At 35.3% G+C, this 126,972-nt stretch overlaps 8 protein-coding genes across 16 annotated transcripts in view; 3 read left to right on the top strand and 5 right to left on the bottom strand.

Moving 5' to 3' along the window:
* The window catches only part of LOC127831607 (uncharacterized), a 233,203-nt gene extending 221,913 nt beyond the window's left edge, over positions 1 to 11,290 (top strand). Inside the window, exons 4-7 of the mRNA XM_052356586.1 lie at positions 8,754 to 8,957; positions 9,290 to 9,526; positions 9,924 to 10,139; positions 11,013 to 11,290. Coding sequence (XP_052212546.1) covers positions 8,754 to 8,957; positions 9,290 to 9,526; positions 9,924 to 10,139; positions 11,013 to 11,255 — 900 coding nt within the window. The 3' untranslated portion in view covers positions 11,256 to 11,290. The remainder of the gene's footprint in view (positions 1 to 8,753; positions 8,958 to 9,289; positions 9,527 to 9,923; positions 10,140 to 11,012) is intronic.
* A 9,987-nt stretch (positions 11,291 to 21,277) lies between these two features.
* On the bottom strand, positions 21,278 to 31,431 carry LOC127880808 (uncharacterized). The gene is made up of 6 exons (XM_052428244.1): positions 30,142 to 31,431; positions 29,547 to 29,593; positions 26,998 to 27,104; positions 26,340 to 26,464; positions 22,082 to 22,223; positions 21,278 to 21,624 (listed from the first exon to the last, which is right to left on the bottom strand). The coding sequence occupies exons 1-6, from the start codon at positions 30,158 to 30,160 to the stop codon at positions 21,384 to 21,386; spliced, it is 681 nt and encodes a 226-aa protein (XP_052284204.1). The 5' UTR covers positions 30,161 to 31,431; the 3' UTR covers positions 21,278 to 21,383.
* Positions 31,432 to 37,538: 6,107 nt separating this feature from the next.
* Positions 37,539 to 99,622, top strand: LOC127831606 (uncharacterized). Its single transcript, XM_052356585.1, has 3 exons — positions 37,539 to 37,892; positions 38,668 to 38,861; positions 99,545 to 99,622. Exons 1-3 carry the CDS (start codon positions 37,580 to 37,582, stop codon positions 99,620 to 99,622), a joined length of 585 nt encoding a protein of 194 aa, XP_052212545.1. The 5' UTR covers positions 37,539 to 37,579.
* Positions 40,664 to 45,068, top strand: LOC127880799 (uncharacterized). Its single transcript, XM_052428231.1, has 4 exons — positions 40,664 to 41,068; positions 41,867 to 42,040; positions 42,640 to 42,930; positions 43,786 to 45,068. The coding sequence occupies exons 1-4, from the start codon at positions 40,845 to 40,847 to the stop codon at positions 44,540 to 44,542; spliced, it is 1,446 nt and encodes a 481-aa protein (XP_052284191.1). The 5' UTR covers positions 40,664 to 40,844; the 3' UTR covers positions 44,543 to 45,068.
* On the bottom strand, positions 46,778 to 102,317 carry LOC127880796 (nascent polypeptide-associated complex subunit alpha, muscle-specific form-like). 9 transcript variants are annotated; one of them, XM_052428224.1, is made up of 11 exons: positions 101,858 to 102,317; positions 83,188 to 83,305; positions 80,555 to 80,776; positions 54,819 to 54,861; positions 52,581 to 53,764; positions 51,747 to 51,823; positions 50,882 to 50,974; positions 50,093 to 50,364; positions 49,305 to 49,516; positions 48,412 to 48,598; positions 46,778 to 48,003 (listed from the first exon to the last, which is right to left on the bottom strand). In XM_052428224.1, the coding sequence occupies exons 4-11, from the start codon at positions 54,856 to 54,858 to the stop codon at positions 47,567 to 47,569; spliced, it is 2,502 nt and encodes an 833-aa protein (XP_052284184.1). In that variant the 5' UTR covers positions 54,859 to 54,861; positions 80,555 to 80,776; positions 83,188 to 83,305; positions 101,858 to 102,317; the 3' UTR covers positions 46,778 to 47,566. The 9 variants fall into 9 exon arrangements, with proteins under 9 accessions (XP_052284184.1, XP_052284182.1, XP_052284185.1 ...); XM_052428222.1 differs by lacking the exon at positions 101,858 to 102,317 and adding an exon at positions 87,190 to 87,339; XM_052428225.1 differs by lacking the exon at positions 101,858 to 102,317 and adding an exon at positions 84,042 to 84,401.
* Positions 88,261 to 92,145, bottom strand: LOC127880812 (uncharacterized). The gene is made up of 4 exons (XM_052428260.1): positions 92,088 to 92,145; positions 90,075 to 90,246; positions 89,323 to 89,471; positions 88,261 to 89,136 (listed from the first exon to the last, which is right to left on the bottom strand). Exons 1-4 carry the CDS (start codon positions 92,128 to 92,130, stop codon positions 88,961 to 88,963), a joined length of 540 nt encoding a protein of 179 aa, XP_052284220.1. The 5' UTR covers positions 92,131 to 92,145; the 3' UTR covers positions 88,261 to 88,960.
* Positions 102,318 to 108,700: 6,383 nt separating the features above from the next.
* On the bottom strand, positions 108,701 to 110,735 carry LOC127880813 (uncharacterized). The gene is made up of 2 exons (XM_052428262.1): positions 110,423 to 110,735; positions 108,701 to 109,449 (listed from the first exon to the last, which is right to left on the bottom strand). The coding sequence occupies exons 1-2, from the start codon at positions 110,706 to 110,708 to the stop codon at positions 109,142 to 109,144; spliced, it is 594 nt and encodes a 197-aa protein (XP_052284222.1). The 5' UTR covers positions 110,709 to 110,735; the 3' UTR covers positions 108,701 to 109,141.
* A 9,231-nt stretch (positions 110,736 to 119,966) lies between these two features.
* Positions 119,967 to 125,504, bottom strand: LOC127831605 (splicing regulatory glutamine/lysine-rich protein 1-like). Its single transcript, XM_052356583.1, has 4 exons — positions 125,432 to 125,504; positions 123,575 to 123,846; positions 122,327 to 122,499; positions 119,967 to 121,302 (listed from the first exon to the last, which is right to left on the bottom strand). The coding sequence occupies exons 1-4, from the start codon at positions 125,502 to 125,504 to the stop codon at positions 120,552 to 120,554; spliced, it is 1,269 nt and encodes a 422-aa protein (XP_052212543.1). The 3' UTR covers positions 119,967 to 120,551.
* Between the last annotated feature and the right edge of the window lie 1,468 nt (positions 125,505 to 126,972).

The following is a 126,972-nucleotide window of genomic DNA, read 5'->3' as shown; positions in this document are numbered from 1 at the left end:
TTGCCTTCGCACATAGATGGAATGGGTCAATTAGGTTGCTGCTTTTCCTTTGCTTACTTCACTTAGAGGTCAATTCTTACGTAATAGCAATCACAAGGCCCCGGCTTCAAGGAATTGCAGAGCGTTCTTACATAATAAAAGTCGAGTCGCATGGTATTTGCGTTTAGCGTCCTAATTTAGTCACGTGGTTCTTTTTCGCGGGTGTTTTGGCGTCTATTTTTCGTCACGTGATCAAAAGATGTCCTCAGCAAAAAAATAGTTCATCGAAACGATAGTATTTAATCATTAAGTTTGTACTATCGAATTATTTTCAAGACGGTAGTTATATGAAAATGATTTGTTTATTTATTATTTACTAATAATATTGAGTTCAAATAACTTAAATTGTTGTTTATTGGCTGCGCAATGATACATTGTTTACATCCCACCCGAATCCCGCGCCGACTGTCAAAACATTCGATTTCGTTGAGCTCAACAGTCAGCATCCCAAGCAAGTTTCGCATTGTTGCAGAAGAACGCACTTAAAAAGTAAGTACATTCATATGTTTACATTTATGTGTTCATAACTGACGATATTTCATGGCATGCTTTATAAACGTAACATAGCGCTACAGAACAAGTTCACGTTGTTGTTTTCGATGACAAGTGGAAATGTAATTGATGTTATCTGAGTGCTAGTTTTAACTGCGTCTTTTTTCGAATTGTACGAGTTATAAGCGTGTTTTTTGTAAATATATAAGATATATTATATGTTGTTTGTTGAGATTTATTCTATTTCCAAATGTTTTAATTGTAATTGACTTAAATCAGGTGAGATATATTGAATGTTGGTATCATTTTTTATTCAGCCAGAGATAATTAGTTAAAAGAAAGCTAACTATCTTGCTATAAGAACTAGCTTGCTATTAAGTATGATCAGTATACATTGTTTATATACTTGGAGTTGAAAGTAATGGCATACCCACATTTTTGAGACTGGATTTGTTATATTTTAATCCATTGACTTGCTTTCCAAACTTTTATCATATACTGGAATTGACTTTGAACAATGGTTAATGATATATTAAGCTACATATACTCGTGGTCGAGATGCTTTCAAAATATTGACCTCTGGAACTGACTTGGAGTTGAACACTGGAGTTGAACACTGGAGTTGAACACTGTTTAAATATCCATTTGTGTGAAAACTATGAGTTGAAACTATAATAGCATTCCACACTGTTGAGGCTGAAGTTGCAATTTGTCATAGCAACATTAATTGCTGCAGTTGTTTACAAAATATTGATATTATACTGACACTGACTTGAGTTGAACACTGGTTAGTACCATTACTCTTCTTTATATGTTTTAGTTGGAACCATAATGGCATACTTACATTTTGACGCGAGAGTTTGTATATTTAATTCACTGAAATTTTGAATCATTTACTTGAACTTACTTAAGGATTATACTGGCAAAAACTTGGCATTAAATATTGGTTACAGATCCATACATATGAATACTTGGAGCTGATACAATAATGGCATAGCCAGACTGGAGTTTCACTATTTCATTGCTGCTTTCCAAAGGTCGATTTACTTGCAATGACTTAAGTTGAATACTTGTCAATTATCAATATTTCTATATACTAGGAAATGAACCAATAATGGCATACCCTCTCTGATGGGCCTGGATTTGCAATGTTAAATTTACAGGATACATGTAGCTACTTGCATGAACTGTTAGATTGTGTTATATGAATAGTTTGTGATATACATTGTAGTTCAATGAACCAGCATGAGGTTGAAGTATAATATAAACAAACATTAGAAATCCCAATTTCTGTCATCATTGTTGTTTGGATTGTGCTCCTGTCAAGTATCAATATGGCTTACTTGCTGGTTGCACATGGTGATTACTGTCAAACTGATGAACGCTTGCCTTGTGATGCAAGAGGTAAACAGTGTGTACCATGCTGTATGATGTTTTTAGTTTTTGTAAAAAATGTTAAGCCTGCTGGTCAGATTAAGGCTGATGATCTTAATCATATCATCCAGGATGGCAGTAGCTTATACATGGCATTGAACACTGATGACACTGTTTCTGGCTTTGTGAATCCACAAATTTTACCTGACAAAATTGTCTATAGGGGTAAAAGAGTGTATGTTGAGCATAAAGATGTGATGTCTGGGGTTATCAGATGCTCGAGTGATATTGACATAGAAGCAGCGGGTTTATTTTCACTCGAAATTGCATTCACAAAATGTTTTGCAGATAACAATGATGTAATTTTGGTTTTTGCTGGGTTTGCTATTGCTATTCACTATGAAAGAAAAACTCATTTTTATTATGTGTTTGATAGTCACAGTAGAGATGAAAATGGTCTTTGTTGTCCCGATGGAACTTCTGTTCTAGGAGAGATGCATTCTTTGAAAGATATGTGCACATTTATTGACAATTTGGTAACGTCATGTGGACAGTGCCCTACCTCTGTACAGTTTGATATGCATTTGTTCTTTTTAAAAGCCTTCTTTAAGCCATATTTTAATGCCGTGCATATATTGGACAATCAAGAGGGTTTTAAGAAAATTCCTAAAAGAAAGCAGGCAAATACAAGTGTTGGGCGGAAACGGCCTTGTTTAAGGGATAAAATGATAGGAATGTCATTCACTGGTTGCATAGATGATAGATTTGTTCCAGATAAGTTTGTAGATCTTCCTTCAAAGTTTGACAATCTTGTAAGTGAAGGGCCAGATTATGTCTGTTCATGCTGCTCCCAAAACCTTTTTTAGGTATTCAATGAAAAACTGCGAACAATTACTAAGTATCGGGAAAAAGTTGGCCCTTACTTGTCAAATTGTAAAAGTGTTAATAATGTTGAGTGGATTTGCAGTGGTTGCTATAAAGTTATATGCAAAGGTGAAACACCCCCTTTTTGCAAACACAATGGTTTGGCATTTCCTGTTAAACCAAAGGAGTTGGAATTATCAAATTTGGAAGAAAGATTGGTTTCTCCAAGATTGCCATTTATGCAACTCCGTGAAATGCCCAGGGGTGGTCAGTTAAACCTGAGGGGAAATATTGTCAATGTTCCTGCAGATGTAAACAGCACAATCAAGTCACTGCCTAGAATGATGAGTGAACATGACACTATAATGATAAAGTTGAAGCGTAAATGGCTTTCAAACACCATGTTTTATTTGAAAATATTAGGCCAAATAAAGTATTCGAAGCTGCGAAATGGTTGGTTGCAAATAGCAGCATTTGTAGAAACGAAGGAATTGTTTTAAATGAAACATGGCTTGAGCAGCCACATGAAGATTTTATCTTTCCGGATTCCATGTCCCAGCAAGGGAAGGATGCTGTTAATACAGTTGATAATGACTATCAATCAGATTCCTGGACAGAAGATGATAGTTTTAATGATCGATTAGTTGGCAATTTAGACACATGTCTACAGCCCATTGATTTCAGAGAATTTAACCAGGTGCTTTGTGTAGCTCCAGGAGAAAATAATAGTCCTATCAGCTTATTTCAAGACTATCATTCTGAAATACTCTCATTCCCATCGATTTTCTGTGGAAAGCCACGTCTTGATAATTCACAGCGTTTGGTACCATTGCATTACAGTGATATTTGCAAGTGGGAGTTAAGAAATGTTGACAGACGAGTTGCAAAATGTGTTCCTAACATATTCTTAAGTTAAAACGTCTGCAAATCAAACAAGTCAAGGATAAGGTTAATCTAGCTGTAAGAAAATGTAAATCTAAAGACCAGAGTCTAACTGCGGGTTATTTGCTTAATCCTGTTTTTGTTGATCAGCTCACGATGCAAAATGATGGGTATAAAGTCTTACGGACGATTCGTGGATCTCCACCTTACTGGGAGCAAGCTAAACGTGATGTTTTCGCAATGATTCGTCAACTCGGTACTCCTACTTGGTTTGCTTCTTTCTCTGCTGCAGAAACAAAATGGTTGCCATTACTGATATCACTACACAAACTTGGCCGTGGTACAGACATTTCAATGGAAGAAGCAAGGTTACTTTCCTGGCAGGAAAAGTGCTTTCTTATAAAGTCAGATCCTGTGATTGTGCCAGGTACTTTGACATGAGAGTTCAAGTCTTTATAAAAGACATTTTAAAAAGCACACTTATGCCAGTTGGTGAAATAATGGACTTCTTTTATAGAGTGGAATTCCAGCAACGAGGTTCCCCCCATATTCATATGCTTTTGTGGGTGAAAGGTGCTCCACTTCATGGTGTTTCACCTGACAATTTAATCACAGACTTTGTTGATAAGTATGTCACCTGTAAAAATGACAATGCTATTCAAGAATTAGTAAATTACCAAACACATAGACATGCAAAAACATGCCGTAAACGTGGCAAAAATGTATGCAGATTCAACTTTCCATTGTTTCCTATGCCAAAGACTATTATATTATATCCTTTAGATGAAACTTCGGCATCCCCACAGCATTCGCAATTGGTTACAAAAATAACAGCATTTCTAAATGAGGCACACACAAATAACAAACAAATAGATTTCGACGAGTTCCTTGTTTCTCTAGGAATTGACTTCAATACCTATATTGAGGTAATAAGATCGACCTTAAAAAGAGTGACAGTTTTCTTGAAGAGATCCTTAGCTGAGACACGGATAAATAATTACAACACTGTTTTAATGAAATGCTGGATGGCCAATATGGACTTGCAGTACATACTTGATCCATACGCTTGTGTTTCGTACATAGTATCTTACATCTCTAAAGGACAAAGGGGTTTATCAAACTTGCTTGCGGATGCTTGTTTTGAGGCTCAGTCAAAAGACACCAACATACAAGAACAGGTACGCAGAATTGGTAACCAGTTTTTAACCAATATTGAGATTGGCGCTCAAGAGGCTGTCTATTTGGTACTACAGATGCCACTGAGACGTTGTACAAGGCAGATTATATATGTTGACACAAATCAATCAAATGACAGAACATCTATGATCAAACCATTTTCACAATTGCAGAGTCTTCCTAAAGAGTCGGTTGATGTAGAGATGGATAGTATTCTTAAGAGATACAAAAGGAGACCCAAGTCTATGGAGTTAATGTGTTATGCAGAATTTGCATCATGGTATGAAGTCATCCCTAAGCAGAGGGAAAAGAAATCAGTAAATGTTGAAGCAGAATTACCCGAAACTGAATATGTTCATGACCAAGAAGATGACATTGTGCCTATAAATGATGACGATGAAGTTGGTCGCAAAGTGGTGAAGTTGTTACCATGTGGCACATGCTTAAGAAAAAGAAAATGTGGGAAAATTATTTATACTAATATAACACCAATCAATAAGGATAGGGAAGAGCATTTTCGTCAAAAACTTATGCTGTACACCCATTGGAGAGATGATGAAAGGGATTTTATAGCCGGATATGACAACTATGAGCAATGTTTAACTTCGAAAATTCTTGAAATCAATGCTAATAAGATGCAATTTGAGAAATGTGATTTTGATTTTGAGTCATTTGTTGCAATGAATTTAGATAAATAGAACCACCCGTTGACATGGAAGCGCAACACCAAGAGGCAATAGATGAAAGTGCAGGTGTCTCACCAGCCAGTCAGTTTGGTTGCTTTGACTCAAATGTTGTTGATAGTGATTCATTATATTATGATTTAGGGGAAGACTTGAATGTTACTAATGCGACGCTCCAATACAGAAATTCTTCCTCAGAAAGAGGTGGATAATGATGCTTATTTTGAGAGTATACGAAAGTTAAATCACGAGCAAAAACATTTTTTTATTACATGCTTACTAAAATGAAATCCAAAGAATTACCCTTTTACACATTTCTGTCTGGTGGTGCTGGTGTTGGGAAAAGTGTGTTAACAAAGTGCATTTATCAAGGTTTGATAAAATATTATAATCATTTAAGGGGTGAAAATCCTGATACAATTAAAATTTTGATGTGTGCTCCAACTGGAAAAGCTGCGCATAACATTGGTGGAAGCACAATTCACTCCGCCTTTTGCATACCAGCTAACCAAGGTTTTTATTTTAAGCCTCTTGACATGCAGCAGTTGAACACAATGCGAGCAAGGTACATCTCCTTAAAACTTGTCATTATAGATGAAATTTCTATGGTGGGTCGTAGCATGTTGAATTTTATCAATCTAAGAATGCAGGAAATAACATCTTGCAATAAACCTTTTGGGAACGTAAGCATACTTGCAGTAGGAGATCTCTTTCAATTGAAACCTGTCATGGATTCTTGGGTGTTCTCGCAGGAATTCAGAAGCTCCCAACTGCATAATTTGGCCACAAATGTTTGGGTTGATTTATTTGATTTCTTTGAATTGAAAGTGAGAATGCGCCAGAAAGAAGATGCTGCATTTGCAGAGCTGCTGAATAAATTGAGGGAAGGCCTTCATACTGAAGAGGATATTGCTGTTTTAAAAGCTAGATTAGTTAAGGGTGATAGTAATGACCTCAAGAACAAACCTCATTTATTTTGCAGAAGGGAGGATGTATCATTGCACAATTCCTTTATTTTGAAAGAAATGCCTGTCAGTAATATTGTTACAATTGAAGCTGTTGATGATGTGTCTGGTGATATAAGTGCATCTCTACGCAGTACAATTATTTCCAAAATACCAGATGACTCTTCAAAAACGATGAATCTGCCAAAAACATTTCCCTTGGAATTGAATTGCCTGCAGCAGAATTAAGCCTGAATGTAGACACAGAAGATGGCTTGACTAATGGTGCATCATGCATCATAAAAAAATTTGATTTCAGAGTTCAAAATTCTTGTAGATGCAGCATAATTTGGGTTTTGTTTGATGATCCAACTATTGGTTGTAAGTGGCGCAGTCGATATAGACATTTGTACAATGCACACATTCCGCAGAACTGGACACCTATTCTTGAAACGTGTCGTCGCTTTACTTACCAATATTACAAAAATTACTTGATCATCAGGCGCCAATTCCCTATTTACCTATCAGCAGGGAAAACAATACACAAAGCTCAGGGTTCCACTATGACAGAGGCTGTAATTAACTTTGGAACAAAGAAAATTGATCACATTCACTATGTTGGTCTCAGTAGAGTTGGCAAACTGTCAGGTGTTTATTTGACTGAAATGAATGCTGGTAAAATACATGTTTCTCCAGATGTCGAAATTGAAATGGAAAGACTAAGAAATCACAGAAAAATAACCCATTTATTACCTTGTTTGGATTTATTTGATTCAATGCTTTATACAAAAATAATCTTCCATAATTGCCGTCCTTTAAGGAAACATTTCGTTAACTTCAGACAAGAAACCAATATGTTGTATTCTGACATCATAGGTTTAGTTGAAACAAGAGTTTGGAATTTGATTGATGAAACGTATAGCCTAGAAGGTTTTAGTAGCTTTTGTGGTACTTTGAAACAAACAGCTCATGGTATTGCGGTTTTTTGTCAAAAATGAATTGACTGTGCGTCATATTTATTTTAGGACAATTTGTGACATAGAGTACTGTCTTGTGGACATTGGGCAGGGTCTTGTGATCGTTTTTGTGTACTGTCCTCCAAAAAAACATACACTTCAAAATATTACGCAATTTCTCATGGCTGTCAACAATGAAATCACGGACAATCATTCAAAAATGGAGCTTGTACTGATGGGTGATTTCAACTTCGAAACTAATTTAAATAAACAATTTACAGATGCTTTTAAGAGCCCTTCAAATTTGCAACAATTGCCGACTGGTGTTACGACTGATTACGGTTCATGCATTGATCATATCTATACAACAATATGTGCTAATGAAATAGCTGCATTTGGCACACTAGAGTCTTACTATTCTGATCATAAACCATTATTTTTAGCATGTGCAAAAAATAGAGAATTGTAAGAAAAAATCTATTGCATTTTTTTCTCATTATAATGTTATAATTGAATACAAGCCCATGGTGTTCATCATGATTCAATCATGTTCCTTCCAAAAATTTCAATGATATACATGCCCAAGCACCAAACCCCATGTCGTGATCTATATAGGACCAAAATGTATATTTCAAGGAGTATGTCATTATTGAGTATGTATAATGACAAATAACATATTGTATTAATTCAAGTTATTGGTTTTAGTAATGATTTAATATAACAAATTTAAGAAGAACAGGTTCATGATAAATAGTTTACAAACCTGATTCTCATTTATGACAAATATTTACTAAATTTTAGTTGAACATCGGAACTGCAGTAACAATGTTACACACAACAAAGCCTTAGCTAGGATCTGAAAAGGTTTTGACAAAAGAGTTCATTCCTTTGAGCCTGTGTTTATATATAAATGTATATATTACTAGTATATTACATCATATCACATGTATTTCTGTACGATTTCATTAATTGTATTTTATGTAAATATGCCTACAATAACAATTATATATAATCCCAATATAACAATTGTACAGTGTTAATTTTGTGAAATACTTGTTTACTTGTCACAGCGTTACAAATATTATTTTATTAATGTTTGATTTTGATTGAGAACGTAATAAATCATTAAAATATCTTTGTGTTACAGAGTTACAAATTAATGTCGTCTGAATGGTCAGGATATAATTGCGTCAAAATAATTCAAAGAAGTCAATGCAAGGGAAAACCATATCAATTTTGTGTTGCTTGCGTAAAAATGCAGTGATTTTTATTTATTGAAATCTCCTGTTGAATTATTTGAAATGTAATATTGCTAAAATATCATTCATGTTTTATCATATCAGATGACAAGTATCGATGCCGCTTTTACTGAACGGGGCACTGGGCCATACACTTTGGCTTTAAAGGTCAAGGTTGTTGCGGTTAAGCCTGCAGAAGTATACAGGAAGGATGGCGAAGAGAAAAGAGTCATGAACTTTGCCATGAGTGACGGCATTACCACGGCAAAAGGGATCTGCTACGACCCGGCAAAGTTTTGTAAATTGCAGGTAATTTGTACTGAAAATTTTAGTTTAACAATCTGTGTTAAATTTTAGTTTAACAATCTGTGTTGTAACCTAAATGTAATGTTTTGTAACTATGGATTGTAACAATTGCACGTTTCATAGATAAATGATATGTTATTGTGAAAGTTGAAAACATCGTAGTTTTATGCAACATATAACAATAGACTCAATGGTTTCATACATGGTATTGAAATTAAAGTTTTTAAGACCAGCACCCTAATCAACACTGACATTAACTGTTAATTGGTCAATAATTAACTTGCATCAAAATGCACCGTTTGTTGATTAAAATAACACTTGTACACCATTTATAGGTGGGCAACACTTTGGTTGTGCGAAACAGCATTCGCCGAACAGAGGATGAGGTGAGAGTCCTCATCTTGACGAGCACATCGAAGGTGCTCATGTCAGCACCCCTTCAGGTGCCTCCACAACATGTGCAGGAGGGTGAGAGGCTTCTGAATCCACCACCGGCAGAGATTGTTGCAATAAAAACTGCACTTACTTCACCTGCAAAGAAACGGGTCTCCATAAGTGGGAAAGTCACTCAGGTATGCATACAAAAATTTCATTTCAATTGATATATTTAAATGAATCTCTTTCATTTCTGTCTGACTAAAAGATTTATTTTATTATTATCTTAACAATATAGAAGATATAATAGCTGTATTTCCACAAATCGCTTAAATCTTCATTATTGATGTCATTTGAATTGACAAATAATACATGCATATACATGTCTATACACTTAGTGGCTCAGTTTTGTGCACTTATAATTTTTTTAACCTCCCTTGTTCTTTACCTTCCATTGCATTCAACATTGAGACAATGTTGCCCACCAAAATCAAAAGCTGGTCATAACTAACTAATGTTTGTGCTGAAATCTTCCTTATTGGACACTTACTATTTATGCAGTATTTTATGTACTCCATAAATTCATATGAGCAGGAAGACGAACCGAGAGAGGTGCAGGTCCAAGGTGGAATGGTCCCCATCAAGACCAGCACTGTCATGGATGACAGTTCAAAGACACAGGTCACTCTCTGGCGTGATGCCGTTCAAAGTGATGTGAGGCCTGGTGACCATGTGACGATCACCGATGTGATCGTCAACAGCTATCAGAATGTCCTGTCACTGTCCACAACTGCGAGGTCGAAAATCCAAGTGAGCATTTTTCTTAAGTTTTGGCATACATTCTTATGCATTAAGGAAACTTTCTGCATAAGTGAGCGATATAATTTTTGGATCATTGTTGCATGTCGTCAAGCTCGGCGTTTGATTACATGACCTGTGAAAATTATGCCATTACTGACGACTGAAGGTCATCTAGTTGGCTATTTTGGTGTCAATGCTTTTCACATTATGCATCTTTTTTGCCTATCACTATATTCTTAGTGTCTATGTTTGAAATTTCTTTATTTAATTGATTCATTTACTTTTATGTGGCTCTGGATAGACGCGCTCATTCAACCTATGTACTTTGGCCCTTATCAAGCATATGTGGCTTCTTCAAAAATTGCATAACAATAATCCAAATAACGCTAAATCTCTTGAGCTTTTTTGTAAAGTGGAGATATAATGTACAATATTGTCTTCTATATTTGCTCTGTGCCTAAATTTGGAAATTCTTTCCTTGCTAAACTAAAGGGTCGCATTGTACACTAAGGTTTCCCTCTTGCTGGTGCAACAAAATGTTCAATTTTATATATTTTGTCCATTGGGACATCCCACCTATTACATAAAAAAATTACTTTTAACCAGAACTTTCTTTGGCTGATGGTTAATCCTTCTATTGAGTCATATTCCTTATGCAAAAAAGTTATAGTATCTATTTTCCGAAATCAAGTTCAATATTCCAAATGATTGTTTAAATTGATAATGTTTAAAAATAAAAGCACTGTAAAAGTGTTAAAAAACTACTATTGGAACAAACAAATTGATGATTAGAATTTTCAATAAATCAAAGTTTATCTATAAACTCAAGAAATAACAATTTACAAAAAAAAGATTTGTTTATATTTATTTCTTTTCATATAGAAAACAGAAGCTCCCCTTGTACAGTCTATCGTCACTGTGGAGGCAATCGGTGTGAGCGACGGAGTAGCTGAATGTTTTTGTAACAACGGAGAAATTGTAAACATGCCTGCTGAACTTCTCCAGCAGGCATTAGAGGAGGATGGACTTGTAATGCCTGACATCGAGATGGCCACTGCAACTGCTCCAATTGACCTGCAGTTGGTCTCCAAGGGCTCTGAAGTTGTGAGCGTCATCAAATTGTAGTTAACATGAAAGTTCTGTACATGTACAAAGTGTAAATATAGTCTGTTTTTTTTGCGTGTTCTTAATGTCCAAATACCTCATTTCAATGACAATAAATGCTCAATTAAATGTGCTACCTTTACAACCTATTTGTGGTTAACTTATAGAATCAAAATATGCTAATTATCTTAAAATAGAAAGTAAAAACATGTGCGCTTTATTTGCAATACCCAATTTTGTATGAAACATATTCTTCTTCTAAAGTTAGTGTAGCATGTTTATGATGTTATCTTGTTGCTATGTAAATATTTCCTTCTAGTCTTATTGTTTCTAGAACTTTTTGCTATGTAAATATTTATGCCCCCCTTCGAAGAAGAGGGGGTATATTGCTTTGCACATTTCTATCGGTCTGTCGGTCGGTCCGTCCACCAGGTGGTTTCCGGATGATAACTCAAGAATGCTTGGGCCTAGGATCATGAAACTTCATAGGTACATTGATCATGACTCGCAGATGACCCCTATTGATTTTCAGGTCACTATATCAACGGTCAAGGTTACGGTGACCCAAAATAGTAAAATGGTTTCCGGATGATAACTCAAGAACGCTTATGCCTAGGATCATGAAACTTCATAGGTACATTGATCATGGCTCGCAGATAACCCCTATTGAATTTCAGGTCACTAGGTCAAAGGTCAAGGTCAGGGTGACCCGAAATAGTAAAATGGTTTCCGGATGATTATCCAAGAACGCTTATGCCTAGGATCATGAAACTTGATAGGTAGATTGATCATGACTTGCAGTTGACCCCTATAGATTTTCAGGTCACTATATTAAAGGTCACCGTCACTAGGTCAAGGTCATGGTGACCCGAAATAGTAAAATGGTTTCCGGATGATAACTCAAGAACCCTTTTGCCTAGGATCATAAAACTTCACAGGTACATTAATCATGACTTGCAGATGACTTCTATCAGTTTTGAGGTCACTGGGTCAAAGGTCAAGTTCACGGTGACCCGAAATAGTGAAATGGTTTCCGGATGATAACTGAAGAACGCTTATTCCTAGGATCATGAAACTTGATAGGTACATTGATCATGACTGGCAGATGACCCCTATTTATTTTCAGGTCACTAGGTCAAAGGTAAAGGTCACAGTGACAAAAAACATATTCACACAATGGCTGTCACTACAACGGAGAGCCCATATGGGGGGCATGCATGTTTTACAAACAGCCCTTGTTCCTTCTAGTCTTATTGTTTCTTGAACATTCACTATTTCGCCATTAAAATAATCTTATTTAATAATTACATTACATTGCTAGTCAGGTTTTTTCGGCAGTGTAAAAAGTAGATGTCAATTTGTTTTATGTTTATGCCCCTCTTCGAAGAAGGGACCAATTGACCTGCAGTTGGTCTCCAAGGGCTCCGAAGTCGTGAGCGTCATCAAATTGTAGTTGACATGAAAGTTCTTTATATGTACAAATTGTAAATATAGTCTGGGTTTTTTTTTTGCGTGTTCTTCATGTCTAAATACCTCATTTCAATGAAAATAAATGCTCAATTAAATGTGCTACCTATACAACCTATTTGTGGTTAACTTATAGAATCAAAATATGCTAATTATCTTAAAATAGAAAGTAAAAACATGTGCGGTTAACTTATAGAATCAAAATATGCTAATTATCTTAAAATAGAAAGTAAAAACATGTGCTCTTTATTTGCAATAACCAATTTTGTATGAAACATATTCTTCTTCTAAAGTTAGTGTAGCATGTTTATGATGTTATCTTGTTGCTATGTAAATATTTCCTTCTAGTCTTATTGTTTCTAGAACTTTTTGCTATGTAAATATTTCCTTATAGTCTTATTGTTTCTTGAACATTCACTATTTCGCCATTAAAATAATCTTATTTAATAATTACATTACATTGCTAGTCAGGTTTTTTTCTGCAGTGTAAAAAGTAGATGTCAATTTGTTTTATGTTTATGCCCCTCTTCGAAGAAGAGAGGGTATATTGTTTTGCAAATGTAAGTCTGTCCGTCTGTTGGTAAGTTTCCAGATGGTTTCCGGATGATAACTCAAGAATGCTTAGGCTTTCATAGGTACATTGAACATGACTGGCACATAGCCCCTATTGATTTTCAGGTCACTAGGTCAAGGACAAGGTAACATTGACTCGAATTAGTAAAATGGTTTCCGAATGATAACTTAGAATGATAAGGCTTAGGATTATGAACCTCTATAGGTACATTCATCATGACTGGCAGATGACCCCTATTGATTTTCAGGTCACTTGGTCAAAGGTCAAGGTCACCATGATTCGAAACAGTAAAATGGTTTCTGGATGATAACTCAAGACTGCTTACGCATAGGATCATAAAACTTCAAAGGAAAATTGATCATGACGGGCAGATGTCTCCTATTGATTTTCAGGTCAAAGGTCATTGTCACAAATACTCAAAACAGTAAAATGGTTTCCATATGATAACTTAAGAATGCTTAAAATAGTATCATGAAACTTCATATTTACATTAATAACGAATGACAGATGACCCCTTACGATTTTCAGGTCACTAGGTCAAAGGCCAAGGTCACAGTGACTCAAAACAGTAAAATGGTTGCCTGATGAAAACTCAAGAATAATCAGGCCTAGGATCATGAAACTTCATAGGTACATTTATCATGACTGGCAGATGAGCCGTATTGATTTTCAGGTCATTAGGTTAAAGGTCAAGGTCACAGTGACAAAAAACGTATTCACACAAAGACTGCCTTTACAACTGACAGCTCATATGGGGGGCATGCATGTTTTACAAACAGCCCCTGTTATTTTTTCAGATAAACAAAATTTAATAAGCATACAGAAAGCTTCTGTATATTTCTGTTGTTAACATTGAGAACATTTCAAATATTTTTTGAGATTAACAATGTATTTTGCTACAAGTCTTATATTCTGCCATGTGTCAATCCTTGTCACACCAATTGCAGGTCATTTGTTTATATGATTTAAGTCACACATCTTTATTCCTAAATCTGTTCAGCAACACCTACCAATTGTTCTACAGCCAAAGCAATGAAGCATCACATGTATATATTATTCTTATATGATCTTTTGTTTATACCATTTAATGATGGAAATCGATTTTGCTTATTTGATTCGTATGGTGATACAGTACATACACAGACTCTAAAGTTGTTTTATTCTGTTGAATTAGCCAATGCTGGACGTTATTTGAATTTCCCGACATCATTTCTTGTTTATTCAGTCTAAGCTCATTTATCGCTCAAATGGTGCGATGATGATTAAGTGGGTATCCCATACTTCAAGTTATTTTCTTTTTACTTCAATGTTTTGTATGATAAATGCTAACCAGTGATTGCAGACTTTTGTCTTTTTACAAAGTTCCTTCACTTGAAGTATTGTTGCTGCAGCTTGTAAATAAATATGGTGATAATAAGCTTTGGAAAAAAATCAGTATTTCTTTATAAGCCGAATATATATGTAAGGCATATTTACTGTTTTTTTGTCAAATAGTCTTAATACTCACATAAATGCATACATATTGCAGCTTCATATTAAGGACATGCCCTGCTGTGTTGGTAATAAATATATACTAACATTTTCCTTTATAAACATGTATAACATATTTTCAATAAATGTATTAACTTATGTAAATAGTACATTTCAATGATAATGTGCTTGCCAGTTTACTTTTCCACTTACTAGTATTTTTATTGATAGCCAGGGGACCGTTTCAATAAACATCGTAGCACACATTTACTTTACCATGCATTTTTCGAAGGTGCATAATTGCTTTAGTCCATATCATATGAGTATATATTAGAAGTATTTAATTAATTACATTGGCATCATAAGCGCCGTATATATTTGACAAGCATGACGAGCTAGTTCGTCTACATATAATGAGTACAAAATTCTCCCGGAAGTTTAAATTGTCGTACGATCGTTTGTGAAACAGCCTCCAGCATTCTATCAGGAACATTTCAGTGATTATGGAAGTAAAAGTTAAGAATTAAATTTAATAAATATATGTCAGTACAGTCATTCAAATGTGAACCATTTCATTTTCTTGTGTAAATTTCATTTAATCGACAAATCATGTTTGGTGAATATGATATTCTACTATTTGAGAAAGAGACATTTGTTCTTGTTTAAGTGAATTGATATTTACAATTTTGGCATTGTTTTTCTGTTATACATGCATTCTTTTACAATAAATAGGTAAAATTTGAGTGTTCTTTTCTTTTTTGTTGTCCCTTATGACAACGTATTTGCCAACTGATTCAAAACAGGACCGTAATGTCCTCCATTCAGATTCTTCCATTTTTGTTGCAGTATAGATGTAAATGAATACTCTTTAAAACCTAACCCTTACCTTGATAATTTCAAGTGGAGTGTTGGATTCAATGGTAAATCCTATGTTCAATTATGAGAGATGGTGTACACTAAGTGAAATCGCATTTATGTGTTTGTATTCTTCGTGGCAATACCATTGGCCAAACTTAGATGGTTTCACTTTTATCCTGTGACTGTGATATTGAATACATTTCTAAGAGCGAACATCTGCAGTGCCTTCAGCGCTTTGATTTATTTACTGAAGACATTGTGGTATAAATAAACTATATGCAAACTAAAAAGGTCAATATTTCAATTTAAAATACCAAATACAAAAAACAAAGGTGTTATGGAAAACTATTACGTGCAGGTTATATTTTATTGTCATCATTACAAAAATTGTTGTCGTATGGATTTTGGATCCACAAACATTATAATAAGAATAAAATTGGATTTTTTATATAGTGGCGGTTAAAAATATTAGCTACCATATGATTAAACTGAGGGTAGAAAAAAAAAACGTTAAACGGTTCTGAGAACACTATAAAAGTTTACTGTATTAGCCCTTTTGGTTTTACTAATGATATCCCTTCAAAAACTGTTTCGCTTTAGGACCCAGTATTTAAGTATGTTATTTTGTCAAATAAACTCGGGCGGCAGCACGAGCGTGAACTTCGTGACTACGGCGAGAGTCACGTGCAGAAGATTTATTGAAGACTTCTCAGAAAAATCGACAAGCGGAATGATAATGGTCCGTAGCTGGATAGTGGACTCACTACATCGTCTGAGATGGATTGGATATGGGAAATTCTGCGAGTGGCTCTGTTAATCCAGCGAGTACCGTCATCCCTCTAGCCGGACGTCTTCACCCACTGACTATGCTCATTCCCAGAACTTGGAAGAATCGCGAAGCAAAATGGTAATGGTCCGTATATTGATCGTGGTTTCACTACATCGTCAAACGAGGGACGAAAGCAGCGAGGAAGCGGAGGTGGCAGCGTAGAGGACTGACGGTGCGGACCTGGAGCAGCGATGCAGATCAGAAATGCGATAGGGTAGCCTTATGAAATTAATAGAAGTGTCTCAGGACGAAGGTACTCAGAATGCTCAATGTGCTTGCGAAACCGTCCTTGGGGTCGGGTCGACCACTGGTCACGTCTTGAAATGCCATAAAGTCGGCGAATCCCGCTAGGCGCTGGAAGGATATCTTTATATATTGTCAGCACTCAATTGACGGATTAGCCTTGGTCTTTTAAAGGCAGTGCAACCAGACATAAATTGTCATTTAATTGTCTGCCAGTGCACATTTAGGTCTCATATTTCATCGTATAGTGCTCTATTTGAATCACAATTACTACGTCGGTGAATACCCGGACAGCCGGGGTAACCTACTTTGGCTCGAAATTAATGTTTACCCCTGAATGGCCACATTGGCAGGTTTATAAATAAGGTAGTCGTGATGACTCGGCGATTACCTGTAAGTAAACTCTGACATACACGTATGGTCAAATAAATGCTTTGATCATAACTCCTCACATTAGAATGTTACTACTACTACTACTACTACTACTACTACTACTATCATAACTTTACTAAACATAATATATTAGCGTGAGCTGTTATATCGGGTCTTCAGAGGTCAGGAATCAAATGTTACTTAGAATATAAATAACTTTTTGCGCTAATAACATGACGAAATTCGCCTATCGAGTTTATAGCAATCATTAAGAACGTGATCGTATCGGATGCTATTTATTGCCATGGCCTAATTTAATCGTATCAGTGTATAACTGATTATTTCGAAAACCAATGAATTAATATTTAAAAGGACTTAAAATGAAATTATCAAGAAATGTATTTAAATTCATTTCAGTCAATACAGTCCATACGGTTACAATACGATCATTCCGGTTAATTGTATAACTACAATTACTTGTTAATGCATGTACAAGTACCGATAGGCAAACGACGGACTTATAACTTGGGATCATTCAAAGTATTAGTTACTATATATACCGATTATTCTAATGAAATAAAAAAAAACATGCCTGTTTTTTATATATACTTAACATAAGTTTGTTTATCACCTAAACGCATGTATAAGGACAAACCTAACATATTGATCGCATCGAACCATTATATTTATTTACATTTATTTGATCCATATTATTTTAAATACATAGAACATATTTGTATTTCGGCATAGATTTGACCGAGTCATTTAATAATTAAGTACAATAAATAAGAAATAAATACGCCAAAATAGCTTAAACGTCATAGGCCTGTGTTAAAAGAAGTCATCAAAATATAGGTTGCACAACGTAATAAACAACAGTAGCGTAAAATATTATATTTTGTGCATCGCTGTAATATCATGGCAGCTTTGATATTGTTAATGGATTGTTGAACGGTAAATACGTGACAAAATCAACATGAAAATAAGATTCTTGTTTGTACATAATTTACTCTGTTTCCTCCAGATATACACAGAGAATAGAATAGAACTTATTAAAACATTTTTCTTTAAAGACAACCCGTCTGTGTTTTTATCGAAATATCCTCATACCATTGGATAGATGTTGTTTTTTAAGAATAGGAAAATCAGTGTAAATACTAAACACAAATTAAATAAACAATGGTGTAAGTCAGCTCATACAATCTTATTATAAGCACGTCATTTGGTACAACCGGTATGTCATTTTCCAATTTGCAACACAAGAAAAAGTGACAACCGTTTATTCAGATAATTGACAAAGACATCTATATGATTTATACTTATAAACTTAGGATCCTATTACATCCTACATCTATTTCTTTCTTTTATTCGTCTACGAGTTGACTTCAATAAGTGCGAGTTTGATAAAAAGCACCTACGAGCTGACAAAAAAGTGCTTGTTCATTACTGTGCGAGTTGACGTAGGTAAGAGTTGACCGGCACCAAATTTGATTATACAACGCTATTCATTTCACTATCTGTCAGCTATTAACTCATCAACAGTTATACAATCATTTTAACACACATTACGTGAAAGTAGATAACTTGGAGGGGCATATATGCAACAAACTTTATCAACGAATTGTTAATACAGTTACTTTCATTGTTAAAGCGTAAATTAAAAATGCTGAACTTAAAGCGTTTTTTTTATTAGTAATTTTCGGGTAATACAGACAAAAATATCGTCTAAAATCGTCATTTTAAGAGCCTAACCGTCTCATACACACTTAATGATTGATGGAATATTAAAAGAAATTTTAAACCCACATACTGCTTGTTGAAGCAAAATCTATGAAAAATCCTACTTGTAAATAGTCTTAAAAGCCTAAATCAGTCAACCATTTACAGAAGAAGTTCAGCGAGGTTACTAAAGCGGGGGAAGTATATTTGTTCCGTAAGTGAAATTGAATGTTATCGCTCAACTTTACATTATTTACAAGTGTTTAAGAAACAAAAATACGGATAATAATAATCAATAATAATTTCGAATGTACATCGTCAACCCAGTCGATGGTGATATTATTTCATTGTCTTGTATTTTTTTTTAAAAGCTTCATCGACAGATTGATTGCTGTATATAAATATGTCTTTTCAAGTTTAAACTTGTTTGTAAAATAATCAAATTATAGAACAGTGGGGAATACAAACTTAGTTTTGAAATCATATTCGATCGGTCTAACTCAGACTTTTATTTTGTATGCAAGTCCTACACTGTAAGTTGTTGACCACGAGATTCATTGTCATTTCCAGAACTGTTTTGACTTAAGACCCGTTCGATGAAACATCGTTCCATTTCACTTTTCCAAATCGCATAAGCCTCTTATGAACATGTAAAATAAAAGACCTTGAGGCTTTAGTACATTAATGTATATCTATTTGTATCAGAATGCTTTCTGATGCCACACAACATAATTATGTATAGATTTATTCTAACATTTTGATGAAGCTGTGTGCGATAATATCAAAATTTGCACTTTACCCGATAAACCATGTACATCAATTAAAAAATGATATATGAAAGTGTGTTGTCACTTTCTTAATACCTAGTTTATCGTGTGTTCGGCAATCCAAATCACTATTTACTTTCTTAATATGGCGGAAGGATATATCAAGCGTACAGGGAATGAGTCTGGAAACAATATCATGCACAGTAGCTTTTACAATCTTCACTCTCAAGCAAGTCATCAGACAATGTTTGAATAAAGTACAGCCTCTGGTGACCTATCGATTAAGGTTAGACTTGCCACACAGGTGTTATCATCTCATTAGCGCTGAAATTTCGTCCGCCTCACAGAAAAAAACTAATGAAAAATAGACTCGACAACATTGATTGTATTTAAAAACTGTACATTGTGACAAAGTACACATGAAAAGACTCGAATAAAAACGTACCATGGCTTGCAAGTCTTGCGCGTGTCTAAAAATAAAACGTGTTGTCCCCAGTGTCACCGGAATTCCTTTCCAGTTTCTTGTATATTTCCAGTATGAACTGGAAATATTTTTTCAAACGTGCAATGCTTGCCACAATAAAGTGGGGTTATTTAAAATGGAATGTCAATAGTAAAGCCGCTTCATCCATCACCTTTTTCAGTAAGTCTTTTTTAAATTGTGAACGTTTTATATGACCATTTGTCATTTCTCTTGATACAACAGAGTTCAATGTTTACTAATGTGATTTTAAAGATTGTGTTAATGTTTTGTTTTAATGTAAGTAACTCACGACGAAAAACATTACAAGTTTATATACAATTGGAGCTATTTGTGCATAGCTTATCATTAACACGTTCATGTGCTTCTATATTGGTGCTCTTAAAAAGGCAAACTTTGTTGATAAACGTTTTAATAGAGAATATACTATTTGACTGACTTGATGACAGAAACAATGTCGAACACAGACAGGCTATTAAAACTTGCATCCTAAATGCGACAAAATGCTAACGTGTATTAGACTAATTGTGTATGCGGTGTTATATTGTAGTGGCATGGTAATTGCAAACAAAGGTTGTATGACCATTTCATCTTGCGCACACTCTTTGTCGGTATTAACCCATTTAAGCCTAGTGGACTCTCCCATCCTTCTAAATTGGATCAATTTATTTCCAAAATTAGGGATGTCTAGTATATTTATTTCTATATTTAGAATATTTCTTACAGGAATCCCTTTCAGCAAACAGCGCAGACCCAGATGAGACGCCGCCTCATGCGGCGTCTCATATGGGTCTACGCTGTTTGCCAAGGCCTTTTTTCTAGACGCTTGGCATAAATGGGTTAATACCTGCCGATGTCATTGCACGAATCCTAGAGCCTGCATTGTTTCTCTCTGTTGATGTGATTATCATGTTACAAAATCATTAATTGAGCTAACATTTTTGTATTGTTATATATCATTTATTACGTCAGGACTTTCCCAATTAATAAAACGATTGTGTCATTATTATTAAGTTCCGAATAAGTGGTTTCCTGAAGCCTGGTTGGAAGGTTGTTGCCCATTATTTATAAAAACAAATGAGCTATGACAGATGAAAGGATCACAAAACGTTCAGGCATCAGGCAACCATTATTTTAGACAATTATTTATAATATATGTGTAAACACTGTTTGGACAAAGCGATTCTCAGTAGTATGATTGTATTGTTCTAACCAGGGCTCAGGGATCAGCATTTTTTTACAATTTTAAACAGAGAGTGTTAATAAGACGAAATACTTATGTTTAATAAAAACATGTATACAATATGTCAATTTAACATTTAAATCCTTGCCATGGTATTAATAGTTAAGTAAACAAATAAAGTTTTTTTTAAATCACTAGAATTAAAGCGGATATTGCGTATGCAATTGTCATGGCAAATCGACTTGCACCACAAGTGACGTCACCGGCGTAAGTAGTGAAGTACTGGTGTGTCTGGGCACTACCGCATTCGGAGTAGCTGTAGGAAACAACGAAGGCTCCCGTGGCGAATGCCGCCATGTCAGCAGTACATGTCCCTGAAGTCCCGAATGGGGCGTTTCCAAGGCATGCCACGAAGGCATTGCTTGCACTTAAACGATATAAATCAGGCAATAATACTTCTTTACATCTAATATTCCACTTGACTTCAATAAATGTGTCCAATGGACTAATGTTTTAGTCTCGACACATTATTAGTATTATTTTTTATTTGAGTTAGCTGTACATAAATAAAGGCGACGCTGTTGTCAAATATTGTATGTGAACACTCAAGTTAATTTCCCAGGTAACAATTTATTCGTATGAAATTGCTATGAAACGCGCGCCCATTTCAAACATAAAGGGACCATGAACCTTCTTCAATTACAATTTTTGCATGGCCTTGTATTGTTGAACAAGCAGCAAACATTTTAACACGGTAAGTATGTCCGTTTTTGAAGATTCTGATGCAGCAATCTACGAACTTAAATTGATACGTCTTGCGTGGAACGGATTGACAATTGAAATGACTGTAATCATAACATGTATAAAGTATAAATAAGTTATACCTGCACATTGCGCTCTTGTAGCTAGCATAGTTCCCGCTCGTGAAGTGTCCAACTGCTGACAGCAATGAACTCGCAAACGTGGTGAAGCAGGTGTTGTCGATGAACATTTGTTTCAAACAGTGCTGTAAAATATCCAGCATTGCTGAAAAAAGTAAATGTAACAAATTTTTGCTGAATAATGTAAAACCATTGCTTAAGGATCAATTGTTGTTGCAATCGATTGCGAGTATCTGTAATCCTGACGCGAAAATATTGACAGAGCAGTTTTATACTGACAAAGATATGCCTAGAGCGTGTAGGTTATATTAACCCTTACAGCGCTGGAACCGAATTTTAAAGGCCTTTGCAAACAGTTTGGATCCAGATGAGACGCCACAAAACGTGGCGTCTCATCAGGATCCAAACTGTTTGCTATTCTGAGTGTATTCTTATAAAAAATCGAAGAAAATGCTAATTTTAGAAATTAAGCAGACGACATTTTAGCAAATGACAAATTTCCCAGCATGCAAAGGGTTAAGGAGAACCTCATACTTTACTTGAAACGTAATCCTGGTTTAGAAACCAGTATTTTCCGCAATTGGACATATGCGCAAATAGTAACATTAACGGATGCTTACGGAGTGACAGTCGTCTTGAATGTTTTCGGCACGAGGAAGAGACTGATATGACTAGCATATAAAAAAATTATGTTCTAGAGACATACGTCGATTTGGATCAATATGTGGCCAAATTAGTGTAGTCGTTGTATATAATAGGTAATGAAGTCAGCAGTATTTCTTGGCCATAAGGTGTGCTTTGTTCGAATCGGCATAACATTATTTTTAGTGATAAATGCATAAGTGTATAACTAATAATTATAAATAGTATAGTAGCTGTGTATTAAATTATTTGTTTTCCGTATAATCATTTTTTCAAATATGTATGCTACACATAGCATCAACTGCCTAATAAAATGGCATATTTTGTTTAGACATTGGAGTGCGCAAATTAGAAGTCATAGATAATACCAGGAATATTTGAATTATTTCACTATAGATAAAAGCTTTAATCAAACGTAGTTTAAATTGTGCGCGAGGTCGTTTAGTTTAGCTTTAAAAAACAAATGATGAACAAGAGGACTATGATGGCCCTAAATCGCTACCCTGAGTTCGGTACACGCCAATGTTCAAGACTTACTCTAGCGACCTTTGTTTAAACTTCACATGATCAGCATTCAAACACGGTCTTAGCATTGTCAAGATAAAGATTCTGATAATTTTTATTCAGATCGACTCATAATTGTGGATTATATAGTGACGCTATAGTTTTCCTAATAATTGACCTGGTGACCTACTTTATTGGAGACACGTAACAAAGTTTCAAACGTGTTTATTAAAGATTGAGGCTTCAATGTGGATTCTAAAACAATTTATAAGTTTTGACCTGACAATGAGTTAGCTTCTGGACCGCAGTGAGCCAAATTCTTACTTGTCTTCAATATTGTAAAATCCAGAATAAATTTAATTGAGATATGGCTTATATAGTGTTTACAATTATTGTATAAGAATAAACATGGTTACCTACTTTTGAAGGCATATGACAGAGATTCAAACTTCGCGTAGAGATAAACATTCTGACTAATTTTCATTAAGATTAAGTTATTAAGGTAGTAGAAGACTAATGGAATCGGGTAAAGTCTGGTGAATCAATTGTCTCAACACAACAGCGTTCTGAATACTGTCGCGTTGACATTGTGGTGATCCAGGTGTTTATTCCCAGAAGACGCTTCTAAGGCTCTATATGTATATAGTGTATTTATGAACATTTAATTAATGTTTTGTTTAGTCTCCAAAAATATCTACCATCAATAACAATGACATTTTATGTAGACTTTCGAGATTGAAAGTATTGTTTTGAACATTTACAACTATTAACTGATTCTTTTACTGATTTCTCAGAATAAAAAAAGTTTATTCTTTCGCTGCACACATTTCTCTTTTATGACGGTGCAAATGTATGATTGGTTTGGCGTGTATTTATGTACCAATGAATATAATTTTGGTGGTCTGCACTATCTTTTAATTTACACTGGCTTTGAGTTGTTGCAAATGTACTTATATTGGTTGAATGTGCCCGTATTGTCGATAGGGAAATTAAATATATTTTTACTGTCTGAACATTTTTAATAAATACATGAAATAAATGTTATTATTGTAAAAATATTTTTCGCCTAAACTTAGTTAAGCTATTAAATGCGTTTTAAAAGAAAATATCAATATATTATGTGTAGTTATTTTTTATATAAGATCATGTCGGCTGGAGCATACTTTTAACCAAAGGGATGTCATGATAAGAAAATGACAATAGTTGTTGTTACATTTCAAATTTTCAAAAAACAATGTCTTACTAGGTTATGACTTAAACAAAATAAAACACACTTGTGAATATTAGTTTGCTTCTTGTTTTATGTAACCATAAGAATGGTAGCACCTTTTTTGAAGATGTGTTTTACTTTGTGACTAAGGTTTTGGACGCACGTGACTCAGATTTTTTTCTCTAAATAATCTAACAAAATATATGTGCTGATCAAGATTCATCAGCATTAAACCAAAAATCTGGCTATGCTGATAGAGTGGCAACAATAATGTTTTAAATTTTACCTGGGACCCAGTTGTTTACTCACGTGACCCAGACTCCATCTTTGCGTTAAAATGGATGCAATAAATAATTTGAACAAAGTTCCCAAATATTAAATTATAAACATTGCGTCTAGAGAGGTCAAATTATTTTTTATCTTTTCACTGTTAGTCGCACTTAACCCAGCTTCGAACTCGATATTGCATGAACATTCTGACGAATTACGATCATTCTGGCGAATTCAACCTGTTTACATAGTTTTCGGATGCTTGTGATCCTTATTCACACAAACCTAGAAATTGTCAAGATTAACATTTAGACTATTCGTACTCGAGAAAGCTTATTGCTTCTAAAATCTTACCAAGTTTTTGTCTTACATTTGATGACTTGGTTTTTAAACACGTATGACCCAGATTCGACCTAGGCCTTGATATTTTCAAGATAGATATATTGATATAGTTTTTTAAAGATTTAGTCGTAATTGTGGTTTATAGTATGTAGCGAATTTTTTTCAAAGAGTTGACCAAGTGACATTGTTTATGGACGAGTGTGACCCAGATTCATACTTGACCTATATAATATGTATAACCAAACTTAACATTCTGCCATAGTGTTTGAAGATTGAGTAATTAATAAGCTTCTTAACAAATGTTTTCTAAGATGTGTGGTGCTGACCAAGTTTTGGGCGCGCATAGCCCAGATTGCAAGTAGGCCTAGCTATTGCCAATATAATCTGTCTGAATGCGATTCATCAAATTTGATTTATGAATGTTGCTTCTAGTGTGGTTACGATGTTTAACCTGTAGATGTGGGTTGTTTCGGACGCACGGGGCCAAGATCATAGCCTGTATATTGCCAAGGTAAACGTTATGTACAATTTCATCACGATTAGATTAATAATTAGACCTCTAGAAAGATAACGAGCGTAGTTGACGACCAACATCGGATGCCGCACGACGACATGTGCCGGAAATCGAAAGATAACAACAGCTCTCCTTTGGCACTTTCGTGCTCAAGTGAGCTCAATAGAAAGTATGTTTTTCGTTTGTATTGCTCATTTAGCAAGAGTGTATGGTGCTTATTATAACCGTATGATTTGAATCCTTAGAATTTGATAAGTCTATCTCTGAGTTGTATTTAACTGTACGTGTACAATAGATATGGCATTTGCGCTTTCGTAAACAATGCCGGTGGTTTATATAACATTTTGTATTCAAGTTTCTGAAAAAATAAGTCTTAAGGGACCCAGTATAGTAGTTTGAGCTTAGTGTTATATTTACATTCTTTTTTACTGTTATAAGATATTTGTTTCATTTGTGTAGAGTGCAAACATTCACGAATTTATTAAATGTATATAAGAATAGATATTTACGAGTATTTTTGAAATTCAATTCGAAAGTGTGTGTGTGCCTTGTGACATAATATTACTACTAAACATGAAATAATAAAAGAGATTTTTAAAACATTATTTATTATGATAATAACTGCACGACGTCAAATAATTAAAGATCGTTATAAATCAGCATGTAAGGTATGAGTTCCAAGTTTTACCTTTTTAGTGTGTGCAACTGTCATCGAATAGTTTTAATAATATTTGTCATAAGCAGCCTCTCCATAATACATAATTGATACATTTACACACCTTGCGACTGTTTGCACATCAGTCGAGATGCCACTTTAAACATTACGGGGTCATAATTAAAAATGGCATCGGTTTTGTAGCAGGTTCCCACGGCGTCTGCCACGCACTGTATGGTACATTCAACACTGCAAAGGAGTATGATATATTATACTATATTTTAGATCATATTCATTTGCAAAAGATTGTACTTAATAACATCGAAATTTGTATTGGGGTTTCATTCCCACGCTTTTTGAAATGCGTGGGGATATTGTGGTTATCTCCGCCGTCCGTCCGTCCTGGCCACTATCTTCTCCTTCACTATTAGCACTAGAACGTTGAAACTTACACACATTGTAGCTATGAGCATATGTGCGACCCTGCACTATTTGGAATTTTGATCTGACTCCTGGGCCAAAAGTTATGGGGGTTGGGTTGGGGCCGCGTCAGAGATTTTCACTCATTTGTTTATGTTATTTTACATTAACTTCTTAATTTCTACACCGATTTACTTCAAATTGATACTTAACATCTCTTATGACAATACGGTCAATCTCAACTATGCATGGCCCCATTACCAACCCTGGGGCGCCACCTGGGTCAAACATGCGGCGTGGGGATACGCGTCGGCCTCTGCCGCGCCATTTCTAGTTTGCATTCAAATAACAGCATAACATACTTTTGGCACAAAGCGTTGATCATGGCGGATGTCGTGGTTTGAGATATCCCGATTGGAATTGTGGTGCACGACTGATACCTCTCCATGACAGCATTAGCATCACAATTCTAAAAATATTTAATAATATATTGTGTATATCTTTTGTTCAAAAAACGTGTTATAAAAACAAAACGGACAAGTATATCTAGAAAAAAACGAATGCATTGGTGTTTTATAAAATTATAGTTCTTTCTCCAAATCATGGACACAAAATTGCTGCGGTTGTTTATGCAAGAAACCGTAGCATTTGACCTGTGTGTGTGTGTTGCGTTTAACAATAATACTTAAATATATAAAAACTGAAGTTTTGGAAACAAAAATAAAAGCACAATACATGCAAGACAACATTTAACATGAACAATGTTTAAATCTGTTTTATAGACCTACAAAGGTTAATGCATTGGTGGGGAGGAGAAGATGGGCATTTAACAGGTTAAAAAGCATATCGAACCCAGTCTCGGATTACCCATGAGGCAGAGTATGCAACTTACTTTGAGCCCGCGACTTTAAGTGGCCACATAAGACCGTAACGGAAGGATTTTTTCTTCTTTCCTTACGCTTATGTTATGAATTGACAAAAACTATTATTTTATATTAATGTTATGTTCGATTAAAGGTTTGGCATTTGCTAACCATGCGACAATTATTTATTATTTACAAAACCTTATTGATTTCTTAAATTCCTCATATAATAATTATAATGTTCTTCGGGCATTACAGTAATTTAATGACATTTTATACGTGTAAAATGACCTTGTCCCACTTATTTCTTGCCAGTCTTGGCACTGGTATGTTAATTTAATACAATTTGGCACCGGTGTTTTAGTAGGCAATATGCCGACAAGGGGCCTCGTGCGTGAGACCCAACTATTTCACTGCCTATGGGCTTCCACGGTGCAATCCGGCACTTGAATGCACACAACTTAATTATGCGAGTCTTCTAAGATTATGGAGTAGACTGTGCACTGGTTTGTGCAATGAATCCACTCCATTCATATGTCACTCGTCGTGCGACTGGTGACAACACTAAATCCTTAAGACAGTTTATATAGTAAGGATCTGTGTGATTGGTATCGAAATAGTGTTATCATTCTATAAATTGTGCAAAATATACAAAGTCTTTCTGTGAGAAAATGGGAATACCATGCAATTCACTCGATCAAACGCGCATTTTTCTACCAATGATCATAATGTTTACTGACTGCACGGTTTAACCTCTTTCATGGTGATAGCGTGGCAATATTATAGATCAAATTCACTCATCCATGTCTTTGTGTGGCCGATTGCTTTATTGTACACTGAATGCACATTAGGTATTGCTGATATCAAATATGCATCCGTAATTCAATGTTATCACGTCATCATATGTGTGACATACGCCAATACACTATACTGAATGCACTTTAATAAACTAGCCTTTCAATGCCTCATAAAAATTATGTACACCTACAGCACTTATTGTGTCAGCATTTTGAGAGGAACTGAAGAGGTATTCTTTTATTACACCACATCAGAGGCAATCATACTGTATGCACTGTATCTCTGTTTGTAATTAGTTGACTTGCTTTCATATAGTCAAGTACATTTCTTTAACATCGTGTATTCTACATAATTAAAAAGAGTGTGTGACTTGTCATACTAAAACAGTATGCAGCCACTGTTTGTGTAATGTAAACTCTTACAACTTTGTTTGCATTTCTTTATGTAGAACTTTCGCTATGGTTCGTTAAACGAATTGTCACAAGAAACATATATCAAAAGTTAGCTAATACAGCTATGCCAGAGAACGTCTGCTGGCAACCGTCTTCGCTAATTGGTTTTATTTATATTGCCTTTTTCATTTCGAAATGAAGCGGAGAATTTTGAAATTACTAAGCATTAATACAAACCTTAATTTGAAGATGTATCGCTTGCAAAATTATGGTATTGCTTTTAAAGGCAGATTCACCTTGAATATACTAATCAAGCACTTAAAATTTATCTTCTTGTAATGTCATTTTTATTAGAATGTTCCTCATTTGATGATATTGATAGGAAATTATAAATAAATAAATATAACTTAAACAGACCAAATATGATAATACAAGTACCAACAGTTGCCTTGATACTTTATTTAACAACATAAGATATTCATTATTGATCACATGTTCATGTCTTTATTTATGGTACTTTTTTTTGAAAATGTACACTCATGGACTATTTATCTATTGTATGTAGAATAAACCTTAACCTATCTGTATCAAGGGTTCAGATATGGCTCAAGTGAGACCAGCTAAGGATCAACCCCACTTTGAATGTTAAGAATAGTGTTCATTGAAATAACTTCAATCAAGCAGTTTGTGTTTAACTTGTACAGAATACTTAGTTAAACTGATAACAGTACTTTACAAAAAATGCCTGCTCGTATGTTGCGATCGATTTATAAACACACAGCGATGAAAAACAATATAAGCACAATACGTTTTCAGAAACGATTGCGGTTGTCATTTCTTTAGAATAACTTAACATACCTGTGTCAGTACTTGTGTAACAGCGACGCCAAGAAGAATCACCAAACCTTAAATGAAAAACGTCATTAATCCTACATGCATGCAACTATATGTCACATAAGTTAGACATATGGTATTTAGTACAAATATATTTAAAGTTTCATGAGTTATGTATAAAAATGGGTTTATACATCAAATCCCTTAAATTAATAATGAACTATTTGGTTCAAGGTGACGTAGCAGTGATAAATAAAGATATGAATATTAAAAGTCCAGTACCATAATTAGGAGAGAAATTCGTGTAAGTCTCCGTTAGTTCTTTTATTTAAAACTAAAACTTATTTTTATTCGCTATTTACGATTTTATAGAGATATATACATTATTACTTGGTTTTACCTTATCATTATTTTTAATTAATATACCATCTCCTAGAAAAAATACAGTATCATTGTGCCATTCAGGCATATTTAACATTGAAACATATCAAAATGGTACCCGGACAATATCCCGTATGGATAAAAGCCTGTTTATCAATAGTAAATAGAATGAATCAACACGTAAATAAATTTGCGAATTTTCTTTATGCACCAAAATATATCTTTGAACCGATCTTACCTATCTTTCCGGCCAGCATTATCACTTCGAAAATGGTTACAGTGTTGCTTAAATCCAAACGTCCGTAATTTAGGAAGTCAGTGAATGCTCTTGTAAAACAACTTAAATGCTCAGTGACGAAGCAAGATGAACATCACATATATTTTTAAAGGCATTTGTCCGTTTCCAATTTTACTCAATTCCATTTCAATATAAGAATGTTTAGCAAACCAGACAATATTGCCAAATGGCACATGTTCGACACTGAAAAAGATTGTGTGTTTCACTCTGATTATGTCCATGTGTTCATGTGTTTGAGTCTGTTAAAGTGAATAATTCATTCGTTTTTTCTCTTCTTAAATACGTATGCTTGCCACCGGATAAGGCCTTGCCTTTGACACTGTTTAATGGTATATATTTAATTCTTGCTAAGGGTATATATTTCACCATATCACCATAAAACCGGCGTATAGCTGCAATGCTTTTCATAGACGGTTTCAGTCTCAGGACCGCGTATTTTATGCATTGTTATTTAACGTATCGTGAACTTTTGAGTTAAATCACTTTGCTTATTTTTGTCACTATTTAATGACATCGTTGACAAAATTGTTTCCAGATTTCTAACTGTTCACGTTTGGCAATCATATCGACCTTAAGAGTTTAGCGAAGACATGTTTGGTTTTAGTTAGAAACTTATGATGAGGTTATTGTTTTAGATTTATTAACAACTGACTGGTTTTCTAATTTCATGGATTTACAGTTTGAACTGATTTATTGGATTGATACTTTAGTTAAGAAAAGCTCGACTTTCGCGATTTATTATGCTAACAATGTTTTATCTTTTACACGATCATGTTTGTATTACTTTTTACTACACTTGCCCATTCCTAAATAATATGTTAGGACTTTATTTCAATTTATTGTTAAAACCTTTAATACACGTGTTTTCGTTCAAGACGCTTCGATATGATTTTGCGACCATTTTCAGAAAACGACCAGCCGCTATTTTTTATATTGAGCGTGCTCTAAGCAAGGTCATTCGATACGATCGATTTGCGATGTTTTGATACTACTCTGAATGCTAGTATTTATATGCTAGTCAACATGACTGGTGACAAAACTTAAACCTTAAGACAGTTCATGCATTAAGGATCTGTGGGTTAAATATCGATAGGGTGCACTTAATTATGCCGGTTTTCTTGATTTGTTTATGCCCAGGATAAACATTTGAACTGGTTAATTGCATTCATACTGCGCAGTTTTGAGTTGCTGAAATTTCGCTGATTAAAAGTCTAAATAAACTCATGTGGAAAAAGTATGTTAAGCATATATAAGTAAAGTCGATGTATACCGTAACGTTTAAATGATTTATTATCACTTTGATATAACAAATTTATATTTTACACAACTATGAGTGTACATGTATTTCTTGCTTCTACACTCGCTTAGCAAATAACCAGTTTGGACTTTAAATATAATAACAACACCTTTAATATACATCTATTCATCGGAGACGCATCGATATATTTTCAGAAAGCGAAACGCCTTAAATTAATTCATAATGGGCGTATTCTTAGCACGCTATTCAATGACGGACGATATGAATTATTTGTAGTTTCCATTCAAGATTTAAAATGCATGACAAGTATATTGATTTTCATTATTAATGTCTTACATAATATGCAGGTTAATATTTGCTGTGGGTTTGTAATGTTCGCGGTTGTTCGATGTTAAACGACATTCAACGATTTGTTCTGAAAAAGTGAAAATTTTGAATTATTTATTCTTTGAGTGTTGGTCAATTGTTTTGGCTGTATAAGTTACCATAGAAACAATATCGCAAAAAGCCACCGACTAGATGGAGATTTAAACAGTTGTGCTTTTAAACAATTATTATATATTTATACACATTGCAATGTTGTTTAACCGTGTTTAGTTTCTTCTTTCAATATAGTTAGGGTAGTGTCCGATGAATTGTTATTTCCAACCCCTTGCAAAGTCGAGGGGTATAATTTTGATATTGTCCTTGGTCGGCCGGACTACAAGACGGTCGGGATCTTGGTCGGATGATCGGCCTGTAGACCTTCCCGTTTCCGCACGAAATCTAGAGAATGCTTGGTCTAACGACCATTAAAATGATATATGATTAAGCACTACTCAAAGCATGCATTTAAATTGTACTTGATCTAAATAGCATTGAGAGCACAAGGCTTCAGACCCCCACCAAAAAGAGTAAGGCTGTCAATCGCGCTTACCAAACCGCAATGCCCAAGACAGTGAATTTCTCTCGGACCTGCACAAGGCGCTTCCACGGCAAAATCCTTAAGCTTAAACATAGAGATGGGGAAGTTCAACCGCTCCATCCTAGGGATCAGTGAGTCATGATGGACTAGCTCTGGACAGAAGCGACTAACTTCTGGTGAGTTACTGTTGTTCTCGGGGCATGATCAGGAGGACGCAGCACACAACCAGGGAGTAGCACTGATGCTTTAAAAGTCAGCAAAGAGAGCGCTGATCGGGTGGGAGGCGCACGGACCACGGATCATGAAGGCCTCTTTCCTTACAAAGAAGGAAAGGATCTACGTGACATGATCCAGTGTTACGCCCCGACGAACGACAGTAAACTTTCAACCATCAAACAAGAAAGACCTAAGAGAAACATTATCATTCTTATGGGTGCCTTCAACAATAAGATCGGCAAAGACAAACATGGATATGGGGAGATCATTGGAAAGTAAGGATTAGGCGAGGTTGTTGTTTTTTCTCATGTATTTCTCACATGTCTTGACAATGTAGTATACATCGCTAATTACCAAAAAAACGGAATACATAAGAAAGTGTTTGAAAATATGTACCTTTTTGTACTTTAACATGTCAAATATTTAGCGTATGCTTGAATACATTTTCAACAATGTAAATAGTGTCAATGTCATATAGAGAACTTTGTGATTTATCCAGAAACATAAAATAATTATTTATTTTTACGAAACATAGAGGTTTTATATCTAGAAAAAGAAAAGAAAAGAAAATATTTTACCACAAGGTGTGTTTCAATCGAATTGTTATAATTTGTTTTTCTTTAAAGAATGATTATTTTTAATTGTTTTGCCATAGAATTTGTCTGAAAGGCATTTTTGATGGTTAAGTATTGTAGAAGGTATGAATCACCTGAATTGAGCCCATTTTTGGGGGGTAGGCGAGTTGAACGACAACGGGGAGAGATTCGCCGACCTGTGCGCCACTTGTAACCTAGTCATCGGAGGTATTGTTTTCAATCGCAAAACGATGCATCAGACAACTTGGGTGTCACAAGACCTGTCAGCGGAGAACCAGGTCGACCATCTGTGCATCGCAATGAAGTTTGGTCGCACTCTTCGGATGAACGTGTCAAGCGAGGAGCAGTACTAAATAGTATAGGGTAATTGCCTATCTTCTAAAAAGCCAACATAACTATATGCTAAAGAAGGCATTTGCATTTCAGAAAAGCCGTAAGGCTGCCCGGTACTCTGCAAGGAAAAGGCGCTAAGGGCTAAATAGATCCAAAGTAAGTTTAGAATTAAATGACCATACGTCCAGCTCAATATGCTTTAAAAATCGAAAGACAAGTTATTTCATGAAAAACGAATGCTTCTAAGTCATCAGCTACCGTAATTACTATTTGTTTTCGGACACTAAAAAATAATTAATTTTTTTTCGTGTCCGAAAACTAAGATACGAAAAATATTCACAAAATACAGGTGTCCGAAAACTTAGAGTCGAAAATTGAAGTGTCCGAAAATAGCGTCAATTGTATCAACGACTACCGGTAATAACACGCGCTTGTAAAATACCATGCCGTATAGTACAAATTACAGTTATATATGTTTGCACTGCATTTTAAATAATTTTAAAAGCTTAATTTATTTGACAGAAAGTTACTACTAGGTTGTACTTTGCCCAACGAGTTCAAAGATGAGCATGTGATGTACCGATACTCGCTAGTATGAACCTGTAATTAACGAAATAAAAAGCAAACTATAAATTATTTGTTTGTTCATTTCCGATAGTTGTTGTCTAGCACCTTCCATTGTTCGTAAAACTTGCAATAGGGTGCATCACACTTTGAAGCGTTTAGTATTTGCCACAGTTATTTTACTGAGAAGGGGGAGTACCATTGCGGTAGATAATTGAACTGTTAATTGGCACTACCCCTGGTAATTGTCATAACGCTTATGCTATCGGGCGAAACCATTGTTTAATACCGGTTTACAAGGTTATTTACCCAATAACGCAAAAATAATGGTCCGTTGCCCTCAGGCATGCACCTGCCATGTTTTATGATGTTAATCTGGTTGTAAAACTCCATGATCGAAGTGTCATTAGATATCGAAAACAGGACCGAAATTTGGTAAAATAGCGCTGTAAAATATACTGTCCGAAAACTTAGAGACATTGATTATGGACGAAAACTTGTGTGTCCGAAAATTAAGAGTCACAAAAAATAATTATTTTTGCTAAAAAAATGGGTGTCCGAAAACTAAGGGTGTCCGAAAACATAGAGTAATTACGGTATGTTACTTAACTGGTCGCAATATATTTGTATCCAATTGAAACTTCAATCTCTGGATAATAATATTATATATTTTCAAGATCAGTTGGAATTTTAACATCCATCCATACCGGGCCCCCTTCCCATCTCGATCAGGCCCGCCCCAACTAAAACACCGCTTTGGACTAGAATATTGACATCTCTTATCTATAGCACCCAAGTAATCCAACAACGCATCAAAAATCATTTTCTACTTATCTCGCTTTCAGACGAACCTAGTTGAACTTGACATTCTCGTAAATGTGCATTTTAAAGGTTATATTACACTGATTTTCATTTACATAGGGTCCCATTATGTAAAACATTTGTCTTGCCTTTACGAGGTTTCAATTTTTCCGAACTTGGTATTATTTTAAATAGGGATCTGTCTTCTTCCAGTTATATTAAGAAAAATCATACCAGCTTGCAACTTCTAAGAAAATAAACCTCTGTCGAATGCTTTCAACGTAGAAAACAGTGTACTGGAAGCATTATTTGGACTAAAGCCCCATAAAACAGAAAACACGCCTACAAAAGTTCATCTTTAAAGTGAGCTTCACATCCATGACATCAAAGTACTCCAGAACCATACAGGATATCAGAAAGAACCAAATCGGACATTTCTCAGATTGCTCAATGGCTTTTATTCAAGAAGAGAAAATAAACTCATTTGAAAAAGACACTTCTTATTAATGGACCACAGAGGGATACACAATTATTAAGTGTAATGTAACCTCAAGAGTTTATAGCGATTGGCTTATAGCATAAAGAAAGTTGCTACTGAAATAGACGATATGCATTTTCAAAAATATTCAATTAAAAATGTAAAGTGTGTTTAAACACCAACTAACAATATTTTTTATCGATTTAATATAAAAACTAGAAATGGCGCGGCAGAAGCCGACGCGTAAACCCACGCCGCATGTTTGACCCAGTGGCGCCCCAAAGTTGTTAATGGGACCATGCATAGTTGAGATTGACTGTATTGTCATAAGAGATGTTCAGTATCAATATGAAGTAAATCGGTGTAGAAATGAAGAAGTTAATGTAAAATAACCTAAAAAATCAGTGAAAATCTCTGACCCGGCCCCACCTCAACCCCCATAACTTTTGACCAAGGGGTCAAGTCATATTTCAAAAAAGTGCACTGTCGAAAATATGCTCATAGCTACCATATGTGTAAGTTTCAAGGTTCTAGTGCTAAGTATATTGTAGGAGGAGATAGTGACCAGGGCGGACGGACGGACGGAGAGACGGTGGAGATAACCACTTAATAGATTTCAAAATCTAAACACGGACCCTCAGTTCAAGGTCAAGGCCACATGGGTCAAGTATTTTATGCACATGAAAAGTTCTTGTCCAGATACACATGCGTATCAAATATGAAAGCAATATCTGAAGGGACACAGACGTAATGAGCTTCTTTTGAATCGCGGTCGCAGATTTCGAAACCTGAACGATGACCTCAAGTTCAATGTCAAAGCCATAGGAGTCAAAAATTGTATGCGCATGGAAAAGTCTTGTCCAGATACACATGTCTACCAAATATGAAAGTAATATCTGAAGGGACACAATCGGTGTGAGCCGTTTTTGAATCGCGGTCGCAGATTTCGAAACCTGAACTCTGACCTCAAGTTCAATGTCAAAGTTACAGGGGTCAAAAAATGTATGCGCATGGAAAGGTCTTGTCCAGATACACATGCGTACCAAATATGAAAGCAATAACTGAAGGGACACAGACGTTATGAGCTTTTTGTTAATTGCGATCGCAGATTTCGAAACCTGAACGCAGACCCCAAGTTCAAAAATTGCATGCGCATGGAAAGGTATTGTCCAGATACACGTGCGTAACAAATATGAAAGCAATATCTGAAGGGACACAGTAGTTATGAGCCTTTTTCGAATCGCGGTCGCAGATTTGGAAAACCGAACGCTGACCTCAAATTCAAGGTCAAGGTCACAGGGGTAAAAAAAATTATGCGCATGGAAAGATGTTGTCCAGATACACATGCATACCAGATATGAAAGCAATATCTGCAGGGGCACAGTAGTTATGAGCCTTTTTTGAATCGAGGTCGCAGGAAAATCTCTGACCCAGCCTCATCACAACCCCATAACTTTTGTCCCAGGGGTCAGATCAAAATTCAGTCGCCGTCACCGTCGCACATATGCTCATGGCTACCATATTTGTAAGTTTCAAGGTTCTAGTGCTAATAGTGCAGGAGGAGATAGTGACCAGGACGGACGGACGGCGGAGATAACCACATACTCTCACTTTTTCTCCGAAAAGCGTGGTGATAATTAAGAATAGATGACTAGAAATAATATTATCTTATAGTAAAAAAAACGTTATATCGCTCAATATGCGTTCCGACAATATGTTGAACTTGTTCCGATCAAAGATCTATCAAAAAGATGACCTTTGATCAGGTGATAGCATCGCTATGGCAGCGTGTCCGCCCGCATGATTATAGTATGCGCCCTTTTGTTTTCACCAATTATATTCCTTAATGTGTTTTGTCTTTATGACCCAGTATTTAAGTCTAAGTTCTTTGGTCAAAAAAACTTGGGCGGCAGCTAGAGCGTGCACTTCGTGACCGATGCGAGAGTCATTCGCAGATTTTCTTAAAGACTTCTCAGAAGAATCGACAAGCGGAATGATAATGGTCCGTAGCTGGATACTAGACTCACTACATCGTCTGAGGAGGGTCATCGTCGGACACCCCCGGTCTATTCATTACGTTAATCTCCATTCCTAAACCGTGGGAGTTTTATCTAGCATATCGCCGTTTTTGACGCGTCATGAGCAAATTCGGTTGGCCAATCAAAATAACGTTTACATTTTCAATACTCTCTGCTATTTAGGGAGAAAAGCAGACGTCAACATAAAAAATGGCTACCAACATACAGGCCGACAAGAAATGTACCTTTTGTTTAACTACCTTTAAACAAAAATATTATCGCAGTTTAGAATCTTTAACTAGCGTAAACCAATATAGTGTCGTTTTTAATGAATTAAGAATAAAAAATCAAGGAGCAGCATGCGGTCTTTGTACAAACAAATTGAATCGAATTGTAAAACTCAATGCCTACGAAACATCAATTATTTTCAAAATCCAAAAAGAAATGAATGACTTGATCAAAGTATTGAGTGAAATGCCAGGGTTGAAGGCAATGCATGCTGCAGAACAACAGCTTTCTCCAAGTAAGTCAAATTATATTAATATTGCTCATTGTTTCATAAATTCAATATTTATTTAATATTGTCGGATAAATAAAATCGGGCAATTGCACTTTACCATTAAGCACAACACCTAACACCTAACGCACACCTAATAATCCTTTTTATCCTATAAATTTCCTACCGCCCCAAAAACCCTGCTTTGTTGATAGTGGAAAACAACTGCGTACCGGTAAAGTGCAATCTAGCCCAAAAAATAACAAAATTGCAACAAAATCTATACATAGCTTTTGACCAACATATGTTGTAATTGTTCTATACAATATGTATACACATAACGTTACTACACATAATGAGCTTTGTTGATGAGTTAAACAAGTTGTGTCATATTAAACAGATATAGAGTTATTTTATATGGGCAAAATCCACCCATGGGCCCAACTGCTGAAAGACCAGATCTTGGTTGCAAGCTTCCCTTTTTTGTCTATTTAAATAAATCAATATTTTGATGTATTCAATATACTCCTGTGCTAAAGGAGCATTATAAATAATAATTTAAAAAATAAACAATAAATTGCAAGGTTGCATGGACTGCAGTCAATAAGCTCGACTAATTATTGATGATACCAAAATACATTTGGTAATGTTTAGCCCGTTGCTTATTCTATCAAACAAATATTTTGCAAGCTGGGAAATTGCAATCTAGATGTTGTTTTGCATGTTATAATTTTTAGCGTAATAGGACTCTGACTGACTTATTATTTGTGTTCTCAAAGTGCATATGTATATTGATGAACAGGTTGCAGTACAAATAAAAAGAGACCATTGCCAAGACCCCCAACTGGAGCAACACCAAAAAGCAAAAGGCCATTGTTCTTCACACCTTCAAAACGACCATCTTCTTCTCCTGGGAAAACCTGCCCAAAACAGGAGAAACAAGTAGCCGATCAAAGCACACAAACAGTACACACGCAGTGTGACTTTCATGTTAAGGTTTTTGCACTATAATTTTCTTTTTGTGTGTTTATTTGAATGTCAGATTAAGGCTCGAATAGTCATTGTCGGCTCGGGTAATACTTACGTGTACCCCGGGTACTCTTAAGTATACTTACATGTACCCCGGGTATTAAAATCAAAAACCTTTATGTCATAATCTTCAATAAAAATACAGACGGTAAACATTAGTATTTGTAGCACGTAAAACCAATGCTTATGCATATTTTACATTTGAAAATTAGTGTCGTTTTACACAGTCTGTTTGAAATATACTGGACTTTAGGCTAGTAAAGTCGATTTCATTAGCGAGTTAAAGCATTTAAATAGGCATCGTCCTTATTGCAAAACACGAACGGATCTTCAAGCAATTATACAATCGTTCAAACATGCATGTCTTTAATTACAGTTTTGAATGAAAAGACATGAATATGGCACATTAGAAAACATACCATGATCGGTAGTCAGATTGAAGTCGCTTTCCAAACGTGTCCGTAACATATGTTCTAAAATTTTTAATTTGCTATCATTTGATAGAATTAAAGTATATATTAGTTTAACAAACAAACAAATACAAAAAAACACAGAAAAAAACAACAACACCAAAACATGATGGTTTAAAGATAGTTTGACAAGAACCTCTGACGTTTTAAAAAACAATATTGCAAACAAGTACATATAAAAACAGTTAATTTAATAAAACATCCGATAAATTGTTGATAAAAGAAACGAGATCTTTAATTGAGTCGTGTTCTGAGAAAACTGTGCCTAATGCATGTGCTTAAAGTGTCGTCCCAGATTAGCCTGTGCAGTCCGCACAGGCTAATCAGGGACGACACTTTCCGCTTTTACGGTATTTTTAGTTTCAAGGAAGTCCCTCCTTACCAAAAATCAAGATTAGGCGGAAAGTGTCGTCCCTGATTAGCCTGTGCGGACTGCACAGGCTAATCAGGGGTGCCACTTTACGCACATGCATTAAGACCAGTTTTCTCAAACAAGGCTCTTATTATCAAATCCATATCTGAATTATACACGAGGTGGAAATCTTTTAATGTTTAAAACATGCGACGAGAATAGGGTTCTCTTGATGTTTATTGTTTAACAACGATAACGATTTTTGAGCTCATTCTTTGAATTGGCCTCACCAAACATTTAAATGCCTTTAAGTGTTGAAGACCATTCATTAAAGAGAAAATGTAGACACATTCGGGTACTTGAATTGAGAGTGCGGTGGATTTTAACAGCTCTAGATCAACTGTGTTTGTTTTGTACACCCTTCGCAATCGCTGGTGGTCATCTTATAGTAGGTTGTAACCGTGATGAAGCAGAAAAACTACACCGAACCTTAATGACAATATACTTGGTTGATGGATTTGGGCTTACGGGACCTGTCACAAGGATTACCGGACGGGATATCGGTTGTAAGATGTTAACAGACGACTTACTCAACGTCGTAAATTCAAACACTATCTAGCCCCGGAGTGCTCGTTATTAGATGGTCGCTTTTATGACGTACCATTTGGGTCAAAAGTCAACAAGACCAACTAGGTTAAATGAAAATGTACGTCGACGTACAATATGTACGTCGACGTACATTTTTTTGTACGTCGACGTACAAAATTGTACGTCGACGTACAATTTGTACGTCGACGTACAATATGTACGTTGACGTACAAAAAATGTACGTCGACGTACATATTGTACGTCGACGTACATATTGTACGTCGACGTACAATTTTTCTGAACAGCCAATCAAACCACTCGTCTCTTGAGCCGCTTTTCCTTCAGACTTATTCATAATAATCGTTTTAAAAAAAAACTTTTTAATTGAGGACAAAATGGATAAAAATATCAAAAGTGAAATAATAAAAAATAAATAAATAAGTATCTATACTTGACGGTATTTATTCTAAAATCGTTTCAAGTAATAAATATTATTAAGTCCTAAGACCGGTCTAGTCCATATCCGGTTTCCAAAAAAATATGGCGGACGTCGAAGGTTTTCGAGAAGAAGCAACTCGCATTATTCACTCTTTATGTAGAAATTTAATGACGCAAGATACAGATGCAAATTTGTGTGAAGCTAGTCTTATCACTTTGACAGCATTAAGTCGGAATGCACGACGTATGTGTACCCGTTATCCCATTTTTGAACGGTTGTGTGAGATTATCGACTCGTTGATGTCGACAATTGAAGAGCGAAAGAGGTTAGTATTTTCCCTGACCATTTAAATAATTTTCGATCCAATTACTTGCGGACTATTTGTTTCTATTGACCGGCTTTCGCGAAGCCTGCAATATCTTAAACCAATCCTCGACCAATTAGGTAATAAGATGAAATAATCCAACGTACATTGACTTTGAGTCGTAGGCGGTGCTCTTGTTATTACTATTATAACTAATCATAATATCAACAAAAGTGATTATCTTGATACAGTTAATATTTCTATGCACTTGTTTACAGGAGCATTCAGTTGTTGGTTGGTTAACAAAACAACAAATAATCAGACAAAGACTGGTTCGTTGCTTCGTGTTTATTGTCACACAATTGATTTCCGTCATCATTGCGGCATGCTGTTTTATTAGTGCGCTTAAGATCGATTTTGTACGGTTAAGTCCATGGAAAATGCATTAATAAACATGTTTTTGGTAATTCTTTAATAGTTTTTTCCCCGTAATTTACATTATACAGTGCGGGTTCGGTACTGACATTGCTCTTTCTGTACTTATACAGCGTTAGTTGTCATAATGTTGCGCGCTTGAGAACAAATTTGTACGAAATATTCCATGAAAAATGCATTTATACACAAGTTTTCAGTTATACTTCAATTGGAAATTTAACTGATTTACTGATTATTTCCATAACATACATTTTACAGTGCGCTTTCGGTAATGCTTTTGCGCTTTCGGTACCGATACCGAAAGCGCGCGCTTTTGGTAAATCTAGTAACCGCTATAATATAATATTATTTGTGTTGTAACTTTTGTTGATTTTATCTTTTCAGGACGCTGCAGCCTCTCGTTGGTTTCTTCGCCGCAAAACAGACTACAACCAGAGGCAGACCACTTTACGTCATTAGTCGAGAGCAGCTGGAGTATCTAGTTGAAGCAGGCTTCAAACGAAGAGCTATTGCTAGTCTGCTTCAGGTGTCAGATTCTGTTATTAAGCGCAGCCTCAGGTATGTTATCCAGTCAATTGAAAAAACATTGTGTATGCAGGGTGTCCCAAAAAACCGAAACCACTGGAAAATGTTTTAATATACAGATAATATTATGCCCTTTTGACACATTATTATTGAATGTTAAATGGGTATTAGTTAGGTACATTAATCACAAGGTGGCAATTTTTAGGAAGTGATTTCATTTTTTTATAAAATGAAGTCATTAAGTACTTCTTTTACGAATTAAAATCAACCTAAAATTCAAAATGAACAACTGCAAGACAGTTTCTCAGATAATGCAAGTGTTGTATAAGGCAACAATGTTATATTATTGAAAATACAGAAGTGCAGTTGAAACATGTTATTTAAATGAATACTTGTATAGCGATTTGGTAAAACTGATTGTTTAAAATAGAAAAACAATCTCAACTCAAGATCTGGACGAAGGGAAAATCGAGTACTTTAGTCAGATTGCACTGCATGGGGAGCCACAACACAAGATCTTGATTGCTGCAAAGGCACAAACATACAGCAAAACATATTTTCTCCCTTCTCAGTGAGGTATATATTTCATATTCACTCAAAATAAACAAATATTCTCTATTATATATTTTCAGGTCATATGGTATAAGCATCAGAGGAAGGTACTCAAGCATCTCCAACGAGGAACTTGACAATCTGGTCCGAGAGATAACAGATGGCAATCAGACACTTGGGCAACGAATGGTTCAGGGACATCTTCAGAGTCTAGGACATCGGGTTCAAAGACAACGTGTTGCTGACAGTCTGATCCGGGTTGACGAAGCAGCTGTAGCCATGCGATGGTGTCACTCGATTCGGCGAAGGGTGTACAATGTTGCTGGTCCAAACTCATTGTGGCACATAGATGGAAACCACAAATTGATAAGGTACAAAATTACTATGATTCGTATTTTTAACAAATTAAGATTAAATAGGTTGATTAAATAAATACCTTTGGTCAAAATGTTAACCTTGGTGATATCTTATTATCTAAGTCAAGTTAGAAGTAAGGTCACTAGGTTAAATAATAGAAAAACCTTGTTAACGCTTTAGAGGCAATATTTTTTCTTAAATCATCTTGAAAGGGGTGGGGACTTGAAAGGCTGTTTTTGGCCCTAATATCAAAAATCATGTGAGAAAGTATATAAACCTTTTATATTACCGTTACCTCAATGAACTTAGAATATTTAAAAAAAAAAATCTTTGCTGTTTCCATATTGAACAAGCATCTAAAAAAAAAGCTGACATAGTGGAATTTTGGATAATTTTCAGTTAAATTTTGGCAGAAATTGTGAAAAATAAATGACATCAAACTAAATTTTAAATGTTATCTAACACATATTTTGTGCAATTTTGGTGTTGTTTGTTGATTGGGGAGGCATTTAAATATTGCGTTATATGCCAAAAAGATGCATTAAATTGCTCTAATTGCTCAAAATTCCATTTTCCTAATTTCAGCTTTTTTTAGAATGTTGTGGAAACTGTGTATCAGTTTTCTTCAATTTCTGCCTAAATTGTATAAGATTAAAAACTTAAAATTTGGGTTACAGTAAGATAAGAAGGTATATTCAACAGATTTGAATTTTGTGACTAATTTGGGCCCAATTATTTTGGTTTGACTTGTTACGCCATTCCACTTGAGGCCATATATAAACACCAAATCAAACAAAATACTTTGCAATTTTAGTACATTTACATTGTAATATCTATTCAAGTATGTACAATTTTTTATTTTTTTTCAGATGGGGTTTTGTCATACACGGAGGCATTGATGGCTTCTCGCGGATGTGTGTTTTCCTCCAAGCTGCAACCAACAACAAGGCTACCACGATGACAAAAGCCTTCATGACAGGCACCCAGTGCTATGGTGTCCCATCAAGAGTCCGCAGCAATCACGGGCTGGAAAATACCGGCGTTGGGGCGTTTATGGTAGCGCATCGTGGACCTCGTCGGGGTTCTTTCATCACGGGAAGGAGCGTCCACAATCAGCGGATTGAACGCATGTGGCGTGACCTGTTTGCCAGTGCAACAAACGTGTTTCACGGATTGTTTTCACATCTTGAGGAGTCTGGACAGTTGGATTTGACAAATCCAGTGCACATGTGGTGCCTTCATCACGTGTTTGTGCCTCGTGTCCAGCGAGCGTTAGACATATTCCGTGAGGGCTGGAACTGCCACAGGTTGAGCAGTGAAAGAGGTAGAACCCCCACACAGCTCTTCATTGAGGGCATGATGCGCCAAGCTGGACAGGGTCATAGGGGCATCGACGACATGGTGTTCCGTGCTCCGGAGGAAGCCATCCAAGACCATACTGAATATGGTATTGACGATGAGGTCGAGGTAGCCCCCCGAGAAGACATGATCACCAATGTGTCAAATGTAGACTGTCCTCTGAATGAGCAGGACTTCACAAGACTAACACAAACTTTGAACATTGAGAGTGACCACCAGGGTGTGGATTGTTTCTTGGCATGTGTTGAGTTTTGCAATTCTGTGTAGTGACCAAGCTATGATTACATGAAACTGCTTATATGGTGACCAGAATCAGATAGTGAATTATCGGATGATGATTGTTGTGGCAACTAGTCTAGTTGCCATAACAATCATCATCCGATAATTCACTATCTGATTCTGGGTCATATTCTAATATAGTTTAGATTAGAATCACCTGAAACTGTTTTATATTCACAATTCACATTAATATCCTCTTTTTTAACTGGGGAAATACATGTAAAATATGTGCCAAAAATCGCTCGAAAGCCACGATTTGGCACCTTTATTTAAAAAAAAACTTGGCCTCCTCAAATAATTCAAAAGACTGCTACAAAGAATTCTAATGAAAACCCTGATGTATGTCAGATATATGAAGTTTATATACTCAATGTCATGTTTCAGCGATTGTGTTGTTTTAAAAACATAAAGTTGATTTTGAAAGTGATATTTGATGTTAAGCTCACCTGACACACAGTGACAAGATGAACGTTTGTGGCCGTGATTTTGTGACCATTAAACATTTCACCCTTAATACTCGAGTTCTTTCAAATTCGCTGATCAAACTTGCCAGAAGTTGTATCTCAATTAAATTTAGGTCAAGATTGAGAGTCATGTTGGGTCAGACACTAGGTCACTAGTTGATAGTATAGGAAAACATTGCTCTAGAGGTCAGGTTTTTTCCTCATCAAACTTGTTCAGAATGTTCACCTAAATGATATCTTGGTCAAATTTAAACATGGTTCACTTGACTTATTAAAATAGGTCAAATTAAAGAAAAACAACGTTCGCACTCTAGTTACTGTTTCCTTCAGTTTGTTAGTGCAAACAACATACATGACGAAGTACCCAGCCTTACTGAGGTACACCAGCAGAATGTTATTCATAGGTATACCCTACACCAACCTTTCAATCCAGATTCTTATTTACTGTGAGTTCAATGTATAACATACAGAGGTAATGGAAAACACTACTCTGGTACCTTCGAAGTAGGTGTGTTATCCAATGAAGTACCTTGAGACGGTATATCAACACAAACACTGAATTCAATAACCAATGACTGCCTATCAAAATCGAAGGTGAACACGAAGCCAAAATGCGCCTTGCACTTAATATAGCCAAAGAAGAAAAAAAATAAACTAACATGGAGAACTTATATAATTAAAAAAAAAACATGATAGGTCAAAGTCTAGATCACTAGGTCAAATAAAGAGAAATTTGTAAACTCTTTATCAAAATAGCTAGATGTATACATCTTGATGATTCAATTGTAAAATTGTACATGTTGTGCAAGGTCAAACACTAGGTAATCAGGTCTAAAAGTAACACTCTAGTCACATTTTTGCTGTTAGTAATAGTAATGAGTGTTGGTCAAAATATGTGACCTCTGAAGTGTTAACAGTATAATAGTTGATATTAAACAAGTGCATCACAATTATGGACAGCAGACACATGGCGATCACAATAGCTCACAAACCAAAAATGACCCTATTCAAACTTTACCTATATAACAGAGGCATATTTAGTGATCAATATCGTTCAAAACTTGACCTGTAGAGCATTGGCATGTTTTTTTGCTCACATGTCTCATAGAGACAATCACTATACCAGTCATATCGGCATCCAACATTCCTTGGTAAACAGGTCCTAGTTGTGAGGACATCTTTGCAAAACCAGGTCACAATATGTATGAAGATGGTATAAAGGTGGAGTTTGTGTATCCTAGTTGTTTGCTTCTTATTTGGTTTTGACTATTTTCGAATAAGTTATAGCCCTTTTTATATATAGTATAGAGAAAATATTTTGTTATGGTTACTCTTTGAAAACTACCTGAGGATTAACATTTAAACACTACAAGGTTGTCTAATGGTACACTAGCTGTGTCCCATGAATTTAATTTATTTCGGAAAACTTTTAGGGTGTTATGGATATTTGACTCTTTTCCTTTTTACATACTCTGGTACAGGACTTGATGAACTGTCAGTTCTTGCTTGTTATTCCTTAAATATCTACCAAATATGGTTGTTAAAAGATGATGTTTGTTTTTGGCATCATCAATAAGGTCTTGCACACATAACTTTCACACAGGCACCAACATCTGAGTGACTGCAATAAATATCAATACCCTTCAAATAGGTCAACATGCATTTTCATGAACAATATGTCGTGCATTTTAACAGGAATGACTTTATTTTCGATTGAAGGAGAAGCACATGATACAGGAATAAAAATAAACACAATTCATTCAAGAGCAACAGTTTATTTTGATAACAATCTCAAAAACTAATAGACACAATGTCAAGTCTAAAACTAATAGACACAATGTCAAGTCTAAAACTAATAGACACAATCTCAATTCTCAAACTAATAGAAAAAAAATATACATTAGGTAAGTTACAGATCCTGTACCATTCTGGGCCCGTATTCACCAACCCATTCTTAGACTTAAGAATATACTTTGAACCAAGAAAATTATGCCCATGGTTTGAAAACATACAGGCAACCAGTGATGGTTATGTCCGTAAAGGAAATTTCTTCATTACGAATGAATTAGATAGAGACAGTTAATGTCAAGTTTGACTTAATATTAAAGCAATTTTTTAATAATCCTATTTAAAGAATATTCTTTATTCTTAGACTTAAGTCTAAGAATTGGTTGATGAATACGGGCCCTGGTTTAATATTTATGTTCGCAAGAACTTTTTTTGAAAGTCGGCACATGTGCATAACTTTTTAAAGCTTGTTTACTAATACAATATTGCTAAAGTAATACGGAAAAACTATATTTGGAAACATGTTGATAACTGTGGCTCAGCAACTTTAGTTAATGAACAAATTGTTTAACTCCAGTATATATTTATACAATATTTACAAAACACTTAAAAACAGTAATACAAAAACGTTTTTTTTTTTTTTTTTTTATTTCCACAAGCAAATAGACATCGAGTTTGGTGAGGAGTTTTGTCTTGTATTTTACAGAGCGATTGATAAACTCATCAACATTAGATCTTATCTCCATAACATAAAGAAATATCACATATCACCGAATGTTGATGAGTTTATCAAACGCTCTGTAAAATACAAAACAGGGTCCTCAACAGCAGGCGTCAGATGCTTTAACGTAACACAAAGTGCACAAGTGTTGACCCTTTCCTCGCCACCAAACTCAATGTCAATCTGCTTGTGGAAACCCACAGCTGGGATTTCTGTTGAACCCGACATCCACATGAGGACATCCTTCGGCTTCAGGGTAATGCCGTTGATGGTGGCGCCATCACCCTTTGTCGCCTGAAGGAACCGAACAAACTGCTGGCCAGTTTCCCGGTCAGCCTCCTGGTTGATATCTTCGCGATATTTAAAGTTCATCAGACCTCTTACATCGGCAACAGTGACTGGTGGCTTACCACCACTGAATAGACAGGTCAACTTCTCCTGTCTCACTATGGTCAGAACATCATGAGTTTGTAGACCTGGAAGGATAATATCAAATTGAGTTAATGCTACAAACAGTCATTTAATCATCACACAGTTACATGTTCAAATGAAACATAGTGTCTAGTCATATGAAGTTGATTCATAAAAAGCATGTTATTTAAAACGACCCAGTAATGAATATAATGCAATTTAATAAATTATCAAACACACATCTTATATAATGGCACTAAAGGCAGTTTAATCAAAATGTTTGATTCATACATGAAAGCTTTTAGATTTTGATCAGCAGCAATTTCACTATTTTTTATTTTTTATTGAAAATAACTTGTATCATTGTGTGTTTAACTTGATGGAAAATCTATTGACAAGCCAGCTTGCAAAAACATCTCATTACATTTGGAGGAGCTAAGTTACTCAATATAATAATAATAATATCACATTACCTTCAATGAACTGGTCCAGTTCATCTCTGCAGTTCAACACCATGTTGTTAACAAGGGCCGACTGCAGGAGGGGGATGTGGTCCTTCTTGAAGATGTTAGATGGCAGGATAAACCCTGCTGCCTCTCGCTCGTCATAGATGCTAAAATAAAGGTCCTGGAGCTCACGGTCAGTCGAAGCATCTGTCATCTGAAATTATACATCTTTATTATATGATCCGTTTACCCGAGTCAGATGGACTGCATTTAACTCCATTTCAGCACAAACAAATCAATTTTCATCAAGAATTGACTATGTCAAAAAAAAATAATTATGTTGAGCTATTACTCATGCAAATAATATTTGCTACTTGGATAGGGTGTGTGAAGTTGGTTGACTATATAACATTGCATGTCTTTTCCTTACATATTATAAATTTCAGTCACTGGTTGTAGTTCAGGATCTGAATTTCAGGTCCGAGAGTATCTGTTTTGGCGGGATCAACTGCTAGCTGAGTTCCCGCCAAAACAGTTACTCGAGGGCCGGAAATTCTGGTCTGAGTCTAAAACTAGTGATAAATATTTTTTCTTGCATACATATTTAACAAGTTGTAAAATGGAATGATTTACGGCTGAAATGGAATTTGTTAAAGCTTTCTTTTTATTACGGACGCATATTTTAAGAAGCGTGGTATTATGATATCATTAAGAGAAAGTGACGAAACGCCATAACATTAACATCGAGAACAATGCACTGATGTAATTTTAATGTTTAAATTGCATGCCAGTCATCTGGCATCCCCCTGTGCCAGAAGGGGTTTCCTGGCATGAATGAAAGCAGGCAGCAGAAATCTCAGTCAGATATGCAAGAATCATAGGTCTTATTTTATGTCATTAACACATATTATAATATATACCTCTTCAAGTGTTTTCACCAAGTCTGGATTGAGGTCATTTGGATTGACACCATTTGTGATGTTGAGTATCTTGTTGACCACACAGTCGGCAAACACTGGCAGACCTGGACCATCTTGAAGAATGGAGAGAGCCACAAGCTGACCAAGGTAGAAGAAGGTGTTCTTCTCACGCTCCACAAAGTTCTTTCTTAATGTGAGGCGCCCGGGAGAACCTGAAACATCAAATACAAATAAGGAATTTGAATACACATAAGGGAATAATGTTCTGTGGTTACCCATTATAGTTCTCTATCTTATTAGTTCTGAAAGTGTCTCCTTTGAAAGCACAAAATGCATCCTAGAAATATAATAGCAGACCCGGTTTAATTCGGTCTGTTCTGGTAATGGAGAATGCATCACCACTCACGCCCATTAGCACCGGCTTAAGAGGTATTCTACTATAACAATAATGTTTACATTCTATAATCCCAAATGACCAGAAAATACAACTAAATCAACAGGCCAATTATAATTGATAGATGTACAATACTAGAGGTCATTTCATAATTCATGTGACACATACTTGAATTTTTCAAGTGAATTTGAGTTCAGTATTTCTTGCATTACACTTTTATGGATTTTTAACTTTTAACTTTCAATGACAGCTTGATATTTTAAACCTTATTTAGATGCCAACAAAAAAGCTGGTCTCTAAGAATATGCAAAGAATACTATAATAAAAAATATGGCTATCAAGTTGTTCACTTGGCAGACATTGTATGGTTCCAATGCTAGATGATAAGCTTTACCTGATGTAAGCGCTGAATGGCTGAACTGGTATGCAAGGAGGGAGAAGAACTCGCGACGGAGACCACCGAGATCAACACCGGCCTCACCAATGAACTTGATCTGCAGTTTGCTGCTGAGGTCACTCTGTGAGTACCGTAAGGTGCCTAGGGCGTCTTTCATGACGTGGTTACGTCTCACCTCCAGGAGCAAAGGATCTGTAATGGGACCAGTGATGCACATGCTCGCTTGTTGTTGGAGCTGCTCTCTGGCAGTATCTGTTATACGGCTTGGTCTGCAGAAACATATTTTTTATTTTAAAAAATATACAAAATCTCATAAAAATATCTTTATTCAAAATCTCAAATAAAATTACATTTTGATAGAAATAGAAATTTCTATTTTGACAAGGATCTGGTAAATTTCAATACAAAAAATCAGATATTTTCTAATTTCAGTGTGGTCATCCTAGCAAATTTTACAAAGGTTCTTCTGCATCAAAAATATCTAGGTTACCGGTATGCAGTGTGTAAAGCACATTGCTTATTGATTTTTGAGTTTAAATCCTGGCTTGGTCTGTCCATTTGCTTGGTAGCTCATACATGTATATAATTAATCTGCTTTCTTTTGAAATTGATAGCCTAGTGTTTATTCTACAACAAGGATATGAAAAAAAAAGCGAAAGAAGCCTCATTGCAAGATAATGAATTTAAAAAACAATGTCTTTAATCAAAACACTTCATTCAAAAATAAAGATTATTTAAGATATCATGCATAACATTTCATGCACATCAAAAATCTTATGCTCTTACGGAATGGGTTGTGCTGTTTGAACCGCAGGGATGTACTCATTCAGAACGGCTGATGACTGGTTGGTTGTCTGGTCAGCAGGCTGGTCAATGTCTCTGTAAGGGCAAAGTCAATTTTTTAATACTAATAACAGTACAAAATGGAAGCTTGAGATGCCAATTCTGGATATAGAAGCAAAGAGTAAGATCACATGCCATCTGACCAGGCACTTCAACTGTTGGATATCAAACAATATTACCTAATGACCATTCTGTAGCTAACAGTAACTGTTAAGTGCACTGTCAGGAGGCTGGTAACTGCTTAGCCATCAACAGTATTTATGTTACAGTGTGGATATACCACATGACTTTTGCTTCTTGTTTTGCTTCAAGTCTAAGACAAAACAAGAGATGTTTTTGTCAGAAACACAAAGCCCCCTACTGCGCCGCTTTGAAATAATATTTCTATTTATCATTTGGCAGGTATAGAAATTATCTCCCTTTAAAGCTTAATACTTCCCTTGGATTGTGTTTTTTTACCTTTGAGCTTGAAGGATGACCTTGACCTTTCACCACTTAAAATGTGCAGCTCCATGAGATACACATGCATTCCAAATATCAAGTTGCTATCTTCAATATTGCAAAAGTTATGACCAATGTTAAAGTTTTTGGATGGACGGACAGACAAGACGGACTTACAGACAGTTCAACTGCTATATGCCACCCTACCAGGGGCATAAAAAAGTTCACTTCAAGATTAGAAATATTTTACTTGTTCATAAATTTCTATGGAGCATACATTCTTTAAGTGAAATGGTAGCTTAAGACAAAGAGGATCTTCATAAACAAATGAGCCATTTTTCCACACACTTTAGTACAGATCACTCACCTGGCTATGTCAAGGAAAGTCTGTTGACGTCGAAAGAGAACTGTGGGTGTCCCAGCTGGCTCATATAGGGAATCACTCTGTAATAGAAATATGTTATTTAAGAAATTGTACAAACAACTTAGGGTCTTTTGGCCTTATAGTGATGGATGAGTCTGCCCCAAACTTAAAAGGGGCCCAATCCAAAACACTGAGGTCTGCTATATGTTTGGGGCTGACTGGGAGGTCACTAAAAGGCCATAAGATCTTAAGTGGTGTATCCTATTTCTTATATTATACCCCATATTATTTTTGTGCAACTTGATTGTTCATTAACAGATTTTGTATGGGGATGTCAATTTTTGTTAACACGTGTGCCATCAACAATACACTATTCTTAAACAGTGCTTGGTACTATGCTGATTTATAGCCCCCTGTTATTCATATGATGTGCAAAGAAGGAACATATTTATTTTGTGTAAGGCATATTTGTGTTGTTGTTATACACTATCATGTCTATTTTACACCAAATGCAAGATATTATCAAAGCAGCATTCCACAGATGATGAAGGCCTTAAATCGCTCACCTAAAACAACTATCCAACAGGATAAAAAAGGAAGATGTGAGCAAAATGCAAACAGACTGTTATGATCAAACCACTGATATGATTGGACCTAGTGGCCTAGTTTTTTATCAGAAATGACCCATTTACAAAATCGGCCTAGAACTTATTGATTAACGACTAATATTCATGAAGACCAGCAAGTAAATGTGACCTCTAGTGTAATTATTATTATTATTACACCAGATTTTAGCTTGGCATACATGATATGGATCAGTTTGTACTTAAAACCAACCTGAATTTCTGGAATGTCAATCTGGAAGTCGTTGTCAATCTCAACAGCTGGCGTAGTCCTGATGGCTGGCGTTGTCCTGATGGCTGGCGTAGTCATGACGGCTGGCGTTGACGGGAGAGCTGGCATAGTCCTGACAGCTGGCGTAGTCCTGACGGCTGGCGTAGTCCTGACGGCTGGCGATGACGGGATGGCTGGCGTAGTCCTGACGGCTGGCGTTGACAGGATGGCTGGCGTAGTCCTGACGGCTGGCGTTGACAGGATGGCTGGCGTAGTCGTAACGGCTGGCGTTGACGGGAGAGCTGGCATAGTCCTGACAGCTGGCGTAGTCCTGACGGCTGGCGTAGTCCTGACGGCTGGCGATGACGGGATGGCTGGCGTAGTCCTGACGGCTGGTGTTGACAGGATGGCTGGCGTAGTCGTAACGGCTGGCGTTGACGGGAGAGCTGGCATAGTCCTGACGGCTGGCGTAGTCCTGACGGCTGGCGACGACGGGATGGCTGGCGTAGTCCTGACGGCTGGTGATGACGGGATGGCTGCCGTAGTGGTGACCGCTGACGTTGACGGGATGGCTGGCGTAAGTGTGACAGCTGGCGTTGATGGGATGGCTAACATAGTGGTGACGGCTGGCGTTGATGAGATGGCTGGCGTAGACGTAATGGTAGGCATTGACGGGATGGCTTGTGTAGTCAGGATGGCTGGCGTTGATGGGATGGCTGGCATAGTCCTGACGGCTGGCATTGAGGCGGCTGGTGTAGGAGCAGTTATCTGGGGACCAATGTGGTAGTCTGGTAGGACCCAGAGTCTAACAAAGCCGCATGATTTGGTATCATCTTTAAGCTGTTGAAGAGACTTTTCCCTCTGAATCAACTCCAACTTGCATCTTGCCTGACCCACCATCAACTCAAAAGGTATAGTGTGGAGAATAGGATACAACTCAATGATCTTGTTTCTCAGGTCAGACTGTGTCCCACTAGTCGGAAGAGTGAAGGTGGTGTCTGGTCGCCTACCCAGACCTTTGGACATCAACTCTGTGTGATTCACTGCTGCTGTTGATGTGTAGAGCGGGTGGTCAAGCGCACAAGCTTTGAATCTCAAAATGGTGGATCTACGTCTGTCACCTGTGGGTTGTCGGCGGATCGGGGCCCTCCTTGGACGTGCGGGTGTCACAGATCTGTGAGGTCTCCCTAAGGTGGGAAGCGCAGCTATCAGCTCTTGCCCATGCTGAGCCAAGACCTGATGGCTCCAGTCAGACACCTGACTCATGGCTTAATGACTTAAACAGGACCCACCATAGATCCTACAAGCCCTCATCTGCTCAAAGATGTTTGCTACTTATAAGTTTTTTTTCTCAATATTATTTAACCTAGTGATCTTTGGTGGTTTTGATCCAATATTACCCACAAGTAAAACTTCAAGATACAGTCCCACCCCTCTTTAGCAGCCAGTCAAGGGAAACGGCCAAATTGGCTGCTTAAGCGGGGTGGCCTCTTAAGAGGGGGTTGGGTCATAGGGAGTCTGGAGTTGATGAGTGCATGGTTAACTGTTCAATTTTTGTATAAACAAAGTGGTAAATATGTGTACATGTATTACAAAATGTATAGACTTAAAATAATTTTATTTCTTCATTTCTAATATCAGCCATAAAACAACATTTTCATTCATTATTATTTAAACAATAACGACATTTAGAGCAATACCAGTAATTATTGACCATATCGGCAAGCTGTTACATTCTCCGCGGCCGGAGAAAAGGGGTGACCGGTAATGAGGGGTGCATTATATAGTGTTTATCGACGGTCGCGGCACAGACCGGCCGCCTACACGGGGTGACCGCGGATGAGGGGTGACCGTGAGTAGGGGTTGGACTGTATATACATTTTGATGTACATGGTTAACAATGTTTTTCTGTGATTTGACCTAGTGACCCAGTTTTTTATATTACATGGCCCATTTTCCAACTTAACTAATGCCTCAGTCACACATTCACTGAGTTGATACTGAATTAGCTACGGATACGATCCGGCATCATTCATGGCAATCTGTATTGGTCTGTAGTTTACCAGTTGAAATTGGCCTACTGGTTTTTGAGAAGATTTTCTTAGAAGTGTAATAGACAGACACACAAGTCAATCACTATGCCACCGCATAGCAGATGCTGCTGTGGCATAAAAAGCCAGGTTAGTTAATAATCTATATTCGTACTCAACTCTACAGAATTAATTTATTTGGTTTACTTACCGGCTGCTGTATCTGTAACAGTCTGTGTAGTCTCTGACATGATCTGTAAAATATAATGTTTCAATATTATATCTTCCAAATTTGAAAAATCACTATTTTCGAAAACAATTAGAAAACTATGACATATTATCGTAAGAAGTACTGACTGAGTAACAAACAGTTTGGATCCTGACCAGGCTACCCTTTCCATCGCAGGCTGATCTGGATCCAAACTGGTCGCAATCGCCTTAAGGACCATTTTCCTGTGATGCGGCTCTTATAACAATTCTATTATTGAATTGCATTTTTACTCATAAATATTATTCTATTTAAAAGTTCATACTTCTGCGAAAATATTTTAATCAAAATAAGGTATACACAAAGTGCACTATTCTCGATTTTGCCATTTTGTCAAAATTCCTGTTTTTCAATGTTGCAGTCCGTAAATTGCCTTATGGGAAACATGAAAATCATGATTTTATTTTATTTTTGGTGTCTGTTTAGTTGATGAACAATAGTAAAATTAATTGAAACAGATGTTTGTGTTAATTAGCTTTATTTTCAGATATAAATCATATCTTTTTTTGCCAACCGTTATGTAAATATACGCGCGGAACCTCGGGACGGTGAATCCGGCATTTAATGTACGCTTTATGGAATGGCATAAAGGTGAATTATCTCTAATGAATTTCTTTAAGAAATCATAAAACCATGACTATTAAATAAAAAAACATTTTTTAAGGGATAAGTTTGCATCATGAACATTTGCTCAAATATCAACAAAATATTAATAGAAATGAAGTAATTTAATTTTCTTAACCATTTAAAGAAATTATATTATAACGATAAAACAGAGGGGTTTTCAACCGCTGTCTTTTCACACCACAGTCACAGCAGTTGTGAAATCTAGCTGCAGTCACTTATATAGTAGATTAACAAAATATACATTTATGAGCTACCTAGCATATTATATCTTTAAATAAATTAACATCAATTAGAATGTTTACAGTAAACTTTTAATAACTGTATCAGAAATATAATTTGATAAAGTTTAAAACATGGACGGTAACTTAAAGCGTATTTAGCACCAATTTTGGCAAATGGACCCACTATATCCTGTAATCATTAAATGTAAACAAGATGTGTTTGTGAAACACTATGTCCCCTATTGAGCGATCTGACTCATATATTTGACCTTTGACCTTGAAAGATGGCCTTGACATTGACCTTACACCACTCAAAATGTGCAGCTCAATGAGATACACATGCATGCCAAATATCGAGTTGCTATGTTGAATATTGCAGAAGAAATGGCCAAAATGAGCAATTTTGACCCATATAATTGACCTTTGACCTTGAAGGATGACCATGACCTTGACCTTTCAGCACTCAAAATGTTCAGCTCCATGAGATACACATGCTTGCCAAATATCAAGTTGCTATGTTGAAAATTGCAAAAGTTATGGCCAATGTTTAAGTTTGTGCAAACCAACAAACAAACCAACAAACAAACGGACAGGGCAAAAACAATATGTCCCCCAGTATAGACTGGGGGACATAAAAAGTATGACAGACCAATCCTGTCAGTGTTGAATATATGTGAATCTAGCCTGAACGAATTTATTTAACTCATTTAAAGGAAACCATCAGCACATATATGACTGGAAAATATATGAAAATGTATTATTATTACTAAAAAATTCTTTTACAATTTATAATAAATATGTATTATATGAATACATTATGTAATTTATAGCTAAGATCACTATAATTTGTCTGATATCAATTCTGTTAAACATGAAAGAAAATTTTCATATTAAATTAAAAGTTTCATTTCCTCATGCATAAAAAGTTGTGCAAATGGTAATGCAGAAATTGAAACAAAAATTTTCCCTTTCCCTTGCACACATTATAATTTAATACTTCATCAAATTAGATCCATGGAAATAGAGTGGGCGGGTAATTTTGACCAATAGAACGACTTTTCATAATATATTCACAACTGAATGGATTGCTTTGACAATATACAAGACCGTATTGAATCTGTCATCACCCAAGAAGGACCTTTGCATGTGTGAAAGTTGCAGTACACGTGAATGTGTTGACACAAAAACACAAACTCATGTTATCAAAACATTTCTTGACATAGAAGCACCCCTTTTTGCTAAGAACCTGGCACATTTCAAAGTTGCTAATACATGGTCAGGTCTAAGTGAAATCTTTGAACAGTAAATATGATTTAAAAACTTCAAAAGCATATATTAAGCAATAAAAATGTATAACCCCTGCATAAAGCAACACATGGAATATTCAGAACTTTTCTTAACATTGCCCTTATTATATTGATAATTATTGCCCTCAAATTCTGAACTTTACCCCTTATTCCATGCATAATATCATACAAAAAACATGAATTGTTCAAAAGTTCCCCTTCATACCAATATATTCAAAAAAAGATTTTACTACCTTTCTATTTTAATTTTAGCATCAAAGGTGACTGGAAACAAACAGTAATTTAGACACAAAGATACTTATTAAATAAAATACACACTTTCTTTCAATTATATATATATATATGAATTGTTAACTGATAAAATTGAGCTCAAAATTTATAATGTTTACCATTATTGGGTACGGACATTTGCCCCTAGGACATAAGCCCCTTCAAAAAAGTGCATGCTAGGACATTAGCCCCCAGGTGTCTTAAAACGTTCAAAACTGTTTTAAAGTAACAATTATTAATATGTTGAAGTCTAATATATTTTTTTGCAATATAAAGTCATAACATATGCTTACACATACAGCAATTCATAAAGGTGTGAAGCATAATGAATCATTTTTCAACAAACACCAATAATTAATTTATTAATGGGTAAACTGTAATACCGATTAACCTATCAGAATCTTCTTAAATTAGTTGAAGGCTTGAAGCCAAACATATAGTACAGAAGATGCAATACTCTTGTTGTTTATCCAGTTGTTAAAACATAAAAACTTTTCTTAAGTTTTAATCACTCTTAAAATATACACAATTTTAAAGTAAAACATAGTTATATATATATATACATATAGTATACTAAGTGCTCTGTTTGTTACTAAAAATCTTATAAAAAATACATTTTGTGTACCTAATTCTATGACCATGACATGTTTTACAATATTTCATCAGTGTTGCAATGGTGGAGTCCATTGTGGTATGTCAGGTAAGTGTTGTTTTGTCAAAGTATGAATCAAATCTGATCATAAATACAGGTACATTACCCTCATGATAATAAGAAAGTATTTGAAGTTTGAAAGCAATAGCCTATATACTTTAGAAGTGAATCTAAACACAAAATATTCAAAGTTACTAAGTCAACAAAGGGCCATAATTCCAACTTATGCAAGTTATGCAACTTTTCCTGTACAGTCCCCTTATGATAGTTAGCAAGTGTTCCAATTCTGAAAGCAATAGCTATGATAGTTAGGAGTAAAGTAAACCAAAACACAAAACTTTACCAAATTTTCAATTTTCTAAATATAAAAGCGGCCATGATTCTGTGAAATGCCAGTCAGAGTTACATAACTTGCACAGTCTCCTTATTATAATTAGAGAGTGTTGCAAGAAGAAAGCAATAGCTTTGATACTGAATAATTATACTTAATTACTTAATTTACTTAACCAAAGTTTCAATTTTCTGTGTAAAAAGGGAACATAATTCTTACAAAATGCTTGATACCCAAGGATCATTCCTCGTTTCGTTCAAATCAACCCAAAAGCCTTTTACTAAGTTCTTCATTTCTACACCGATTCACTTCAAATTGATACTGAACTTCTCGTATGACAATTCGGTCAATCTCAACTATGCATGGCCCCATTACCAACCCTGGGGCGCCCTGCCCACATAGGTCACACCCACCCAAACGCCTTTTACTATAACTTCTTCATTTCGACACCAATTCACTTCTAATTGATATTGAACTTCTCTTATGACAATACGGTCAATCTCAACTATGCATGGCCTCATTACCAACATTGGTAGGTGTGAAACTGCTGACACTATTGTTATTGAACAGACATGGGCAGGGACAGTGTACTGACTGGTAGGCTGGGCCAAGAGGTGTGAAACAGGCAGACAGGGGCCATAGGTGTGAAACAGGCAAACAGGGACCAGAGGTGTCAAATGCCATTTAAGGGAGCTTGCCTCTTGCCACAGCTTAAGACACCATGGTTGAGCCAGGAAATTTAGGAGCCAGGTAAAAATGACATGGGTCCTCCCGTGTCACTGGAATATCCACAGACAGAAAAAAAAAAAAAAAAAAACTTTCTGCTAGAAAGCTGAGTGTTCATATGTACATGCAACTAAACTATTTAAAAAAAATAAATATTGGTCACGGTCTGTTAGTCAAATTTCATATTTTTCAGACAATGTAAAAGCGAAAATGTAATGACTGAGTGCTTTATTAAAAAAAATGCATTTGTAAAATGCAATGCCACAGCAATGAGTGTTTTGGCATAGAAATGTGAGTGGGTATGTGAGTGGGTACAAGCCTTTTCTATCATAGACCTAGTTTCTGACCCCATATGACCCAGATTCAAACTTGACCTTGAGATCATAAAGATAAACATTTTGATATATGAATGAATTCCATTCAGACATGTGGAATTATTACCACATATCGCCTTCCCCTGAATAATAAGACCCCCCTCTCCCCCTATACACAAGGGAGGATGTGGAATTGCCGCATGATTCTCCTGTTTAAATACAAAACCTAACTTGTGACTTATTGCTCGGACCCCCTTCTGCAATATTTGATTAGGCCCTCTTCAATATTTAATCAGAACCTCTTTACACAATTTCATCTGGACCATCTATATAATTAACTAGACATCTGTTTAAAAACTTGGAATTTTGATTTGGCTCCCTGTGTATTGACCCCTTTTGGGTATCTTATATAACCGCTTTTGACTTTCAGAATCCTTATTTGGTGCCAAGTTCCTCTACGCAACTTTTATCTCCTGGTATACATTTAAAATAACATATTTGTCCAATTCCAAAGGGTCATGGCCCTTACCCCTCTGGATCTCTGTGGCAGCTATATTTAACTGCTTAATGATGCATGAATGCACGAAATTCTTACTTTTTAATTGAAACATAAGAAACTGCAAAAAATTAAGTCCACATATCTGATGAAGTAATGCCAACTTTTCGTATACGGAGAGGGCCCCCCCCCCTCGGAGAAGTGCTCCCCGGAGAAGTGCCCCCTAATTTTAAGGGGACGGATAAGTGCCCCCCTGTTGGAATTAAGTACCGTAAATTTGCGGCCATAAGTCGACCTAAAAACGCTCCCAAAATTGACTTTAAAAGTCAACTCGACTTATGGATGAGGTACTAAATAAAAATTAAAAAAAACACATATTTCTGTGCCGTTTTTTTTTAAAGTAATAAATCTCTGAAGCGGAGGAATGATGACTGTTTACGGTAAGGCCGACTCGTCTTTTACTTAAATGTCCGCCGATAACAAAATACTGCATGTTTACATTGGTTTTTAATTCATTAATCTTCGTTATAAGTCCAAATTAAAGCATGTAAAAATAACTTCGAAAATATTAAACATTTGTGACGTACGGTAAAGTGGCGAAATTTATACATAGCAATTTGTCTATTGATACATCGTCCGTTGTCTGCTAAGAACAATAGAAAATCGACTGCTGACACTTGTACCCATTTAAAGTTAATCCGTGTAAATACAAACTGTCAACAGATGCAGGTGTCTTTATGCCACCAATTATCGCTTCTCGGCCTTTTGACTAAGATCAGAGTGTAAAGTGTATTCTTTATTGCGTCACACCTAAAATAGTTATCCGTTAATGCACAACGGTTCTGCTACAAACTACTTCTGACCAATCAAAATTAATTACTCTGTCGTTGGATACGCCTTTAACCAATCGCTATTGTTCAACTTCACATGGTATATTTTTTTATTGGATGAAGGTGTGGTTTCGTTGATTTATTCACAACTGTCCCACAATTTATGCATAATTGTTTCGTAAATCAATAGATCTTATCTGAGTGATGATTTCATTCATTGTTTGATTATAATAATATTACGCACTCACCCTGGATTATTAAAAAGTGTAATTGGACACATTAAATACACAATTACTTTCGATTAGCTGCTTAGTATTATTAGATAAGACGTTTTTCCAGAATGCAGAAAATATTCCTCGGGTATCTCGTGATTTACGAATATGTATATAACAGTCGAATAGCGAGCGATGCGAGTGTTGGTAAATTCACGTGTTTCATGCATAATGGCGAAAGCGTTTTTGATTATTTGAGAGCAAGTTACAATTATTTTGACCATACAATGCATTTCTGCGTTCAAGATTTTAACGAATTTTCACATCAATAGCACTAACACTTTAATACAAAAATATCTGCTCATCATATAAACGCTGAAAGTTATTACGTTAAATGGGAAACTAATTTTGATTTGTGAAATATATATTAAGTTCGAAATAATCAATGATATGTTATTATGATTTTTGAACAATAAAATATATTTTTCGTGATAATAAATAATTGAAACGTTGAATGTTTCGTTTTAAATATATCCTTATTATTAATATCCCAAAAAATGTCAACTGCCAGTGCAAAAGCCCTCAGAACCATGACTAAAAGGTCACTTAAACATGTCTGAGATATTGAGGAAATTTACCCCCCGACTTATGGCAGAGTCAAGGCAAAAAACCAAGTTTTTCTAGCCACATTATACCCCTCGACTTATGGCCGAGGTAGACTTATGGCCGCAAATGTACGGTATGTGGATATCTGCCCCCTCACAATAATTCAAAGGGCGGATAAGTGCCCCCTTTGGGACTATCGTCTGTTCCAGGCAGTTCTGTAACCAGAAATTCCCGAAAAGTTGACAGTTATATATATCGAAAAAAACAGCGATACGACAGACATTGCTTAAATGAAAATCTCATGAGATTCCACAGTCATACATGTATGACTTTATTTCTATTTAAAGTAACCTACCATGTGCTCAAGTGTTTTCAATTCAAAATGACATTTCCCTGTATTTTTAATTATTCCTGCTTGTTTTGCAAACAAATTGTGGTGTAAATACAAACTCAAAGTAAAAATTAATTAAAATTACCTGATTCATGTGACAAAGCGTAAAAATTGTGAATTACAAGCTGATGGCTGATGAGAGTTATTTAAATCTATTGTAAAATGCATTTGAAATATTTGAATCTTTGATACATAGCGTGACATAAATATCTTACGACTAGTCGAATTGGTTTCCTTTTTCTTGGTGAATGAAAAACCTTTATAACAAAGCTTTGCAACGCCTCTCGGACTTCAAACGAACTCCATATTTGATGCAATGGTTATGGTAATATTCAACAGTCTATGTTGTATTTTATACATTTGACAGAAACACTTTGCAATTTGAGCAGAGCATGTCAACATGCATCTGCTTTAATTTGCAGTAAATAAGTAAATTTGCAGTTTATTAGGATGGAATCTTTTAATTGGGAGACCGGACCGACATTAATTATTGAGCATGTTTTACCTTTGAAGAAAGCCGCAAACAGGTTGATGTCACACATTCAGCTCCCGCAATTATCAATAATCGGATTAAACATGCCATAAAGGTGTCAAGTCTTTACCGCCCTATTGAAATAATGTAAAACAAACTGTGAATGTCTATTACAGAAGTGCGGTAACACCAAAAAGTGATTGACGCTATCATTTGAATAAGTTCTGATAAACAATTTAATCCGTAATTAGTGAAAACAAACAAATCAATTATTGTTTTCAGCTTGCACACGATTGTATTAAATTGCATGCTAATGCATGGGCTTTTGGTTTGAATTTCGGTGGAAATATGAAACAATCCCAGTCCCGAAGCCTTTTAATATTAGCAAAAAAGGATTTTTTTCTATTCTTAATATCGCAACATCCGGGCACTTGCGTCAGTTAGAGCTACATGCCCTTTGACGACAGTGAAAACAAAAGGGGAGGGGGGCATCCTTTCATCAATTTTGTGGTCTTAATTTGTTGCAATTTCTTGTGTTTGAAAACAAAAGTAAGATTTTCATTTAGCAGTTAAATATAGCTGTCACTATTATATATAACTGTCAATTAAATCTAGCTGATACTCATACTTGTCAAAACTCATTGACGAATTGGTTGAAGCATCACAAAAATAATAACTTCTCTAAAACAAACCACCCAACTTTCACAATCATTAAAATACTAGCGAGTCTTTACAGAGTAAATACGCAGAGAAATACAGAACATGTACTAGAGTGGACAAAACAGCCTTTAGAATGCTTAAATCTGTCACTCTACCGAACTTATGCGGGATTGGTTAAAAGATGTGTGGCGGCCCGGTAAACTCAGTCGGGAGAGCATTCGCCCTGTAAGTAAGTGTCCCAGGTTCGAGTCCCGGACTGGCCACACATTTTTCACCACCCGGCGACAAATCGAAATGAATGCTACTTTTAGATTAGTCTAACTAGATTGACGTGAAAGGCAGACCCATTTTATAAGCTGATATTCATTACTGTCAGCCTTCATGTCTAACTTTAAAATGCATGTAGCCAAGCAGGGTTGATGTAGATTCCTATAATGTTTTAAGCTTTACAACCTTTGACTACCAAATATATTTAGCTATTGTTGCTTGTACAAAGAAGTAACAAATAAAACAACATAAACCTACCTAGTTATAATACATCAAGAACAGTTTTATCCTGCCTCCAATATCATGTTTTGGTCATCTGCCATTTTCGTCCGACGTCATAGTATGCTATTCACCTAGTTCTTCTTGTATGCTCTGAGATTTTATGAGTACATTCATACAGCTCAGCGACCCGGAGGGTCAATATAGCTGGGAGTTGGATTATTGCAACTAGCTATTCACCGAAAGTCGGCGTCCTCCGGTCGTGTGAGCAAGTCCGCACGGGGAAAGCGACCCATCCCATACCGTACAAGCTATCGGGTGGTGTCTTATCAATTTCGATTAAAATAAATAAATAAAAACACAAAAGGATTAAACATCTGGTTTTACAGTACTCGAGTAAACGATTTCGGATAGGGAAATTTTGGACGAAGGGGAATTTCGTAAAATAGAGCATTATTTCAATTGAAAACCACTATGACATTACTGATAAGTAAAGGAAACCGATATAAAGAATAATTCCTCATGTTCTCTTTGACTGACATTAGTTTTTTGGACTATAATTGTTGTCAAACAGGTGTTTTTTTCCAGAACCGAATGATTGTATGGAGGCCGCCATTTTTTACAATTCCACGGTGAATGTTTAATATGCGGATCAAAGCAACAGATGTAAGGCGTCTTCTGATTGGCTTACACTCAAGGGTCGATAAAATTGTACGTCGACGTACAATTTTGTACGTCGACGTACAATTTTTGTACGTCGACGTACATATTGTACGTCGACGTACATTTTCTTTTAACCTAGTAGGTCTTGTTGACTTTTGACCCAAATGGTACGCCATACGCTTTTGCGACCGTCTAATGTGCTTGATGTAAAATTCAGGTCGATACGGCCTGGGTATGATTAGCCCAATTCCCGCTTACACTACGCGCGAAGAAAGAGTTGTATAATTTATGCAAGAGGTTTGAGTTCTCCAATTATGTTTATTCACAAATGGAAACATTATATTAATATCGTGTTAAATGCAATAGTTTCGAATGGTGTTTTATAGAAAAGAATAAAAAAAACAATGATCGTATTGCACGTGTCGCGGAGGAGATTGTTTATGAATGATTAAAATAGTCCACTTTCTGCTGCGTCTGCGTGACGTAGTATTTTCGCTCATCTCATTCATAAATCTGAGGCTGGCAATAAACAAAGGGGAGTCCGGGTGAGAATTACGCACTAGTATAAGGTTACGCTTGTTTATATTCACAGGTCTCAATTAATAACACGTTGACCACGAGTTCAACAATTATTACCGGGATACGATAGACAACATAAAAATGATTCATTATCGCTGAAACTGTTAAAAAACATTTAAATATAACAAGAATATTCTCTAAAAAATGTAGTCTTGCTGTTTTGAAATAAGGTTTGAAATTTTGGTTTCTAAATAACTTAATTAAAAACAAAAGTTTAATTATAGTGTTTTTTACTTTTAGTCGCATATTTACCGCATTATAATGTGTGTTATAATAGGCAAACCATACATTAGTAAAATTCAATCTGCCTTTGCACGTAGAAGGAATGGGTCAATTAGGTGCTGCGTTTCCTTTGCTTACTTCAGTTAGAGGTCAATTCTTTACGTAAAAGCAATCACAAGGCCCCGGCTTCAGAGGAATTGCGGAGCGTTCTTACATAATTAAAGTCGTAGTCGCATGGTATTTGCGTTTAGCGTCCTATTTGGTCACGTGGTTCTTTTTCGCGGGTGTTTTGGCATTCATGATATGAGGCTATTAATAGATGCGCCTGTCGATAAACAAAGGAAAGTTTACGGGCGATAACAACGCAATAGGTTACGCTCTCACATACAACACAATGACGTAGTACAGGTCGTAAATTGAGAGATTTGGGAAAAAGTTGACGCTTATTTATATTCTCAATTTATAAAACGTTGAACATAAGTTCAACAATAACTTCAGCGATACGATAGACTAAAATAAATCATAATCGCTTAACCCGAATATAACAAATAATTTATAATAATAATACGAATGACCTGTTTCATAACCTCGTTGAAGCTACTACATCGGGTATTTCTGGAAAGCGTTCTTGGTTCTCAACACATAGCGGCGATCTTTTGTATTTACGGGTGCTAGCAACGCAATAGTAGAAGCTTAGTAGAAGGGTTAGCTTGTTTATATTCACAGTTCTCAATACATTGACAGTTGGATATGAGTTCATCAATTACTCAGGCATACTATAGGCAACCTCGAAAATGCTTTATAATCGCTAAAACCGAAAACAACTAAATATATTATATTAAATATATTTATAACAATACATGTCTTTTTAAAATGTAGTCGGCGTATACGCCGACTTTGAAATAAAGTTAGCAATTTACTTTTCTAAATAATTGAATACAATTAAACAAAAGTTAAACTATTGTGTTGTGTTTTTCACTTGTAAGCTGCATATTCACCGCATGAAATGTGTGTTAGCATTGTCAAACCACACATTAGTGTGAGTAAATAAAAAATATACTACGGGAGAGCACTTCATATGTGTCCTCATATGCCTTGTTATGAGTATCTTTCTTCATTATCGAAATATATCGTATGTTTATATTTGATTTAAACGCAGTTTTCTTTCGTCACATTGAAATCACACGTCAATAGCGCCGTCATGCGAAAATGGGTCTTATGCGTTTCGGTAAGCGTTTGTTAAACCCAACATGTGCTCTTGCGCAGTCAGGCCATAGGCGACGCTGTTCGCTTTAAAATCACTCAATATGTTATGTTTCTCCTTACCAGAAGGAGGGATAGCTGAGTGGGCTATTTATATGAAGGGCGCATATGGAATAAGACCCATTTTCGCATGACGAGGGTCATTACAAATCTCATTGCGAATTGAAAATCCCACATTTAAAAACAATGCTTTTTGATACAAAATTGAATTCAAAATAGCAAACTTGTTAATAATGGCAGCCTATCGACGCATTAAGGAATGATTTCCAGACGTGCTGACCAAGTACGGCAAACATTGTGGTATGATAATTAAACGATTTTCTCTTATCGTGACACTATACTATTTCGCTAATGATTGTTTTCTCATCTTGGAGGCGAAATTGAAATTCTGCGAGATGGATTGTAACGCGTAATTGTAACAGGGCCACAATTTGTGTCGTTTGAGCATACAGAGAGTAGTCCGGAATTTCTTACACTGAACAGCTTATTAAATATTCGAAAATATTCATGCGTGTCTGTTGGCGTTATGTTAAAGTCACTAAGATGAAAACTGAAACAGCTTCGCCTAAAAGCGCATTAGTGCTCTATACCTATGTTTATGTTAGCGTTGTTGACACCGTGTGAACTGCTCGGGTAACAAGTAAAGCATAAACAGCAATGTTTATATACTTTTATTCCTCCATATACAAGATACGAAGATTATTGTATATTTTGAATTTGTATATGGTGTCAAAAATCAAAAGTTTTGTACACGGAACTTTCATTATGAATTTATATTCTTGGTGAGATAGTCATTTGATATTAGAAAAAATATTCCTTTAATATGATGGTGACTGCAAATTTTCTTTATATTAAGTTCTCATTACCATTTTCATCATACTTTGTTTGCTTTCAGAACTTCCAAAAAAGCATGCTGTTTTTATTTTGTCTTAGTTATTTCTATGAAATAATAAGGATGATAAAAAGTGCACACAAAACTCGACCCGTGCGCTATGACACACACTTTTTTAAGTTGAATGGCGTGTGTTCATTTCAAACTTGCGATTGATTTTGAAAAATGAATTGCGTGTTAAATTATGCAATAGCGAACATCTTCAGTGCCTTCAGCGCTTTGATAATATTATCACTGACGCGCCAGTTGTCAATATGTCGAACTAGTACTGTTTGATAGCTTTTGTTTTCAGAAACGGACGACGTCCGTCCATTTTGTAACCCATTTATGCCTAGCGTCTAGAAAAAGGGCATTGGCAAACAGCGTAGACCCAGATGAGACGCCGCATGATGCGGCGTCTCATCAGGGTCTGCGCTCTTTGCATAAAGGAATTTCTGTAAGAAATATTTTAAATATAGAAATAAATATACTAGTCATCCCTAATTTTGAAAAAAAAAATGATCCAATTTAGAAGGATGGGAGAGTCCACTAGGCATAAATGAGTTAAGCGTTTGTTTTTTGGCGATGACTAAACGATGATTGCCGAACATCACTGAATACCACCGAAACATGCCAGAATCGATTTGCTATTTTTCAAGCGCATCGTGCATTTCATACTTAATGTGGCACACATGCAAGAAAAGTGATTCGTCATAAGCATTCTGCACGAGTTAATGGGGCACACACGAAGTCAAACATCACGTGTCCATTAAAGAATACTTTTTTGTACGTAAATTAAAATTATGTTGAATATGTGACGATGTAAACATAGGGACAATGGTAAATACTATAAATGCGGTATCCAAAGAATAAGGAATCCAATAAACAAGTTATGACATATAATTTTTAAAATAGACACATGCGATTCCTAAGGGGGGTCTGACAAAGCAAAATATTGTCACGCGATCTGTTTAAGCGATGGCATGAGGAGAGGTTTTGCAACGACTGCTATTATTTATGGAGTTTAAATTGTAGAACATCCAAGTCTTACAATAAAATCACGGCTCATCGAAAATAAAGGAAATAAAACAAGGAGGGTCACGAATTTTACATTCTATTAATTACTAGCTTTCGCCTCTATTAATTACAGAGAACATATTGAACATGAAATGACAGCTGCATAAAACCGTAGAAATGATTCGTTTATTTTTGTGTGGGATTCACTACTCACAATATTATTTCGCAATTTTACAAAACGAAGTGAGTCTTTAAACTATGACAGTGACAAACTATGTTCAAACTATGTCTATTAATAAAATAGCCCTACAATTGCGTTTGATAATAAATCATACTTATTGCCAAAGAAAATGGATTTGGTAATAACGCAGATATTTTTTGTACTGCCAATATCATATTTGTCATATAAATTATTGATGAAAAATGTCTAATAAGAAATACACGTGCATTGAATAAATCAAAGCTTCTCGTTTTAACATTTTGAAATATAAATGTGTGGCAGAAACATATATTGACAAATGAAAAGGATCGCGTGAATGAATGAAACGTTGCTTTAAATTATTGATATCATGTACTTGTTTTCGCTTATTGATACGTTATTAAACCTGTCATAACTTTTAGGGCGCAGAGATCAATCATACAAACTATTTGTTTATGGACGTAGAAGCGTTGTCTTCCAGGGTCTCAATACAATTATGAATGTCAATACTCGAATCGACTGTTCACTCATTATATCATCAATTACAGCGAGGTTAATGTCCACAAACACAATAATTATATTTGTGTTCTTTTATGTATAAACTGCACTGTCGTGGTAGAAACACCGCCGAAGCACCCAGAAAGTAAATTAACCTCGCATTCGAAAAACGATGTATAACTCATAGGCGCACAGTGTCGTCCGGGATTAATCCGTGCAGGCACGAAACTTCCGCTTTCATGATTTTTTTTTACAGGAAGTCTCTTCTAAACGAAATTGAGTTCAGGCGGAAAGCTACGTCCCTTATTAATCTGGGACGACACTTTAAGCACATGCATTAAGCTCCGTTTTCCCACAGCGCGACGTAAATGTTTTTGTTGTCAATATCTTTGAGGTTAATGAGGTGTTCCACATAAAAATATTGTTATGACTTAAAACTTGTTTGGACCAGATCAAAATAGAAACTATAAATTCGTACCTGTTCTTAATAGCGTAATAAAACTCGGATGTTTTTTAAAATATTTTCCGGTTGAGTTTAATTAACCCATTTATGCCTAGCGTCTAGAAAAAAAGGCCCTGGCAAACAACGTAGACCCAGATGAGACGCCGCATCAGGGTCTGCGCTGTTTGCTTAAAGGAATTTCTGTAAGAAATATTCTTAAGATAGAAATAAATATACTAATGTTGGAAATAAATTGATCCAATATAGAAGGATCGGAGAGTCCACTAGGCATAAATGGGTTAACATAGTCAAAGAGACTTGAACACGTTAACGGATGGGATCGATATATAGCGTTCGGAAGTGTTCGTATTTAATGACTGAATATAAAAGCTCTAAACTTCACACTTTGTCCTTAATTATTCCAAAGACATTAAAGTGATAATACAAACTATTAACATCACAATTCAAGTTAAGTAGCAATAAAAGACAAAACAGTTTAAAATGGATTTCCTTTTTGCTTTCCAATAGTTGAATACAAACCAATGTAAGAACTCCGGACATTGCTGTGGCCATGGTGATAAGGTGACACTAGTACATACCAGCCGCGTTCTGGGAAAACGGCACTTAATGCATGTCGCACACGCTTATCATTGACGACTCTTTCCGCTTTTATGGTATTTTTATACAGGAAGTCTCAGGTGACACTAGTACATACCAGCCGCGTTCTGGGAAAACGGCGCTAAATGCATGTCGCACACGCTTATCATTGACGACTCTTTCCGCTTTTATGGTATTTTTATTTTACAGAAAGTCTCTGCTTAATGAAAATCTTTTTTCACTTTTTACAATTTATTTTATGCTTTCCGGTGGTTTATAGAGAAATATCAGTGAATTAAAACTGATAATTTCACTGTTACAAACAGTGGAAATTATCAGTGAAAATTATCGATAATTTTCACTGTTTACTGTGAAATGACGTCATTTTTGGGACGAAATGACGTCATTATCCCAGCGAAATTCTTTAACTAAACTCTTTAACGATGCATATAAACTGTGAAAAAAATCATAAAATAAAAAGAAAATTTGTTGGATTCGGTAGAATATCGATTTTAATTCACCCGTGATCATAGAAAATATATTTTTTCACTCGTGGCTGCGCCACTCGTGAAAATATCATTTTCTATGATCACTCGTGAATTAAAATCGATAATCCACCGAATCCAACAAATATCCTCTATATTATTATGCAATTATACAAACGAAGTTCGTTTTTAAAACATGACAGTGGCAAAACTATGTAAAACTATGACTATGATTGTGTTCGTTAACGAATCATACTTCTTACTAAATCAAATTGATTCAATTGATTCAAAGGCAGACATTTAACTGCCGATAACATATCTGTCATATAAGTTATTCCTGAAAAAATGCCTAATAATGAGTTAATTAATGAAACAGAAAGTGACAAAAGAAAAGGTACGCGTGAAGAATAAAACAAAGATTTAAATTATTGATATTGTGCACTTGTTTTCCATTATCCGAGCGACATAAAACCTGTCATATATTTTATGAAGACTAGATAAATCATAAAAACTATTTGTTTAAGGACGTAGAAACGTTGTCTTCGAAGCTTACAATACAATTATGAATGTCAATAATCGAATCGACTGTTCACTCAATATATCATCAATTTCAATGCGGTTAATGTCCTATATCTGTGTTATTTTATGTATAAACTACACTGTCATAGTAGAAACGCCGTCGAAGATTCCAGAAAGTAAAATGAGACATGCGATTGGAAAACGGGGTTTAATACATGCGCGTTAAGTGTCGTCCGTGATTAGCCTGTGCAGTCGGCAAAGGCTAATCAGGGTCGACACTTTCCGCCCATACTATATTTTCGCCTAGAAGATACTTCTCTTTGATAAAAAATACAATTAAAGCGGTAAGTGTAGTCTCTGATTTGCTTGTGCGGACTGCACGGGTTAATATGGGACGAAACTTTACGCACATGCTTTAAACCCCGTTTTCCTATAGTAAGGATTAAATGTTTCTACGTGTCAATATATGGTACACTTTAAGGTTAATGAGGTGTTCCGCTTGGAAACACTGCTATGACGTAGAGCTTGTTGGGACAAGCTCTATCGGGCACGAATGATATCCGTGAAAATCGGATGTTCTGGATATTTTCCCGTAGAGTTTGAACATAATCGCAGAGACTTCCCACGAACACGGATAGCATCGATATATCTTTAGGAAGGGCTCATATTTAATGACTTTATACCGCTCGTTACCATGTATAGGGGTTTGCAAATATAAGGAGGTGCTCGTTGATGTTCGGGCGAAGTTGACACCCTTCGAAAAGCTCGTTATCGTGTCGATAGGCGATTTTACTGGCTTCTAGAACAACTCGTATCAGATTCCTTACGCTATTACACATTCCTTGATAGAAGTTCTTTCAAATAAATGCTTATCATATTCTGTACACGATATCACTAATTTAAAAAAAAAGTGTAAAAATAACCTCATATCACCATGATTCAGTTAAATATAATACAGAGAATACATTTCAATTTAATAACCCTTGTACTACTTAATAGCTGGATACTAATAAAGAAGGGAACTCCGGACATTGCTGTAGATACTGTCGATTAGGTGACACTTGATACATATGAATGACCGCGCAGCATACCAACTCAACTATGGGAACGGCTTTCGGGCATTGAAGGTATGGCGATTGTGATAGTTCAAGCGACTTTGATTGTACTCTGTATAAATGGTTCGAGCTGATAAACAGAATTGTTGCATATGCTAATAGTATACTCATGACACTCAGTTTTCTCTATGACTATGCATGTTGTGTTCTTTGAACACAACCAAATTTAAGCGCGGTCCAATTCAGAATAAGAGTAATGTTCTAAAGAGTTAAAATAAAAAATGTTATTTAAATAATATAAAGAATGCAACGGAATTAAATAATGCATGCTTATCTCGTAGATTGTAATAATCGATATGACAGGTATTATAATCATCACCATAGTAATCATTATTATCGGTATGTAAGAATACAACCATTCATATTAACACAACACAACAACACCCAGAAAAATACACATTATATCATACCCTCAATGATTTGCGTTCACAGATCATCACATCGATGATGTGGGGCCATTTTAAGTGTTATTTATAATAAAAATAATAGACACACGTCTACACAACAATATACTATTGATAATGGCACTTAATTTGATTTTTTATTACAATTTTTTTCCCTCGCATCATAGTATTACATACAAGAAATGGCGCGGCAGAGGCCGACGCGTATCCCCACGCCGCATGTTTGACCCAGGGGCGCCACAGGGTTGGTAATGGGGCCATGCATAGTTGAGATTGACCGTATTGTTATAAGAGCAGTTCAGTATCAATTAGAAGTGAATCGGTGTAGAAATGAAGAAGTTATAGTAAAAGGCAATTTTGGGTGGGTGTGGCCTATGTGGGCGGGGCGCCCCAGGGTTGGTAATGGGGCCATGCATAGTTGAGATTGACCGTATTGTCATAAGAGAAGTTCAGTATCAATTGGAAGTGAATCGGTGTAGAAATGAAGAAATTATAGTAAAAGGTAATTTTGGGTGGGTGTCGCCTATGTGGGCGGGGCGCCCCAGGTTGGTAATGGGGCCATGCATAGTTGAGATTGACCGTATTGTCACAAAAGAAGTTTAGTATTAATTAGAAGTGAATCGGTGTAGAAATGAAAAAGTTATAGTAAAAGGCAATTTTGGGTGGATGTGGTCTATGTGGGCGGGGCGCCCCAGGGTTGGCAATGTGGCCATGCATAGCTGAGATTGACCGTATCGTCATAAAAGAAGTTCAGTATCAATTAGAAGTGAATCGGTGTAGAAATGAAGAAATTATAGTAAAAGGCAATTTTGGGTGAGTGTGGCCTATGTGGGCGGGGCGCCCCAGGGTTGGTAATGGGGCCATGCATAGCTGAGATTGACCGTATGGTCATAAGAGAAGTTCAGTATCAATTAGAAGTGAATCGGTGTAGAAATGAAGAAGTTATAGTAAAAGGCAATTTTGGGTGGGTGTGGCCTATGTGGGCGGGGCGCCCCAGGGTTGGTAATGGGGCCATGCATAGTTAAGATTGACCGTATTGTCATAAGAAAAGTTCAGTATCAATTAGAAGTGAATCGGTGTAGAAATGAAGAAATTATAGTAAAAGGCAATTTGGGTGGGTGTGGCCTATGTGGGCGGGGCGCCCCAGGGCTGGTAATGGGGCCATGCATAGTTGAGATTGACCTAATTGTCATAAGAGAAGTTCAGTATCAATTTGAAGTGAATCGGTGTAGAAATGAAGAAGTTAATGTAAAATAACATTTAAAAAATTAGTGAAAATCTCTGACCCGGCCCCACCACTACCCCATAACTTTTGATCCAAGGGTCAGATCAAAGTTCCAAATAGTGCAGGGTCGCACATATGCTCATAGCTACCATGTGTGTAAGTTTCAAGGTTCTAGTGCTTATAGTGTAGGAGGAGATATTGGCCAGGACGGACGGACAGACGGACGGACAGACGGACGGACGGGCAAACGGCGGAGATAACCACAATATCCTCACGCTTTTCAAAAAGCGTGGGGATAAAAATATATGAAAAACTGGGTTATATAATATAACCGCATGCCTATTATACATTTGAACACTAGGTGATGATATTCGACAATGAGCGAGAACAATATTTATGAATTACTATTAAGTTAACAAACTCTTAAGCAACAACGTTTCGTTCACTAGCTATTTTATTCTTTGAAAGACTTGCATTACAATAAATGTGTTATTTTACTTTGATATACGATTAGTACGCATGCTCCCATTTACGCACTCTTAAAGTTACGTCCGTTTATAAATTCACTTTTTATATAGATGTGCATGAATTCTGTATAAAATTATTATTTATATGACTAAATGAGGTCCTTTCGCATTGTCGTTGTTTCACTGGTATGAGAGTAGTGAGGTGCCGTGGGGTTTAGATGGTTGAGGGTTGCAGAACATACAAAGGGGGTTAGATGGTTGAGGGTTGCGGAACATACAAAGGGGGTTAGATGGTTGAGGATTGCGGAACATACAAAGGGGGTTAAATGGTTGAAGGTTGCAAAACATACAAAGGGGGTAAGATAGTTGTGGGTTGCAAAACATACAAAGGGGGTTAGATGGTTGTGGGTTGCGGAACATACAAAGGGGGTTAGATGGTTGAAGGCTGCGGAACATACAAAGGAGGTTAGATGGTTGAGGGTTGCGGAACATACAAAGGGGGTTAGATGGTTTAAGGTTGCAAAACATACAAATGGGGTTAGATGGTTGTGGGTTGCAGAACATACAAAGGGGGTTAGATGGTTGAGGGTTGCGGAACATACAAAGAGGGTTAGATGGTTGAAAGTTGCGGAACATACAAAGGGGGTTAGATGGTTGAAGGATGCGGAACATACAAAGGGGGTGAGATGGTTAAGAGTTGCAGAACATACGAAGGGGGTTAGATGGTTGAGAGTTGCAGAACATACGAAGGGGGTTAGATGGTTAAGAGTTGCAGAACATACGAAGGGGGTTAGATGGTTGAGAGTTGCAGAATATACAAATGGAGATAGATGGTCAAGAGTTGCAGAACATACAAAGGGGTTTAGATGGTTAAAAGTTGCAGAACATATAAAGGGGGTTAGATGGTTATGAGTTGCAGAACATACAAAGGGGGTTAGATGGTTAACAGTTGCAGAACATACAAAGGGGGTTAGATGGTTGAGAGTTGCAGAACCTACAAATGGGGGTTAGATGGTTAAGAGTTGCAGAATATACAAAGGGGGTTTGATGGTTAAGAGTTGCAGAATATACAAAGGGGGTTAGATGGTTAAGAGTTGCAGAACACACAAAGGGGGTTAGATGGTTAAGAGTTGCAGAACATACAAAGACACTGAGCGAATCAATGCATTTACCATGAAGCCAGTATGGCAGCGGGATAGAGTTATGCATTCAGAGGCTAACATTCACTATGGCATATTGGGCACTTAACCCATTTATGCATAGTAAACTCTCCCATCCTTCAAAATTTGATCAATGTATTTCCAAAATTAGGGATGTCTAGTATATTTATTTCTGTATTTAGAATATTTCTTGCAGAAATACCTTTAAGTAAACAGAGCAGGCCCTGATGAGACGCGGCATGATGCGGCGTCTCATCTAGGTCTTCGCTGTTTGCCATGGGCCTTTTTTCTAGACGCTAGGCATACATGGTTAAATATGCCAAGTCTGAAGTCATGTGCACGAAGGAATATTGTGGTGTAAAAACAATAACCACGATATATTTACGTAGAATGCGTGTGTTTTTTATGGTAAGAAACAGATTTACTGGCCATCGTGGAAACATTTTAACATTACAGCCGATTATCACGTTAACAGAAAGTATAGAAAATGGTAAACGATTTTAACACGTCTTCTGTCACTTATTTTAAAGGTCGTCCTTATCTCATGGTAGATAAATCAATTATAACTTGTCGTCTTAAATCTATTTAATTCCGCGCTTAATAAGTCTTCATTTACCCATTTGACATTTCAGACACCCGTTTAATACGTTCATCAATCACAAATAATGAAGTGTGTATAATAGAAGCAACACATTACAGATTTATTATGATAATGTCAGTCTGTTGCTTGCAAGTATTGTGTGGTTCGAGAAACATCTTTACAGACATATGTGTTATAATTTAACTTTAGAATATAGTCGTACATTATAGAAACACTATTTCGTTAAACACATATGTTTCTAGTTGTTTCTAGTTTATTTATGACCAATTAAACTTTCATAATTGTCAACACGTATATGAACCAGTCTTTGGGAAAACCGAGCTAAATGCATGTGCACACAGACTAATCTGGGACGACACTTTCCGCATAGCCTGGAGTTTCGTTTACAAAAGAAGTTCTTTAAACAAAAAGTACCATACGATTGAAAAGTTTCGTCCCAGATTAGCCCGTGCGAATGCACATATTATTTTGCATCGATACTTTAAGAACATGTATTAAGCCAGGTCTTCAAAGAGCGCACTTATATATGAAAAAATTGGATTCTGATAATTTGAAGATTTATGTTATTAACAAGGGACAAAATTGTCACAAAACCAGGTTTTCATTGTGAAAAAAAAATCTGATAAAGGGAGAAAACTCAAACTGAACTTTTGAAATGACCAAAAAAAATTAACCCCCTTTGTAAGTTTTTTTTTTTTTTTTAAATCTATTTTTAGTCGTGGCGACCTTGACATTGGAGATATTGACGTGATTCTTTCGTGGGACACACCGTCCCATGATGGTGAACAAATGTGCCAAATGATTTTAAAATCTCACAATGAATGACATAGTTATGGCCAGGACAGCTCATTTATGGCCATTTTTTACCTTTGAACTCAAAGTGTGACCTTGACCTTGGAGATATCGACGTAATTATTTCGCGCGACACACCGTCCAATGATGGTGAACAAATGTGCCAAATGATTTTAAAATCTGACGATGAACGACATAGTTATGGCTCGGACAAGCTCATTTATGGCCATTTTTGACCTTTGAACTCAAAGTGTGACCTTGACCTTGGAGATATCGACGTAATTATTTCGCGCGACACACCGTCCAATGATGGTGAACAAATGTGCCAAATGATTTTAAAATCTGACAATGAACGACATAGTTATGGCCCGGACAAGCTTATTCCGCCAGCCCGCCAGCCCGCCAGCCAGCCAGCCCGCCAGCCAGCCAGCCAGCCAGCCCGCCCGCATTCGCCAATCTAATAACCAGTTTTTTCCTTCGGAAAACCTGGTTAAAAATAACCTTATCATAACAAAGTTAATGAACACAAATTTAAGCTTCCTAAAATCCTTAAAACAATTTTTAGTAGAAACAAACAACATTTTTTTGTTTAAATACAATCGAATATTAATGCCTGAAAAACGTTCGTTAAAAAGCAGATCTATACCGGGAAGCTGATTAAAACCACCATGATGCAAAGTGATACAACCCTATAATTGCCATTATACACTGTTGGATTAGTTTGTATTCGGTATAACACGAGTCGTGTTCTGCATGTGCGTAAAGTGTCGTCTCAGATTAGCCTGTGCAGTCGGCACAGGCCTATCAGGGACGACACTTTCCGCTTTGTCATTTTTCGTTAAAATGCAGTCTCTTCTTAGCAAAAATCATATTTAGGCGGAGAGTGTCGTCCTTGATTAGCCTGTGCGGACTGCACAGGCTAATCCGGGACGACACTTAGGCACATGCATTATTCCCAGTTTTCTCAGAACGCGACTCACATGTATGCTCATGCCTTGAACAAACAACAGCATACGACTCAGTTAAAAGAACTAAATGGATTGAAATATTCGTGTTATTTTACTTTATATTATAAAATGAAGACAATCAATAATATTAATTAAACATTCACAATAATCTAGTTGCATTATGTGCATAAATATTATCTTAACTATTAAACCCTATTAACTTCATACTTCACTAATTGTAAAATCAAAAACTATTACTTACTGTGTACTGTTTGCAAATTCGACATTTCCACGCACGCGGGTTTAACTCTGGTATATTACAGATTATGTCAGAACTATTTTAATCGTCTGCTGAACAGTTTCTCTGACTTAAATATATATATTCTCAAATCGCTTCGTCATCTGGATGCAAAGTCGGCCTATTTATAACTCTCTGAACGTCGCACATGCGCAGAAGAACTAGTAATATTTAAACGTGTCAACAACAAATATTGAAAGAGAGATAACTGAACAGCTAAATGCAATTTCACTTCTACAATTCGTCTATCCAAAGCGTTGTTATTATTTAAATCCATACATTGCATTGGATCACATAAATTATTTGTTTAGAACGTATGTACCCACATTTTACGGATGCATACAGATGATGAATAGTGTTCAATAGTCACTGCAACAGCAACAAACAAATGCTCAAGTAATAACAAGAACAAGAACATATAAAGACCCATTACTTAAATAATGCGGCTAGATTTATAAATAATGCAATCTTTGAGTAAAGTTTACTTTACGTTCGTAAGCTTTTTTGGTGATTGTTTCGTCTGAATGCACACACGTTTGCATAAACTGGGCCTGTTTCTTAAATCTTAGATAGTAATCGACATAAATTTCAGGTTATCTGCAGTAGAAATTATTTGTTATTTCTCTCCGCAACATAAGCTGCGTATTATGCGGAACATTTCGTAACTAATCTTCCAATGAATAAGGTCCATGGCGAGTTCCAATCAGTCTCTTGATTAATTATTTAGCAGGCGATGAGTATAGAAAACTAGAAAACGGGAAATGATATTTACGACGCAACTGTTCAGTGTTGAACAATGCGCCATTATCATTCGTAACATAATTTTTCGTGCATAGAGTTGCTATGCAACACCATGCACAATGGCGATATCGCGCAAAGAACCTGGTCGATATGTCAAATGCCCACGTCACATGTAAAATACATGCTTAAGAAAAACGTTAAAGAGCACAACAGGGTCCAACTTGGACGAAGTTTTAAATAAATAGACAGCAGTGATAAGCGAGCCCATGCTGGGTGTCACGAGATAAGAACAGGACCAAGGTCAATGTAAGAACTTATGGTCAATGTCAAATATGACGCGGGGCATATGAAGCGTAATATTGTCCAGCATGGACACACATTCGGGACGTAACAGAGGTGAAATGCGTGTGTGTTGTGCCGAGGACCTTTGTTCACGAATAGAAATAAACTTATCAACTAAACATGTAAACTATAATGTTTAAGAAAGTTCGCCCGCGTTTGCAATTAAATTGGAGTCGCGACTCTAGATTTAAATGGGTATGACACCTCAATCCTTATCCACGACGCGTAAAGAAGCCTCGGAAAATCTGCGGATAACTGCCTCAATTCTAACTTAAAAACACGATAATTGCCACAGCTATATGTTCAACCTAAATATAATTATCATCATTTTCAAAACATTACGCATATAATGTTCGTCGAATTAATTTAATTTTGGGAAGAAAACATACATTAAAACTTAAATTATTACCTTAAACGGTCTTGTCAAATAATATATGAAATAAATGTCGGATATTTAATTATTAGTTAGCACGAAGCTATTGTTATGTTTCATTATAAAATCTTAAGTTCGTTTACTTCTTTGTGTTAATTACCATGCAGCTATCGTTGTTTCAGTATAAATTCTTAAGTTCAATTAAACAGATTTTGAAACCAACCGTTCACTTCAAATATCATAAACGCTCACGTGTAATCAACATTCCAGAGCAGAGAATATCCAAAATCATCGTGGTAGTTTGAAAAAGATTCTTAGAACGACTGAATTAAAGAATTTTAATACATGATATTAAAACAATTCTGAAAATACCATCCTCAAAAGACCGTTAGCTTCCCTATCAGTCTTAATGCACGCGTAATCCATTATCTGCTATAAGTATGTATCTATGTTTAATATTGTAAGTTTTGTTTTACGGTGAACCTTAATCAAACCATGTCGCTGCAAACAAATATTAACCATACTTTCATTTCTTAAACGATAAACGAGACAAAACCCACTTAGAGACACCAGAGATTGGGAAATCGGTTATCTCCCATGAAAAGAATGACTTTGCGAATCAATCCACACGACTTGCATGTTGTTTAACTTTGATTACATGCGTGCGTTTATAAACATTCACCACATTCGAAACCACATTATATCTGTTTCGGCGCGCATACAAATTTGTATATGCCTTTCTTAATGGCCAATTGTATGTTTGAATATTTTGTAATAAAAAATAACACTCGAATATATCAATCCTTACATAGGTAATTACACACAGCATACGACCCATACGGGTCTTTAATCATGTTTATGGTTGGGCAAATAATCATTTGTTGAGAGATACATTTAAGATTGTATTTTCATCGAGTAGTATCAAACTATCAATACTAACATAACCAGGGTGCAGGATCACGTGACTTTTGGGGGTTCTACCCTTTAACTCTATTGGATTTAAACAAGAAGCTAAAAGGTGCATAAAATACAGATATTTATGCTGCGTATGACAATGTGAAATGAATATTAAACATGAACGTATATACATTATTTTCATCACATGGAATTTGAAACGACTTTCACTGTCACAAATTTATAGCTTTTGCTAAACGTAACGGTTTGAGCACATAAATGACATTTCTCAAAAAATACGAAATTCTTTGAAAAAATCCCCTTAATATTTTACCTGGAACACTTACACAAAACAAAAATGTACCTTGTAGATGAAGTAATTGCGAACCCTGAGCAGGAAAGTTTGAAGACTCAGGGTAAGACTGGCTTCAAACAGTGTGTGGGGTGAGTTGTCCTCTCGCCTCAAGGTCCTGAGTAAATACGCTGATACTGTTGTCCCCGAGCTTAAAGGTTCAACTGCCCGGTGAACCCATTTGAACCGATCTGTGATTGTAGAGGATCATGTAGGATTGTAGAAGGACCGACTCTAAAAAGAACATCACTGAATTATAATTTTTTTTTTTTATAGACATGCATACCAATAAGTCTGTTTTTGTTGATTTAGATGTTTGTCTGCTTTGTACAGTTTTTCAGTGTTATGACAGCGGTCAGTTAGATTTGAAATCACAGAACTTGTATTTATATCCTTTTATCTAAATAGCATGTTGGTGAAGGGCTAAGCCAAGATTTGGCTTATCCAATCATCAAGTCTGCATTGACGTACCATCACCATGTAGGATAAAATGTACTCCATAGCAATTTATATGTTGACAAAAGTAAAGTATATGAGATAAAACAGACTGTTGAAACTAACATTGGCCTCATTGAATAATTGCCGTTTAAAACACAAAACAATTATGTAAACGATTCCCCATTCCATGGTTGTGTGTGAAGCATCTTATACGCTGTGAATGCCCTTTGCCGTACAAAGCTCCCAAAAGATCTTAATTTTCACTTAAGACAAAATGTTTATTAGCATTTACATTAAAAAATTCACTGTTCAGCTTATTGTCAACATCATGCAGGTCTTATTAGGGATGTGTCTGTCTTCATGGGCATAAATAAAATTAATGATGAAAGGAACACGCACGTATTTTTCTCATTATTTTCAAATTGCAAACTGACACAGTTTTGACAAGACAATTTTCTTGTATTGCTTGTCAATATTTCTGAAAATGTGTAGAGTTGTGTACATAATATTTTACTTTTAATGATACACCACATCTATAGAAGTCTTTGTCTTAACTGCAAACACGTCTTTACTGTTGTGGATTTAACACAACTTTCTTACTTTTTGTCACTTTTGCCACATGTTAACCGATAATTTCTGCAAATATGCACTGCCTTGTAAGACGAAAGCTTTAAAAGACATTCTACAATCATTTTCACTATTTATTAAGTTAGATCCTGTAAAATATATTTGACATTTGCACTGTTTATGTATACTCATTGAAATACATGATAAGCATTTAAAAAACCGTATTTCGATATCGTGCCTTTCAGAATTGTTTTACACGTTTATTTACATAAATGATGCCATACAATTCACTGCACTGTAATGTAGAATTTTTAGCCTTTATTAAAAACACATCGATGTGCAAATACGATTAGTTTAAATCTAGTTATTTTAGCTTGATTGTATTGAAAGCTACAATTTTATTTAAGCGTATCTTTCTTAACACTATTATGATTCTTAATAGGTTGAACCAGAATTTGTACTTTGTGTCATATAGGAAGGTCTTGAAAATGCTCTAATGTATCAATATTTATTAATGCATTCATTCTACATGTTATGGGGTTGACCCATTATTATCACTCACCTAAGTCGTGTTTGCATAGACAAATACACGTCATTGTTTTTTACGTGATTGTTTTATAGTGTTTACACAGTCGAGATATACATAAAGCGATGTTCAATTGATTAAGCCACATAATATGGACCCCAAACATGTAACTATCTAAACTCCTGCACGCGCTACGTATGGTGTTTTAGACTAGCTTGGATCATTTAATAAGATAGAAGGACGCTTACCTTTGCTGCTGAAAACATGATGCAATCTCAGATAATAAATTAGCCATTTAAAGACAATCTCTTTAAAAGAATTACGTGTTACAGTAACACTAAACAAATTTGGTCTATTCAAGGTATTATCGACCTTGTGCTCCTGATTAAAAAGATTAACCACATATCAATCTATGCAGTTATTTTATACAGGTTTCGGGCAAATTCTTAAATGGTTCCAGTTAGTACTCCCAACAAAAATAACAGTTTGCAAAGAATAAAGCACTCTTATATCAAAATTACTGTTAATTGTTTGATATTGTTTGTGTATATAATACGCAAAATAGTTTTCGGTGGTAATCAGGTTTGAGAGAATGCTGGAATACCTGTTCATTTGTCGACCGGATATTTCTAGTTCCGGTTTACGTGATATTTTTCGGCTTGCAGGCCAAGCAGTTACGACTGCTTATTCGGCATGAAAAAAGGACGCAACAATCACGGTAAAAAATATATATAACAAACGGTTTTATCGCACCATTTATTCAAGAGTAAAAAAAAGTTTGCATCATTATTTTTTTGGAGCGCGGGAAAACGTTGCACACTTTGCGACAGTGGGTCCGTAAACGAAGTAAAAAAGGTCCTTTGTTTTTGGGAATCCCAATGGCGCTGCCCAGAATGAACACTAAGCAGGCATTATATTTAGAACCTATATATTGGCGAATATAAACAAATCGTTAATGTATAATCTTTTTAACCAAAAAAACGATACATATATCGGCCCATTTAATAAAGTTAAGTTATCGTACAACCTTTTTGGACCCATATGATCAAGAAAAATATGTAGAGCCTATATCGAATCTTATGAGGAAAACGGTGAAGCAGCTTGGAAAGATTACCTCATTTTGCCATGAGTTTGACATATGTCTGCCTCCTCGACCTCTTGAGCTCGCTGTCTCGCTGTTTTTCCGTATACATGTAATTTTGCTGACTTCCTCATTATTGTTTCTGCTGACCCTAAAATGATAAAGCCGCAATCTGGAGAAAATAGATTCAATGGCTGTGGTTCTAAGAGTCCACACAGGCTCATCAGGGACGACAAGTTTCGACGATATGCAATTTTTCCTTTAAAGAAGGTCGCTCTTAACGAAAATCAAGTGTATGCGGAGAAAAGTGCCGTCCCAGATTAGCCTGTGTATACATCGTGGATCAAGTCCTAGATATTCTAATATCAAAATCGCGCGAACGCGTAATGTTTACAATAATATACCAGTACAACAAGGTGGGCAAGGGGGATTAAGTATGCGGGAGCTTACCGGGTTAAAATGAGGTTAATTGGAAATTACTTTCAAAATGGCGTCGTGTTTGAGTTTTTCGTGTACGAGTAGCGCATATTTTCGCCCGGTAAGCAACTTTGTATTAATATTCAATGCATCGAAATACAAATTAAGGTCCACTGGGTTCTCAATTGATACAAGTAATAGCGTCAATGTTTCAGTTGTGCAGAAGAGTGTTATTATTACGTCGTCAAGAAGTTGTATGCCTGGCTATGACAACTGTGTGCGCGTGTTTGACACGTCTGTGGATTATTCCAGTGCAAAGCAGATTCATTAATGCGTTGCGCTGAGGATTCCATCAGTCAAGAAGATTCTCATTTGTGTATACGATCCTGCGATAGATATTCATGTTTCTAGAACTATAAAAGCCAATGGAAATTGGGAAGTTGGAAACATACAGAAAGTGCTAAACATACTTCAAAACGACCCACGTTTAGTATTCTTAGACCTCGGTTGCAACGTGGGTGTGTATACCCTTGCCGTAGCTAAGTTTGGTCGACCAGTGACAGCTCTTGATGCCAACAGGAAGAACATTGAGATGCTGACTACGTCACTTCAGAAGGGAAATATTACTGAAATGGTAATGCTGATCTGGAACGCGCTCTCTGACAAAGCTGAAACAGTTGGATTTAAGGAGGACAACAGAAATATCGGCGGCCTTCAAATGGTGAGCGGAGTAACCAACACAACAGTGTTAGGTGATTCAAATAGCTCTGTTGCCATTGTACTGGACGATTTAGTGCCGTTGTTCATAAAAAAAGTTTGTGTTTATAAAAATGGACATAGAAAAGTACGAGCTCAAGGCAATCATGGGAGGAATAAAATTCTTTGAACAGGTCGATGTTAAGTATCAGTTTATGGAATGGTTTCACCATAAAAACTCAGAGGTTGGAAGTAAAATAATACAGTTTATGACAGAAAAAAGTATACACCGTTCAACACACTGACATCAGAGTCGTTGAAAATTAAAAGCCGGATGTCCTGGTCTGTGGATATAATATGGATAAAGAATACAAACTAAGTCAGCTGGCAGTTTTAAAGACCGTTATGGGATTTCAAGGCTCAATTGTTCATGGAATTGTTGTGTGGCTATCGACAAATGACTTTTTATATACAGTTCTTCATTACCTAGATGTCACATTGATTAAGCAGTCACCTGGTTAACGAGATACGTATTTATTTCTCCCGACATAACTAGTCATTATTACACCTGTAATTTACGTTAACATTTTGCCTTCAACAAGGAAGCAGCAGACAGAATTGTGTATTGAACAAACTCAAGCGGTAACCAGATATCTGATTACAGGAGCAGGTTATGTTCTTTCAGTCCCATGCATGTCCCAAATACTAGTAATTGCTAGTTATCAGTTCGCGTATTAGCCTATCGCTTCACACGATAGTGACATTGTGCGAGAGATAATTTATTTAAACTGCCACAACATGAGTTTTCCGCGTGGTTAGAAACAAACACGCTCCATTGCAATCAAAATCAATACTTTTCAATATGACTTGTTATTATTCTCTTATATCTTTGTTGGCAAAATTTCAAATGATGACAATGACATTGATTTGTGCGCGCCTACTGAGATAAGCAATGTTTGCGACGTGATTAGACTTTTTGTATTTTGTTTTGTATAAAATGTTATTTGTATTTTAAATCTTTATGTATATATTTTAAACAATTAGAATTAAAGGTCATTCCTATATTTTTAGCCCCTTAATTTGACCACGTAATTGTCTGCTTCGCATTGGTAAGACTGTATAAGTCATGACGGTATATTTATTTCAATGTCAACGTACGCTTCACTGCCATTCATTGATAATAATTACTCCATTCATTGATTATATTTACCGTAACTTAACACATTGATGTGCGTTTTTACATGTAATAGCGCGTTGGAAGTGCACATCGATTTGTTAGGGAATTGATATTCCTTTAGACTTATCATAAAAATAAAGGTTCGCAGTTGTTATGTTTCATTTGTTTGAACATTGATATTGATATCCATGTGTTGTCTTCAATACAACGTTGCAGTTACATCAATCAATTTAAATAAAACAAACTTGTTATACCGTTAATTTATATTTTTCGAAAACTATTCGACTTCACATGATTTCAGTCGTATCTGAGATACGTTTTTGCACCTTAGGAATTCTTATCCGTAGACGGCAGTATGCAGAGGAGAAACCATATGAATGACATCACTGTTGACACGAAATATATCATTTATATTTTCGGATGACTTCAACTGTTTCAACCGAAACAAACATAACCTTAAATGACCTCGTGACTTGAGCTAAATCGCTTCTTTCAAGGATTTATGGTTTTTGAATGGGGTGAAAAATCATCCTAGATAACGTGGTTAAAATATGTATCCCTAAGTATTACAGGAACAGTTCTGTGTACTAACTCGTTCATATACGTGTTTACCAAATCACTTAAAGTCTGAGTAATAAGTAAATACAATAACATTAAATATAACTTATTTAACATAACAATATGGCTCTCTTTCTTCCAATAATGCTAAGCATTACACTAACAAATGTTCATTAATCGTACGTGCATTGTTTAACTTTGTCATGCCATCGTTATAAATAAAACATACAAACATTCCTTTAAGACTTAGTATTGCCAGAACGCGTTCAAATCTATATATATACCACTGTGCAAATGTGTAGGTCATTGCCATTTTTTCTGTTACGACTAGGGATGGCAACGGTTAATCGGTTAACCGGTTATCCGTTTCTTTAGGAGGTTAACCGATTACAAAATTAATATTCGGTAACTCTTGCAGAAAACGCATTTTTTTGTTGAACGCGATAAATGCTCAAATCGTTGGCACATTTTTTATTTTTTCAATCCGCACACACCAGTGATACCGGGTAATTTTCATCTGTATGAGAAACATAAAAAGACTACACCAGAATTAATGTAGTGATTGACTTAAAGGTGATAGTAATCTTGAATAGTTATATTCGGACATGTTTGTCCCACGTTTTTTTAATGTTTATGTGAGCACTGGAACTCTTGATAGAAACTATTGAAGTAATTGCCATTATACACTGTTGGATTAGTTTGTATTCGGTATAACACGAGTCGTGTTCTGCATGTGCGTAAAGTGTCGTCCCAGATTAGCCTGTGCAGTCGGCACAGGCCTATCAGGGACGACACTTTCCGCTTTGTCATTTTTCGTATAAATGCAGTCTCTTCTTAGCAAAAATCATATTTAGGCGGAGAGTGTCGTCCTTGATTAGCCTGTGCGGACTGCACAGGCTAATCCGGGACGACACTTAGGCACATGCATTATTCCCAGTTTTCTCAGAACACGACTCACATGTATGCTCATGCCTTGAACAAACAACAGCATACGACTCAGTTAAAAGAACTAAATGGATTGAAATATTCGTGTTATTTTACTTTATATTATAAAATGAAGACAATCAATAATATTAATTAAACATTCACAATAATCTAGTTGCATTATGTGCATAAATATTATCTTAACTATTAAACCCTATTAACTTCATACTTCACTAATTGTAAAATCAAAAACTATTACTTACTGTGTACTGTTTGCAAATTCGACATTTCCACGCACGCGGGTTTAACTCTGGTATATTACAGATTATGTCAGAACTATTTTAATCGTCTGCTGAACAGTTTCTCTGACTTAAATATATATATTCTCAAATCGCTTCGTCATCTGGATGCAAAGTCGGCCTATTTATAACTCTCTGAACGTCGCACATGCGCAGAAGAACTAGTAATATTTAAAGATCAACGGACCCGATTAAAAAATCCTGAAATACACCAATATTATGCGAGATTATAACGTTTAAATGCATTTCCATATCATAATTCGATTAAAACCATCGTATTCAGCGAGTATACAGCCGATAACTATGCCGATTTTTCGCACTTCGTGATCGAGTCGACATTTTTGTTTCAACCGGAAGTGACGTATGAGTTAACCACTTGCAACGAGTTCATAACAAAGGAAACGGTATCAGCTTTTGTCTTTTAAAAGTTCGTCATATAACGTGTTTTTATTTTTCATAGTACACATCCACAGGACATCGCATCTTGACTGTTTAAGTATTTAATTATAATTTAATCAGGCAAATATAATTGACACATTGAAAAGATATAATTATTCCCTGAAACTGATCGACGTACGAATGCCAGTCCAAATTTACTAACCGTTCAAGTTCAACACTTCAACAACGTACTAGTTGAAATAAATAATGTTGATTTGAAATGAATAATTCTTACGTAAATGGTCGTGTCATTTAATACTAAATGACCGAGAATAGATGTTTTATTTATTTTGCTAGTATCCTGACATGGCCATTTTGTTGAAACCCGATGTGTTCCCTGCACACGATTTTTTATTTATGGTAAATTGATCTCATTTATGTCGACATTCACTTCAAAGTTTGAATGATCTCATTTCTGTTGTTTTTTAATAAATATTTTTTAATAATAAGTCTTGATTTTATATAAATATGACGCAATTGAATTTTTCTAAACTCTCCACGAGCGAGGTGACTTAATATTATTAATGAGAAATAGCATGTCAAACTTTTACTCTCGATGTTTTTGAAATGGAGAAAACATTCCAACACAACAATATATATGTAGCATACAAGTTTATTGCAACATCTAAAAATATAAATTACCACAGACACAACAACAGAACAACTTGTAACCTGACGACAAGTTTTAGAAAACTGGACGGAATAAGTAAATGAGCTTTACTAGCACAATGTTGCAACACAACTTGTCATGGAGTCATATTAAGTACCTTTAACAAAATGACTTCTAAAACATCTTTTACAGACCAATACTATCACACAAAAAACACTACATGGTCCCAACATTTAAAAATAAAGGTGTTGACATTAACATTTTTATACTAACAGTATAGCACACAATGGGAAAACTATTATTACAGCATATTTGTCAAAATAATACATTCACATTTTTCAAAAAAATAATTGTAGTTGCTATGTTAATTTGAAACAATACGTGATCAGTGCTTCAGCTAGGTTCTAATTTGTCAAAAGGGCACATTCGTAGACATTGTCATATAAAACTTGGGGCATATCATGTTTTCACGTCGAGTCTGCACAGTCTTATCAGGGACACAGGCTAATATGGGACGAGATATTTTGCGCACGCTTTGTCCCATCTTTCCAGCGCGAGGATTTTTTTAATTAATTACAAACATATATGGCACAGGCTAATCTGGGATGACACCTTACGCACGTACACTAAACCCAGCTGGAGCAATACATGACAAATGGCATGCCAAGTTGTTTCCAATTACTGTAATTAATTAAACCTAGAGCGGTGCAACTGCACTGCTTCATTCTTTAAAATTTTCTTCGCAGATGATGCTAATGGTGGTGGAGAGAACAGAATGGAAGAAGATGCCTGCTTAGCAATCCGGGTGCTCTTGAACTGTTGTTTTAATTGCAGCAATTCAACCATGAGCTCTGTGACATAATCTGAAAAAAGCATCAACAATTTATTTTTTACTACTTGGTTAAACTATGCACATTGAACAAATAAATAAAAATACACATATTATGCATAAAAAACAACAACAGTCAACTTAGTCAGTTTCACTGTTAGGTTTTTGTATATTATATATTAGAATGCCAATTTTCTATTTAGCTTAGAAGGACCATTACCATAATTGCAGGCCTCTTTGACAGGTTTCACGACATGGTGTCCCGCCTTGTACTTTGGATACGAAATCCTGTAGCGCTTTTCGCCGTTCTTCTTCTCTGCATGTTTCCTGTGCGCATTAGAAACGGAATGCAGGGCTGCCAGATGCAATCTGGATTACAAAAAATAGCCTTTAATCACAAATTAAATCAACAATTACTATTTCATATAACAACAAGGCTTGTCACCATAGGATGACATATGCCCCTTTTTTCCAAATTTGTCTAAACCTAAACGCAAAGTGTTTTTCCACATTTTTCGAAACCTAAACGCAAAGTGTGACGGAATTTCAGACAGACAGTGCGATCACTATATGCCCACCTTCACGGGCATAAAAAGGAACTAAAATCATTTTCACAACTAATGCATATTTATTATGGACATATGCTCATGGGCACTTGATGGTTTATGAACTGCAAATGACAATGTTTATTAGTCAACTAGGATATTAATTTTACTCGAATTAAAGATCATATTTTTGGTTGTTAGAATTTCCGCAACCAATGCCGAATGTAAAAAAACCCAAACCGCATCATAATCAAATGTTGTTCTCATTAAACTTGCACAAATATTTACCAATCGTGTAGGAAATAAACTAATTTTTGCCTTAAAGTTGTAGTTTTATAAATTATTACCACTGGACTATGAAAGACAAAAACAACATGCCTGCGCTAGCTCTTCTGTAGATATTATATTAATCGATCACAATTCATACCTCTGTTTCATTGCTGCGTATGAATAGCAGACAAATTTTGGCGCAAATTGGCAGACCACCTTGTGTTGAGCCTCCAGCATCGAGGTCTGTTCAGCTGGTGACAGCATGCGAATGTCAGAGAGAAGACGCTTGCTTCCGATGACCAACAGTAATTCCTTGTGCGCCTTCGAGCCTAAAGACAAGTAATAGTCCAACTTTCATGGCAACACATGTCATTGAACAAAATTTCATAATCATTTCATTTACATTAATCGGATGTTAAATATATAATCCGATAAATGTAAATGAAACAAGGGTTGTTTGTAAAACATGCATGCCCCCCATATGGGCTGTCCGTTGTAGTGGCAGCCATTGTGTGAATACGTTTTTTGTCACTGTGACCTTGACCTTTGACCTAGTGACCTGAAAATCAATAGGGGTCATCTGCGAGTCACGATCAATGTACCTATAAAGTGTCATGATCCTAGGCAAAAGCGTTCTTGAGTTATCATCCGAAAATCATTTAACTATTTCGGGTCACCGTGACCTTGACCTTTGACCTTGTGACCTCAAAATCAATAGGGGTCATCTGCGAGTCATGATCAATCTACCTATGACGTTTCATGATCCTAGGCATATGCGTCCTTGAGTTATCATCCGAAAACCATTTTACTATTTCGGGTCACCATAACCTTGACCTTTGACCTAGTGACCTCAAAATCAATAGGGGTCATCTACGAGTCGTTATCAATCTACCCATTAAGTTTCATGATCCTAGGCGTATGCGTTCTTGAGTTATCATCCGGAAACCATTTTACTATTTGGGGTCACCGTGACCTTGACCTTTGACCTAGTGACCTCAAAATCAATAGGGGTCAACTGCAAGTCATGATGTGTTCTAAAAACACTGTATTATGTGAATTGAGAATAAGACATCAAACAGGGAATGGACACCATTTTGGTGATTTTCTCAAACAAAACTATTCATTTCATGATCTACATTTATTTTTGCAATATAGTATTAGTATCTTTAATCAAAGCTTTATACCGGTAAGCAATTTTCCATGACTATTTCATTAAAAATGGTTGTTGTTTTTTTTCATTTTAACTGTATTTTAAAACTGTGTCCATGCGCAGCATTATAGCTCATTTCATGAGGATTTGTTTTTTAATTAATAAAAAAATCAAGTTTTGAAGAAATCTATTTAAATGATGCCAGTATTTATTCAAGTATCTGTTTTAAATATAATTTGTCAAACTAAATAAATACAATATATAAAAAAAATATCCCAATTAAAATAATACAGTGTTTAAATTAAAAGAAAGCATAAAGACAAGAGACAAGAATAAAAGTGTAGATTGTTGTTCTTAATTAAAATGTTATTTATATTTTTTGCTGTTGTTCAAAATTAAAATGTTATTTATATTTTTTGCAATTTATTTCCTATTCTATTTATAAATACTGTTCTATCTACTAGTGCAGTATGTTGTATATTCAGTTGTTATGATTACTGCAGTCTGATAATCTGCTTGTTTTATTACTGTCTGTGCCAAATACAATTGATAACAGTAGATCACTGATAACAATACTTGACTTTACAGAAACAAAGAGGACCATCTATTTTATGACACCAGCTTGATATATGGCAGCTGTAGGGTGGTAATACACCACATTCTGCCAACTTGGTGCCTTGTTGGCATGGTGATTTGCAAAAATTCAGCTAGTTTAGTGACCAACTTATTTTGTACAGAAACCACCTAATTGAAGCAACTTTATAAATAAAATATAAAAATGATAACCCGAAAAAAGCCTATTTAATTTTACACATATTATAATGCTGTCATTTATTTTCTACAAGATTTGTAACACAAAATTGTAAAATAAAGTAAACTTTGTATTCATAATAGTAAAACTACATGTTTTTCTTTTTTCCACTTCAGAAATTAATCAAACAACACATCTTTAGTACATTGAATGCTATAATGAAATCTCAAAATGGCTAAAGCCCATAAGGAGCAAAATGAGTTTATTACACTGAAAACTGTTTCCAATGCAATTAATGCGGGATCCAGACATAAGCCCCCCAGGACAAAACCCCCCCCAATGAAAAAATGAACATTTGGACAATTGCCCCCCAGTAGAAATGACAGGTAGGATATAAGCCCCCCAGTGCTTATTTAGCATCTGGACATTTGCCCCCCAGTGCTTATTTTAGAAGTGGACATTTTCCCCCCAGTGCCTAATTTTCAATGACATTACTCGATTTAGCAGATAATCATGTCCAATTATCACCACCTGATTACTCAAAACCTTTGAGATGATAATCCATTTATCCAATTACCACCACTGAAAGGCTTAAATAATGGAAGGGATAAATAAGGCGACACTGGATTTGATCTCTTCTCTGACTTTCATAACTTCTATGGCTAAGTGGTCAGCATCGTTACTGTGTGTTGTGGATGATGTGACCATAGTAACCTGAATATATAAAAACAATTATTTAATATTGTAACTAATGATAATAGCAATGAAACATTTAATTTATTATATATAAAATTATTTTGTGACGTTTTGTATAACTGTTTGGAATTAATTATGTAAATTAATTGATATTTTGAATGTTGTTAAAGCTTACAAATACTACATTTACCTTTACTTCAAATAATTAAATTTGTGAAGTTATGCAATACTGTCTGGAATTAATTTTGCAAATCGCTATTTTAAAAATTATGATAGCAAAGATAACAAATAGCATTTTAATATTATACTTACATCAAGATTAGTTGTCAAGGTTCCTTTACATGAAGCGCTTCTGCGCTTGGAACATTCCCAATGTATTGATTCTTTACGAGACTTCTTTTTGGTGTAAGAGTACCTATCCTTCAGTAATTTCTCAGACCCTTTATTACTCTTAATAATTTCCATGATGAAATGTATAATTTGAAATTTGATAGTTTCGTTATATACTAAGTTTTAGTTAATTGTCACTCAAACAATGTAACTACACAAATAATTGCCTTTAAATGTTGTTATATGTGTTCGTTTTAATTATCATTATCTGTTCTAAGTTATGATAATTATTATTGATAATCCTTTTGATTGATTAAATAAAGAAGCCATTAATTTTCATTAACAAGTATATGATCAAAGCCACATGTCACACCTTTAACAAGCTGATAATCCTTTTGATTGATTAATTAAAGAACAATTCTTTAAGATGTTTGTTTTACCTAAGATTAGGAAATTCAAGTGAGTTTCTGGACCTTCTTTATTTCAAATTATAATGATCCAAGTTTCTATGATTATATATTTGTGAGATATGAAATAATAATGAATCCAAAGACAGAGATATACTAGTTTAATGGAAACAACATATGATATTAGCACTGGGGGGAAAATGTCCTCTTCTAAAATAAGCACTGGGGGGCAAATGTCCAGATGCAAAATAAGCACTGGGGGGCTTATATCCTACCTGTCATTTCTACTGGGGGGCAATTGTCCAAATGTTCATTTTTTCATTGGGGGGGTTTTGTCCTGGAGGGCTTATGTCCTACAATCATTAATGCATGTAACAATATTAATTTGAAAATATAACATTTATTCAGTCTTAAATTATAAGCCAGACATCCCAGGTCTGGTAAGATTTTATTTGGGCTTCTAGAAATTAATAATTTATATAGTCAGGCTATTGGATTTTTCTCCTGTTTCTAATATAGAACAATGATTTTGGCTAAATATATTACCCTGAAGACTGAAATTGAACTGTTATTTAAATTATCATGGCACTACCAGTAGCCTAAATAGCCATCAGCTACTAAGTACTAGAATCAGTTGCTGTTCAATATATGAAAACACAAAAAAATCAAGATGCATTATATGATTCACACTACATGAAGAATAAATGGTATATAAGTAATAAAACACCTGTCGGCTACTAATTCAAATTTCTTTTTTATTCTTTTAACAGTTAAATGGCACACTATTTCTAACTTATCATCTCTTTTTTATCCCCACGCTTTTTGAAAAAAAGGTGGGGATATTGTGGTTATCTCCGCCGTCCGTCCGTCCGTCCGTCCGTCTGTCTGTCCGTCCGTCCTGGCCACTATCTCCTCCTACACTAAAAGCACTAGAACCTTGAAACTTACACACATGGTAGCTATGAGCATATGTGCGACCCTGCACTATTTGGAATTTTGATCTGACCCCTGGGTCAAAAGTTATAGCGGTTGGGGTGGGGCCGCGTCAGAAATTATCACTCATTTTTTTAGGTTATTTTACATTTACTTCTTTATTTCTACACCGATTCACTTCAAATTGATACTGGACCTCTCTTATGACAATACGGTCAATCTCAACCATGCATGGCCCCATTCCCAACCCTGGGGCGCCCCGCCCACGTAGGCCACACCCACCAAAAATTTCCATTTACTATAATTTTTTCATTCCTACACGGATTCACTTCAAATTGATACTGAACTTTTGTTATGACATTAGGGTCAATCTCAACTATGCATGGCCCCAATCCCAACCCTGGGGCGCCCGCCCACATAGGCCACACCCACCAAAAAATTCCATTTACTATAATTTTTTCATTTCTACACGGATTCACTTCAAATTGATACTGAACTTCTCTTATGACATTAGGGTCAATCTCAACTATGCATGGCCCCATAACCAACCCTGGGGCCCCGCCCACATAGACCACACCCACCCAAAATTGCCTTTACTATAATTTCTTCATTTCTACACTGATTCACTTCAAATTGATATTGAACTTCTCTTATGACAATACAGTCAATCTCAACTATGCATGGCCCCATTACCAACCCTGGGGCGCCCCGCCCACATAGACCACACCCACCCAAAATTGCCTTTTACTATAATTTCTTCATTTCTACACTGATTCACTTCAAATTGATACTGAACCTCTATTATGACAATACGGTCAATCTCAACTATGCATGGCCCCATTACCAACCCTGGGGCCCCGCCCACATAGACCACACCCGCCCAAAATTGCCTTTTACTATAATTTCTTCATTTCTACACCGATTCACTTCAAATTGATACTGAACTTCTCTTATGACAATACGGTCAATCTCAACTATGCATGGCACAATTACCAACCCTGGGGCGCCCTGCCCACATATGTCACACCCACCCAAAATTGCCTTTTACTATAACTTCTTCATTTCTACACCAATTCACTTCTAATTGATGATGAACTTCTCTTATGACAATACGGTCAATCTCAGCTATGCATGGCCCCATTACCAACCCTGGGGCACACCTAGGTCAAACATTCGGTGTGGGGATACGCGTCGGCCTCTGCCGCGCCATTTCTAGTCTAAACCAGCATTAATACATTATTGGAAGTCTGAATGTATTTACTAAAAAGTCCTTGCGTTTTCACATTTTAAACAATAAAAAGATAAGCAACACATTATTAATTGAATTTTTGGTAAATAGGTAGAAAATATGGCTTGTCAGCAACTGCTTTACATTAGAACTTGAGCTAAATTAACCGTGGTGGAAAACAGTAAGAGGTCACGGTGGTGTAGTGGATGCGGTGTCCGTCTAGCGATCGGGAGTTCCTGGGTTCGCTCCCTACTCAGGGAGCTTTCTCATTATCTCCTCCATAGACACCAAGTACTGGTTCTTCCCAGGAAATGGACTCAACAGTGTCCACTGCTTGAAATGCTAATTGTGTCGACTAGCAGTATATTTAGATAGATACACATTTGTATTAAGATCGAAATGTGTCGATTTCAAACTGATGCCTGTCAAAACACTTACAATAAATAATTAGATCTTGCCGTACTGCCAAAGTCAGTTTGGTTACTAGCTGCCAACTATTCTAACTACATACAATGATTTTTAATTCAAAAGTATTTTTTACATTGTCAGTGTTTGAGCTTTTTGAAATAACATAGAACTTGTGGTATTAAGATGCATATCTGATCATTGACCTTATTAATTAAGTTCTTACCGTTTTGCGATTTCTCTTGGCAAAAGCACCATAGTTGTCACGTTTCCGTTTGGGGGCTCCTAACTCGTCTGGCCTTAGGGCTTTCGGCTGTAATGCCTTGAAGTTGAAGGGGGGGGGGTGGACAAAGCACTTATCCTAAAAATGTTTTATGCAGAGTTTTGCATATTTGCTTGGCGTAAAGTCCACCACCTTTCCGTCGATAATCCTTCGTGAATTCACGGCTAGAATCCATTTCCGCTTAATACTTTCGTCCTTTGAGAAGCCGAAGAATCCTTTCTTCTCCGTTTGCTTTTCAGAACGATTTCCAGTCGTTACACCCCCTGGACGTTACACCCCTAGTCATTACACCCTCTAAGCCTGGACATTACACCCACCAAGATGTAAACATAATTGATTAGGTTACTAAGGTGTGATCACACCTACCATGGGGCATACTTCACTTGATTAATTAATGATGTTTCTGCTTTAATGTGTGTCCAATGGGGGTCTGTCCAAGTGTTTTTTATTGTTTGTTTGTCTGTATGTCTGTCTTATTAATGTGCAGTGTTAATTAGGAAATAACAATTTGTTGGTGTGAAAAACATTGTTCTTTGATCTTTTCAAATAATTTGTTATTTATCAAAGTTTAATAATAACACCTAAAATTAAAGGAGTTTCTTCACACCATTATTATTAAAATTCATTTGAAGATGTTGTTGTTTGATTTTATGAATTCTAAAGAATATTGCATCTTTATGTCGTGGCAAAAGAATATCAAAACATCAAAGGTAATAAAGTTAATAAGACAAATACTCAATGCAAATTGTTTTTACTCATTGTCCCCATATATATCAGAACAATTTTAGAGAATATCATACTATAGGTATACATTGTTACTCTGTCAAAATGCCCCCAAAACAAATATTTTGGTGTATTGATTCAAATTGTAAAAAAAAGCGTGTTAATAGTTCTGATTTTGCTGTTTCATGTGAGTGTGATAATTGTGGATTATGGCAGCATATTAGATGTGATGATACCGGTAAGTCATTTTCTTCTTCCTATTATAAACACTGAGATCTATATAATTTGAGCTCCATGACATCATGCGATTTTGCCCCAATTTAGTGTTTTAGATCATTGACACAGTTTTGTGTCATAATTTATGAAACACAGTTTGTAAAACTAACAGTAACACTGGGCCACTTAGATAAACATTGGACCTATTTGGGCCACATTAGGGCCAGACAGAGGCCCTCTCACTGTTTATTAGGGGCCATAAAAGATACACACACTAGTGCCAATGAGGGCCCTCCCATAAACTGAAAACATGCTTTGATTGCTACAGTAAGTGACAGATTCCTGTGAATTGTGTTTCAACATAAAAATGTATTTCTTCAATGATCCCTCATTATCAATTCTGACTTAAAAGTTTAATGATATTGTAATTAATGAACTTTGAAGTCTGCAGTAAAATTATTTTCAAAGTTTTTTCTGTCTGTATATTTTTGAAAAAAGTATTTATGAATTAGATGCATATAATTACATTATGGTGAAATAAAAATAAATGTATATGCATTAAGATTGTGTTTTGTTTATTCTAAATAATTATTGTATTTATCATTATTTTATTTTGTTTTCAAAGTTTTTTCTGTCTGTTTTATTTATGATTTAGATGCATATAATTACATTATGGTGAAATAAAAATAAATGTATATGAATTAAGATTGTGTTTTGTTTATTCTAAATATTTATTTAATTATCTTTATTTTTATTTCTTCAAGTTTTTTCTGTCTGTATATTCTTGAAAAAAAGTATTTATTATTTAGATGCATATTGTAACAGTCATTCTGGTGAAATAAAAAATAATGTTTTAAATGATGGCTGCTCAATTAAATAATTTGAGCAACCATTAATCTCATCAGTGTCATCTTACATGACAAATCCAATTAGTGGTTTATAAGTTGATTACACCTTTCTAATCTAATCAATATCTTGGTGGGTGTAATGTCCCAGCTTAGAGGGTGTAAAGACCAGGGGTGTAACGTCCAGGGGGTGTAATGACTGGACACCTTCAGAACGAGCATTGCAGCCAAACGCTGCACAATGAACCATCTTATAAATCAGTGAATCCTCAATGTCATGTAGAAGTTCGACTCGTAATCAACACAAAAGAGATTATAAATTAAGTATATGCAAGTGAATGATCAACACAGTCTTGTAATCCTTGAAGTTTTGAGGGAAATTTGCATGCTTCAGTGCATACTGTACATAACATGGGAATATTCGTCATGCGCAGTGGTGCACACATACGTCATCGGGGTAAAATAGCGGCGGAAATTGCCGAACGCGTTACGGAAATTCCCGATCATCAAAATCATCGTTTTTTAGCTCTAACTTTTTTTTTTTTTTTTTTTTTTTTACTTTGTTGTTATAATATGGTATTACTTTATAAAATATGAACAGTTAAGCAGATTTCTTCTGTTGACCTTTAAATATACTTTAACGTACCCGGTTGATATTTTACTGTACCAAAGGTGTATTTACAACCAAAATCCGATGTCGTTAAAAGCTAATACCGATTACCGTTAAATGATATTGTTTATCTTAAACAAACTTCTATTTAAAAAAAACTGCATCAACATGATTTTTCCATGACGTAGAGGCCATTTAATAAAAAAATATAGCCGACAACGACTGATTTAGGGTTTAACATCCCCAGTTACGTTTTAGTATATTTACTATTCCCGGGGTTAGTATACTTAAGAGTACCCGGGGTACATGTAAGATTACGGATTACAGATGAAATATATTAATATATAATGTGGTGTACAGATTATTAATATGTTAGTAGTCTCATTTCAATTTCAAACTTGTATTGGAAATCTAAGGCATTTACAATGCTCACCAGGCATATTACAATATATTACTACATTAAAATATCATGGGAATAACATCATATCAATTATGACATTAAAACGTCAACATTTATTAAATAAAATGGTTTTAGGGTTTAATTCAATCTATTATGTACCAGTTATAAATAACCAACCAGCTTTATCATAGTTTAACAGTGCTTGACACATTTTTGCAGGTTTTTTTTCCTTCTTTATTAGGTACCCATATCCAGATCACTAAGAATGAAAATTTTGCCCAATTTCCAACTGAAAAATTCCCAAAATATGCTATTAAGATTATTTATTGATATATGCTAGTTAAAATGTTCTTGAATATGGAATACAACATTCACAAGTGTAAAATCTTGGTTGAGTTCACAATAACTTTAATATTCTATGTTATACAAATTAACAAAAGCTTATATTAACACATTTTACATTATATTAGGATATTTTCTTTCCTTATATTTAGATTAACATGTGAAAATTAGCACTTTACAGAAATTACGCACACAGATTTCCAACCGGGTACTTTCCCAAAAAAATATTGCTGCATTCTGGCCTACAATATTGGATGTTTTTGTAGTGCTTTTAATTGTGTACCTAAAAACGTGTTGTATCCTTTCAGGTGGATGTGAAATACAAAGGAAAGGAGCGATCGAGAATAATTAAGGACATAGTTCAACAGACAGCATTCAGTAATTAAACCATTAAACCTAGATAGACACATGTCTTTCCTATTGAAACATGTCAGCTGTTTTAAATTTCCGAAAAAATATTATTTGTTTACAGCGCAAATTTCATGGTACACTGACTCAGCCATTACCGGATCGCTTAGGTCTTTATCGGATTACATGTGTATCGTGTTATTTCTTGAAATTTGACACAGCATTTGTAAAAAAATAATTGCAATATATGTACATTTCCAGAAAGGAAATTCATTTCTGCGTTTAATAAGACCAACTTCATGGAAATCGCTGCACAATTGATGAAGTGATGGCTGTTCAAAGCGATGCACCCTATATTCGGGTTATTTTGAGTTGAATACCTTGTTATATATACACTTGGAGACACTTCTAACGCATCACTTACTCATATTAATATAGCTCCCGTATTTTTGATCGGATTGTGTTGAAATTTGGACCAAGAATAATTCAACACATATCTGATAACTCCTGAGAATTTAATTGAAATTGAAAAACAACAAAATGTAAAACTTAACAAATTAAAAACGTCACTTCAAAAGTCAAATTCGCAGACTCGTACAACGTAAAATAATAATAATGTGAAAATAAAACGCATAAACTTACACGTCTTAATAACTGACCGGCTTGCAATATGAGCAATTTCGCTCGTGAATATTCATACGAGCCATAATGTTTTCTTAAATTAATGTTATGCTGTTCTTGTGTAAAAACTTACCTAGAATTATGAAATTGAAATTAAATTGGAATAAAATGTAAATCGCCTTTTACTACACTTGGTGATTTTTCTAACGCAATACTTTTAAAACTTACATATCTCAGTAATGAGTAAATATTTTTATTTAAAATTGCACATGTGATCATTTGACTACAGTATGTGCAAGCTAACAATAAAATCATTCATCCGTGACGATCGGACGCTTTAGCAAGTGGGAAAGGTAGCCTGTAAAATGTAAAGTGCGCGATTGCGCTCCTGAATATTCATACGAGCTATATTGTTTTGTAAATTAATTTTATGTGTTCCTTATGTAAGATACCCACCTAAAATAATTAAATTGAAATAAAACTAGAATTAAATCGCGTTTCAACATTTTCATGTGCAAAAATATAGAACCACACCTACCTCACGTGCTGAAGCATCCAATCGTCACGGATGAATAATTTTATCGTGAGCTTGCATAGAACGTAGTCAAATGATCGTATGTAAAATTTTAAATCAATATCTTTACTCGTAACTGAGATATTCATTATTGAAAAGTGATGCGTTAGAAGAGTCTCCAAGTGTATATATATAGATTTGATAGTGAAAAAGATTTTTCGTTATAATTTGATTATTTTTCATTAACAATGATGTTTTCACTAATTAATATCATAGCCACACGCTAACCACATGGCTATTGGGCAACTTCAATTGAGTTTATATTTATTTTGAGACAATCCCCACATTCCTGAATATGGGTCACCACATGTCCGTTATTCACTAAATCCCGAGTTGCAGCTTTCATGCTTATTTTATATGGTACGCATCAATTTGGTTTCTGAGCATTCTTACTTTTGTAAAGGACACATAATACTAAAATATTACACCAATGAACATTATGTTTACCAAACAAAATCTGCAAAATTCAAGAAACCATTCGTCTACACTTTTCCTGTCGTCACAAAAACGATGCGTACATAACGTGACCTTGTTTTGCTTTCAAAAACAGAAACAGTTGTAAACATTGACACACGTCAACAAAAACATGAATCGATTTAACAACGATAGGCTGTTTGTATTCAATTCATAGAAACTATCAATCTTAACATAAATAAAAGTATTTTGCAAAAAAAACGTTTAACCTATCCGTTACTCACTAAAATCGGCTATACACCAATCGACTGTAGTGGTTGTAGGGTAACGATTTTTAAAATAAGTCAATTCAGAAGGGGATTTTGGGCAATTTAGTTTTTTTTCAGACATTTTGATAATCTGTCAAGACATGTGTTCTTATACAATTTAATACTGTGTGTTATACATGTAAAGATAAAAAAATCAAGACATAGCATTGCGTCTGATTATTAATGTAAACATGACATGGTTTATTACTTCATGTACATTTTAAATGTTCAAGCCAAGTTACAGCATGATAGTCAGATTAGTCTCATTACATTATATTTTACTAGAACTTTACGATTTCTTACAAAGTCAGATAAAATAAGAGTGAACAGGCAAGAATAAAAATGTACATGCATACCAGTGAACAACAGTATGTGCTTCGTCAACAACCATCAGATGAATGTTACTTCGCCCAAGCATATCACGCCATTTTGTCACACCGAGAAGACTATCTGGTGAACTAAATACAAAATCACAGTTTCCATCTAAAATTTCTTGTTCATCTTCTGTATCTTTCCCAATATAGGTACTTTTGAATCCAAGTGCACACAAAAAGCCACACTGTTCTTTCATATTTGAAATCAGAGGAGTCACAATCAACACACGACATAGCACTTCGTTATTAATTTGTCGCCATACAACTTGATATATCTGGTAGCATAAACTTTTTCCTCCACCGGTTTTCACTGACAAAAAAACATCCCTTTCTCCAAGCAATGCAACAACTGTTTCTTTCTGAAAGTCCTTTAATTTTCCGACTTTTAATAGTTCACACGCTTTCTTAGAATCAACTTCCATGTGGGCCGCCATTTTGGACACTAAAGCGAACGGTCTTTACTACGAGTGATCTGATTGGTTTTGGTATGCAGGATCAAATTGTCCTGCAGCCAATCAAATAGCTATATAGCATTATAGGCTTAGATACAAAACGGCGAAACAATGTCAAAAAATCCCACGGGCGATGTATTAGCGGAGCGTAATCAGCAGCCGTGGGTATCCGACGATGGAGGAGGGTCGGATAGGGATAGTTCTGCGGGTGACTCTGCTAACCTAGCGAGTACCATCATCCCTCGAGCCGATCGTCTTCTCCCAGTGACTTTTTTGACCCCCAGAACTTGGAACAATCGCCAAGCGAAATAGTAATGATCCGTATATTAATAGTGGTTTCCTTATACCTTATACGTCTCCTAAATGAACAACAAACACAATGATATCAATTGAAAATACAGCTTGTATTTTGGTATCTATGCGTACGACCAGATGACACATTTATAACGTATGACATAAACAAATGTAAACAATTCACATTTTGATATTATATTTCATAACTCATACATGAAATAACGCTCATATAGTTTACAAAAAAAGACTATATTCCTGCAGATAATCATTTTCATGAAAAGACTTGTCAATATTTTATATCCAATAAAATATTAGGAAAATAAACGTGTTCTCTGGTTCGTATCGCAAAGCCGAATGGCTATTCCACGAGCATATTTACCCGCCAAAACAATGCACTGAGCGACCCCTACAGGAGACTTTCGTATGCAAAGGAAAATAATTTTCCTCTAATTTGCTGCGCTTAAACTAGGAAAATTATATTTCAAAACATCGTCGAATAAAGGACGAGAGCATCGGGCAGCGGAGGTGGCAGCTTAGAGGACTGACGGAGCGGACCTGGAGCAGCGATGTCGACCAGGACTTTGATAGTGTGGCCTTATGAAGCTAATGGACGACGATCGATACTCAGTATGTTCAACATCATGGGGAACCGTTCTGGTGTTCGGGTCGACAGCTGTTGGCGTCTTTAACGGTCATAAAGTCGGCGAATCCCGCTAGGATCGGAAATGATATCTTTGTGTATTGCAAGCACTTCATTGGCGGATTAGCAATGTCTTTTAAGGGCGGAGCAACTAGCCATGCATTGTCTTTAAATGGTCTACCAGTGCACTTTAAGGTCTCATCGGCCAACGTGCAATGGTCTATTTGGATCAACATAACTTCTTTGGTGAATACCCGGGCAGCCGGGGTAAATTGGACCTACTTTGTTTCCAAATTAATGTTTACCTCTGAAAGGTCTCATTGGCAGGTCAGCACATATGGTAGTCTTGAAGACTCGGCTATGACCTGTATATAAACTCTGGCATACACAAATGGTCAAATTAATGCTTTGATCATCTAATTAGAATATTACTACAGAAAGCGAATTATCATAACATTACTGTATTAGAAGTGATATGTAAATGTGAGCCTTAACATTATGTCTTCAGATGTAAGGAATATAATATAATTTAGAATATAATATTTGCACTTCAAGTAATTAGCAAATATTAAGAACATGTTCGTATTGGAAGTTATTTGTAGCCTTTGTCTGATGAGATCTTATCAGTTTGTATCTGATTATTCTGAAATAAATAAATTAATATCTTAAACGATTGTACAATGAAATTTAATTAAAGGGGCCGTCCAACAGATAAGCGTCGTATCGATGCGAAACGATATTTTGGGAAACTACGAGGATTGCTTATATAGCTTAAAAATACATCCGCTCTAATCGTGAGCGTGGATGGTCGAGTGGTCTGGACGGGTGGCTTTTTACTCCAGAAATCCAGGGGTCAGTGGTTCGAGCTCTGTTGAGGGTTACTTTCCCTGTTTCAAATTGTATTATTGTTTTTTTTTACTGGAGATTTTATTTCAAATGTTTAAATTTATCAATATAAAGCATTTAAAGCATTTAATGTCAAGCTTCAAAACATGCCAAAATCTGTTGGACGGCCCCTTTAAATATATTCGGTCAATACAGTCAATACACTTACATAATAATCATTCCGGTTTATTGAATAACTACCACTTCTTGTTAATGCACGATCCGGACTATGGACTTCCTTATCATTTAAAGTATCAGTTACCGTGTTTCTGAAGTCATTTAGATTGAAAACATGTTTTAATAGATTGGTTAGTAATATAAAAGGGTTGAATTTGTTGCTCAAATTGTTGCGCATATTTTTAAAAGTCCGGTTGATTAAAAAATATTTTTTTTTTAAAAATCAGTGATATAACATTTAAAATATAATCATCGTTTTGTATCAATTCAGGGCATTTGTGATTTAAGTTACAATTTAATCACGATCCCGCAAGTCAGAATAGTTTTAAAGCCACACTTCAGAAATATACATGGTATTTTCTTGCAAGGAGATTAATCAACCTGAATACAATACTGATGCGTTAGTGATGCAAATGTATTCGTGCGCAACCAACATAGCCAATATGATTAACATGACAACAACGTCTTCTTATTCTGATGCATTTGTTTCTGGCAAACATCAATTACGTTATTATTAGTATGTTTGTCTACATCGAGTATAAAGTCACTTACATTTTGACTATTCTCAATACAAACAACTACCCGAAGGAAATGTCGGTTGGTAAGATGATACGAGTTTGAAATATGTGTAACCAACATAGGCCTCATTTGTAGCACGGGCGTTTTTTGCCCTAAGAATTACAGCATAGTTTACAATCATGAGGCGTTAAAGAATGAGGGAGGATATTTATTCATTTTTTATGTTTGTTTATTCGTTGTCTGCACAATATATGTGTCAATAACTATTCGGATATCAAAACGGACTTGTCGATGTCAAACATATTTAGTCGAGCAAGACCTCATTAATCAAAACCGCTGACGACCCAGTGTTAGATTACACATTTATCAGCCAGTCCGTCTGAAGAACGCAATGTAAGCGCATAATTCTGACAACCTAATTGATTAAAGCAATTTAGCTGATTCAATCCTATAATATGTACATCCGATATGACAAGAGTTGAATTTTTAAGCACATGTGAGACGAATTTCAGTCCGTAACCAATGAGGCATCGATTTAACAATAATCTTCTGCATTGCTAACTACTGAACGAAAGCATTCTTGATTATTAGCCAAATGGACGTAAAGTAAACAATGGGGATAGTGTGATGACGAATGCGAAACTTGTACTTTTTACTTGAATAAGATAAAAATTGTTATCGTATAATATTTTAAACATCTACGAAATGGAAATCTTCATAATGTTTATATACATATTACTTTATTTGATAGTACGCATTTACTCTAAAACATTACAATAAAGGACATTGATATGTTGTGTGTAAATTAATGTAACAACAGTTGTACTTCCCTGATTTGGGTTCCATACTTATATCAAGCATTTCAAAACAAATACCATTATATATACCGAATATTTTAGTGACATATAAATCCATGCCTGATTCTTTTCTATATTATTACGTATCAAGATAAACATGAAATAAAGATCACATCAAACCATTCTATTCATTAACACATTTATTTGACCCATATCGTTTGAAATACATAGAGCATATTTGTTGATTTCGATGTATGTTTGAACGAGTGGCTACGAACATTAATTGTGTTATATGTCGATGCATTAAATAAATGTTCGATTATTCACCGAAACAACTTTTCATTTCATTTTATTCTTAAGTACAATAGAAAATAAGACGCTATTTTAGCTTAAACGTCATACGAGTGTGTATAATAAATTCATCTAAATGAAGGTTGCACAATGTAATAAACGACAGTGGCGAAGAAAACGTTGGGATTGTTTGTGCATCGTTGTACCAACATGGCAGTTGTGTTGATATTTTTATGGATTTAACGTTAAATACATATTTACGAATTCTTAGGTCATTTTCATCTGTAAGAAAATTAATTGAAACAGATAGACCGATGAATTTGATGGAATAAATTTTGCATACATGATTTTTACGCGTCTGAAAATTGAGCGGTATTACGTATATTATGACCTTTCAATTCCCTACCGCTACACAATGTACTAGTATATTTTTATACACTTGGAGACACTTATAACGCATCACTTAATCATATCAATATAGCTCTCGTATTTTTGATCGGGTTGTGTTGAAATTTGGACCAAGAACAATTCAACACATATCTGATAACTCCTGCAAATTTAATTGAAATTGAAAAACAACAAAATGTAAAACTTAACAAATTAAAAACGTCACTTCAAAAGTCAAATTCGCAGACTCGTACAACGTAAAATAATAACAATGTGAAAATAAAACGCATAAACTTACACGTCTTAATAACTGACCGGCTTGCAACATGCCGATTGTGCAATTTCGCTCGTGAATATTGACACGAGCCATAATATTTTTCTTAAATTAATGTTATGTTGTTCTTGTGTAAAAACTTACCTAGAATTATGAAATTGAAATTAAATTGGAATAAAATGTAAATCGCCTTTTACTACACTTGGTGATTTTTCTAACGCAATACTTTTAAAACTTACATATCTCAGTAATGAGTAAATATTTTTATTTAAAATTGCACATGTGATCATTTGACTACAGATTGTGCAAGCTAACAATAAAATCATTCATCCGTGACGATCGGAAGCTTAAGCAAGTGGGAAAGGTAGCCTGTAAAATGTAAAGTGCGCGATTGCGCTCCTGAATATTCATACGAGCTATATAGTTTTGTAAATTAATTTTATGTTTTCTTATGTAAGAACCCACCTAAAGTAATTAAATTGAAATAAAACTAGAATTAAATCGCGTTTCAACATTTTTACGTGCAAAAATATAGAACCACACCTACCCCACGTGCTGAAGCATTCAATCGTCACGGATGAATGATTTTATCGTGAGCTTGCATAGAACGTAGTCAAATGATCGTACGTAAAATTTTAAATCAATATCTTTACTCGTAACTGAGATATTCAAGATTGAAAAGTGATGCGTTAGAAGAGTCTCCAAGTGTATAGTTTTAGTGAAATTAATATTGTTAATTAGATAGATCGTAGTTAGATCGTTTCAATGCTGACTCTGCTACCATAAAATTGTCGCCAGCGAACAACATCAAAATGGTTTTATTTTTTTTTAACATATCGGTGTCGACTGACTGAATATGACATTTTAATCCGTCAACATATCTTCTGTTATCGAATGTTTATAAATGCCATTCAAACAAAATGAAAATAGTATGGGGTATAAATAATCCCCCTTACCGGTACCTTATCCCATCTGGACGTGAAAACATAGTTTGATCTTTCGCTATTACACATGACACATGAGTTGGTGTTATTGTACACATTTTTTTAAATATTAAAAAAAAATCCTTCAATACTGTTCATGCTAAACTAAAACCACAAAAATACCTATTTTATTATTTTGAGTTCTGAGAATATAAATCAGCGTGTATAAGACAAACATGTTGAAAACTGTTTAAAATGTTTAAAGAAACTCGTATGACCCTTGCCAAAAAAGGCATATTTCACGATATTGATACGTATGTTTAAGATTGATGTGAATAATTTTATCACACAGCTCAATAAAGTGATTGGTCTGTAAAAATAATGATCTTTTTCAGAACCTTTATTCTTATTGGATTACACTGGCGTCGCCATGTACAGTTAAGTTTTTAGTAGTTTAAAATTGTTTTCCAGCAATACAATATTTGGTTAAATCGTGTTGCTTATTTTGCCAGTAATAGATTTTCAGACAAACCTGATGTTTGTGTTTTTCAAGGATTTAATTTTTGTGTCAGTTGTCTTTTAAATATGTGCTTTAACCGTGTTTAATTGTTTTCATGTATATTTTACTTGCGCTTTTTAGATTAGGACGAGTCGCTTCAGATTTCTTTCTCTTTTTGCTTTAAGCGTGTTTAATTGTTTTCATGTATATTTTACTTGCGCTTTTTAGATTAAGACGAGTCGCTTCAGATTTCTTTCCATTTTAGTAAATGTGCCAACGGTACTTTATACTGACAGTTACTCGAAACTTGTCATTATTTCTTTGTAACGTAATATTCATATATGCAATGAGCAAGTATTATATTCTCGAAAATTAATTGATACCATATGTTTTTGTGAGTGAACTCATCAAAAGTTACAGTTTCTTGTTTTTCAACTCAATTTACTGTTGTTGTTTAGAGAATATCTCGCCATTTTTATAAATTTCTAGACAGTACATGAAAACTCACAATCAAAGAACATGTAAGTTGCTACGATGAAACGTAAAAAATATGTTTAATTTCATACAGTTTAAGCAATTTATTTTTGAATTGACAAAGATAAGTTATATACTTGACACTGAATAGCAATGGTTGATACACTATAAAACGTATGCATCAGTAACAAATACATAAGTTTCATCCCTTGGAATGTACATAGCAACATTCACATGCTTGTGGTCAACTTTCTGGGGAATAACTATAATCCGAACAATTTGAGGAATGAGGTTGTCACTTACAGCTATTTCTTACTCAGGCATGTATTGACATGTTTTGTTTGTCTGCAACAAATAGCGATTTACGTAAGCTGTATATTACAGACACTTGTCTTATATTTACATCTGAGTATGTTGTCTTTGTGTTTCTATATTTTCCTCAAAACAAAACTCGCGTTTGCATTACGTGATTCTTTGCAACTTTATCTCGTTGTTATTTATCATAATGAACTTGAATACATACATGGCTTGTGTACAAGCACCAACAAATTCATATTTTGGACTATGCCAGTTTCTTTATGCTTTAGGCTTAAGTGTAGCCTATAGCATGCACTGTTTCTTTTGATTCAGCAGTCACTGGGTTTCTATCCTATTTCATAAGTAGTCGTCACTTTTCCACTTAATTCTCAATATCGGCGCACATCGACATTCTTGGGTTAACAATAATGATGATTTCCTTGACCTAAATTCGGTTAGGTCAAGGACCGGACTGGCCATAAAGCCACCGGGGCTCGAACATGGGCTGTCTCTCCGCTCATCCAAGGAGAAGGAGCTGTTGTCAAGGGTATCCGTGCTCAAATCAGAGGTCGAGCTGTGAAGATCACACTGGCATTGCAGTTGTAGAATACTTGAGCGTAGAGACACAAAAAGTCTACAAAGCGCGCGATCTTGTTCTTTCATGACTGCCTGCAAAAATGATGACAAACAAAATAATCTCTTAACGTCTACTGTATGATTGAACAATGGCCTCTGTCGGAAATATAAAACAAAACTAATTTTGCTTTAAGAATTGTGCAATACGGTAACCCTTGAACAAAATGTACTCACTTTCATAAACTTGTGAACATTAGTTATTTTAATATTAATTACTAGTGTGGCTTTCAATTTGTGAACATTAGTTGTTTTCATATTTAATGATAATTGTGGATTTCATTTTGTGAACCTTAGTTGTTTTCATATTTAATGATGAGTGTGATTATTATGAAAATCATGATGACGCGACGACGACATTAATTATGTTGATGATGAAGACCACGCTTCTCCTGCTTTTACAGCAAAATTCTACCACTGAGGATGGCAATTAACAACTTTGTCAGCCAGTGCGTCGTAAGACAACACGGAATATTGACAGCCTATCTGTAACTCGTAAAAACAATCTGGCTAATTGATGTATCTGTACATCCGATCTTACAAACATGACACTTGGTTGCCCGAGTTTAGCAGAATTTCACTAAGTTACTTATTCGTTTAGTATTGCTGTCTTTCGTCTTGTAAAGAACATCCGTAACAAATTCGTTTACCGGTATACGAAGAATTATCGGCAATAAATAAACATAAATGATAAATGGAAGAAATATATATCCAATTCAGATACAAATATTTCGTTAAAATTATTAAAATCATATTCATGTGATTAAACTATGCACATTTACTTTTAAAAGCGGAACATTTGCCTTTTGAAACAAGGCGTGGATTCAAATCAGAAAGACCAATTAGCGCTATATAAATGCGTTCTTGTATTATCACTTTATTTTAAAAGATTTTCCCATGCGTGTTATGTGGTGTCTTTTGAAAACAAATAAATACATGTATATGTCTGCCTACATTTCACTTGCATGTATTTCATTTTATGAAAATTTGGTTTGCATATTTTACTTACAATTTCTTGCTTTATCCATTCTATAGCTGTACGCATGTCGCGAGCACGGTTATAATTGTCGTCTGCTTTTCCAGACTCTGTTGATGTCCCTTCAGGTGCAGATGGCACTGACAACGACTTCGCATAACGTTTTGGTAGCGTAACATTGTTCTGAATTTTTGTATTAAATCCATCAGCCTTGCCTGTGAGGAATACATCTTTTAGGCACTCTGGAACCGGTTCAACCGTCTCTGTACCGTCAACAGAAAAGTGTAGTTCAACATCACACATGCTTGATTTCATTTTTCTTGTAGGGTTCTCAATTCAACATCACACTTCAATATTCTGAAAACAAATACCGGCAGTGACAAAAAAGCAAAATTAATCACCAGTTGAGTATATGTTACCTGAAATAAATTTAGCATTGTGTATCGAATAATGTTTAAACTGTATATCATATAAAGTTTGCTTTATATATCATATCAAGTTTAGATTGTATATCATATCAAGTTTGCATTGTAAATCATATACAGTTTGCATTGTATTTCATTGTAAGTTTGAATTGTACATTATAAAAAGTTATTTTCGTAAAAAATTGGCTATTTTACCAAAATAATTGAGCCGGTAGACTTCAATTTGTCTTATTGTATAAGGCTTTTCAGAAATAACAGAAGAAACAACAAAATACGACGACTTGCTTCCTGTTTATCAAAGAGAGCTTTCAGTTGTGTTGGATACTTGCTAACAAAATATCATGAAGAACAATCGTAAACAAATATTCCTCGCTTTGGGAAATGCGTCTGCTCTTCGTGCTTGTGCGTAGAGTGTCGTCCCAAATCAGCATGTCCAATTTTTTAGCCAAACTTAGAAGTGATATAGAATGGTTCATTTTGGGTGATTTTAACATCTGTCAGTTGAAGAAAAAGAACGGTCTTCTTTCTAAGTATAGTCAATTGCTTAACTTATTCACTCTTACACAACTGATAACTGATCCTACAAGAGTAACAGACACCACTCAGTCTTTATTAGACCATGTTTTAGTTAGTCATACAGATAAGATATCTCAGTCTGGCGTACTTCCTTTGAATTTAAGCGATCACTTTTCGATCTTTTGTACTAGAAAAGTGACGAAAGGGAAAATATTTAAACATAACACTGTCAATGTTAGATGCATGAAGAACTATAATGCCGACGATTTTACCACAAAGTTAAAACAAAAGGATTGGGATAAAATGTTTACTTCCGAATCCTCACAAGAGTCTTAGATAATATTTAGAGACACTTTTTTTATCAGTTTTGAATGAGGTTGCACCAATTAAAGAAGTGCGCTTAAAACAACAAACAGAACCATGGATTGACTCACACATTTTAGATCTAATAAAAAATAGAGATCAATATATGTATAAATTCAAGAAATATGGGGAAAAAGAATTTTATAAACAATTCTGTTTGTATCGAAATAAACTCTAAAAGGCAGTTAAAAAGGCAAAAGCAACCTATTTCCACGAGCAGCTAGAAGAAAGTAAACACAATCCAAAATCACTCTGGGCTCATTTAAAATCATTAGGATAAGGTGACACAAGTAAATCTTCACCAAATGTTGTCCTTAAAATAAAAGACCGTCTTTGTTTTGAAGCTAAAAATATAGCTGATCATTATAATCATTTCTTTACCACGGTAGCCGCCGTCTTGGTAGACAAACTTCCAGCTGCTCCAAATTGTTTTCATGTAGCCTCTGATGCTTTTAAAGCTTTTTACATAAAAAGAAATCCTGAAGCTAAGTCGTTTAAACTCCGTACAATCTCCGAACAATTTGTTCACAAGGAATTACGTAAGTTAAATTGTTCGAAAAGCACAGGTTTAGATGATATACCTGCCCGATTTTTGAAAGATTCATCATCCTTTATTAAAATTCACATTACATTTTTAATTAATAGCTCTATTGTAAAAAATTCTGTTCCAGATGCTATGAAAAGTGCCAAAGTTAAGCCTCTTTTTAAGAAGAATGATAGATCTGATGTTTGTAATTATAGGCCAGTTAGTATATTGTCAATAGTTCCAAAAATTCTTGAGCGCGCCATATGCAACCAGCTGGAGTCTTTTTTCGTCAAAAAAACATTTTGTACGAATATCAGAGTGGGTTTAGGGGGAGGTACTCTACCGACTCCTGCCTTATCCATCTTACAGATCACATTCGTGTACAGACCTCTAGGGGTATGTTCACGGGTATGATTATGCTTGACCTTCAGAAGGCTTTCGACACCGTGGACCATGACATCATTTGTCGAAAGCTCCTGGAGATGGGCGTGGAGTCGGTTGAGTGGTTCCGCTCATATTTGTCTGATAGGACTCAGTCTGTTCACGTAAATGATGCAAGATCGGACTTCCGGTCGGTTGTGTTCGGTGTCCCACAGGGCAGTATTCTTGGGCCTTTATTGTTCCTGGCATATATAAATGATATGAGCACAAGCATTAGTTCGTTTTGCAAACTTATTCTTTATGCAGACGATAGTTTTCCCACAAAGATCCATCTTATATTAGCCAGGTTCTAGGCAAAGAGCTAGAAAATTGCAGTAAATGGCTAATTGATAAAAACTGTCTTTGCATCTTGGGAAAACAGAATGTATTCATTTTGGATCCAATAAAAAGTTAAGCAAAATCCAAAATTTTACTATTTCATGTAATGGCCAGGAAATAAAATCTACAAGTTCAGTTAAATATCTCGGTTCATTTTTAGATTCAGATTTGTCAGGTACATCTATTGTAGATAGTATTTTAATTAAAGTTAATTCAAGAATTAAATTTTTATATCGTCAACCAAGTTTTTTAAATAAGTCCCTTAGGAAGACTCTTTGTAATTCCTTAATACAATGCCATCTAGACTACGCATCATCTTCCTGGTTCTGTGGTCTTACACAAACTTTAAAAAAGAAACTGCAGGTAGCTCAAAACAAAGTTTTACGTTTTATTCATAACTACCATTGTAGAACATCACTTCTTGTTGCAGATTTTAAGGATGTTACATTTCTGAATATTGAATATAGATGTAAACAATTGCGACTTAATCATGTTTATAAGATTTTTGACAATATAGCTCCCAGTTATATGCACAACAATTTCACTAAATGTAGTAATATCCATTCTTACGGGACTAGAGCTAATGATAAGGGTGATTATCACGTACATCCAGTTGATACTTTTACTTCCAAATCTTTTAACCATAATGCAATAAAAGACTGGAATAACTTGCCAAAAAATATACGATGCACAAAGTCTATGAATACGTTCAAAAAACTTGTTAAGAAACATTTTTTAGAAGAAATGGAAAAAGTTGAGAAACAAGAGTATCTGTATTATTAATTTTTTATCATTTGGTTTTAGATCTGTAAACCATATTGTAATACATTTTTAAAATGTAAACTATATTGCTATACATTTTTAAACTGTAAACCATTTTGTAATACATTTTTAAACTGTGTTTATGCAATCCTGTCAAGTTCTTCATCATACGATGTGTTTTCGTATTTAAAATTAAGAATTATTTTCTTAATACCATAATATGACATTGTGAGACCGTTGTCACTTTTTTCCATCATATATTACGAATTTATGATATAATATTAAGTCACTCAGATCTACATGTGACGGCTTTGGACCCCGTTGGAAATAAGTTTTGTACGATCTTTCGTCAAAACTTTACGGGTTATCCAGTGCACTTTTATATCTATATTTCAATATAATTTAATTTTGACCAATAAGTGTGATAAAGTGTAATAGAATATAAACCATATATATATATATATATATATATATATATATATATTTATTTATATATATATATATATATATGTATGTATTATTATCTATGATGGTGACTATCTGTGATATTTCTGAATTGTTAATAACTGTCCACATGGATTGTAGTATTATGTTATGTGCACAAATAAAATTATTATTATTATATTATTCTCAAAGGCAAATCAGGGACAACAATTTGCGCCTGTAATGGTTTTTTGTTTTGAGCAGACAGGCTTATCGGGGACGACTCTTTTCGCACATGCATTAAACCAATGTTCCCGGATCGAGACTCAAAAGTATTGCATTTTTGTAATAATGCTGTTTAACCTGAAGAATGATTGCTCGGTGAGCTATTTGTATATAAACGGCCCATAATGATTTTTTTTTAAATATATGAACCTCGTTATTTATTTTTGTAATGTGTACATAGCACAAATATTTGACGCATACACATTAATTGTAACGAAGGACAAACACTCTACTATTTTATAATTGTAGTACAATAACAAACGTTTTAATGATGCTTCAACAAACAAATAGCAACTCGAAGGAAATTTGAATTCACTATTATAATTATTGTAAAATGTGTGCTATTGTTGTTAAATACACAGACAGGCAGACAATTTATACTAATGTATAGTTAATTGGTGAGGAGATACATTATTTATGGGTTGTTAACGTTTATGATTACCTATTCTACAATATAGATAAAATAAAATATGCACATACAGATTAATATACCGGTTTAATAATCACCCGTGTAGTATTTTAATACATTATGAATCGATACGAACCATTACAATTCACTTTGAAGTCTAAATATGGCGATATATGGCGATAAATATGTTTTCTTGCGGCACCCGCTTTAATACATGTTAAAATGCCATTAAAATTACAAATTAATCTATGCAATTAAAGAATTTCTTGATAAATTAAGCTCTTATAATATGTGTACCGGTTTATGCGTTTCATACACAAATACTTAATAAGTATTTGACATACATAATTAAATAATATGAATAGGTATTTCTAAACTTATTTTATAAAGGTTTCGTATATGTACTGTGAATATATTTGCCGCAACTTTTAAATAAAAAAAGAATGTGTTACCCGTCAGTAAATCCATCTAGTCCGAGAATCATTATTAATATCAAATATGAGATCGAGAAGCACGTCTTCATCAGAGAAAGTAACCACAAATGACAACATTGTTAACATACCGGTACATGATATCTAGTATACACAACATAACAGCAAAAGTCCAGATTAGCGCACGCGTCATCTCTGCAAAAACATTCCTCGTTAATGGTCAATATCAGTTTGGCCGGGCGTTCGTTAATAATTTCTTTGACAGACGTGTCTCCAATTCGCACATTGTCTCAACTTTTAGTGGTGTTTATCACAGCCTTTCATAGACCCCACTTTACAGGCGTATATGCAGGTGTCAGCGTGATTAACATTAAGAGCTGATTTAATCAAGTTTGCGTTGATAGCCTTTATCGATTAGTTTGATAGAAATCGCTCTAAAATTAAAATGACAACTGTGTTTCTTCATTTCATTTATTTTCGTGTGACGTTTTTATTTGTCCAAATGCATTCCTTGTATTAACATGTATATTAATACTTAGCCGCCGATAAATAAAAAAACATAATCTAGTGACATAAAATGTATTTAACGCAATAATATGTTGTATTATACACAGTACTGAAGGTTTTCGATTTCGTGCTTATATTGAACGATATCTTTTCACGCATTGAAAACAATGATTTATGCATGTCATTGTTGTCATTGACGACTCGATGTTTAATTTTATCTTATAATTTATACAAACAGAGAAAAGTCTCCGGGAAAGTGTTTCACTATAGATGTATAAAACGAGACCCTTAATCTTTTTTTTTAAAGCAAAATCTTTACATAAACAACATCTTGTTAATTTTATCCGTCTTTATCCACTTCATAAGTTGCAATGTGCGATATGATTGCATTACGCTTGATTTTTGCCGATAATGACGCCGCATTTCATTAGTTATGTGAATGTGATGGTTAACGGTAGGTTTTAACCGAAGTAATTAAACACGTGCAAGATTGTAGTAATGAACAGCAGAATGTCTAAGTCGGTGGGTATGTTAATAAAGGTAACATTTATGTATAAGTAATTTGGGCAACGGTGGAAATTTTAGTAACATTTGACTGTGGCTTTATTTAATTTTCAAGGGCATGAATAATTACGCGTCTACTAACTAAAATATAAGGCATTATGTATGTGCCGTATGCAAGCGCGCTATCAGCTCTAGGGGTACGATATGGCATAAAACCCGTTTTTGCACGAAGCGGCTCAGATAATGACATTTATCATATTTGCCTGGAGCTTCACATTCCTTCTAGTGCATAATTTGTTAATTATTGTAAATTTAATATGATAAATATGAGCCGGCCGCAGTCTGAGAAAACCGGACTTAATTATTGTGCGCAAAGTATCATCATAGATTAGCCTGTGCAGTCTTATCAGGGACGAAACTTCCGATTTAATGGAATGTTTGGTTAAGTATCATCTAATCTCTCTTCTAAATGAAAATCCAGTCTAACCGGACATTATCGACCCAGATCATGTTACATATATTCACATTCGTATATGTGTTACATATGTGGTAGAAAGGTAACACGCTGTTAGTTTGAAAATAATCCCTAGTGATTGGGTGCATGAAACATATAATTTATAAAATGGTTTAATAAAGTATAAGGTTCATTATTATTTTAAAGCTTTTTATGCAAGCACTCAGAAAACAAGCAGCAGTTTTTCCACTCGTTTGTTGTAGTAGTGTTTAGACGTACACATTTTGCCCTGTATCTTCCATGCTTAACAATACCATTCCGACAGGAAATGATGTGTTGTTTCTTAAGTAAATATTTTGAGTTACAACGTATGCAATTCATTTGAAAGATCTGATTAAACAATACTGAATCTTATAATAATTTCTGTTCAATAATGAATCGTATATTGTAATTATAATTTCTGTTGCTATTTTAATGGTTGTTGTGGTAAAATATCTCTTAATCGTTAGTTATAATCCATTTTAAATTTTAAAGTTTTGAATTTTCACCACGCAATTTTTCGTTTTGTATCATCCATAAGAAATATAACCACGATACACATAGTCTACGGTCGAAATAGAATATCAGTTCTTTATATATTGGTCATCCCACAAAGTAAAGTACTTACGCGAGATAAACTACGACGAGTACTAGTAGTTGGTATCTTGATCACTACATTGTATGAGATTAGTAAATACGTATATAACAACATTAAGATGTTGTTGCTACAGAGGATCAACATTCAGTTTCGGCATGAAGATGGATTGCTGTTGCCGCATTGTTTTCCTTCGTCGAGTATTCTTCTGAGTTAAAAAGATAATTTATTTCGTGTTATTTGTATCCTGATAATAAATACAGAACAATGAAAAATAGTTTAATTCGTGGGTTTGTTAGCAAAGCGTTTGTATGGGTTTTCTGATGTATTCCATGTGGCGGTTAAGTAAACTCTCCATTATAGCATCTGGGTTTATTTCCTAATGTTAAAATGTACTGCATTTTCCTCTTAGATGATCCCTTACACTTGACCGTTCACTTACATGAGCAAAGACCGAAATGCCGCCATTTGGTACATGAAAGAACAATAACAAATTGTGAAGTATACACAGTTGTCATTAACATAATAAAGATATCTTCTTGTTTAGCCTATACGGATATGTGAAGGCTCTCAATATTACCAACCGTTTCATCATTCCATCTATACTTTGGATGCCTTGCCCAGCAGTGGCGAGAAAAAAAATCCTACATCTTCCACAACATTTTGTCCGTAGCCGCGAGTTTTCTCAGATCGCAGTGGATATACCGGTAGTACAAAATATATATCTTTTCGTAAATCGTATAATATATAGGATAAAATCATCAAATTTTCTAATTATTAATTTGAAATGTATGTGTCCTTCCTTCATGATTTATAAAAGCACGACAGCATGCCAGAACGCCGCTAAACCATCATTACCAATGAATACAAAGAATTATAAGTATCCTTTCTGGGCGAATATTTATAGTTCTAGCTTGTTGGCATTTCGTTTCCCTTGAAGGGACTCACGAACACGCCGAAACGAAAGAAAGACAAATGTCACTTGTCATTATTGTCGGTTTGACGTTATGTCATGTTGCCACCATTCAGACTGGTCAGCAAAAAAGAACGACAAAATCATAATTGTTGTATCGGAGCATGTATTTGACGTTCAGCAGGTGTGTTGGCGACATTTTAACCCGCCTGCATGTGAAAACGATAGGGCCGAAATCAGCCACCGTACTCTGTCGATGTTATTTTAAACATCGCTAGTATTTATTTTACAAAATCAACAAAGCATCACTAGCAAATTGCTAAGAATGATTTTTATTATTAACACAAATTCATGTATCACAAAAAATGAAAATAAAATAACAACACATTCAAATATGAGATAAACGCAATAAAATACTTAATTTGATGCCCTGGGTGCAATTAAGATACTTAAACTGATTTGAAATTCGTTCGTGGGGCACATTATTTCTTTTGCGTTAAGAGTAAACTTGACATCACGGACCAAGTGGTATAGATACATTGTTATAAATGTTAATATCTGGTAATTAAACTGTGTCACTCATCGGACGGCGGACGGCTCCGACGTGTCCAGTCTTCCCGATACCTGGAGATCGGACACATCGGCTAGCGACCGGATAATTTGTGACTGAGTCATAAGGTCCGGCTAAGTGCCAAACGAAATACTCTTTTATAAAGACAATAAGAACGTTCGTATGGTATTTTCCTAAAAAGAGAATAAGGTGCAATATTGAATCATACCCAATTTATCGAATATTCTATATTGAAAAAAAAAACGCTGTTTACTAAACCAAACATTAAGAAAAGACAATAGAAACTCAAATGGAAAACCTGCAAAGTAAACCATAAAAATAGACTCATGTATTTAAATAGATAAATCAATAACATTTATATATTTTAAACATGTAATAATTGTTTGAACTGCTGCTGTGTGTATTAAATAAAATGCGCATATCAAAAGTCCATTTCAGCGCATATGAAAAGAAACATTAACATTCACTTTAAAAAAATGTATTGAAGTTCAAGTTCCATTTCTCTTTTATACGTACAAGATTTATGTTCATTCAAAGTATCTAAAACAATCTACCGATAAATGACTACACGAATAATTTAATAAATGATCCATGCAAGGTAATTTGTCCAGAAAATTTGACGGCCATAGAGATGATGTTCGTGATGTAAGTGTATCGTAAAATCCTTAACATTTTACTTACATAGCCTTATATAATGACTTTAAAAAGCCAATTGCTTTATTGGAAGGCTTATTTTAAACGAGTGAAATCGACTGAGCATTGGTCTCTGGTAAGCGTTATGCCGTTTAGGAGCCTGGTGCGTAGGCTCCACATGTTACATTGCCTATGGGCCCCAATGGTGCTTTATCCGGAACTTCACACAGCTTTTGACTTATCATTCATAAAGTATTTTATTGGTAAGTCTGAAATGAATCAGTTATTATATTATGTGCAATGCTATGGTATTGTACGTGCAATCTTCAATAGATTACTTCATATGGCGTACATTATAATGGTTATTGCCCTTAGATCAAATAAAGCAGATGCAAGGTTATTCTTTATAAGTTTTATGTTCAAACGAACAGCAAACTCGTTTTACAAATTGGAGTTCTATTTTAGGCTGTTTTAATTGCCTGTTAAAATAGTGTGTGCTAAAATCATGAATACGTTTACAGCATAAAATAAGGTAAGAGTACTAAATCATAAGAATTAAATTTCATTTTAACAAAAATAACGAAACAACATTTAAATAAAGTACAACGCACATATTTCGAAAGTAACTAAGATGTTTTCGAGGTAGTTGTCGAGAGGAGCGCGTTTTCCTATAATTGTCTAACATAACCCGTCCATGGACGTTCATAGAGTACATGGAGAAAATGTAAGTCGGCGCTTTACGTATGAGCTGACACATGTGCATGGGGCAAATAATAAGTTGGTAATCTCAAGCATACGACACTCATTGACTATTTCAAAGCAAACATGGTTAGACAAAAAACATCGTTTTAAAAAAGAAAACAATCACACTGCAAATAACACTAGTATCTTTGTGGAAATTCACACAAACTGTTGTAATCTAACACAACATGTGAATTTATTTACCCGTTTAATATTTTATGTTGGTCGACGTTCGTTAATTGACTTGAACTAATAAAGCAACGATTTCTCTTTATATAATTATATTTCTCAGTATGAAATTCTTAATAAATTGTGAAGTCGTAGTCAGAAGCCTTTTTCTCTTCCTTGCTAACTTTCTCACTCTTTGGCGCATCAAGATCTTTATTTTCAGAAGAACTACTTTTACTCGATCGGTGACTCCTTTCTTTTCTGTCTGAGCGATCAGATCGTTCCCTGTCGGACCTTTCCCGTCGGTCTTCTTTGTTCTCTGTTCTTTCCCGGTCTTTCCTATCACTTCTGCTTTCACTACTCTTCTCGCCTGTCCTTTCACGATTGTCACGTTTGCTATCGTCTTTACGATCACTTTTGCTTTCGCTTTTTTCGCTTTTTCTATCTCCTTCATGTCTGCGTTCTTCCTTCTTTCTGTCACTTCGATCACTTTTATCTTTTTCTCGTTCACTTCTCTTCTCACGTTTTCCGTCACTTTCACTCGTTCGTTCGATTTTTTCGCTTTTCCGATCTCCCTCACCTCTTCGTTCTTCCTTCTCTCTGTCACTTCGATCTCTTTTATCTTTTTCCCGTTCGCTTCTTTTCTCACGTTTATCGTCCCTTTCACTCGTTCGGTCTTTCTCACCGATGCGATCGCTCTCAGGTGGTCTCTCAGTTCGTTTGTCTTCTCTGAGTTCTTTCCCTTCTGCAGACCTACTTTTCGATTTACTGTCCATGGATTTACTGTCGTCGTAGTTACCGACTCGAGATTCGGCGCGTTTTCTTCTCGCATCTTCAAGTCGTTCTTGCAGCTGTTGATCCTGTTCCAATTTTCGTTCGGAAAGCCTGTAAAAAACAGATCGTGACGTTAATGATTTAGGTACAATGCATCGAATGCTTGACAATATTTCTGACAGATATCTGAAGAAATCCATAACTTCAGTTGTTTGTGCATGACTGTGTTCCAATATTATTGGTCGATGTATGGGTATTTCTAAAATCACAAACACCTTTGAAAATCTGCATTTAGATGATCAAAAAATAAGATACTGTAAACGTATAGAAATTCGTCGGTATGAAATTTCGTGGTTTAATAAAAAACAACTTATTCGTTGACACGTAATTTCGTGGATTTCAAATTTTTCGGGGAAGATTGACAGTCATAATAATTAAACTTTTCTTAAAACAACCAGAGTAATAACGAAGAATAATCTGCTAATGTGTGTTGACAGCAAGGCTTGTGATTAATGTGCACTGAAGCATGAAAGTGTTGCCGATAATTGTCGATAAGAGCGAATAAGCGGCGATCTTGTGGGTCCCCGCTCGCTAATTGCCATCAATGTTGTTTTTACAATATTTGCAATTCTCTGCTCAATCGGTCCCCTAGTAGTAACAATTGAGTAATTAGGTCCCCAAAATACAGGTGTGAAAGCCGTTATGTCTCTTTTAGCTTTAATTGGCACTAATTGACATATGTGATAAATCTGCAAACTGTTAATTTGACGACGTCACGTAAAAGAGAACAATCGTTGATGTACAGTTTAAATTCCGTGCTTGATTTAAAAAGTATTATTACCCAAACACTTATCAAGAAAACAACATATTGTATTACCTAGCATATCTCAATCAAATATCTCAGATAACCGAAAACAATAGAGAATGTCGGCAATGACATTCGGAAAGGACCGATTTCGGATTAAAAATGTAAAAATAATCGTTGGTACTTGAATTCGTGGTTCAGCGGAACAACTAAGTCCACGAAAATTCGTACCACACGAAATGTAATGGTTTTACAGTATTTCAAATTAACGGGGAAAAAGGTCGCGCATGACATGTGGACTGTCGACTCTTTTAAGAACAAAATACCAACATTTTATCCATAGCAACTGCCTTTTCAAGAAGTTCCAGAGCTTTTTCCTCTGTCGTCTGTTTTTGCTGACGTCTTTTCGTGCGTCTGGCTTCGATTATCTCCAACTGACGTAGCCGCTCAGCCTCTTTCTGGCGATTTGCTGTCGTCAGGGTGTTCATTATCTCGTCTTTCTCCTAAGTGTTAAACAACATCACATGTATTCAGTGACAAGTATTCGTGTATTTTGTGAAATTGTATAGTAAACTTTTTTACGAAAAAAAATAACTTCGTGATTTAGTAATCGATTGTAAATTTTTGAAAACAAAAAATCGGATCAACATTTGTTCTATGCACGTTATCAAATATTGCAATCGCTATAAACATGACCTGACGGAAATGATATAGACAGCAATAGCAAACAAATAGGTTCTCGTCATTTTGCTCTTGCTGTTGTTTTTAAGGTTGCTCGGTTAACCGGTTAATAACAAAAATAGGTTTAAAAATTGTGACATGTTGCATCCCTACTTAAAACAATTATTCTAACACGGCACGCGACTTATTTTCTGTAGACAAAGAAGGAAATCAAGCGTGGGTTATTCTGCAATAACTTATGGGCGGAGCTTAATGTTTCGAAAATAGTTCCGAATAAATAAAGAAAATGTTGCAGTAAAATGCACGAGCTAAAACCCGCTCTAAAAGAAAGGTAATAAATGTAGCATGTATACAAGTGTAATGAAACAACAAATTGTATATTTGGTGATAAGTAGCATAACCACGCCTACAAAGAATGCTATTTGTTAGGAAACGTAATTCAGAAAACATTCATAGCATGTCAGCTTTTTAGTAGCATCAATACACGGACGTCATTAAGTTTCTACGATTGTTGTTTTCAATGAAAGTGACGTCATTTGCAAAATATTTATGAATGAAAATGACGTCATATGTTTGTAAAATTCAATGACGTCACTAAATAGTGAACTTAGTACTAAGAAGGGCGGGGTATTGAAAAATATAGTTCACGTCCTAAAGCTTGAACCAAATCAATCAGAATCGTGTTAGAATCGAAATAATATTTTTATATGATGGTTTGTTGTCGAATAACCCACAGTAAGTTGTATAGATGCGTGTTATCAAATCACTCGTGCTTCGCACTCGTGATTTAATTCCTACGCATCTATACTCCTTACTGTGGGTTATTCGACAACAAACCATGATAGAAAAATATTATTTCTTAAATATACATGCTATAAACACACGATGGAAATTCACCTCTTCCACGGTTCTCAGCGTCGCCGGCGACGGTAGACTGCGCGTGGTCAGGCTACTGTCGGACCGACGAGGGACGTCCAAAGGTCTGTCTGTGCTCTGACTACGTTTGATTTCGTCTGCCAACGGCGCCCGCCGTTTCCCGCGCTTTTTTATGTAGTCACTGACTGCACGACTGTTTTCCTTCTCGTCAACAACGGAAAGCCGGGAATCAGAAGTCCTCGTTTTCATGTAGTTTTCGACACACTCCTGTTCGTATCCCTTCCTTTGGTCTTCTGTGAAAGATTCCGTTGCAATATAACAGTTATCAGGCAATTATTGAAATTTATTGATAGAAACCCGTTTTGCATGTGGCACATGAAGCAGTGAGATATATGTATTTGTAATTCGTAAAGGTATATCAATATTAATATTTTAAACAGTAAACTATTGAGTTGTACAGTAAGCAGTAAGGAAAACACACAATCGACGAGCTAATATCAGCAACATTCAACGCCTTATAGCCAGTTTAAAGACAAAATAAGGTAAGGAGCTGTGATATGTCTTGTCTTATATATATTTACATGGACTACATACATGTATATTGTTATAAATGTATACTTAAGTTCTTTTCCAATACATCCGACGATAAGAGCGGAGCTATGATTGCAAAAGATAATTATAAAATATATATGCTCTCTGACATGCAGGAAAGTAGTATAACAGAGTGCAGAAGCAACGGGGTTTCCCGGGTCTAATACACGGACTGGACAGAATTTAAATATACCGTTAAGAACTTTATTTTCGCAAATATCTCAAGTTATTGAAATACAGTTGCAAATATCTTTAGTGCATAAAGACAGATTTTCTTGCAGTTTGTGCCGATATCTTAAGGTTTAAGGATAAATCCTTGAATGCGTCTAAAATCGTTGACAAAATGTCACGTTGCATGAACATAACAGTGTGCGATGAAAGAAGTAGAAAACCGATTTTTTTAACAAGAACACATGCTTATTAAAGAAAGTAATTCCGATGTACATTTGTATTTGACATTGCCACAGGCAGCATAAACATCTGTCTTTTATGCGCTAGTTGAAATTCTTAAAAATAATTAAGTTATTTTAAATAAAGCACCACTAACCGTCGTGTATACATATATTAAAGTTAAAAGAGGGAACTCCACAAAGTCACGTGATCCTGCACACTGTATATGTGCCATTATAAAGATATTTTAAATTACATGCCCCTGTGACCTTTACCTTTAATATCTCAATTTCAAAATTGGCTATTGTTATCCTGAATGACTTGAAATTTCTAGATATTCTTTTGAAACACATTTTCATACTTGCCCCATTGACTATGAGCTTTAACCTATTAATACAAGTACATTAGCCAGTATCTTACAACTGCTCTTTTTGAATCAGAGTAGTAGAACATGGTCAAACACAATATTGAATTACCAATAACAACATCTATATCGCCGGGTCGGGAATCGAACCTCTGATTTATAGGGCTTCGCTCTTTCAACTGAGCTAGCCGGCGTTTTCATTTGAACCATGGTGTTCGCAAAAACTGCATTTATTCAAAGGTTATGTTTGCTACTTATAAAATGAGCCGCATTTTGGGGAAAACTCAGTAAATGCATATGCGTAAAGTAGCATCCCAGATCAGCCTGTGTAGTTCTTAAAGGCAAATAAGTGACGATACTTGCCGCATGAACGAAATCTTTCGTTTAAAAGAATTCTCTCTCGTGTAAATGAAAATCCAATCTTGGTGGAAAAAAGTCTAACCTGATTAGCCTGTGCTGACTGCACATACTAATCTGGGACGACACTTTATGCACATGCATTAAGCCCAGTTTTCCCAGAATGAGGCTCATACCTAGCATTCGGGACTCTGCACGCAGTGACTTGGTGTCGTCATCGAAGGACATGAAGTCTCCACGCAGCTCCATCCGGCCTCTCCTCGATCAGGTCGATCGTGTCTTCCGTCTCCTGCTCGAACAGGTCGAGAGGCTCTCGATGAAAGCTTTCTGAAATGCAAAGTTTGCGCCATTTCAAACAAGGAAATATTTGACTGTCTAGAGTACCGAAATACTCACTTATAGAGCTGACAATTTCAGTATTTTTTTCGACAACCGGACAGCTTAACAAATACCGTATATATAATTATAAGCTATCATTAAAATACTACAACACATATTATGGGTAATTGCAATACAAAGAAAACACAATTAACTCTTTCAGTGCGGGAACCGAATTTAAAAGGCCTTTGCAAACAGTTTGGATCCAGATGAGGACGCCACAGAACGTGGCGTCCTAATCAGGATCCAAACTGTTTGCTATTCTGATAGTATTCTTGAAAAAAAATCGAAGAAAATGCTAATTTTAGAACTTCAGCAGACGACAATTTAGCAGACGACAAATCAGCGTGTATAAGACAAACATGTTGAAAACTGTTTAAAATGTTTAAAGAAACTCGTATGACCCTTGCCAAAAAAGGCATATTTCACGATATTGATACGTGTGTTTAAGATTGATGTGAATAATTTTATCACACAGCTCAATAAAGTGATTGGTCTGTACAAATAATGATCTTTTTCAGAACCTTTATTCTTATTGGATTACACTGGCGTCGCAATGTACAGTTAAGTTTTTTGTAGTTTAAAATTGTTTTCCAGCAATACAATATTTGGTTAAATCGTGTTGCTTATTTTGCCAGTAATAGTTTTCAGACAAACCTGATGTTTGTGTTTTTCAAGGATTTAATTTTTGTGTCAGTTGCCTTTTAAATATGTGCTTTAACCGTGTTTAATTGTTTTCATGTATATTTTACTTGCGCTTTTTAGGTTAGGACGAGTCGCTTCAGATTTCTTTCTCTTTTTGCTTTAAGCGTGTTTAATTGTTTTCATGTTTATTTTACTTGCGCTTTTTAGATTAAGACGAGTCGCTTCAGATTTCTTTCCATTTTAGTAAATGTGCCAACGGTACTTTAAACTGACTGTTACTCGAAACTTGTCATTATTTCTTTGTAACATAATATTCATATATGCAATGAGCAAGTATTATATTCTCGAAAATTAATTGATACCATATGTTTTTGTGAGTGAACTCATCAAAAGTTACAGTTTCTTGTTTTTCAACTTAATTTACTGTTGTTGTTTAGAGTTTATATCGCCATTTTTATAAATTTCTAGACATTACATGAAAACTCATAATCATAGAACATGTAAGTTGCTACGATGATACGTAAAAAATATGTTTAATTTCATACAGTTTAAGCAATTTATTTTTGAATTGACAAAAATAAGTTATATACTTAACACTGAATAGCAATGGTTGATACACTATAAAACGTATGCATCAGTAACAAATACATACGTTTCATCACTTGGAATGTACATACAACATTCACATGCTTGT

This window comes from Dreissena polymorpha, chromosome 5 (genome assembly GCF_020536995.1).
Source record: "Dreissena polymorpha isolate Duluth1 chromosome 5, UMN_Dpol_1.0, whole genome shotgun sequence".
Taxonomy (NCBI): Eukaryota; Metazoa; Mollusca; class Bivalvia; order Myida; family Dreissenidae; genus Dreissena; species Dreissena polymorpha.
The sequence above is the reverse complement of the archived record's forward strand: the minus strand, read 5'-3'. Positions and strand labels throughout refer to the sequence as shown.

What these genes read in the sequence shown, in the direction of transcription:
- LOC127880796 (XM_052428220.1), bottom strand. Translation starts at nt 53,843, where the DNA reads ATGAGTCAGGTGTCTGACTGGAGCCATCAGGTCTTGGCTCAGCATGGG. An exon ending in ACTTTCCTTGACATAGCCAG is followed by an intron (nt 50,975 to 51,746) that starts GTGAGTGATCTG and finishes TTGCCCTTACAG; the next exon opens with AGACATTGACCAGCCTGCTG. An exon ending in CCATTCAGCGCTTACATCAG is followed by an intron (nt 49,517 to 50,092) that starts GTAAAGCTTATC and finishes TTGATGTTTCAG; the next exon opens with GTTCTCCCGGGCGCCTCACA.
- LOC127880813 (XM_052428262.1), bottom strand. Translation starts at nt 110,708, where the DNA reads ATGAAATCAAGCATGTGTGATGTTGAACTACACTTTTCTGTTGACGGT. An exon ending in GATAAAGCAAGAAATTGTAA is followed by an intron (nt 109,450 to 110,422) that starts GTAAAATATGCA and finishes TTTTGCAGGCAG; the next exon opens with TCATGAAAGAACAAGATCGC.
- LOC127880812 (XM_052428260.1), bottom strand. Translation starts at nt 92,130, where the DNA reads ATGTCTGGATCCCGCATTAATTGCATTGGAAACAGTTTTCAGT. An exon ending in CATTGGAAACAGTTTTCAGT is followed by an intron (nt 90,247 to 92,087) that starts GTAATAAACTCA and finishes ACTTGTCTTTAG; the next exon opens with GCTCGAAGGCGCACAAGGAA. An exon ending in TACGCAGCAATGAAACAGAG is followed by an intron (nt 89,472 to 90,074) that starts GTATGAATTGTG and finishes TTTGTAATCCAG; the next exon opens with ATTGCATCTGGCAGCCCTGC.
- LOC127880808 (XM_052428244.1), bottom strand. An exon ending in TTACACAAGTACTGACACAG is followed by an intron (nt 27,105 to 29,546) that starts GTATGTTAAGTT and finishes AAATATTTTTAG; the next exon opens with AATTGTGATGCTAATGCTGT. An exon ending in ATCAACGCTTTGTGCCAAAA is followed by an intron (nt 26,465 to 26,997) that starts GTATGTTATGCT and finishes ACTCCTTTGCAG; the next exon opens with TGTTGAATGTACCATACAGT.
- LOC127880799 (XM_052428231.1), top strand. Translation starts at nt 40,845, where the DNA reads ATGGCGGACGTCGAAGGTTTTCGAGAAGAAGCAACTCGCATTATTCAC. An exon ending in ACAATTGAAGAGCGAAAGAG is followed by an intron (nt 41,069 to 41,866) that starts GTTAGTATTTTC and finishes TTATCTTTTCAG; the next exon opens with GACGCTGCAGCCTCTCGTTG. An exon ending in GTTATTAAGCGCAGCCTCAG is followed by an intron (nt 42,041 to 42,639) that starts GTATGTTATCCA and finishes ATATATTTTCAG; the next exon opens with GTCATATGGTATAAGCATCA.
- LOC127831606 (XM_052356585.1), top strand. Translation starts at nt 37,580, where the DNA reads ATGGCTACCAACATACAGGCCGACAAGAAATGTACCTTTTGTTTAACT. An exon ending in AGAACAACAGCTTTCTCCAA is followed by an intron (nt 37,893 to 38,667) that starts GTAAGTCAAATT and finishes ATTGATGAACAG; the next exon opens with GTTGCAGTACAAATAAAAAG. An exon ending in AGTGTGACTTTCATGTTAAG is followed by an intron (nt 38,862 to 99,544) that starts GTTTTTGCACTA and finishes GTATCCTTTCAG; the next exon opens with GTGGATGTGAAATACAAAGG.
- LOC127831605 (XM_052356583.1), bottom strand. Translation starts at nt 125,504, where the DNA reads ATGGAGCTGCGTGGAGACTTCATGTCCTTCGATGACGACACCAAGTCA. An exon ending in CGCTGAGAACCGTGGAAGAG is followed by an intron (nt 122,500 to 123,574) that starts GTGAATTTCCAT and finishes TTTAACACTTAG; the next exon opens with GAGAAAGACGAGATAATGAA. An exon ending in GCAGTTGCTATGGATAAAAT is followed by an intron (nt 121,303 to 122,326) that starts GTTGGTATTTTG and finishes TGTTTTTTACAG; the next exon opens with GCTTTCCGAACGAAAATTGG.